The 118,423-nt window shown below is 43.5% G+C and overlaps 3 protein-coding genes and 1 long non-coding RNA gene across 5 annotated transcripts; 2 read left to right on the forward strand and 2 right to left on the reverse strand.

Moving 5' to 3' along the window:
* Nucleotides 1-1,800: 1,800 nt before the first annotated feature.
* On the reverse strand, nucleotides 1,801-23,103 carry ZNRF1 (zinc and ring finger 1). The gene is given in 9 exon segments (XM_075189277.1): nucleotides 1,801-4,267; nucleotides 5,242-5,331; nucleotides 6,549-6,654; nucleotides 7,920-8,015; nucleotides 22,510-22,525; nucleotides 22,527-22,574; nucleotides 22,576-22,701; nucleotides 22,703-22,771; nucleotides 22,773-23,103. Coding segments are annotated over 8 exon segments (741 nt in total). The 5' UTR covers nucleotides 22,995-23,103; the 3' UTR covers nucleotides 1,801-4,267; nucleotides 5,242-5,273.
* A 6,768-nt stretch (nucleotides 23,104-29,871) lies between these two features.
* Nucleotides 29,872-55,468, forward strand: WDR59 (WD repeat domain 59). 2 transcript variants are annotated; one of them, XM_075189278.1, is made up of 26 exons: nucleotides 29,872-29,951; nucleotides 32,591-32,726; nucleotides 34,513-34,598; nucleotides 35,305-35,385; nucleotides 36,222-36,259; nucleotides 36,909-36,997; nucleotides 37,185-37,301; nucleotides 38,311-38,388; nucleotides 38,887-39,043; nucleotides 39,446-39,525; nucleotides 40,291-40,411; nucleotides 40,630-40,757; nucleotides 41,353-41,517; nucleotides 42,089-42,184; nucleotides 42,635-42,791; nucleotides 42,890-42,959; nucleotides 46,103-46,256; nucleotides 46,814-46,870; nucleotides 50,083-50,216; nucleotides 50,354-50,435; nucleotides 50,979-51,091; nucleotides 51,250-51,388; nucleotides 51,467-51,539; nucleotides 52,283-52,406; nucleotides 52,980-53,122; nucleotides 53,559-55,468. In XM_075189278.1, exons 1-26 carry the CDS (start codon nucleotides 29,911-29,913, stop codon nucleotides 53,792-53,794), a joined length of 2,895 nt encoding a protein of 964 aa, XP_075045379.1. In that variant the 5' UTR covers nucleotides 29,872-29,910; the 3' UTR covers nucleotides 53,795-55,468. The 2 variants fall into 2 exon arrangements, with proteins under 2 accessions (XP_075045379.1, XP_075045380.1); XM_075189279.1 differs by lacking the exon at nucleotides 46,814-46,870.
* Nucleotides 55,469-58,608: 3,140 nt separating this feature from the next.
* Nucleotides 58,609-63,633, reverse strand: LOC142103664 (uncharacterized). Its single transcript, XR_012679410.1, has 3 exons — nucleotides 63,360-63,633; nucleotides 61,417-61,634; nucleotides 58,609-59,826 (listed from the first exon to the last, which is right to left on the reverse strand). It is a non-coding gene; the product is annotated as an uncharacterized LOC142103664 (long non-coding RNA).
* A 6,923-nt stretch (nucleotides 63,634-70,556) lies between these two features.
* FA2H (fatty acid 2-hydroxylase) lies at nucleotides 70,557-114,179 on the forward strand. The gene is made up of 7 exons (XM_075189280.1): nucleotides 70,557-70,860; nucleotides 97,066-97,158; nucleotides 104,348-104,490; nucleotides 108,499-108,605; nucleotides 109,894-110,066; nucleotides 111,922-112,174; nucleotides 113,658-114,179. Exons 1-7 carry the CDS (start codon nucleotides 70,588-70,590, stop codon nucleotides 113,732-113,734), a joined length of 1,119 nt encoding a protein of 372 aa, XP_075045381.1. The 5' UTR covers nucleotides 70,557-70,587; the 3' UTR covers nucleotides 113,735-114,179.
* Nucleotides 114,180-118,423: the final 4,244 nt, after the last annotated feature.

Consider the following 118,423-nt stretch of genomic DNA (forward strand, 5'->3'; position numbering starts at 1 on the left):
ATTTTCCAAAAGAGAAAAGAAAGCCAAAACCATACAGATGCACTACAAAGTCCAACAAGATTTAACTATTTTGTGTTATTAACACTTGGTCAACATCATTGTTGCTGAGGGCACAGACTAACATGAATTAGACAGTGATATCAACAACAAAAGAAATTGTTAACATTCTGTGACTTGATAGACACTATCACAATAAGTTTAGTTCCAGGGAATAGATTAGATGTTAAAAGTGATGAAAACATGTGGTTTTGGCAAAACATTTATTGCACCTTTTAGGGGGACATGAGAAGAGAAGGTCAAGAACTAACCTGGGAATATCCACAGACTACCAGTATGAACCATCAGTTTAAGTGGCTTGAAAATGGATATAACAAATTGGAGCATTACACACACACACACACACACACACACACACACACACACACACACACACACACACAAAGACTAAGGTCACTTTGGCAGCAACTAATTAACCTACTATTATGTTGTGTTTGTTTTTGAGTGTGGGAGGAAACTGGAGCACCCGCAACCACGGGGAGAACATACAAACTACACACAGATAAGGCCATGGTCGGGAATCGAACTCATGACCCCAGTGCTGTGAGGCAGAAGTGCTAACCACTGAGCCACCGTGCTGTCCTGCAGCCAGACTGTTCCCTCTAACTGAACACACATGGACCGTTCACCACTTCAGATCAGTTATTCATTACAAAACAACTTCCTCTACAGTATAAGTTAAACACTCGGACACTTCCCCCATTCAGTCACATTACTGTAGTGTACACTACTTAACATCGCTATTCTGGAGCATCAAACACTCACTTAACTGGTGGAACCTTAGGGAAGAACGGTGTAAGAGAACATTGCACAAAATCTATATCTCCATAAAAACTGCACCGAGATGTTTGATGGGTCTTTTAACACAGTCAACGTAAGTGGTTTAATTGCATCACAATATTATAACTCGTACAGCTTCATATACCATTACACAGCTCTATTTAAGCTGCACAAACCACGTGTGCAGTTAAGTTCACGTGTACTCTGCAAAAAATTAAACAGGGATCTACATGAACTGGAAATGCTGCTAGCCTGTGGCTGTGTTAGTTCATGGTTAGCAGTAAGAAAATACCAAGTTTCAGCTTCAGGTCCATCATAACACTTCTAGAAGTTTGAAAAAAATTATTTAGTTGGTCACAGACTAAGGGAACATATCACACAGAATTATAAAGCAAAACTGACACCTCCTTGTGCTCCTATTTCATTAAAACATTGCATTTTTCACATTGCTGCTCCAGAGTTGAAGGGAGTAGAGATGAGAGGTGCAGTAACCATGATTACATCTCAAAATTAGAGGGGAATTAAATCAGATGTAATGTTTTCCATTTATCAGACAGGCCAGATATAGACTAATAAAATCCTAACGTTTGTACCAGTGTTCATCCACCCACCTTTTCTAAGATTCCATCTATTTCTCCGGCACCAAAAGCAGAATAAAATATATTGAAGTCTGTGTCCGACTTACAGAACAAAAGGATATGTTATATGGAGCCAAAGTGCAGTAGAAAATACCCAGCAATGTGAGTTTCGCCACATCCAGTATTGATCTTTCTCCTGTAACTCGTGCACATGTGAATCTATTATAATATAGGTTTTATTTTTTAACAAAATGTGTACTTGACATTTTTAAAAAGATCAATGTGGAAAAGAAAAAAAACCCCAAAAAACATCTCAGTAATGCAAAGTCAAAAGCTTCGACATTCAGACACAACGTATCGTGTAATATTATAACAGATGCCAGTGTAGACTCATTCTTTTATTTTATAACAACAGATATACAACACAGTCTAACTCAACTCCCCATCTTAGAAAATTAACAAAAAAAAATGACAAGGGGGCAAATGATGTTTGGCTTTTAGGGTCTCTCCCCAAAGTGTTTTTTTTTTTTTCTATCCAGGTCAGCAACCCCTCCCCCCACCCCCTCCCAAAAAAGGGTAATTCCAGCAGTTTTGGAGCAATAAGGATTGGAGACAGTGCAAGACTCCAACAAACCCCCCCACCCCAGGGTTAATGCCAAATATGTATACAGCAGTCTATCCCTGCTCACTTATCTATGTCTGTAGAACATGTGGAGCTCTTTTCTTTATCATTCAGACAGATTATAAAATGACTCAAGATTGGATTGTTAGATTGGCAATATTTAAGCAATTAACTTTCTGTCCATAGTAGAGGGGAAAAAAATATTTCAAAAACTTCAAGTTAAACTTTTATATATAAAATTTCAAACAAGTGCATCCTGGTCATTTGTGGATAAAAGAATTGGCAAATCATCAATTGGCATCAGCTTGTCCCCCTCTAGGTGATCAAAGCCCCTTTAAAGAGTGACAACTCCCACTTAAAAAAAATAAAATTAAAAAATACCAGCATTTACCACTAGGTGGAGACAAACTACTAAACAAAACACCCACTACAGTGTCCTTTAGTGGCCAAAATAAGGAGAAGTGAGGACGTGACAGCATCCGGGGAGGGGGAGGGGGGGGGGGGGGACTGGATCACTGGATTGGGTGTAAAAAAGGATTTTAAATTTACACTATTAAAGTCCTCAGTTAAATTCAAAAGGTGCACAACTTTATTTGGCCAAGCAGAGGACAGGGAGTCGGGGTCTATAATACAGAGCAGTATGCTGCAAGGTTCCCTAATGTTTCCCCTCTATGTGCCCCAAAGTAGACGACCGACCCCTCCCCCCCCCCCGCCCAGATTTTCAGCAAAAGGCTATAAAATTGAAAGCTACAATAGCCGCAAATCCGTCTGATTTGGCACGTGCTAGAATTTGAAGAGCATGGGCAAAACAGCAGACGTGAATCTGAAGTCTTAGTCCTGTCTACGTGCCAACGATACACCTCAATCAATGGCTTCTATGTTCTAGACTTCATTAAAGACCTGTGTGTACTGACACATGGTAACAGCCCCTCCCCCCCCTCAAATAAAGCAACTGTCCCCTTAGGTCACAATACAGTGAATTAGCAGCACCTTTTTTTTGCCCTACTGGGAGCAGAATTTAACAAGTCAAAAAAAAGAAGAAGCAAGAGCCAGAAATGGTTCCTATATGCCTGCAGGGTCTGATCCATAACCGCGATCTTCACAGACATGTAATTATTACAACGACGAGTCCGAGTATCCAGCAAGTTATATTAGTATTAACCTTCTGCGTTTATCTCCGCAGTGTAGAGCCTAATAAAGTCTCCACTGGCCATTGCAAGAGGGGATGTAGGGGAGGGGAGGGGGGGGATAGGCAATTAAAAAGGGTGGATTGCAACTAAATTTAGGGATGGGAACAGAAATCCTAAACACTGATCACCTCTGACATGTGTCGTCTGACATTATCCAGCAGAAATAATTCATTTATCCTAACTATAATATACGGGAGGGGGGTGGGGATATTGGCGCAAAAAACGAGCTTGTGGGGTAAACAGACCACCCAATGTTTCATAAAACCCAAATCCTTTAAACACAGTCACAACTGCCTCCTCGACTCTGTATCTACACCACGGGCAGGACCCTCGATCCAGACAAGGCCGTGGGTGAGCAGGACCCTCGATCCAGACAAGGCCGTGGGTGAGCAGGACCCTTCTCAGTCCGTCAGTGGTGAACATCTAGAAACCAGTATCTGGGAAGCACTGGAAAATAACCCTGGTTTAGAGAAGACACCTTGATAAGGTCACCTGCCAATAACATTAACACGCCATCAAAAATCCCCTTCACCTCCATCCCGCTACAACAGGATCCGGGCGTGCGTAGGATTCTTCTCTCCCTTAAACGCGTCATGTTCAGTGCAAATTGCCAGCAATAAAAGTCTGTCCTGGCATCACGGATTACAACGTATCCCAACGTGTTCGATAGCTGTAGAGGGATGAAAAAAAAGAGGGATATCCCTCCTTCCCGACCGGTTCAGCCCCCGGGCCCCCAACTGGCAAGAGCACAAGTAACGTTGATTTAAGACATCTCAGCGTGGCCAGCCTGGGAGGACATTAACGAGCTGCGTAAAGACGGCTCCTCTGGCTTCTCCCCCCCCCCCCGGCGCCATCTCCCCACGAGTATTTAAAGATGATGATGGGAAGAGTCTTCAGTTTGGCTTTTGGTTACTCCCCGATTCTCCGGTTTGAGGAAGGAGCGCATGAAGGAGGGGACGTGTGTGTAAAGCAGTTCAGACAACCCTGGGAGGGCACAGAATCCAGGCTCTGTGTTCCTAAAGTGGGTGAAGCCGAGTGCTCTGGAAAGAAGGAGAAGCGTCCGTAGTGTTACACAACAGATACGTACACTAACACAAAGCACATTTCAACTTACACACTTGTCTTAGAACCTTACATGGTGAAGCACAACTACTGCATAACATAACCGATACTCTGCTGAAAGGTCCCCAATTTGACGGCAGATAAGAACCACTTGGCCCATCTAGCAGTGTTCTCCCAGCACCTATTCCCCGGGTGCTCCACCCGGCTCTTGGAGCCCAAAAGAGTCCTATTATAATATAATAAACCATTGCATCTCCTATTAGATCAGGCACTATGTGACCACTACAGCCAGGGGTGTGTGTTACACTACTGACCACCAGTCTAAACACTGGCTGGTGTGGGCAATAACCTTCAACATTTTTAAGCTTTATTGCAAATTACTACAACTGCTCCCACCCGGCTGCTCCTTAATGCCACCGGGTTAGCAGCGCTTTCTGGGGAGAACACTTTCCTCATGTGCCCATTTTGTAACCTCAAACCTGATCCTTCGTTATTTGTAAGGATATCCTTATGTCTATCCCAAGCATGTTTAAATCTCTCTACTGTATTATTCTCTACCACCTCAGATGAGAGGCTATTCAACTTATCCACTACCCCATTATATTATACTGGCCCCACACCACTAAGTCACTGTGTGTAGTCTGGTAATAAACATCTCAATATAGATGGGATTATTACTGAACACCAGTGAATGTGGCAGGAAGGTGACCGCTATCATCCGGTGCATCGCCCTCAGCGGACTGAGGAAGAGCACCGGATGCTGGTCCTGACCCAAGTTGGACAACTTGTCTCTACAGTACAGGAGCAGCACCGGATACTGGATACCACCCGGGACGATGGATCATTGCTTCAGACACTGACCCTCAATCCCGGAATAAGCCACTGACAGTACAAGTATACAGATGTCTAGTAACAGGGTAACAGCATTTAGGATGGGGGGTAATGTACGTACCTTAAAAGAAAGTCAGCCAGAGCGGCTGCAGGTCAATCAGAAGGATGTTCTGGGCAACATCTGTTCACCTCAAACCAGGAATCTATACAGCTGAGGGCAGAAAGCAGAGAGCGCGTCACATACAGAACGTCCACTATGCACAATGGGAGCATTAATGACGACTGCGCAAAACAGCACCGTAACCCATAGCAACCAGACCGGCATCCTTACCATTGGCCGCTACGGGTTACAGCACCTTTCTGCGGAGTTATCCGTAGAACAGTGAGACGAGCCGACCTAGGTGACCGGTCCAGGAACATAGTTGAGACGAGAGGGGAACAAGGAAAGATTTACATCGCACCAATCGCCAAAATAAACACAACGGCAGCCATGTTGTGGACCGAACCAATATTGAGGCGAAAGTAGCAACCTCTTCACAACAGGACAGAAATACCATCGTCACACTAAGGTACACAGTGAAGGCGGCCATTTGTAGGCTAAACCAGCACGAGATCGCAGCCTAAACATGCGCTAGCGCTACCAGTACCTCATGAAACAAATATTGGTTCATCTCACAACATGGCCGCCTCCTCTGTGATGAACCAATATTTATTTCATGACGCACTGGTAGCGCTAGAGCACATTTCGGCTGCGTTCTTATGTAGATTTAGCTTAAAGAGAGTCTCCACTTTTTGTAGTTAACACATCCAGTTTGATAAGTTAGGATAGAAAGGAAACAGACAGCAGGAGAATGCATGAGGGCAGATATACATATATTATACATTCAATTACCACCTTTGCTAAGGCATCACTAAAACTTTCTGTACCAAGTTGTTCCAGCCTTTCTTGCACCAATAAAGGTATTAAAAAAAATAATAATGTAAGGACTGAGGCGTTGGCCCCTGGTCCCCAGCGGCCTTCAAAGGCTTATTCGCTGCTCCATAACTCACAAGAACCTTCACAAACTACTGTACAGGAAGCGATATAGCAGCACCCAGCCTGGGACGGATGGAAAACCTGGGCAGGAGTGACAGGGAAAGCAGGCGGCTCAGCGCAGGAAGGGTTAAGAGCTGCTCATCAGTAATTACCCCCAGGCCGGTTGTGACAGCAGACTCCAGGTTACTACAGTAACATCCACGTACACCAGGCCGAGCCCCAGGTAACCGGGACAACTAGTCACAGACACGGCACACCGGCGTTTACAGAGTGAGGTGACCACAAGCAGCCACAGTGCACAAATAACCCACACAAACTCCAGTACTCGAGTAAAAACAGAGTATGTTCAATATCAGACTGGCGATATCAGACGGAGAGAGACGCAGCGTTACCTTTTGTGGTAAATGCACAGACAGGGCAGTCTGGCGATTGTGTCCCCCTGCGAGAGGTCTTCCAGGCAGATGACGCACTCTCCCGCGTCCCTCGTCAAAACATCGTCTGCGGAGAAAGGGGAGAGAAAAGGTGCAAAACTCAGTGTCTTATACAGGGCGATAACGGGTCATGTACAGGATAATCAACACTACAGGGCAGAGACCTTCTACGTAACAGAGCAAATTACGGCTGAAAGCAGACAGTAAATTTTACATTTTGTTTTTAGAGAATATGGACTTGGTCTAGCAGGAGGGGGTAACTGACATCAGCCTGTACCAGGAAGTGGGGGTGGCATAGCTTCAAAAAGATCTATATATAACATAAGCGCAGACTGTAGCTTTCCCCATAATCCACATATTACTAAGGCTCCCTGTATGACAGTCAAGCAGAGATCACCAGGTTAAAAGGACCTTTAATAAAACTACAACTCCTGCATCTGAGAAGAGCCCTACAATAAGAAGGTGTAATATTCCCTTTGGGAAGGTGAACGGCTCTTCCTGAGCTCCGTAGAGACCCTGAATCTCCTGGACAGCCCCTTACTCCGTCAGTGTAGTGTCTCTAACACAACCACATACTGTCTCCTAAGGGAAGCTCTATAGCAGCCTGTCCTGACACGTTGTGCGAGAAACTGACACTCGCTCTGGCTCGCAGCAGGAACAGACAGACTCGTACGAATTCCTCCTGTATGAGGTAGGATCCATTTCTGGATGGGTTACTGGGTCACTACGAGTCATGTTATTGCTGCCCGAGATAGAGGCACAGCGAGACTCCGAGCGCTAAACTGGAAGACATTCATCAGCCGAGCTATTTGTAGGCTTTGTGCAGACAAGACTAGAACGAGTGACACAGATACCGTAACCAACTGGTATAGAAGCAAGAATAAAATCAGATTAAAGCCAACAGCAGTCAGTCCCTTCACAAGCAACCCAGGTCTAATCACCCCCACCCTATACATAGCCTAGGCGGGGGTCCCTGGCCATCCTGTGGCTCTCTAGGTGTTGTGTAACTACAAGTCCCAGCGTGCGCTGCCAGCAGAAAGCAGGCAGGGTAATTTCATAACACCTGAAGAGCTGCAGGCTGACCAGGCCTGCCTTAATCTGTGCCAGGGCATGCTGATACTTGTAGTTCTACCACAGCTGGAGAACACCAGGCTACTTACATCTGGCTCAGAGAGGACCCTATTGATCTATAAAAATGTCTCGGCTGCAACGTACACCAGTAAGTCATATTTAAATATCATCAGCGCAGGAAAAAAAAAGAAGAAAGAAAAAAGGAGAGTTTTAATCCTTAAGACCCCAGCGAGCGCTCCGTGGTGATGGTTTGGTACTTACCGTTATAAGACAGCCGAGGTTTGCTCAGGCACATAATAAAGTGCATCTCCATCTCATCCGAGGCCACAGACTTGGAACATATAGGACACCGGAAACCTAGGAAAAAACAAAAAACACATTTTACTCATCACCTATGAAGACCGAGATCAGGGATTTAATGGTCCATGGAAGAACTAATGGGACCGTCCTGTGAGTTTGACTATGTAAATGGACAACCAGCTCTATTTGACTCCCTAATTAGTATTTTTTCATGTTATGGCCGCACTTTGCATGTATTCCTGACGGACACGCGGCAATAAATCAAAACACGGCTCCCGGCTACTAAGACGTCAGGTCCTAGAAGGAATGGACAGCAGAACAGCACAGACACAATATGGCCTGAACAAGCACAAATAAAATACATTTCTAAATAGATTGCATCGCTGGTGCCACATAGGAGCGATCGGTCACTGCAGACACACTGGGTGAAGATCTAGCAGATATACAGCGTTATCATTTTATTAACCAATGCCAGTGGTACCTTATACCAATGAGGGAATAGCTGTATTCTTATAAATACTGGTTAAGATTGTGTAGATGATGGGTACAACTTTTTTTTTATTTTAGGATGAAAGACAATAAGAAGACAATAGTATCTTCATCAAACGTATCTCATACAAAGCTCAGACCCGGAGGTCACGTGAAGGTTGTATGGTTTCAAACCCCCCAAAACCTTTTCCCTTTAATTACAGGATGTGATCTCGCTCCCAAATCTACAGGATACAAAGGAAATCTAGGACCTTTATTAGTTTACTAGAAGCCGGAAGGTTATTAATGATCCATAAGCACGTGAGCTGGGCACCCAAGGGTTAAGATGGCTCTTAAATGAAGAATGTATCACAAATATAAAAGTCATTAATATATAACCAGCAGTTCCAAGCTTACAGTAGTAAATGCAGGACAAGAGTACATTCAAAAAGTCAATACAGACATCTAAAAGTATACAGAAGGAGCAGTCCCTGTTCAGGAGCTTACAATCTAGGGCAGCGCAGTCACGTATTTACATGGAGTGTACGTTACAGTAACGTGCTCAATGGCAAAAAAAAAAAAAAAAGTTACACTGAGTTGTTCGGAATGATGGGGTCAGATCCACAAACGTCCCTTGGACTTGTTTAGGATGAGGAACAAATCTTTATTCTATTGCACAGAAATACCATCTGCCAGACCTCTCTCCTGACCAGTGTGTTTCAGTTTTGAGGACCTGAGGCTCAATCTAGTTGTTTTGGACCAATCTCCCCCCATCTACTGCATTTATTTATTTGCTGTGATTTTAATCTGGCTCATTAGGGCTGCAAATCCCAGCTGACACCAATTTGAACAAAAATGACTAAAAAGCAACACGGTCAATGATCCGTACTGCCCGGGTGAGAGGTCATTGGGAGACCAGATGAAAGGCAGTCAGTCCATACTAGTCCTTATAGACCTCTGCAATTTGACACATGCAGCCTTAGATGCCAGATTGATGCCATGCGTCATAGGCAGCAACAAGGACCTAATGCCTAGGGCAGTTATCCTTTGCCCTTTATATAGGCACGGAGAGCGTATGGCGCCCAGTGACCCATTTCTCCTTGCGCAGGATGCCCTCTGAAGCTAACCACCGAATGTGACGCCAGACTTGTCTAACCAGCAGCTGCAGTACAAAATCACAGGGCGAGAGTGGTCCGCTAGGTTTCTATGACATTTCACACTAAGGGGGGGGGGGGGGGATAATAAGGGTCCTGCAGCTGTGACTTCCCCCGCTGGCAGCCTGACACACTTCTATGCCGAGGAAACCGCTTCCCGGTGGGGTTTTAACTGACATCCTGTTTCATTCCAAACTCTTGTGTGTTAGTGAAACAGCTGTTCCCCGTCCTCTGCAGATCTTCCACGTACGGCTGCTGCAGGAAGCAGCGACAGGAACAGGCCACCCCGCGGTGGTAACCAAACGGCCGCCAGATACAGCGCACCAGGGGAAACCGCACAGCCGAGCCGTAAAACGCGCTAATATCTGCTGCTCTTCACTCCACCGTGTACAGCAGGGCCTGGCCAACCTGTGGCTCTCCAGGTGTCGTGAAACTACAAGTCCCAGCATGCCCTGAGAGCCAATAACCAGGAGATAGCTGGCAGTGCATGCTGGGACTTGTAGTGTCAGCACCTGAAGAAATACAGGTTGGCCAGGCAGGAGATGGGCGGAGGTTGAGGACACCTGGAAAGCAGTCAGACGAGATAGTCGGCATCAGACAGGTGCTTTATTTAAATGTGTCACTAGGGTGAGACATGAGATGGGCAGCGGACACGCATGTACGGTGACACGCAGCTTACGTGATGACTGTTAATGTAAAGGGCTTAATCACCAAAAGATCAGAAAGTGCCGCAGGGCAGAAGTACAGACAATGCAGGAATAAGGAACACACGTAATCTGTACACAACGGCAGCCTAACATGGAGCCAATCAGCAGGAGCCGAAGAGACAGCGCTATATATATATATATATATATATATATATATATATATATATATATATATATATATATATATATATATATATATATATATATATATATATATATCTCACGTTCAGCTCTCTTTATAAAGGTCAGATACACAGTTTGTCTTCACAACTTTATTCTTCTACATATATGAAGTTTGTCAAGTCTGAGCCATCGTTTTGCTTCATGAAACATCAAATTAAATAGCCATAAAGTGGAGCGGTGACCTTAATAGGAAATCTCTTAAAGGTGGGTAAGTCTACCCAAGGCCACCGTTTTATGGGTTGGGTCAATATACAGATCACCACTGAGGCACTGTGTGCCTCACACCTCAGAGCTCGTAATGAATCGATAAGCTACGTTCACATGAATATTGGAGCAGCGCACAAAACAGCTGCCTCCGTTGTGCGTAGAGGATCGTTCTAGAGCGTCGATATTTACTATAATTAGCGCTCGCCGTTCAACACCGACTGAACCGAGAAGCCGGATGGCACATTTTATTATATATCAGAGTCAGCCTTGGCGATTGTGCCATGCTGAACGACCAGCGGACGGACAGAATAATCCGAGTATTAACGTTTTGTCAGTAAATGGCGTAATAGTTTCACAACCAGAAATATACTAAACCTCATTTATTTTTTTTAACAGCCAGGACATCAATTGTCACAATCCACAGTTCTGAACAATGTGCTATTATATAAAGCCGGTATCATTGTACAGAACTAGGCGTTAGCTCTGTCAAAGATTATTCTACTAAACTGAACATGGATAAAATTGAGCCAACATTCAAAACAAAACCCCTTCAGAAGAAAAATTGTAATCCTTTTTATTTCTAATGGAACCTTTGCAAACTGTTTGACTATCAATACAAATATTAGCTTTTATTCTTGGTTAAATAAAGTATTTTTCTAGGACGATAGAGCCATTTAAGCATAAGTTTTATATTTACATTAAATCAAATCTTGGCACCATTATGGGCTATTTTTGTAGAAGAGCCCAGTTAGTAAACATCAGCCAGAGATATATTGTATGAGCACAAAGCAGCTACCAAAAGGTAAATGGGACAAGTGACTCCCAGAGGATTTACAATGAGATATTTACATAATAACGTGTACAGGAACGTGTAGAATATAAACACATCCAATGTTCTGGTTGTCTTCAGATCTGTTCTAAAGGTGATTTAATCATTTCTACCCCAAACCTATCCGCTCCCTCCCCTTCCATACTGTAGAATCTAACAGATATCAATTTATGACTAATTCTAGAAGCGGAGACACCAGTATGACATTGAGTAATTACAGTTCCCAAACCTCCAGGGCTCAAGCTGGTCACACACAGAGGGATATCGGGTAATTAAGTTGTCGGATAAACTTATAAGCAATCTTAATCACAATTCAGACATACGGTATACAGACCTAGCCCGGTGTTCAGGCCAAAAAACAAAACAAAACAAAAAAACCTGTGTGCAGGTACCCAAATCAAATCTGAGGATTCATTTTTTTTTTGGAGGGGTGGCTAAGTGGTTGGGCCGCACAGTGGCTTAGTGGTTAGTACTTCTGCCTCACAGCACTGGGGTCATGAGTTCGATTCCCGACCATGGCCTTATCTGTGTGGAGTTTGTATGTTCTCCCCGTGTTTGCGTGGGTTTCCTCCGGGTGCTCCGGTTTCCTCCCACACTCCAAAAACATACTGTTAGGTTAATTGGCTGCTATTAAATTGACCCTAGTGTGTGTGTGTGTGTGTGTGTGTGTGTGTGTGTGTGTGTGTGTGTGTGTGTGTGTGTGTGTGTGTGTGTGTGTTAGGGAATGTAGAATGTAAGCCCCAATGGGGCAGGGACCGATGTGAGCGAGTTCTCTGTACAGCGCTGAGGAATTAGTGGCGCTATATAAATAAATGGTGATTATGTTATCCCCCATTACTAAAGCTCTGCTCATTTCCTCCCCCCATTTTGTCCCACAGCGGTGCAGAGAAAAACGAGCAGAGATTTCTTACCGTCATAGGCGGAAATGTGCGCATTCGAACATGTAGGCGCAGTTCGGTGGCACCGCGCACTGCGTTGAATCCCCCCCATAGAAGTACTACCGTGACAATCAGTGTACGATACGCGTTAAGCGAGATCCTCATCACTTAACTGAACAAAGTGTTTAGAGCATCTTACCTGCCCCAGTAATGTATACACAAATCAGTCATTACTACCCTGAAGTTTAACTAGGGGGCGAGAGAAAAATCTACAGGAGCTTTGCATGTTTGTTAATGACTCATCACAAGGTTTCTGGGGTGTAGAAGGATAGTAAATTAGGACATTGTATCAGTCGTACAGAAACGCACGTGGTAACAATGTAACAGAACAAGACTTTCTACTCCAAGGAGACGCAGAGACATTGTAACGAGCTACGGTTAGCGACAGAACACAATCACTGGCATTATTCTGCACAGGACAAGTTCTGCAGCCGTATAATTAGATGACGGGCGGTAATGGAATCCGTGTACCCAATATACATCCTGTGCAGGGCTGAGACTTTCTTAGATGACTTTACGAATAACCAAAGGGCAGAAACTGGAGATAAAAATAGGCCCCGCTCTCCAGAGCTCAGTAAGATATTCACAACACACCCTCAGTATCTGGACTAGAGAACATCGCTGCATTATAGACAAGTCAGAGGTGCGGAGAGACATTATCTAGCTGTGATTAATGCGGTTTATAGGAGTCATATGCACTGGAGAGAGGATACAGCAGGGGGGGGTAGAGAAATGTAAAGAAAGGAAACTACCAGCCCCCACCCTTTATGTCTAATGAAACTTCACACATTAACCAGTTTCCTGTCCTGTCATTTCTAGTTAAAACATCTCAGACTTTCATTTTCAGCAAAGCAACTACTGAAATGGGCCTCCCCCCCCCCACACTTTATACAAGTTGGATTTTAATTTTACTGATAAATATCTACAGGCTGCAACATCAGTCAATCGACCGTGATCCCCTCGAAATATAGGATCAATCGGTCGTGTCGGAAACAGACCACACATGGCCAGTTGTCTTGTGTACACGGACACAACAGTCCGATTTGGTGCAAATCGTTCGTCAGTTTGGGAGTTTCTTAGTTCTTATTTCCCAGCCACAGAGACAATCACTTCCTGAGAACTTATCACATGCGGAGAATCTAGACCCAGATTACGTAAGAAGTAGATTGTTCAATGTATATTACACTTTTTTTTTCATGGAATTTAAGTAGATATATGCCTGTAACAGCTTGATAAATTATCCATTGTGCCTTTGATATTCGATAGGGCCGCATTTCTATTTGATATTCGATAGAGACAGCATTTGATATCCAACATCCCCCCTAATTAAGTCATTATTGATGACGAAACGCGTTGGGCCCCATCACAGCAAAGCATTGTATCTAGCTACGCCTTCTGCCGTCACGGAATTCCCTCTGCCGCTCAGTCAAGCGAGCTGCGTTTGAACAGTGGTCTATGGAAACTGGCTGTTGCTCAATCGGGAGAAGTGTTGAGCCAATGGAGAACTTGGAGAAGCAGGAGGACCAATACGAGTTTCTCAGCAAAGGGTAGTTATGAACAGCAACGTGTGGTTCTTCAGCTGTCCTGCAACAAACAACTCGCCAGAAGATGGAAGGGCATGCTGGGATTTATAGTTCCATAGCAGCTGGAAATTCACTGGTTGCAAATCTCTCCCCAACTCCCACAGGAGAAACGAATACATTGGACGACTAACTTGTTCTGCAAAACATAAATCCTGAAAGTGCAGCTCTGTATTGTTCTCTGCTGTCCCTGCCCGGCTCCGTGTGATCACTGAAGCCTTCAATTCATCACACAACCTTAACTATAATTACACAGATTAACCCAACTTCCCGGCCCAGCCCTGATGAAAGGACAGGGCAGACTGAGGATCACCACCTCTGCCTGGGGCCTTACGGTAGCCGCTGACCTCCAGTTAGTGCCCTAGAGGCCAAGCGGTGACCAGACAATCGCCCAAAATAAACTCCACAAGCCAGATCTACAGAGACAGCTGGCAAGCGGAGGGTTAACCTCTTCCATCCCCACCTGGGTTTATGATGTGTTAAAGGACAGGTGATTAAAGAGCTGTCTGACAACAATGGACGGCTGTGTGTTACTAAGCCCAGTAAGATGCAGGAAATAACTGGCATATCACTAACTGCACACACAGGGGAAGGTTCACCAGCTTTAAGGATGGCATCAGATCCTACCAGGACAGTGCCCTATAGACGGGACGGTACTTCTGCGTTCTGCGAAGGAGGGGTGAGGAGCTTTGATAGAGATATGTTTTTATATTTAAAAACAAAATAAAAATCTATCTCCATATTGTCAGTAACCCTATTAAAAAGGACTCCGCAGGGCGCCTTTGTGGCCGATAGCAGAGGACAATAGCAGCAAAAGATTTAGATAACAAGATTACATACGTCACTATGGGAGACTTTACACTTGTGAACGCTGCAAGATGTCTTTTTATAACACGTGTGTAATGCATTATCTTTTCCGCAACCCTTTATAGGATGCCGGCTCGGCAGCGCAAGAACAATTCTACGCAAATCTGGTCAGCTTACGGACCCAAGTCTGTAGAAATACGATTCAACAACGGAGAACGCAGCATTTGTGTAGGACTAGCTCTACTGTACTGAAAGCACAACTAAGGCACAGACTCCAATGTTTGTGTTCATAAACTAACCCGGTCCTGCCATCTATGGAGCCTGATACCCGCCTAGGGAATAAGTCACTGACCTTAACGTGATCAATTCTTACCCAAATTGACGCTCGGACACCCCACACTTAATATAGAGCAGTCACCTATACAAGGTGAAGACAACCATATTGTGGGGATAAACCAATAGACTTCAGAATGCAGTTTATCCTTCCACAGGTACACGGAGATGCCAGATATTGGTTCAGCAATGGCTGCCACCGCCGAATGCAGGTGAACTTTAAATACACAGCAGCCTATGGCTCGACTGAGCATTATTCTGAACACTTCTCTGGATGTTATGTCACACCGAGAAGCCCCATCTATCCCTTGATGAAACAAATGTTCTTTATGAAAGTCTGCACCAAACCGTTTTATGCCCAAAAAAAAAATAAAAAAATCCTTTAAACCCTATAATTAGCAAACAACCCATTAAATGCTAAACAAAAAGCTGAGCTGAAACCGTTGGATTAGTCCTGAAATTAGTTTGCAGCTGTAAAATAAAATCCCTGGGTATACGAGACACAGAAAGAACAGGTCTGCTTAATGGGCTCAGGACTGGAAGTAAAACATTGGCAAACTTATAAATGTGGTTTTAGTTCCAACCACATACGTTGATGGGTGCAACACTCCGCAGCTGTTGTACCCCTTTAAATTAGAGATGCTCACTGACCCCCGTGAACTGGTTTTGGATCTGGATTAGCTTTGTGTCTTGTTAAACCACCCTTGTGTGTTTTGTTTAGAAAAAAATCCTAAAATATGCTAAATTCAGATATTTTTGCTCTTTTTTTGTTCCTACATTATTATTAACCTCAATAACACTAATTTCAAGTCAATTTCAGTCAATTTTGACCACCTCACAGGTCACAGTATTATTGTCATACACTTTCGGACAAATACTGCAGTGACCTGGCTGGACGGTAAGCGACAGAGCAATGACACCAACACAAAGCAGTTCCTAGCACATCTAGGACACATTGGCACACAGCAGTGGCAGAAAAGAAAAATGGTGCAAGATGGAACGGTCCTTGGAACCAAAAAATCGTGAGATCCGACAATTGATGGGAGGTCCTGCATTAAACCACTCACCCACAAATAAGACTTAGGGGTATATTTACTAAACTGCAGGTTTGAAAATGTGGAGATGTTGCCTATAGCAACTAGATTATAGCTGTGATTTTGTAGAAAGTACTAAATAAATAACTAGAATCTGATTGGGTGCTATAGGCAACATCTCCACTTTTTTTAAAACCCGCAGTTTAGTAACTATACCCCTTAGAGAGCAGAATTCGTCCCCTGGGACAGATATGTACCATCAATGTTTAGTTCCATCTCTGCAGGAACCTCCACAGATCCTGGTTAGTACGAGGTGCGTGTGAAAGTGTCGGTGGAAAGATGTCAGCACTGATCACGAGTTTATGGAAATATTCCCCAGCCAAGGACAACAGTTATAATAAGCTTTGTGACACCTGTTCCTTTACAAGCCAATAGCACCATGATTTCCACTACAACAGACCTTGTAACTTTGGATGTGAACTTAACCTTTCCCAGCGGAGAGACACACACTGTGTATTGTGCACGGTTTACTGGTTAAAAGATCCAAGATCCCGACTTTACAAGGGCTGGACTGGTGTCATGACCAGTAAACCCTTTACACAAACGTTCTCTGATCACTAGACTATGATTACATACTGCGATATCTTCCCAATCGTCTGGCCTGAGAATATTACCATGTGCCAGACCAGTGATTAAAGCACCAGGATTGACTGTGGAGAGCAACAAATGCATTCACGGACCAAACATGCTGGTGACCGTTTAATGTAGAGAGTCCGCTACTGGGGTAAAGGGAGAATTGGAACTAAACAAAAATGAGATTAGATGGCGGTGTCAACAGTTATAGGAGATACATAATGTATAGATGAGCTTCACTGATTATTTAACACTTTAAAATCCCCGACAGATTAGGCTGGTGCCTTAAGCTGGGTACACACTACACGGTTTTTGTCCAATAATCGGCTAAATCAGCCGACATACTTCCGCTCGTTCAAAAGTCGGGTCAGTGTGTGGCAGTGACACGATGGTCAAAAGTCTGCCCAAATGGACGATTGTCAGCTCATTTGGTTGGTCGTACCGTTTAATATTATCGTTCCAATCTCGTTTCCGCTGTGTAGTGTGTATAACCTTCCGACCGATCCACAACAGTGAGTACGAAATTACAGTCATTGCTCACGACAACATGGCTGTAAAAAGTCGCTAAAGGGACGTCCGCTCTTCCCTTTATCGTCCTAAACAAGGCTAGTGTGTATGCAGTCCATGGACCGAGCGATCGGAACATCGATCACATGTAAGATCGATCGGCATAAAAAGTTGGTGGAAAATTCTGTAGTGTGTACCCAGCTTAACTTTTGGGAGTCATTTGTATTGAGGTCAACGGATCTTTCCTGGCTTCTATCAAGATATTTAAAATTGTAAAGCAGTTCCCATTATTATTTTTACATTTCTTTAAAGTACAAGAGACAGAGTGGACATTCCCAACCCCCCACCAAAAACCAGCAGTGGAGAATTGTGCAACAATAAAAGAGAGAATGTGTATTTCCTCTTGTGTAATCCTGGGAATTTATACGAACTCTGTCAGTCAGTTCCAGTACATGCCGATAGATTATTATTATATATATCAGGATGACATGCAGTATTATATGATAGTTTTTCGATTAGTCATTTCACTACGAGTTATGAAAACAAAACCCTCCCGATTAGATTTTGTGCAACATTCTTTTTAAATTCAATAAAAAAAAAAAAAAATCCCCTTTCCTCTAGGGACCATCCAGGCATTTATTTGCACAAGAAACCAAAACTCTTCTTAGCCCACATGCTCTCAATTTCCAACAGCTCAACAAGACGACGATGTTCTCTTCCCGGAATAGACACAAGCGACGCACAATCATGGACGCACAAGGAAGAAACGGTGTCATCACACAACACATGGCGGCACAACAGGGAAACGGAATGGAATAATGTTGTATCATCAGAATAGAGACATTTATCCCCCCCTATCAGCACGGACCAGGGCGATGCTTTATAAGAAATAAAGAAGTTTATAGCGTTGGACTACGGCCTACAACTTGCCAATTTTATAAAGAGGGACTCTGGACAGACCGTAACTCTTGAATGTGCATGTTCCCTTTCTCACAAATAGTAAAACCACTGACAACCAATGCCCAGGAAGCCCACGGTTAAATTTCCCCCCCTGCCAGCCACACGAAACCTTTGGAGGTTAAAAATCTTCCAAACTGCCCCTTGTTGGGTCAGACAAGAGATACGACTATCTGGAGTCAAGTCAGGTGACAGCGACAATAATTCCTCCAAAGTCGCAGTGGTTCTCACAATAATATGGGGCCTAATAAATCTCCCAAGAGGTTTAAATCCCCCGAACACTGCAGTTTGCTTGCCTTTCCAAACAACAATGGCTATTATTAAGAGGATGGCAGCAGCTATCAGAGCCTTTCTGATCACAAATCCAGTCCCCATAGTCTCTATGGGGACTGCAGTTATACCAATATATCAAGTTCCTGAAATTCAGAGCTTAACCCCAACAGCTAATGTCAGATGAAGACAGCGCTAGCTAGGTTTATGGGAAGACGTTGGAGAAGGATCTTAGGATCCCTCCCGGCAGGCTTTGCGCCCCCCCCCCCCCCCCATCACAAATTCAGCCTGGCCATAGGTACCCCTAAGCAAGAGATCTCTAATCAGCGTTCTCCCCAGAAAATGTCGCCAGCCGGGGTACCATTAAGTAGCCGCCATGTGGGAGCAGCTGTAATAATTTGCAATAATATTGAACAATGTTGGAGGTTATTGCCCACACCAGCCAGGGTGATCAAAGCGGTGGTCAGTGGTGTAACACACACTGCTGGCTGTAATGCTCAATCTAATAGGGGAAACCAAAGGTTTATTCTATTATAATAGGACTCTGTTGGACTCCAAGAGCCGGGTGGAGCACCTGGGAATAGGTGCTGGAGAGAACACATCACTTTACTACAGATTATTCGCTGTCCTGGCAAATATCATTTTAATAAATTATTAATTTGTCTTATCATTGCAATAAGAAATAATGACCAACGTGAGCAATATGCGATAGACCCCTGTATGTGCCAGGGTAAAGGACAATATGTGGCATTATGAGTTTTGCCAGAACAGGTAAGGTTTGGTCTGGACGGCTGGTGAAGTGGAGGAGGACAGAGTTACTTTAAATACAGGCTAAACATAGGTAGAAAAGATACTGGTACTGATACTGGTATAACACAAAATGCTGTGTCTAAGATCTGCCGCCATAGGACAAACCCATAGACAACCTCACTACACTAAGAGGGAGAACACTAGTGATCTGGGGGAGGGCAGTGCACAGTAACTGTGTGGAGGATGCAGGAAGCAGATATGTGCGTGGTTAGATGTCCCAGCACCGAGGACCGATAGGAAACCACGAGGCTACGCAGACGCATCTGTGCAGAGCGTTAACGGGTTACCATGCAGAACATGTGGCAATCAGAGACACACCACATAAATCAACAACCAGGCTCCCCGCTTGTGTTACGTCACACGTGACCTTATTACACGAGGAGATACAACATATCCATCCCTGATTGTAAGCAATGGGCACAGTGCTCCAGTACAAGGTTGTACACAACTTACTGTGAGGCCTGAAGTTGGCGACCGTGGACTAGAGACCCCCTTCCCCGTCCCAAACCCCAAACTGAATAGTGTCAGCTTCAAAAACACCCGTCGTTTACCCACAGTGGAGCAAACTGTACTGTGGACTGAAACCGATATTAGGCCTTTCTGAGAGGCATGGGGCACTGTTCCTAGTGAATAGTTAAGTTACATGGTCAAGACAACTAGTTTAATAAAATGCATTTTACTTATAGATCCCTATAACATCTTAGATTGTAGATTTAAGGTTATGCAGCCAAAGGTGTGATGTAAATGAATAAACATTCTTGTGTCAGTCATCATGGCGCAACTTGTAGTAATGACATACGCGTGATCCTGTACCGCATCGGGCCAATGGAATGGCAATACATAGAGGGGAGAGGAGGTTGGAATGAATATATATATAATATATATATATATATATATATATATATTATATATATATATATATATATATATATATATATACACACACACATACACACAGTATGTAAATATATGTTCGATTGATCATAAATGATGGCAGTGCTATGTGATATTGATATAGAGTATGTGATATTAGTGTGAGATATATACAAGGATAGGTCTAGATAAATAAGATAAGATACTGTACACACAGATATATAGGAGACACTTGATACAGAGTATATACATAGCAGGTAGGTGCACACGGGATTATTTAAGAATCAGGGGTAAAGGTGATAGCGAAGTAGTGAGGAAAAAGGAGACACAGGGGGTGGGAAGGTATCTGGGGGTCAGAGGTATAAACGGTGGGCAAATCAGGAGGGGGCAGGTATCCGGAGAACAGAGGTGCACATGGGGGGGGGGGTAGTATCAGGAGGTTAGCAGGTATTTGGGGGACAGAGGCATGCACACACAATAGGGAGCAGGTATCATGGGATAGAAGCACACATGTGATGGTGGTGTAGGGGGAGCTATCAGGAGGGCATAGTTATAAAGGGGGCCCCGAGACATGTGGAGGGAGTATCAGGAAGGGGGCAGGTATCAGGGGTACAGAGGTAGCACACACACACAGTGGGGGGCAGTACCATGGAGTGGGGCAGTACACACACAGTAAGGGGCACATATAGAGATTGGGGCAGGTACCAGGGAGTGGGGAAGGGGCAGCACACACAGGGGGGCAGGTACCAGGGGTACAGAGGTAGCACACACAGTGGGGGGCAGTTACCAGGGAGTGGGGCAGGGGTAGCACACAGGGGGGGGGGGCAGGTACCAGGGGTAGAGGTAGCACACACAGTGGGGGGCCAGTTACCCAGGGAGTGGGGCAGGGGTAGCACACACAGGGGGGGGGGGGGGCAGGTACCAGGGGTAGAGGTAGCACACACAGTGGGGGGCAGGTACCAGGGAGTGGGGCAGGGGCAGCACACACAGGGGGGCAGGTACCAGGGGTACAGAGGTAGCACCACACAGGGGGGGGGGGGCAGGTACCAGGGAGTGGGGCAGGGGCAGCACACACAGGGGGGGGCAGGGTACCAGGGGTACAGAGGTAGCACACACAGTGGGGGGCAGTTACCAGGGAGTGGGGCAGGGGCAGCACACACGGGGGGGGGGGGGCAGGTACCAGGGGTACAGAGGCAGCACACACCAGTGGGGGGCAGTTACCAGGGGTGGGGCAGCTCACACAGGGGGGGGGCAGGTACCAGGGAGTGGGGCAGGGGCAGCACACACGGGGGGGCAGGTACCAGGGGTACAGAGGTAGCACACACAGTGGGGGCAGTTACCAGGGAGTGGGGCAGCACACACAGGGGGGCAGGTACCAGGGGTACAGAGGTAGCACACACAGGGGGGGGGGGGGGCAGGTACCAGGGAGTGGGGCAGGGGCAGCACACACAGGGGGGGGCAGGTACCAGGGGTACAGAGGTAGCACACACAGTGGGGGGCAGTTACCAGGGAGTGGGCATGGGCAGCACACACAGGGGGGGGGGGGAGGTACCAGGGGTACAGAGGCAGCACACACAGGGGGGGGGGGCAGGTACCAGGGAGTGGGGCAGGGGCAGCACACATGGGGGGGGGGGGGCAGGTACTAGGGAGTGGGGCAGGGGCAGCACACACAGGGGGGTGGGGGCAGGGGCAGCACACACAGGGGGGGGGGGCAGGTACCAGGGGTACAGAGGTAGCACACACAGTGGGGGGCAGTTACCAGGAGTGGGGGCAGGGGCAGCACACACAGGGGGGGCAGGGTACCAGGGGTACAGAGGTAGCACACACAGTGGGGGGCAGTTACCAGGAGTGGGGCAGGGGCAGCACACACAGGGGGGCAGGTACCGGGGGTACAGAGGTAGCACACACAGTGGGGGGCAGTTACCAGGGAGTGGGGCAGGGGCAGCACCACACAGGGGGGCAGGTACCGGGGGGTACAGAGGTAGCACACACAGTGGGGGGCAGTTACCAGGGAGTGGGGCAGCTCACACACAGGAAGGAGGGGCGGGGGGCAGTTACCAGGGAGTGGGGCAGGGGCAGCACACACAGGGGGGCAGGTACCAGGGGTACAGAGGTAGCACACACAGTGGGGGGCAGTTACCAGGGAGTGGGGCAGGGGCAGCACACACAGGGGGGCAGTTACCAGGGAGTGGGGCAGGGGCAGCACACACAGGGGGGCAGGTACCAGGGGTACAGAGGTAGCACAGGGGCAGCTCACTCACCGCTCTGGGCTCCGATCCCACCTGGGGGCCAGCTGCAGGGTGTCGGTGAGGGAGGCCCGGGGGCCCCAGGTACAGGCCCCCCCGGCCCTCCTCGGCCCCGGAGCTGCCTCCTCTGTCGGGGTCGGGCCCTGCCCGGTACAGGCCGAAGGGGAGGCCGGGGGCCGGGGGCTCCAGGCCGGACACCGAGGAGACCGGAGCGGCTCCGCAGCCCCATAGCTCCGCCCGGCCGGTAGTGTCCGTAGTGTGAGGCCGGAGGGACCGAGGGAGTCATCCGAGGACACCCCGGGGAACTGCGCCCGGGAGCGGGCGGCCCGAGCTCTGCTTACCCCCCATGGGGCGGGGACACGGGGCAGTACTGGGGTGCTGGGGAGCGGCTCCTGGGCTGTGGCCCCTGGGAGGGGAGCGGTGGGGGCCCCTTGTTCAGGTCTCCGGGGTGACTGGTCATCAGACCTGTCCCCGTCTACAGCTGGGGTAACTAGTGTCATGGCTGGCCTCTATCTGCCCCCTGGATCTCCGATCTGCCCCCGTCCCCGGGAGCTGCTTGCCTCCGTCTGACTCTGCTTGTTGCTGGCTGTAACAATAGCTGCGGCCAGTGCGCATGCGGCCGTCCCCCTCCCTTTAACCCTTCACAGCCCCCTCCCTGCCCGTGGATTAACCCCTTACCCCACCGCCTTCCTCTCCCTGCACCATGTATTAACTCTTTCCCCAGCTCCCTTCTCACCTACCCCATATATTAACCCAGTGTTGGCTGACCTGTGACACTCCAGGGTGTTCTGAAACTACAAGTCCCAGCATGCTTGCCAATATATAGCAGCTTATTGCTGGAAGGGGTATGCTGGGACTTGTAGTTTCACAACACCTGGAGTGTCACAGGTTAGCCAGCTCCCTCATCTCCCTGCCCCATGTATTAACCCCTTTCCCACCTCCTCATTTCCCTGCTCCAATCCTATTAACCCTTCCCCAGCCCCTCATCTCCCTGCCCCATGTATTAACCCCTTCCCCAGCCCCGCATCTCCCTGCCCCATGTATTAACCCCTTTCCCAGCTCCTCATCTCCCTGCCCCATGTATTAACCCCTTTCCCAGCTCCTCATCTCCCTGCCCATGTATTAACCCCTTTCCCAGCTCCTCATCTCCCTGCCCCATGTATTAACCCTTCCCCCAGCTCCTCATCTCCCTGCCCCATGTATTAACCCCCTTTCCCAGCCCTATTATCTCCCTGCCCCATTATTAACCCCTTTCCCACCTCCTCATTTCCCTGCTCCATGTATTAACCCCTTCCCCAGCCCCTCATCTCCCTGCCCCATGTATTAACCCCTTCCCCAGCCCCCGCATCTCCCTGCCCCATGTATTAACCCCTTGTCCAGCCCCTCATCTCCCCTGCCCCCATGTATTAACCCTTCCCCAGCCCCTCATCTCCCTGCTCCATGTATTAACCCCTTCCCCAGCCCCTCATCTCCCTGCCCCATGTATTAACCCCTTTCCCACCTCCCTCATCTCCCTGCCCCATGTATTAACCCTTTCCCACCTCCTCATCTCCCTGCCCCATGTATTAACCCCTTCCCCCAGCCCCTCATCTCCCTGCTCCATGTATTAACCCCTTCCCCAGCCCCTCATCTCCCTGCTCCATGTATTAACCCCTTCCCCAGCCCCTCATCTCCCTGCTCCATGTATTAATCCCTTCCCCAGCCCCTCATCTCCCTGCCCCATGTATTAACCCCTTGTCCAGCTCTTCATCTCACTGCCCAACAAATTAACCTCTTCCTCTCTTCTGCTAAAACATTAACCCTTCCACTCAGCGTGCCATATATGTCAATACTTTCACCCAGCTCAATTCTCTTCATGCCTTGTGAATTAACCCCTTTCACACAGCTCCCTTTCCTTGTTCGATAAGTAATTCTTCCATCCAACAATTTCTTGTTGGTTGGAACAATATATTCCAATATATTGTAATATATGAGTCAATTTCCTCGGAAAAGACCTGTGCACTACGGTGGTATTATCTGTTTGTGTGTTAAGGAATTTAGACTGTAAGCCCCAATGGGGCAGGGACTGATGTGAGTTCTCTGTACAGCGCTGCGGAATTAGTGTTGCTATATAAATAAATGGTGATTATTATGATGATTATACAAATAAATGATGATAGTAATAATGAACCTTTTGTCCAGCTCGCTGCTTTTATATTAACCCTTCTACCCACCTCCCTCATTTCTGTGCCCTGTAATATTATTCCTGTTAGACAGCAACGTCCCTCTCTGTGCTCTATCTATCTATCTATCTCCCATTCCCCTTGCTCTCTTCTATCTCTCCTCTTTATTAACCCTTTCAACGAGCTCCATAGTATGGTTACTGCAGATTAAGGGGGAATGGTTCATCTACTGTATTTTATTCCACTTGATAGTATAAATTTAGGACATGTATTTCAACTGTGTCTCAATTCTTTTATTACTGTTGTTTCCTTGGATAAGAGTGTAATACCAGCATTTACTCCTCTTTCTGCATTTTCCATGTTCCTTTAAGTGTGCAGATCATTACTGGAGCTCTGTGCTGTAACTCACAGGCCTTTCCTCCCAGATGTTGTCCAGAACATCTCTCTATCCTTCATATAGTCAATATCGATCTCCTACTCTGCACTTCCTTCCAACCCTGAGCTGTAACAGCGCTGGCGCTATATAAATAGATGATGATGACCAGAAAATGTCTCCAGCTGCTCTGTATATATCCCTGCACTTTATCTCTGTATATAACCCTGCACTTTATCTCTGTATTATCCCTGCACTTTATCTCTGTATATATCCCTGCACTTTATCTCTGTATATATCCCTGCACTTTATCTCTGTATATATCCCTGCACTTTATCTCTGTATATAACCCTGCACTTTATCTCTGTATATATCCCTGCACTTTATCTCTGTATATTACCCTGTACTTTATCGCTGTATATAACCCTGCACTTTATCTCTGTATATAACCCTGCACTTTATCTCCCAGTCTATAATTTCTATGTGACTAAGGCCCAGCAGTGCTTATTCACATATTGATCTGTATCACTTCATAGTTCATTTCATGCAAAACAAACCCTTTACTTGTGTGAACTGAGATAAATCCAATTAGCATTAGAATGCAGTATAATATTATACACCCTTGTCATTCTATCCATCTCATAGCTCACTGGTGACCTCTAGGTGTGGGAAAGAGTAATGCAACTGAGCACAAAGTGGCAAAAACCCCCTCACGACAGCTCCCAGAATACACTGCGCGGCCGTGATGACGCAAGACGTTGTTTGTTGTTGTTGAGGGTGGCCGGTGGGAGAGGAAAGATGGCGGCTCACTGGGAGCAGTGAGAACGTGGTGGTTGAGTTCGGGATTCTCAGGTCAGTGGACGGGGGGCAGGTGGGATAAGCGTCCTCAGCGGGGTTTGCCTGAGAGCCCCGGTACACGACCTGAGAGGTGACAGGACGTAGGCAGTCTATCAGGCGGTAGTGCGCATGCGCACTAATATGCCTGTGCTCCTTGGGATTGGCTCCTGGGGGGCAGGGAGGATTCTGGGAGCAGAGGCTAAACCACTGCTGGCATGTAAACCTGAGACTCTTCAGCTGTTGTGGAACAACAAGTCCCAGCCAGCATTCAATGGCAATCTTTAGCTGTCACTTATAAGTCTGTTATTGGAAAATGTCACCATACTTTGCATGAAGATGCAAGAGAGCAGGACATAATACATTACATTTAAGTGTAAGCACAACAAACCATTAAACATATATCAGATACACGTTATAGTGCAATAAAAGACATATGGCACAATATATAACATCCTACACTACAAGTACTACACTATCCTGGCATCACTGTAAAGGCAACAGTATCAACAAGCGATGGATGGATTTGGGAGGGAGGGAGGGGGGTATGGAGTCGGAGCGACACAGCTCTATTGGAGGAAAAACACATGTAGGGGAGTGTGCATATGATGGTACAGAAGCTGGAGGGCAGAGCTGTAACTTAAAATTCTAGCCCCTGGGGCGAGAAAGTCAAATGCCGCCTCCCCTAGCCCTCAATTTTAACCAAATGAACCTAAAATATTCCTAAATTTCGCCCCTTTCAGTGTTGCGCCCTGGGCACTCGCCCTTATCACACAGCCCTAGTTACAGCCCTGCTGAGGGACAATGGTAATTTAACTCTGCAAGCCTACTATACATAAAAGTACAAGACCTGAGCACCTTTCATCATACAGACACACAAATCTGGATGCAATTCAATATTTTAATTATGGTGGCTTTGCTGGGCAAAGCTCATGTGAAATATGCCTGCAGTTTCGGTGCATTGCCTTTAGATCAGGCGGTCATATTGAACTTCCACGGACCAAGCGCTGCAATTTATCCTATCACTTGGTGCTTGGTTTGAACCTGTTCTAAAGTTGTCAAAAGGATCATTTGATTATTTGTAATGTCACAGCTTGAAATTTGGTTTTCTAGGTATAACAGCTGATAATAAACTCATGTGTTTACATTGTCCAAGTGGACATTGCACTTATGTTTAGCAACTTGCAGTCAAATCACCTATGTAAACTAGATTACTGATAAATAGGGTCCTACGTTTAGCTTGCGGACATTTACAGCATGTGAGTGGGACAGTTGGTCTGGGTCATATTGAACTGCGGCCAGTCTATAGTACACAGTGACTTGTAATTCTGAAACTTTTTTATATTCCACAAAAATGATAATTCTACCATAACTAATCATGAGTTCGATTCCCGAGCATGACCTTATCTGTGAGGAGTTTGTATGTTCTCCCTGTGTTGCGTGGGTTTCCTCCGGGTGCTCCGGTTTCCTCCCACACTCCAAAAACAAACTGGTAGGTTAATTGGCTGCTATCAAAATCGACCCTAGTCTCTCCCTCTCTGTCTCTGTGTCTGTCTCCCTCTGTGTCTGTCTCCCTCTGTGTCTGTCTCCCTCTGTGTCTGTCTCCCTCTGTGTCTGTCTCCCTCTGTGTCTGTCTCCCTCTGTGTCTCCCTCTGTGTCTGTCTCCCTCTGTGTCTCCGTCTGTGTCTGTGTCTGTGTGTGTCTATATTAGGGAATTTAGACTGTAAGCTCCAATGGGGCAGGGACTGATGTGAGTGAGTTCTCTGTACAGCGCTGCAGAATTAGTGGCGCTATATAAATAAATGATGGATGATACCGTGCAACCAATTAGCACATTAACAATTAGCATTACCATTCTGGTGCAGGTGGTTCCCACCTTTCCATGTTGGGAATCTCCTCTTTTGTAACTAATTTTTAGTATTTGACACACCTGTGTTGAAATATAGTAATGAAAATCATATTTTTTTGTGCATATTAATTTCCTATGTCTCTGCAGCCATCATAGTATCACCATGGCTTGTCTTTAACTTTTGATTGTATTATGTCATCACAAAGTGATCTGGAATCACTGATCTAGTGCATATCAGGCCGTTAAAGCAAATGTCTGCCCGGTTGCTTTGCATTACTGTGCATTTTCATTTTCACGCTTTCTACATTAACCTATACCTGTCCTGAGACATCTTACGTTATATCTACACTCATGAATGTCCTTGGCATACTCAGACTAATTGGTAATCATAAGGCTTAAGCTGGGTACACACTACAAGTTTTTCACTCTATTATTAAGTCAAACACATGATAAAGGACTATTAGGCTAGGTACACACTTGAAAGTTTTACGACCAATGTGTTATCTACAACGATTGCACCTACTGAATGAAGGGTTCATGCGAACACTCGGACACGATTTACCTTCAGATCTGTGCTCTTCATCTGCTCCTATAGTTGTTTAGAGAATGACAGCACAATATTCATTCATTCATTCCTGTCGTATTGATTATATGTCGTAACGAATTTCGTTAGCTTCTGTGACTCTGAAACGGAATTTTGAGTCTCAGAACGAACGAGCAAACTATTCCATCTACATTTAAGTCATCGGGATATGTTCAATGCTTGTATCCGTTGAAAAGACATTGATTCTGTAAACTCTATGGAGATCGTGATCTTGAGTGCATACACACTGCACGATCGGAACAAGATTATTAAACAACACTTTCAGTCGTTGGTAAAATCATTACAGATATTGCATCTGGAGTACTTTTTTGTAGTTTGCACCCAGCTTTAGAAACAAAAATTCTGCATCAAGGGTATAGTGCAGATTACAGTTATAATCTTCACAAACTACCCCTCCCATATCTCTGCCTTTCTCCCCCACCTCTAGATGAAATAACTACCCCCTCCATCCCACACCACTGGACTAATTACCCAGGTATTGTCCAGGACAGGTCCAGCCTCTCTGTCTTCTTACGCTGTAACATTTACCTCCTATCATCTTTCCCACGTCCCGTTGCTGCTGCTACTCTTCCCCATGAAGTTTTGAGCTATAAATTGCACTATCACTCTTAATGCAGAATTTATGATGCAAAACGTTATGACTGCCGAGTAATTGGTGAGCTCTGTGTTGTGCAATCAGTGCGCTTGGGCATTTTTATTGTAAAGAGCAGTCATTATGGAGACAGTGCATAGTACTGAAAATGTACAACTGGCTCTTTCATTTTTGGGTTCTTTCTATAGATATTGTGGGTCCAGCGGATTGGGAAATTAGTATGCTAAACGGCCCGACTGCTTATTACAGCTACCGCGGTCTACCGGCTCTGTCAGTGGTCTTGACCAGTAATATGCGCTACTGAGCGGAGGGAGAGGGCGTTACAGCGGCCTACCTGTTAATGGATGGAGCAAAATCAACGATATTGCTTTGAATTCTGTTTTTCTAAGGTTTCGCCTTGTTCATAGCAGTCAGATCTACATGAGCGGCTTGATCTAGGTCCAGTTTGATCACCCACATGGACAGATCCATTCTCTGAGCAGAAGAGACTGACGATGGTACACAATGGTTGACTGCAGCGATTGGTTGATTGGATTTTCCGGTAGTCAATCAATTTGGCCTCCTATAGGATTGCAATAGAAAAATGAAAACAATCAAACTTGTTGCCCAAATAGCTACTTCTGTGGTCTGTCATGGTGTCTTTATGGGCGATTTTGTTCTGCAAGTGCGAGCCCAGAGGCCCACCAATGAGCACAAGCCTCTGTGGCCCTATGTGTCAAATATGATACCAGGAAAACATGAAAACAAATCACTTTCTTTATTTCCTTTGTGTTATTACCGATACTTAGATATGTATATGTCGTAAGTAAGTGTTTGGAGCATTACACGTGTATTCTATATAAAACATATGATTTTAGTTTGGCTTTATAACAGTGTTTACCAGAGGATCCTTCTTAATTCTGTCCAATGTGACTTATATAAATACCCGTAACTGTGTTATTATGAAACGCGGTTTTGTGCTAGATCTTTACTTTTATTTTTTTGTATCTCCAGGCGACAGCGATGTCCGTGGACTCTCGGGGACAGCTGGCTGTGCTTTCTGGGTGAGTCTCTTCTCCGTATGTATCCATTGAAATACTCCTAATTTAGGGAATGGCATTAGGTGGGTCCCCCCGAATGACAGAGAACTCTCGCATTGGACAACTGATTCTCTGGGTCAGGGAGGTTTTGATGGACCTCTCCTTTAAACTTGTTCTCCTTGCGCTTTGTAATACTGTAATATAATGCAGTGATTCTCAATGCCCCTCAGTCCTACTGGTGAGGGCTGAGGACAGGTATGAGAACCAGTGGTTTAATGTTCGGCTTTTATTTTAAGACACATTCCTGTAATGACCAGACTAAATCCTATCGGGGTGTTGCGGCGAGTGCTGAGGGTCCCTAGGCGCTCCGTTCATGCACGCGTGCTGGGGGTCCTTCTTTTCTAGTCCCTGGACATGTCTCTATTTTAAAATATTGGCTAACAATACTGTACAATTTCTGTTTTTTTGTGTATAAGATGCAGTGTTCATCTGTTGTTGTCATCTGGACTTTGTAATTTAATAATCCTTAAAGATGAGCATTTAAAATACAACAAATGACATTATAATAGTCGGAAATGACTTTAAAATGTCAGCTGATAAAAAAACAAAACACTGCACATTACCTTGAATGACATTTACTTTAATTGTATGAGTAATGTGATTCTTTTGTCTGTATTAAGTCTCAGTGCTGTACAGCCTCGGGGGGTCTCCCACTACTGCAGGGGGACAGTGAGCGTTGCGTCTCCCTGCTAAGTGCGCTGGGACCCCTGTGGTGCAGGGCGCGCAAAATACAGTGTGACCCTCCCCTCCCCTTCTCTTCCAAAAATATCAGTGGGGCTCTTCCTGGCACCCTGGGGTGTTGAGGAATATTAGGACCCCATGTGATCCCAGTATAATGTAAGCAGTCTATAACACCCCGTTCCATTATACAGACCTAGCACATGCCAGTCCCTGGAAGCAGGACGGGGGGCGTGGCCTATTATATCTCTCCCACCTCAAGGATAATCATGTCACCGGTCGGGATAGCTCCTGAAAAATAGGGATTGTCCTACTGATATTGGGACAGTTGGGAGGTGTGCATTATAGTAAAAAAGTAATAATATGTAAATATAATACAGACACATTTATTAAATACAGGTTTTTTTTGGGGGGGGGGGGGGGGTTAAATAAAAACTCCCTTCTTCACCAAATTATTATTTAAAAAAATATCTTGTTCCTGGAATCCAACGGGCAATGTTTCATATTTGCAAGTCAAGGGCGGCGTTTAAAAAATATTGGGTAACCTTATAGTTGAGGGGTCGCTAACACTTATTAATGCACATTTTAGGTGCTAACCAACACATGACAAGTGCATTAAAGATAGTATGAATGGTTTCCTACGTACTTGTGTGTGTAAACGTGCAATACATGGGAAATGCGTTACTATGGCTTCTAAAGCACACTTTATTTTCATGCAGTTTAACACATTTTCCCAGTGCCTGTGTGTGAACGAGGCCCTGACAGATGGGAGTACGTTTGTTTGATCCAGCTGGAGAGATGTCCTAAACATACCTGGACTTTAGGACTCGTTCTCTGAGAAAATGGGTCATACGCATAAAAACTAATATGTGCTTTAGATGGGTTTTAGTGATGCATTTACCAATAACCTATTCTACTGATCTCGCAAATTAAATCGTGAGAAAAAGTTGTGCCGCGTTCTAAAAGTTTAAATGCAGCGTTATCATTTTAGAAAGCGGAGGGCAAGCCAAATCCATGTTGCTTTTTCTGTGTTCAGTGGTCCATTCATATTCCTCATCCATTGGATATTCTGAAGCTCCCACCTATAAATCGCTTAAGTGCCTTTCCTGGGCTAAATAAGATATCGAACAGCTTTTCTTTACAACTTTACAACTATGATTTTCTACTGCAGTGCGTGGTGCTGTTTTGTTTGGCATGGGGGATATGTTAGAATTTATTTAATGTCTTGGTCGGTTTCCTAAGCCTTTTTAATCAGCTTTTCCTTACATAGCGAAGGCAGTGACTGAAGACCTGGGCATCTGTAATAAGTTTAATGCACAATGCGAGGTGCCCAGTGCTGACTCTGCTCCTTGTCCTGGACGTGAGCACTACGCTGAGCTGGTAGAAAACGGACGAGACCCCCCCTCACTCTTTGCCCTAATGACGAATGAATAAATGCAGTCTGTTCTGTGTAAATTGATATTGTAATTAGGGCTTACTGTCCGTTGGGAACATTTGATCAAATAAGTGGGAGAAAAAAAAAACATGAAAATTACAAATTTTCATTTTAGAGTGGATAAAAAACATCAGGGAGTGTAATATCCGCAAATCCTATGCACAATTGTTTTTGTTTTATATATATATATATATATAATGGGCCTTTACCCTCTAGGAATTAGCTTATATAATGCTCTACAAAAATGATGTTAAGTCATTGACTCCTAAACCTGCCATATGAATGACATCTCCCAGAGAGCTCTAACAGAGAAGTTTAAATGTCTCCCTCAGTGCCTCACATGCGACCAGCAAATCCTAAAATATTCTTATCTCGCTCAAAAGTAGGTAATAACAATCTTCTGCTGAGTTCAGGTTTGACGCCTTAGTTATAAAACTTGACTATGTTATGTTAGTCCTCCTTTCATGCCAGTAACTTCTTTCCGCAACAGACGTCGCTTCCTGTACATTGTGAACTTGGAGACCCCCAACGACGGGCACCGGAAAATATCCCGGCAAAGCAAGTGGGACATCGGCACGGTGCAGTGGAACCCCCACGAAAGCTACAACCACTTTTTTGCTGCATCTGTAAGTCGCCCGGGTCCTGTGTAATTGGTATAGACTGGGGCATAGGCCCCCCAGACACCGTCATTACCTCTTCTATAATATAGTGTTTCTAAAGGACTCGCATCTCTCCTTGTCATCAGCCTTTCCCGTTATTATCCTATTGTTCCCTCATTCTGGTCTTAATATTTATTGGCAAACATCAACAATGCTTCACTAATCCCTACTGATTAAACGCCAACGCTTTCTCTGGCGCTAAACGCTAATAAATGGAGCAGGCAGCGTCCAAAAAACTGTATCGCAGTGCAAGCTCTCCTGACCGCAATTACTAGTGGATAAGGGGTCATTGGAACCAAAGACTGCTCACTTTAAGTAGCTGTCTCCCTTGCTGCCCACGTCAGAATCTAGGAATTAGAACTAACTCTACCTCCCCGTTGAAAAGTATGTTCCACATATGTTAAAAAAAACAAGCAAACGAATAAACAACTCTCTCTTTCAGTGTTAGCAGAATAAATATTACTAAAGTGATTTTGCTCTCCAGGTTTCTATGTCTCTTAACACTCATAGTTTTTCCCGAACTCAATGGGCTTCTGTCATCATTCATTCAGGTGGATGTAAGCCATGTCTCGCTACACTGCCGAGACTAACGGATATGGCAGTCCTGGTACTGCCTGTGTATTACTGGGTCATATAGTACACCTGAAGTAAAGGAGCAAGATATGTTGTATTCTCCTTCCCTTTGCAGACTGCAGACCTCTTTAGACATGTCAGGGGTCCTGAATCAGCAGGTAATGGGGCACAAATAATGTTACATAGGGCTGGGAAGGATTTAAGGCCTAGTCTAGAAGGAGGTGCATCTAGTTTAGGACCACTGCAGTAAATTTTAGTATGAAACAGAGAGAAAACAATCCCGCGCTCTGAATATCCCACATTATATATGGTACCAGCTGCTTGGCAATAAGCCAGCGCTCTGTATATCCCATATTGTATATGGTACCAGCTGCGTGGCAATATAAATGCCCATATATGTATAGAAAACAAAAAAACTGTTGTCAGCACTTATCCTTTACACTGCATATCTGTGTGTATCTAGTAAAATGTAAACATGAGGTATTAGTTCATATTTTGATCAAAACATTTAAGCCTGCATCCCAGCGTCAAGGGCACCTCATTATATGCAGGTCCTACACTGACCTATATGCTTTAAACACCATTAAAATGCAGTTAAAATCAGATGCACTCACCTCCCAGGTATAGGGGTTTACATCTAGCAAGGGCTGGCTTGTGAGCCACACCCAAATGTGCCTTAAATAGGCTTGATGGACACCTGCTATGACAATAAGGCAATATTTTGAAACAGAATTTTGGTATGAAGCTGGGTACACATGTATGCAGTTACCGTGCAAGTCGCACAATTCACAACCGTTTGGTCAGATATTGCAAGACTGTGATTCGATTTTATAAACTTCACGATCAGTGATGGAACGATGTCGGGTAAATATGGAAGTGTGTACGCACTCACCACCAGCAGTGTAGGCAGATATCTGTACAGTGTACAGAGTCAGGATCTTTTCAGCTGATGGTTATAAGAGATGAAGATCACAGATCTGACGGTAAATCGTGTAGGTGTGTACACAGGAATCTATATGCTCATCGGGACTTTCAGTCGTTGGTGAAATCATTACAGAAATCACATCTGAAGTAAGATTACAGAGGTGTGTACCCAGGTAAAGCTGGACATGTAAGAGTAATGAAGGGCTTCAGTTTTTTGGTAGCTCTTCTTCCAAGATCACCATTTTCTCTCTTCCAGAGTAACCAGCGGGTGGACCTCTATCAGTGGAAGGATGGTACGGGGGACATCGGATCGTCCCTACAAGGACATACTCGTGTCATCAGGTTTGACATATCCTATTACAATTGGCGCCATCTTGTGGCCACTCTCATGTTACTTGTGAAAGCACAATGCACCCTCTTTACACCACCAGCTTCTAACATAGACCAGACAACGATGATGTCATAAACCATGTGACCTGTAAAGGAATGAATACAAATGTCTGGTAATAAGGTGGCTATTTATAAAGGTTGGGCACTGTGGATGCTATAAGTGGTATTTCCATGCTGTACATTATGACAATATTACAAGTCACCAGGAGAACCATAATACATTGGTCTAATTCTCCGAATACTGAGCTGATTTATAACATCCCTTCTGAATCACCTTCTTTATGCATTGTCACACGGGACGCTGGGTATTTCTACTAAATTAAAGGTTCAGTTCAACATTTAGCAGACTCTTGAGTATTAAGTTCCTCCTCTGATATGGGTTCGGGCCCTCCAGAGTGTAGTATTATATTCACATATACTCACAATACAGCTAGAAAATAATTGATTCTTATACATTATTGTTCACAGCCAATGCTGAAATTATTCTATCCCAGCTTTTATACAGACATCTGCGTGTTAAAATATACATTAAAGTCACTTATGTAATTTATCCGCACAGGAGTAAACACTGACGTGCAGTGTTATTGGTGCAAAATGTTCCCTTTGCATCTGTGCCGTGTATCTTATGGTGAGTGTAACGTGTGTTTCTCCTGTACAGCGATCTGGACTGGTCTGTGTTTGAGCCGGAGGTACTGGTCACCAGCTCTATCGACACGTACATTTACATCTGGGATATCAAGTAAGTATACAGCAGAACCATGTTAGTAAATGGCTGATGCATATGTTGGCGCTATATAAATAAATGGTAATAAATATAATATATAGAGAGAGAGAGAGAGAGAGAGAATCCGATTAGTTCACTACAAAACCCGGTCTTCCCCTCTGTATTTAGTTGCGTTCATGAATGGAATGTTTGGTGCTGATACAATGTAACAGGGACACTATTGCCAGTCCCCGCCCCCTACACACCCACTCACACACACCCTCTTAGAGGCCCTACGGTAGGTTATCTTTAGTACAGTGAGAGTAAAATCCTAATTGCAAATTAATTTACATACATATTATTCTTGATTTTAAAAAAAAAAAATGGTCTGTAAAACTTTCCTCCTCTTCTGCCTTCTACTTCCTACAATATTTCTTTGGCCACTAAATTCGCAACCAGAAGCTGATGATGTCACAGGATGGGTCGCAGGACCTCACTGAGCATGCTCCTGCCAGTACGTGGGATGTTCCCACTCTCATTAATACCCACAAATGTTGATCGCTGCCTAGAAAATGCTAACTTCATGTTGACACGTACAAAGGTCAACTTATACGGCCCTCACTCACATAAGTGCAGCACGTTTGTATACAGTCTGTCCATGCTTTCTGTTATGTAGTTCTGTGTAGATGACAAGTCTGCTTTCACTTCAGTTTGTTTTATTTATTGTCCTTGTTGCATTTTAGTGCACAATAGAAGAAGAAAACAACAATAACAGAAAATACTTTCCTCCTCTGAAAGTATTACAGGCTGAGTAATGTCATTAATTATATTATTCACAACAATTCTCTTTTTCTTTTTTCCCCTACTCTCAGAGACACCAGGAAACCAGCAGTGTCCCTATCCGCTGTAGGTGAGTATTGAAATCCACCCGTCTTGAGATAGATATCATTTTTTTTTTGCATGTATTGTCCGTTGTTTTACAGGTCAGTTAGTCAGTTCTGTTGAATAATTTGTGCTTTATTACTTGACGTCCCCTCACTAACAACAATAAGTGGTTTGGGTGGAGGGAGATGCACCATGGGAAAGGAGATCAGCGATTACAGCTGACAACCGGTAGCTGTATCTGTTGAATGAAGAGAGAGAGCTGGATGTGCTTAATTATTAAAGTTGTAAAAAACAAAAAAACAAAACGAAGGCCTTTGAATTTGAGCTATTTCTCCTCTCTTCTTTGAATTCTATTTGACTGATAAAATGGATATAGTCTCTCCGAACCTTCCGTTGTGCTTTTCTTGTGAAATCAGCAGCCTTTCCTCATCCGCAGGGGCTATTTAGAGTGGTACCAAGGTGGCAGAACTTATATCTGCATTACATCTAACCTCTGCTGCCATTATGTTTGATTTTGATGTTTCCATAATTCACATTGTGTGTTGACACCGCAGCTGAAGACCAGGCTTTGTGTGATTGACATGTCAGGGAATGAGGGTAACAGGGAGAGCTCGATTTAATTGACGGGGCAACCAAAACATGGCGGTGAGGATCATCTTCTTTCTCTTCCACAGCGGGCGCGTCGCAGGTGAAGTGGAACAAAAAGAACGCCAACTGTCTCGCAACCAGTCACGATGGGGACGTGAGGATCTGGGACCGGAGGGTAAGTCAGCAGTGGGTGCAGTAGGTGGATTTCGGGCAGTGAGGTCAGGATGGTGATTGGCTGACCGTCGTGCGCATTTTCCAGCCTGAGATTTCAGACCATGATTTCATTATTGATTAGCTTTTAATATGATGTCTTATCGGCCTGCGAGATCTACGATTAAATACAGTCCACGTCTTTGTTCCAGAAACCCAGCACTGCGGTGGAATACATCGCTGCCCACTTATATAAAATCCACGGACTAGACTGGCATCCAGACAATGAATACATCCTAGCAACCTCCAGCCAGGACAACTCCGTCAAGGTAAGATTCTCAGGAGATGGAATTGTTCTCGTTCTGCCATTGTCATTTAAACACCATTCCAATCCCAAAGTCTTCAGTATTATTATCATTAGTGTGAATAGTGTTATCGGGGATATGGTCACCTCTAAATAGGAGATGGGTTTTCAAAGAGTATCTAAAGATTAGAAGGTTGTGGGAAAGTCTGATTGAGCGTGGTAGGGAATTCCATAAGTGGGGAGCAGCACGGGAGAAGTCTTGTAGGTGGGAGTGAGAGGTGGGTACCAGAGACGGGACAAGGTGCAGGTCAGAGGTAGATCTAAGAGGGCGGAAGGGAGAGTATTTTGATATAAGATGCGAGATGTATGCAGGGGTGGTGTTGTTTAGGGCTTTGTAGGTAAGGGTGAGTAATTTGAATATGATTCTGGAGAACACAGGAAGTCCGTGTAGGGATTTGCAAAGTAGTGCAGCAGATGTGGAGCAGTGAGGGAGGAAGATCAGTCTTGCAGCAGCATTTAGGATGGATTGAAGTGTGGATATACGGGTGTCGGGAATACCAGAGAGCAGGAGGTTGCAGTAGTCAAGGCGGGAAAAGATAAGAGAATGGATAAGAGCTAAGGTAGCATGTTGAGTAAGAAAAGGGCGTATTCTGACAATGTTTTTAAGGTAGTCGAGAGGAACATGTTTTGTGTATTTTTTTTGGGTTGGTGAGGTGCAAGGGCTTTATGATCCATATCCTCTAACAAATCTATTACACAGAATCTTTCCAGATGTCCAATAAATAACTTGGTATCAATAAACACAAACTGTATAAAATGTTGTTCCCGTGTGTCAAGCTTCTGGTCACCGCTGGTGTACAGCAGTGTATAAGATCCGTGTAATATCGGCATACACACCTATCAGCAGGGGCCCCGCTTATTACAGATACTCCTAACCGCTAGGTGCCAGCAGTAAAGGTGTAGACTACGTGGTTTGACCGCTCGAGGGTCCGTTTACACTGGACCCAAACTTGCTGTCCTCTCTCCTCTCTTAGTTCTGGGATTCCCGGCAGCCACGGAAGTTCCTCAGTGTCCTGGCCTGTCAGGTGCCCGTGTGGAAGGCACGTTACACGGTGAGGATTTTCTCGGCATGTCATGGTTACAAATGTCCATTGTCTTTTCTCTCTGTCAATCATCAACCTGGGGCCTGGTCATTATTCGATCATGTTGATGGATTGGTGTTTGGGCCACAGGCATGTGTGTGACCGCTTAATCCCATCCACTTCTGAATAAACCCAATTATGTCCCTAATTCTTCATTATGTCCTGTTAGCTTTAAGATTAGAGACAATTTGTTTTTAAATAATTGATTTGACACATTAGTTGTCTGTGCGACACAACACCGTTTCCTGTGTGAGGAAAAAAACCCATGGCTTCACACAATTATATATTCTGCACCCTTACACCATGTGGTTTATTCGGTGGTCCACAGAGTTCCTCACCAATGTTTTCACTGGCTCTCTTTTCAGAGCTATAATATTTCTACATTTAGCACTTATCTTATTCTAGAATCTCCCCTAGACTTGTGTGCTCAGCCCGGCCAATCAATGCTAACTCGTTTTTGGTTTAAAGCCCTTTAGCAATGGCTTGGTGACGGTCATGGTGCCTCAGCTGCGCAGAGAGAACAGTCTCCTGCTCTGGAACGTCTACGACCTTCACTCCCCGGTCCACATCTTTGTAGGACACGATGACGTTGTGCTCGAGTTCCAGTGGAGAAAGCAGAAGGAAGGTCGGTCTTCTCTTATAAATTATGATGCTGTAGGTGGTTGTTGTCTGCAAGGGAGGAGAATGTGGAGGAGAGCACATGATGTTACTGCAAACCATCTAATTAATTCTATACAGCGCTTTACAGGTTTTATTTAATCATTCAGATCGGTCCTTGGAGCTTACAATCTATATTTTCCCTAGCACTAAGGGTTAATTTTGTCAGAAGCCAATTAACCTACCAGTATGTCTGTGATTATAACCCTCGGTAATTGCCTTTGCTTGTAACCAATCACAACTTTGCTTGTATTCTCTAGCATGCACCAGACAGATAAAAAGCTAACTGCTGATTGGTTGCTTTGATTCTATTGCAGATTTGCATCTTTTGAGCAATGCGGGAAATCGATGAACATTTTTGTACTTTCAGGGTTGAAGGACTACCAGTTGGTGACTTGGTCACGGGACCAGACGCTGCGCATGTGGAGGGTGGACGCCCAGCTGCAGAGAGTAAGATGTTGTTACCAGCGTCTTTATCTTTCCTAGTGTCCGGCAATAACCTCCTTGGCAGGAAACGGTTCTCATTATAGCGCCAGAGTATAATCGCAGTATAATTATACGCGCACTATAATCTGCTGGTTATTCACTGTACATGAAGATGTCAGCGGTCAATCCTGGATTATCCTGCAATATTTGCTTTATGAATGAATCGTTCACGGCTGGATTTCTCAAAGAGGGAAAGTGGAGGTGTTGCCCACGGCAACCAATCAGAGTCTAGCGATCATTTTCTATAATGTTCTAGATAAATGATTGCTAGAATCTGATTGGTTGCTATGGGCAACACCTCCACTTTTCCTTTTTTGAAAGTTTGACAAATCTACCCCATAGTATGAATTGGGAAGGGAATAGGGAACGGAGGGATTGTTGATCTACAGGAGAACCTCCTAGACGCCACAAAACTGTTCTTTTAAGTCTGTACCGCTACTTTCTCGCACCAGTTGCAATCTGGAAACCTGTTTACAGATGATACAGTGTGACTGTAACAGAGGTGTGAATTCATCTAAAGAAAAGATCTTTGTAAATTTGGGCTGAACAGATTCCGAGATCCAGATATCCAATGTGTCTAAAAATGCTGCCCCCAACCTTTAGAAGTTTGATGCACATCAGCCCTGGTTCTTCAGTGACTCTGTCTACAGTGTTTTTAGTGGCCTGGGAACTGGATGGTGTGACTGCAGCTGCGTGATCCCTATGCTTGCTCCCTATGCTCTCTTCCAGTTGTGCGCTAATGACATCATGGACCCAGTTGATGAGCTGATGGATGGAATGTCCTTGATGCCAGAACAAGAGAAGTCCCTGCAACCCCAGGAACAGATGTCTGTCCCGTCAGAAGAGGAGGGTAGGTGACATTATGGAGTCTGCTCCGATTCCAGGTGTTGTGAAACTACAATTCCCAGCATGCCCTGCCAGCTATCGGCTAGCTACTTGCAAAGCATACTGGGGCTTGTAGTTTCACCACACCTGGAGAGCCATAGCCAGTCCCTGCTATAGGGCATGAAGACATTGGAAAAATACATTGTGGTCGTTCATTAGTAAACTTGTTGATTTGTGTGTTAGTTGCATTTGCCGAAGAATCTCCGTCAACGCCGATAATGGTGGGAAATGCGGAGCTTCCCGGCCTCACACAGACACTACAGCAGGAGTTCTCCTTGATAAATGTACATATCCGCAACGTTAACGTGGAGGTGAGTGGTGAGCCGGCGTGTCGGTCGTTGTACAGTGAGCTTACACTCCGATGCTCAGTGTGATCTATGGCAGCAGATCATTTTCATTAGCAGCCCAGTGAGTTCTCCAGTGGTGACCAAATCAGTGTTTTCCCAATCGGCCCCTTTTGTGTCCGCTTTGGAACTGCAAGTCCCAGCAGGCTTTGCCAGGAACAACATCTGTAGAGCCTGATATATACAGGGCGAGCCCCAGCGCAGTTCTTCCTTGGCAGCAAGGGGGCGACACAGAGCAATCCTGCAATTGTCAGAAAACACAGCCGAGGTGCTGGGCGAGAGATAAGCATCTGTTCTATTTTACTAATATAGTTACATTGTTGCCCAAAACGCAAAACCCATGAGCGCCGCACCAATGTAGATCTGGCTATCAGAAAATTACTACAAACGTAGGGTGATAGCAGTATTTAAAACTGATGTTTGGCCGGTTTTTACATCACATGAATGCTCTGTGGGGCTTATTTAACAAGAGGGTGCAATGTGCGGAGGTCTGAGACACGTTGGGTGTCATCGCTGTCTGAGGACGCCTTATACGACTGGTAACTGCCTTCCTTCCCCGCAGATGGACGCCATGAACCGGTGCTGCACGGTGTCCGTACACAGCGGAAATCACTTGGTTCGGATGCTGGTCATGTTCCCAGTTCAGTATCCCAACAACGCAGCTCCCTCCTTCCAGTTCGTCAATCCCACATCCATCACCTCTGCCATGAAAATCAAGCTGCTAAAAGTAAGGAAGTGTCTGCACCTCAAACAATTGTAATCATTATTAAAGTGTGTCCGTGGCCTACATGTGATGGAGGCAGCAGTTTTGGGGGGGCTGAACCTCTGTTCGTAACAAAGCATTCTGTGAAGTCATTGGGGATCAGTGACCTCACCGAAGCATTTGTCATTTAGTGCCTAATGCTTCTATAACATTGCTGGATCTAGGTGAAGTTATATCCTACCCCCCCTTGTCAATATAGATTCATCCCACAAGCTCGTTGTCTGCACTGTGTGTACTTGCCGGATACACTGTAAAATCCTGTTTTTCCTTTTGTAAGGAACAATATTGTCTCTGTTTGCCATTAATGTTGCAGTAATCGTTCTGCAACTACTGATAAAAAAAAAAATCTTGCTTCATTAATAAAATTCTCATCAATCTCTCAGCATTGGGGAGTATTAATACAATTAGGTTGTTTGGCTGTTGGTTGCAGGAACATCTGTTACACTGGGTGGGAGTGGATTTTGGTCATTATATATTTGAGTTGCGAGGGTCTTTGCTGGACTTTGTAGTGTATTTTTAAACTTCTCTCTTCCAGATCTTGCGAGACACGTCTGTACAGAAAGTGAAGCGAAATCAGAGCTGTCTGGAGCCCTGCCTGCGTCAGCTGGTGTCGTGTTTGGAGAGCTTTGTGGTGAGAAGAGGGGGAGAGCGAATAGGAAGCTACTAACTCTGAATTTAGCGGCGGAGCTTCGCGGTTTAGACGTGGAGCTTCGCGGTTTAGACGTGGAGCTTCGCGGTTTAGACGTGGAGCTTCGCGGTTTAGACGTGGAGCTTCGCGGTTTAGACGTGGAGCTTCGCGGTTTAGACGTGGAGCTTCGCGGTTTAGACGTGGAGCTTCGCGGTTTAGACGTGGAGCTTCGCAGTTTAGATGTGGAGCTTCGCAGTTTAGAGTTTGGCCTGAAATGTCCTGCTTTTGTCAAACCTGAAATGTTAAGAGGAGTGAAATCAGGTGTACACCTTCAAAGGCCTATATTTTATTTATTTGTCTTTGCTGTATGTAAGAATGTGGGACTGCTTTGATGGTACATACCTCAGTACATACATACAACTCATACCACCTCCGCATTTTCTTGTCTTCCAGAACCAGGAGTCCAGTCCATCAGGCAATCCCTACACTCTACAAAACCCTGTCACCCCACCAATGCCAACATTCGCCCGGGTACCCAATGCCTATGGCTCTTATCAAGATGCCAACATCCCATTTCCTCGAACGTCTGGTGCCCGCTTCTGTGGTGCAGGTGAGTTCACTGTACTAGCCCTTTGTAACAGCATCAAGAGGAGGATAGTAGACATTATAGCCAAGAGAATGATACCAAACTGTCTCTCGTCTCTCCAGGTTACCTGGTTTATTTCACACGGCCAATGACCATGCACAGAGCCATATCCCCCACAGAACCCACTCCAAGGTCAGTCGCTGAACTAATCCTGAAACTCCCAACTAAATCTAGTTACCTATTCTGTTTCTTGTTTCACCACCCCTCCCGCCCCCGTTGTCTCCTCCCCCTCTAGAATGTGATCTTTCAGGATCCTCTCTACTTCTCCCATCTCCTATCCTCATCTCCTCGTCCTCTTCTAAGTGGTGTCTTCTATTGTTGTTTGCTCTCTTGTTTCAGTATAAATTTGTATTGTGTTGTGTTTGTGTATTGCTGACTGTACGTAATCTGTGGGGCCTGATATATAAAAGATGTTGACTAAGATTTTAGCTGCCTTGTTGCTTCCTTTGCTCCAAATTTTTTCTTTTCTTTTATTGAAGTATGAGTTATACTTCACTTCTTAGTAAAGTGTATGTGTCTTTTTTTCTTTTTGAAGATTGAACTCTATAGATAAGTTCCTGTTCTAGATACATTAAAAACATAATTTATAATTATATTGCCTATCTAATAATTAGGAGGCTCGAAAAATAAATTCTGGAATCCCAATTCGTGTCCCTACCCACATGTTGTGTACTTCTGCTATAGCGAACCCTCTCAGCTGATTAGTGTACTACTGCCACCTACTGTTTACAGCAGAGTGATCAATGACAAGCCAGTGAGGATGAGGGAAAGCTACAGAGACAATCGCAGAAGCTATATGTCGTTCGCTGAAATATTTCAGTAATGACACTGTAAAAAGTGACGCAGACAGGCCTACACTAATACAACGTACTATGTCCTTGTGAAAGCATTGATTAAATATAAATGATTGTGTCCCTTTAGTAAGAAATTGGAACAAAAATGTTGATTAAATATGCACAAACAATCTCATTGTCAGAGTTGACTCCAATGTCATCCATCTTTGTAAGACTCAGATGCAGTTGTCGAAATGCTTACAAATAGGGAATATGTATGTGTGTGTATATATGTGTGTGTGTGTGTGTGTGTATATATACCTGCACCTCATTGAATGAAATATGCAATTTTAAACTGCTGCACAAAAAAACTTTATTTTAAAGCGTCTGCATGAAGATACATTTAAGGTTAACCAAGATATGACAGTGTATGAGAGATGCCTTTCATCATCTTTATCAACTTGATCATGAAAAATTGTGACTTTGTAGCTTAATAAAGAAAAAAAATGTGTTTTTTTTAAAAAAAAATAAAAAAAAAATATATATATATATATATATATATATATATATATATATATATATATATATATAATAAAACTACAAGTGCACCTGGGATCTGTAGTGCACCAGGACCCTCCCCTCCCCTCCCACAAATCACTCTTTTACCCGTTTAGGATTCACTGACATCCAGAGGGGATCCTCACTTTTCTTCCAACTTTCAATTTTGAAAAGATTTGTAAAAATAACCAATGAGAACTTACAACACAAATGACAGAGTGCGCCCTGTCCACTTCCAGTCAATTAGAGTGTGGGAAACCGCTCCGTATTGGTTAGTAGTGACGAGACCCCGTGCATCACTTGCCCTGATATTAATATATAGCACCATCAATGCTGCCCCTCCGTAGAGTCAATGGAGGGCGATTCCGGAGATTTAAATTGAACGCAATCGCTGCTCTGTCAGCAATAAGCACCAATAAATGGTAAAAGAGGCTGAAATGGGCTCTGAGGACAAAGTGCACTTATGACGCCAACAACGCCCAATTCAAAACTAATTTTCTGCCTTACTACATGGCCTCAGTTATTGTGGAACTACAGGTCCCAGCATTCATTTGACAGCCAGTTCTCACAGCAGCATCTCTTTGCATTATAACAACCTTTCAAAAGGTTACGACAGTTTATGGATTTATGTAAGGTTGCATTTTGTCAATAATTAGTGTTTCGTTGGTAAATAAGTTATTCTACACTTATACAATCTTTATGCTGTATGGTTGTCAATGTCCAAAGGTGAATTGGTTCTGTAAACTCAACGATAAGAAATTATTGATGACCTCTTAGTCAGAAAACGTTTATCCTGCACATTAAATCGGCAATTCCCTATGTCTGCTTTATAACTGTTATTTGAAACGAGTACAGGGTAATTCTTGTAACTGCAATGTTTTGGACTATTGCTGCAGGTTCTATGCTAATTGTAATTTGTAATTGTTGGCCAAGTCTACAGGGAAAGAGTGTTAACAGAGCTAGGAAGCATAGCTACATCTACTACATTGTGACTGTATGTGCCAGCATTGGTACTATATGTGAGCTGTATAACAGGCAGGAGCGAGTCATGCCTTCACTGCCTATCCATGGTTAACGGTTTCCCCTCCCCATGCACCCAAGGGAAGCCACTCTGAGATCCTGTAAGGCAGCGGTTGCTGTTTAGTTACCATGAAATCTTTAGCTGTAGGCTACGGCAATTTATTTTGAAAAATAGTTTTTGCTTTTAGTATCAAGTCCAAATATTCAGTATAGTTTAGGTCATCCTGGGCTACTGTGACATAAGCACCTTCGTCATATTTTCATACGTGGGGGCTCCTAGGGGTCCTATTTGCATTCTCTGAAAACCCACCTCTTCAGACAAGCTTATAATATTCCTCTACCACCCTCTTAGTCTCCCTCGGTTACCCTATTACCTCCCTCTACACAGCTAACACAAGACAACAACCCTCTAACCAGCATAGTTGTGAGACTGAGCACACAGCCCACTAAATACTTTGTAACCTTTGCATTCTAGCTGAACAAATATTCGATATGATGTAGTACTTACCCTTATGTATCAAACCATTGTCCCATAGATTGTAAGTTTGTGAGCATGGCCCTCGTACCTCTATGTCTATATGTATTACCCAGTACTGTTTTATTACTGTTTGTTTTGTAAAGCGCTACGGAATCTGCTGGCGCTATATAATGTTGATGATGATTTGTTACATGTGAGGGTAAAATTAAACAGGAGACATGTCCAAGATTTGGCATTCTCTTAAAGTGCCCAGACGTTTATAGGTCTGGTGTGGCTAGCCTTATATTTTCACACAAACTAAGATCACCTTCTGGGTGGAGGAAGCACAAGCTTAGGCAATGCTGGGACTGAGAGATGCAGCTTGAATGTCAATATATAGACATTATGTGATATGCGTCCTCTATATACATGAGTGTCTTACTAACGAGGTGCTAATTCTGTTTCAGATCTCTGTCCGCCCTCTCTGCCTATCACAGCGGGATGCTTGCACCCATGAAAATTCGCACAGAGGCTCAAGGGAACCTGCGGTTGTACAGCGGGAGTCCGACGCGTAGCGAGAAGGAACAAGTGTCCATCAGCTCTTTTTATTACAAGGAGAGGGTATGTGGCTGGTCTTATCCGGGTAGCATTTTTACTGCTGACCAAAGTACTTTAAGATGGAGCTAAAACTTAAATGAACCACTTGTGCAGCAGAAGTGTGGAGTAAAGTCATCTATTCCTTGTAATGAATGATCATCTCTATCTCCCAACCAATGCGTGGCTTCCACAGCAGCATGCGCTGTGTCTGTGTGCGTTATATGACCGCCTGCGGACCGCACCAAGCTCCCCTCACCCAGCTCCCCTCACCCCCCTCTCATCAGCCGAGCTCTGGAGTGTCATTGTGAAGCATTGATCCTGCTGGGAGTTTGATGACCAGGGTTACTAAGCTGATGTTTCCATTGCGATTGATCACATGCGTCAAAAATTAGTAGCCGGCTGCCGTTACATGGATGTTTTGGCACTTTGTACGAGTTCTGCACCAAAACGGCAGGGAAAAGATTCAGTAAAGCTTCCATGGTCAATCAGACAATTTTTAGCTATTTTCTTGCTGATCTTTTTTTTTTGTTTTTCCCCTTCTCTCTTCTCCCCCCTCACTTTCCTTCTCTTCTGATGCGCAGACGTCCCCCCTGTCTGCTCGCCGGCGCTGGTCCATCCAAGTGATTAACGACTTCCCGGTACTGTGCCCTCTGCTAAGTAACCTTCCTGCTCACCTTTGTGGCTTGTCGGGGACCCCAAGAATTAAAACCCTCAGACTCTGTTACCCCTCTGAGTGCAGCAACTCTGCGGATTGCCTGCTGTACCGTATAGGGTGAAGCAGGTCCTTGCTTATATGTAACATGAATTCATTAGTTTGAGCGGTAAATCCTTTACAGCTCCGAACGTTCCAGGAGCAGAAGGAGAAGCGATTCTTTAACTCCTGGCCTCTCAGTGGCGGGTGGAACGAGCTGCCTTGTAGATGGGATGTCTGCATCCAGTACACACATGTACTGCAGTTTGCAGCAGATATTGGCGGTCTGCCGTGTCCTCAGAGTGTGGTGTAGAGATCAGATTTGTTTTTGTTCTTGGGGTCTTTGTGTAATAAGACACCGTAGTGTTTCCCTTACCATCCGTTAATATATCGGGAATGTCACAGTCTTGTGGTGCTTGCAATAAGAGCTTACGCTTCCTTCTGTCCTCTGTAACCCTCAAATATCCATCCTACTCTCTGCTGCTTTTCCTGAGCCCCCCTGTGCTAAGATGCCCCTTCTCTCCTACTCTGCCCCTTCTCTCCTACTCTGCCCCCTGGCTCCAATTTTGTCGCTGTCTTTCTCTCTCCCCTCGTTCTTGGTGCTGCTTCTATCTTGTCCCGCTCTTATTTTTCTATTCTCCACTCTCTGTGCGTGTAAAGTGTCTGACTGGCTCTACCATACCATCGGCACCATCACCGGGTGACGACATGCGGGTTTTGCCAAATGGCGGGGTTCATTTATTATGTTTATCACTGAGAGTGTATTTCTTAATTAGTCACGGTGCATGCCATCCCGGAGCTAATGATGTCATGATAGTTCGGGTGCTGTAAAATGTGTCACCCATGTGTGCTGTGGGTATTTGGGAGTGTTTAAAATTCTAAAATAAATCTTGTTTCTTTGTATCTACAAGAGGTAAGTGCCGATACTTTGGCTACTCTGTTTGTGCAATGGGATTTTTAATTTAAATAAATAAATAACTGCAGTTCATCTTGTAATATTTTTTACTAACATTATATAGCACCATAATAGGGCCAAGGTGCAATTTGCCCAGACACGTAGTGGCCACATTAAAAGACCTGGCCATTCTGCTACTTGGTTTGAGCGGATAGAAGACGTCTGACCTGATTTGGACGTGTTAGCGGGGTAGCATTGGGACACCCAAGTGGAGATGGCAGAGAAGACGGTCCAACACGAGAGGAAAGTTTGGAAGGGAGAGGTAGATTTGGGTGGCATCAGCAGAAAGGTGATATTGGAGGCCAAAAGAGCCATTTAAATCACCAAGAGAAGAGCTTTTGATAGACCTCAGTAGACAGTGGAAGGTTCGTAGACAATGGAAGGTTCGTAGCCAAAGTGATATATTGTCACTAGGACAATATATAAGGAGAGCACTCTACTTTAGTAAGCACTAGGAGCTTGCTTGTGTCGATAGACACCGGGCTGTAACTGTTGCACAAGAAGAGTTTTTTGTGGGTCACAGAAAATCCACGCGTGTAAACATAGAGGAAGTCTTCATAGAAGCCCCTGGGTGAAATTGCCCTTACTAAATTATACTATAAACACAAGTATTTAGACCTACATTTTTGTTGATCTCCAAATTTCAACAGCTCCCCAGATGGTAGGTATCATGTATTGTCAAACAAAGAGAAAAGAAAACAGCCGCTGGTGCATTATCCTTAAAACACGGTTTTATTCCTAAAATCAAACAATACACTACATGTAACACTTAGAAATTAAGTTCCCATTCTCGAGTAAGATCTAGGGGGTAAATGTACAAAGCTGCGAGTCTCTGGCGGGATTGAAAATTGGAGATGTTACCTATAGCAACCAATCAGATTCTAGTTATTTATTTAGTACATTCTACAAAATGATCACTAGAATCTGATTGGTTGCTATAGGCAACATCTCCGATTTTCAAGCCCGCTGGAAACTCTCAGCTTGATACATTTACCCCCTGGTCTCCTACCAGATCCGAGATGTAACAGAGCACAAAGGCGGATTGTAGACAGTTTTTAGCATCTGTAATTTGATTAATAATAAATATTGATTTATGTTAATAAGCTGCTAGCAATATCTAGGTTTATGATAAGGATGCATTGCTGCTATGCACATTGCATTTCCTGTTCTATAGAATGCATATTATATGTTTATGAAGTGATAAACTAGGTAGCTAAAGACAATATATAATATAAGGATCATGTACTCCTTCAATGCATAAAATCTGTTTCAGGAGATCCAAGCGGTGAATACATTTACTTGCCTGTATCTGAAATAAGACTTCATTTTAAAAGCCATTATTAATCAGTTATTACCCTTGAGCAGATTAAATAATAAAAGTAATTTAGACTCTATGGTCGATAATATTAACCATTTGCAGCCAGATATTTTCATTGACACAGTGCCCTGCTTTTTATTTTATCACTTTCCTCCATATTTAATGAGGTCCAAGCCGGACCGTGCCCACATTCCTGGTGGTGTATTAAGGCTCGGAAGATAACTACGTAACGAAGAAACCTGTAGCATTTCCTGATCAATTTCCTGATGGAATTGGTAATTTCCTTATCAAACCATTGCCGTTCAACGGAGCCAGCCCGGATCATAAGCCATGATGCCATCACGCCGCTACACTCGAGCGACCGCATCAGAGGCCAGATCGGCCACACACGTGCGTGCCAATGTTGGATGAGATTCTGTCGTTCGGCGTTCTGGCCGAGCTGCCAAATCTCTTCCAGCGTCACTGGCGGCTGTTAATACGGTTGGAAGATGACCACACCCACGTAGGCCGATGGTTCGATTAATTTTGACCAGGTTACTGTCGGCCAACTTTTACTCTTACCATAATATATTTATAATGTATGTATGTGCGTGTCTATATATAATGTAGAGTTATGTGTACACCGAGTTTGTGCAGTAGGGTCTACGGCTGTGTGTTTGGGAGGAAGGCTCCCTCAAGCACAATGTTGCAGATGCTTAATTTGTTTTGCTGTGTCGACAGTGTTATATGTCCACCAGCTTGCAAGACGTATTACTCCCATTTTTATGTTCTTAGCCCGTCCTCCACCAATTCCATGATGACTCCCCACCTGCGCAGGTTTATAAATGTTCCCCTCTGGCAGAATTCACTCATGTAATGACCCCACCAACTTCTGTGTCTCCCCCAGAAATCTCGTAGATGGAAATCCAAAAGGGAGAGCAGTGACTCCAGCTCTCGACCAATCAAAGCAGCTGGGAAGGTGATAATTCAGGATATCTCGTGTCTGCTGACCGTGCATAAGGCCCTGGGAGAGATGTACATGTGCGTATTCTCATTTCGGCGTGAGCGCGGCTCGCTCTGTGTACACACGGTGTAGCAAAGCGTTATTAATGAAGTCATAGACACATCTGTTACTCTTGTTAGTGTTTGGTTCTTACACGGTTTTTTCCTCTGCTCAGACTGAACTGTGGAGATCTCCAGGAGATGTGTCAGAAGAACGCGGCCTCCGCTTTGAGTGTGGGACGCAGGGACCTGGTGCAGGTGAGTGTCCGCGTCCATCGTAATTCCTGTCCCTGTGGCGCAGCGGCATCTGGTTCTCTGCTTTTGTATTATTGTAATATGGACATTCATTATCCTGCGAGGTTGTAAATGGACGACTCCAGGAGCAGTTGTAAGCAATTGGTCCCATTGACGGTTTTTAACAGGACAATGACACAATTGTTCAAGGATGTGCCAGCATTTTCATGCCAGGTCTCCAAATGTTCTCCTCTCCTCTCTTGGCACGGATACTTCGCCAGTTTCCACGTGGTAATTTTGTACTCCGTCACTTACTGTCGCCCGCTCCCCATGTCATGGCTTCTTGGGGATTAGGGTTAGGCTGTGGTAGGTGTTACAGTTAAGATGTGACTTTGGATCGCGTTAGGATGCCTGATATAGATTGGTTTCAAGCTGGGTGGTAGGTTCAGAGAGAGAGCAATTGCTTGTTCAGTAATTTCTCACCTGCTGACTAGGGAGCAATCGCAGGAGAGCAATTGTCCTAACACTCTGAACGAGCAATCTTAATAACAACATATCTTCTCTCAGGTCTGGGCTCTGGCTGCTGCTGCTAATGACATCTGTCTGACACCCAAGTCTGACCCTGACATGGAGATCCCCTGGGCACGGCACCCGTTTGGCCGCCAGCTGCTGGAATCGCTGTATGTTTCCTCTGTAATCCATTTCTTACAAACTACCTGTATATATTGTGATCTTACTCTTTGTTGTGGTTCAGTACATCTCGTGTTGCAGCAATCACTTCAATTTGTACATTTAATCCCGCTCGTTACGCCACAAATGGTCTCCTCTCTGTCTTCAGACTGGCTCATTACTGCCACTTACACGATGTTCAGACCCTGGCCATGCTGTGCAGTGTGTTCGATGCCAGTCTTCATCCACAAGCCAACGGCATCTCCTCCTGCCACCCTTTCCCTTCACGCTCTACACACAGCCGCTATGTAAGACTTTTATTTAACCCTCTCAGTCCTATTTACCAGTAAAGATGGCGGTACTGATTGTGTACGGTCTCTTTACAGCCCAGCTTCACTTCCTCTGGTTCTGGATCCAGTATGTCCGATCCTGGCTTCTGTAACAGTGGTTGGAACATCGGTAAGAGTCTTCTTATATGCCACATATATAACGCACACCGTATGGTTCTGCAAAGCAAGGCTGGCACGCTGTCAGTCACTCACTGTCTGCGCTGTTAGATAAGCACCCACTAGGCAAAGGAGTGAAAAAGAGCATCTATGTATAAACAAATGTCAAATAATTACTTTAAATGTCCCGTACACTAAAGCATCAGAGATATTTTCTATCATATTAAGAAAATAATGCCGTCAGTAAGCAGTAAGCAGTGTGCAATTACATTGATAACAAAATGAAATGCCGGCTGTGAATAGAGACTGTGAAGTTGGCCATTTTGTGGGAACCCCCTTTTTGTTCACTAGGAACCAGTGACAGGCTGTATTCATCCCACAAAATGACTGCCTCCACTTTGTTTAGTGGCTTTTATAGCTCCAACAAAATGGCTGCCCCCTTGTACACTTCAACAGCTCCAACAAAATGGCTGCCGCCACTTTGTTTAGTGGCTTGTATAGCTCCAACAAAATGGCTGCCCCCTTGTACACTTCAACAGCTCCAACAAAATGGCTGCCGCCACTTTGCGTAGTGATTGGTAAATTTTAACAGCTCTTCCCCTAGACAACATTGCATTTGTGTCACCTAATGCAAACCACATTCTAGCACCATATCACTGACTTAGGCCTGTTGGTATGACAGAAAAATCGGCGTTTTTCCAAGCGTGTTGTCTAGCCTGTACAGTGCCAGATCCCATCTCTGTTGTCTTCTCACAGGGAGTCAAGACATGGACCACGGAGTTCCCTGGGGAGATGCTTCTCCTGATGAATACCGATACAGTAATATCAATTACGTGGATCCTCGGGAGCGTGAGAGAGAGCAGCATGACAAGAATAAAAGGTAACTGTCAGCTGAGAGAGCAGAGGGCAGGGGTTGGAGAGCTGAATGGTACTGAGGTATCACTGCCTGAGCCGTGGGTCAGAGGTCAAATGTCACACAAGACCGAAATCAGCGCATGCTACCATGGGGCACAAAGCCTTGTACCTTTGTTTCTTCATAAGCAGACATTGCATAGAATACAAGTGGCAACAGCTGCTGTGAGTCAGTGAGTGATTCATATATTAGTGTTTTATTATCAAAAGCAGCAGAATGGGGTATTAACAGGGTCAGGGGATTCACTGCTGTAAATACTGTGGCCACGGCTTGCTGCCTTTTCAGAAGGAGACTGTATAAATCAACCACATAGTGCATTTCTACACAGCAAGTGTGGCAAGCTGTCAGTCACTCAGTGTCTATTCTGTTAGAGAAGCCCCTCCCTCCTAGCATGGCAACAGAAGAGTTAGAGAGCATGGTTGGTATATTTAGTTAAGTATAATCACTTATTTCAGGTATATTATTCGGTTCAGTAACCTCTGTTTTGCCTGCTCACTTGTTATCCATCATTTTACAGTCACAATTCTGGTCTTTCTACAGGATTTTGGACCCAGTGAACGTTCAGCAGTTTGATGACTTTAAGAAGTGTTATGGGGAGATTTTGTATCGCTGGGGACTGCAAGAAAAACGAGCTGAGGTCCTCAAATTTGTCTCCTGTCCCCCTGAGCCTCATCGAGGGATCGGTGAGTAATATTTCCGCAGTAAGGGGAGTTTGTGTTGCCTATAATTGGAGAGGATCTCCATCTTCTGACGTGTGATAATTACAGGGAGTTATAGACGTGGATAGTCTATATACCTGAATAACTTGTGGCCAAAGTCACAGAGTCTTAGTTTTGTCTTAGAATTTTGTCTTTACAAATTACAGTTTAGAGCCACAAACACTGAGAACACGTTAACTGTTGGTAATTCCAAATGGACACGTTTTGACTGTCATTTTTTTATACCACTATTCAAAAGGCCAATTAGACTTGAATCTGGTTTTCACTGTAAACCTCTCCAGTTCCCTGTAACGGCCCAACAAATGTCTCTAGATATATTGGTTAGAGAGTAATGCTAGACAAATCACATTTGGAATATCTTGTGATTAGATTAGTCCATGTCCCTCTTTTCTTCCATCAGAATTTGGGGTCTACTGCAGCCACTGCCGCAGCGAGGTTCGAGGAACGCAGTGCGCTATCTGTAAGGGGTTCACCTTCCAGTGTGCCATCTGCCACGTAGCTGTCCGGGGCTCCTCCAACTTCTGCTTGAGCTGCGGGCACGGCGGGCACACGGCGCACATGCTGGAATGGTTCAGCATGCAAGAGGTCTGTCCTACCGGCTGCGGCTGCCACTGCCTCCTGGAGAGTACCTTCTGATCATCCGAGGACCCACCTCCGGCTACCACTGCCTCCTGGAGAGTACCTTCTGATCATCCGAGGACCCACCTCCAGCTGCCACTGCTTGCTGGAGAGTACCTTCTGATCATCCGAGGACCCACCTCTGGCTACCATTGCCTCCTGGAGAGTACCTTCTGATCATCCGAGGACCCACCTCCAGCTGCCACTGCCTGCTGGAGAGTACCTTCTGATCATCCGAGGACCCACCTCCGGCTGCGGCTGCCTCCTGGAGAGTAGCTTCTGATCATCCGAGGACCCACCTCCGGCTGCTTTATACAGGATGCACGTCAGTATTTGTGGACCCTCCGTGCGGATTCGGATTGACCCATATAACAGGTTGGGGGGGGGGGGACCACCTATAAACTGCTGAGAGCAGGACTACTTATCAGAACGGCGGTGTTTGCCTCAGACTGTTCTTATGGGGGCTGCTATTCCATGAGTACTGCGAAGATTCATATATATACAACGTAAGAGTACAGGGCACGTACCTTGGAAGTTCGGAATTGATATTAGATATTCATCTACACGTTCAATGAAACACAGCCCATTTAGAACAATGGTTTTAGGAGTATTCAAGAATTGCCTTCTCTGCTACGTAATGCACAGCTCTGCTTATTACCTAGCCCACTCTTCTGTCTGCTTTTGTAACCTGACGCCTTTTATCGCTCTGGATGTGGGAGGGGCTGGAATTTCGCCACTTTAGAAACCGCCATCATTATAAAGAGAAAACACTTACTACTTATGCGTGTGGACGTTCCTGTACTTACCAAGAAATACCTTTGAGGGAGAGTTTGGCTGTGAGTGGGGACTAAATGCCCCCAGTTTTGATGCTTTTGTCCTGTTTGCTTTTACTATAAGCTTCGCTGGATTTACACTCTATGCAGCCTCTCGGCATATGTTTGAATGTTTATATCAAATACCTAACACTATAAATGTGTTGTTTTAAGGTGTTCCTGTCAACCACAAACACAGTGGAGCCACCAAAATGCAGCCATCAGTTGTCTAGGAACTAGTGATGTCACTAGCACCGAGCGATTTGATTGGCTGCATTCACACAGATGTTGGATACAGCCCACAAAATGGCCACCTTCACGTAGGCGACAAACACACTTTAATACCTACCTCATTCCCTTGTTCAACTCCTTGGTAGTCTGAAACTTGACAATAAACATTCTGAAATTTCTGGATATACGTTGAGGTTGGAGCTGTTCCTCACAATAATGCTGCTGGAGTGTTTCAGTCACACCTAAAAAAAAAAAATTACGATTAAACAACGTGTTCCTGGTACAAGTGTTTCTGTGACAACAGCGAATGTCGGGTGTGGAAATGAGAGATCGTCTGAGCATAAAGTTCGGAGCGTTCAGCTACGCTGACGGACGTTTGAAATCAGATGCAAGAAAGCTGCATAATCCAGTTGACCAATCGGAGACTTGCTTTCATTTCCTAAACTGTACTACAAGAATGGCAGAATTTGGTTGGTTGCTATGGGTGACGGCCACTTTTTGTTCCATTTCAGACATGGTTCCAGTGCGTTCCGCCATTGTATTAAACATTGCCGTGTTATAGAGGCCTAATGGCATGAAGGTGAAAATGTTACAGAAATGATTTATTTAAAATGTTTAAATGTGAAAAATAAAAAAATGAAGTCATACAGTTCTGTCTAATTATTTTGATTCCTTCAACATGAAACAAATCATCTGTGGGAAAATCGCAATTAGAACAATTATTTTATAAGGTGGGCAGAATATATTCTGTAAAATTTATATATATATATATATATATATATATATATATATATATATATATATATATATATATATATATACACACCAAATGTGTCAAATTTATTATATATATATATATATATATATATATATATATATATATATATATATATATATATATATATATATATATATATATATATATATATATATATATATATATATATAATAAATTTGACACATTTGGTGTCTTGTGTAGAGTACATTTGGACTCTCAGGGAAGTTTTGTTGAGATGATGAAATATCTTGGTAATTTAGATGGCATTTCTCCCAGTAGTATCTGTGTTTAGTGGGACGTTCTGCTTGTTTTATGGCAATATCAGTGGTGAAGGTAGGGGTGTATATTTGGTATTTCATACCGTCGCTTCTCTTACTGCCATCATTGTAAAACTATCACATTCCAGCCACTTACATTCCCATTATATTTTTCGTACTGCCCCCTGGGCGAATTATTAACATAAGGGGTAGATTTACTAAAACCTCGAAATAGGAAAAGTGGAGATGTTGCCTATAGCAACCAATCAGATTCTAGCTATCATTTATCTAGTTCATTCGCCAAAATAACAGCTAGAATTTGATTGGTTGCTAAGGGGCTTTTTAGAAGTTTTAGTAAATCTACTCCTATATGTTATTTGACGGGCTGAATTTTGTATGAAGTGTAAATTTCGGTGACTGGGGGTTACAATTTGTGGGCCAAACTACTATCCATGAGCTTTGTGGCCTACTTTATGCATAAGGAGCTTTGATACGAGTGAAGTGAGATGGATGGGCGGCCATTTTGTGGTCTGAACTCATGCAGCTTATCAATTCATTGTGAAATAAATAATATTGCTGAGGCGTGAGGTACAAGTTGCCATTTTTGTGGTGAGAATGAAGCCTATGGATTCCCTCGGCACTGGCGACATCACAGACGCACGAGGCGGGGGTTTGCTTCAGTGGTGTTCCTAGCAAATGCATTTTCATTTGCACACAAAATGGCTGTCCTGGCTTCATAGCCCATTAATCCATTGTCCCTATTGAGTTCATAGGCAGCGTTGTCATAACGTCCAGGTCCAGCCAACAAAATGGCTGCTCCCGCGCTTTTAATAATATACTTAAAATGTGGCCCTGTGTGATTGGGACAGTTCCGGTAACCTCGGCACTGCTGCGTGGCACCAGATAAGGTAACTTCGGAGAAGGAGGGGGTGTATGTTACACGTTCCCGGACACCTACGTGCAACACTTTTGTCAGGAGTAATATCAGTAGTCGGAGCCAGATCTCATTACTTCCTCCTGACACACGCCGCTGCCCCACAATTGTGTTATCTGTGTATGTGTTTATTGGTTGCCGTGTCATTTTCTCCGCACGCACCGTGACCACTGATCAGATTGAACACCTCTTCCCAGCACCAGAAAGTGTTGTCTTATTTAGATACTGGGGAGAGGAATATTCCATGCGATCCTGTCCTCATCTTATCTATTCCAGATAAGGTGGATGTGAACGAACTCAACCTCATGATGCACTAATCACTATGCGAATCCTCCTTACTGCTGAGAATCTGTAAAATGGAAGGAAGCTAGAACTATTTTTTTATGTACCGGTTTCTTTAAAAAGATCATTTAAATGATCATAATTACAAAAAAATACTCATTTAAAAATGTCAGTGTATATTCTGCATTTTCTACTTTTTAAAGTATTTTAAAATTATTTTTTACTGCTTACAAACAAAGCAGTAATCTGAAAATATATGTATAAATTTAAAATATAGTCTTATTTTTCCATCTTTGATCCATTGCGTTCACACATTTATTTATTTTTTATAGCTGCTAAGTTGTAACTTTTTCTAGGTACTTATAATAGGTGCCACATTCTAGTACATTCTTTACAATACAGACAGCATTCTAAGGACTAATTTACAATACACGGAGCATTCTAATGACCGCCCCCATCCATCATGGTCTTTACTATACAGATTCCAGACTTGTACTGGATTTACTATATACATCTCAGATTTCTGTTGGCTCTTATGATAACACCCTCCAACCAGTATTCTGTATTAGTAATGAAATGCAGATCCCATTTCTATGGTGGTTGCCCCAAGTTAATTACTTTATCCCTCCCGCGGTTCCATCCATGCTGTCTATTGGTCCACTGGAAAGAAAGATTAACCGCTTCCTGCATTCTGATTGGTAGATGGTTGGAACTATCCACTGATCAGTGTGTGGAGACCTCCGACCACTCTGATTGGTGGATGGTCATCGCCAGCCCTTCTGCCCAGCCTCTGCGTACCTAGTTCTAGGTCCAGGACCAACCACCCATAATGTCTGTAAACAGCAGAGCCCAGGGTGTCGGGCATCTCTTGTCCCAGATTAGTAGTTGCATTAAATTCAGGTTTTGTTGCTGACTACACTGTTACTAGCTCCTGTAAGTAATTAATAATGGCGTCTATCTGTATATCTGTCACTGGTAATATTACGTGATTTCATTAGTGGTGGTTCTTCCAGCTCGATTTATATTTAATAAATGTGATAAAACAATTACACTGTACTCTACATAAAAAGAGGATAGATACAGATTGCGGCATCATTAAATGGGGCTGATTCACTTAGCCACAAGGTTCATTCGTTTCGTTATAAAAACAGCAGTTATGATAACATTGCTCATCTTTGTTTGCACCCCTATAAGGTGCGAGCAAAACATAAGCAAAGATCATTTCCTAAACATAGCGAATGCTACTCCTACAGAACCTCGCGGCTAAGTGAATCGGACCATAGGATATCTCTGCTTTTGGTCTCTTATGATGATATAAAGAAGAATGGATTCAAATAAAAAGTATTTAAAGCTAACCCTGCAAACCCAACATTTACTGTGTGTATCTCCATGGACATTAGACAAGTTCTGCCATCTAGACATGGCTTAGTCTTCATGGACCACTGCATTTATATATTGTAATAAAGGATACAATATTCACTCTCTAGAAAGTATATAAAATATCTTTATTGAAACACCGTTCACATTACAACCTCAGAATTTTATTTTTCTTTACTCGTCATCATCGTTTATAAGGTGACACAAAGCTCCACCGAGCTGGAGAGTCAGATTATACATATTGCACATAAAAATAGAGTACATACAGACATGAGACGTAGGGTAGAGAGCCCATTGCTCGTGAGCAGTCTAGAGGGACTCTGAGCGGACCAGGGACTGGAATTGGTAAAACATGCAGAGGGAGTAGTATGAGGCGAGGGCAGGATAGGCTGTAGTGAAAATGTGGGTTTTAAGAGAGATTAAAGGTTGGAGGAGAGAAGTCTTGGAGGTAATTATGAGAGCGGAGTAGATCGTGGTAGATCGAAGAGGGCCAGAGGGGGAGTTTTGTTGTGAGGAGGTCAGCGATGTATGAAGAAGAGGCGTTGGCGAGTCTGGGAGGTAGTTATCAGAGTGGAGGAGAGTCATAGGTTTGGTAGATCTGAGAGGGGGAATATTTCATGTGGAGATCAGTGTTGTATGAGGAAGAGGAGTGGTTGAGAGTGAATAACTTGGATTGAATTCTGGAGCGAATGGAAAGACGATGTCAGGATTTGCAGAGTGTTGAAGCGTCAGGAGATGACATCTGTCTCTCCGCGGCGTTTAGGATGGATTGTAGAAGGAAAGATGGGTGAGCGGAAGGCTAGATAGCAGAAGGTTGCAGCAGTCAAAGTGGGAGATAATGAAAAGAATGTAGGAAGATGGCAGATGGATGCCATTTAGACACATTCGCAGTGATGTCTCTAGTGATTGGCTGGTAATCTCTGCTGTCTGCCATATTTGCTGGGATGTAAAACGTGTCGTCCACCGTTGTGTATGTGGTGGCGTTGTTACCTCTGTTTTAGTTCACTTTATATTTTAAAATATCGTCGGTGATGTCTCCCCTCTTACCAGAGCCAGCGGTGACGACGGTTCCGTTGGTGGTAACGCCGGACACTCCTGTCACTATTGAATCTATATTTCTTCACTGGAGAATGGAGGGCATTTTTTTATAGATTTGATCATGGCGTAAAGATTATTGCAGCTGGCATGGAAGACCACTTTTCTGCGCATTGCACTGGTATAGGACGGTGCCCAGTCCATGGCATATTGTCAGGATGAAGAATCTTGTGCACCATCAGGTCTCAGCCTGCTTGTTCATTGTGATCCTGGGCACAGATAGACAACAGCTTCCCAAGATCTTGGAATGGCAGGAACGAGACACACCACGGACAGCGGTCTTGCTGGAATACAATAAACAGTATGTCAGGATGGTGGCATACTAGCGAGGAGGGTCGACCAGTGTCGTCCCTATGAGATAATAGTGAAGGATAGGCCTAGGTGGATATTCTACCCAAGACTTCTCCCGAGCTGCCCCCCTTCACTGGAATGACCTCCCTCGTTCCATCCGTCTCGCTCCCAAGCTGTGCTCCTTCAAACGAGCACTTAAAACTCACCTGTTCCTTAAAGCCTACCAACCATCCACCTAACCCCTCACCTACTCTGCTCGCTCTTCCCTCTCTCCCCTGGTATCACCGCTCCCTCTTGTGTCTGTTTCGTCCACCCTCCCTTAGGATGTAAGCTCGTTTGAGCAGGGCCCCTCTTCCCCCGTGTCTCCCCACCTGTTCTTCTGCTCCGTCCTTACTCCATTTGTCTGTCCTGGAGTTTCTGAAGCACTGGTACTTTGTGTTTACTGTTCTGTACTGTTTAACCCTGTATGGTTTACTGTTTGTACTATGTACGGCGCTGCGGACACCTTGTGGCGCCTAACAAATAAATGATAATAATAATAATAATATTGTAAAGCACGTAGACCCCACCAAAGCACATATGTCCTGGGTATAGTCAACCTTTGTCAACCTCCAACCTTTCATGTTTGTTACAATTTGCACCATCCTCTGAGATCATTGGAGATATGATTGCATTTAGAGGATATCTCCTCCACCCAGGACTTATAATTTAGTTTTAGCTAGAGGTCCAGATGTTACGATCACACAACATCGCAGATGTGGGGTCCGGCATGGCCCCGTTTGGCTGCCGCAGCCAACCATGCAATCTTTGCTCCTGCAGGCAGAGTGATCAACGGCACACTGCCCCGACCAGGTGTCAGGAGAGCATCGTTGGACCACGGTGCACCATGCAGCCCCCAAAGTGTTTCAGGCTGCCCGTCCCTGATGTAGAACATGGAAAGTCCACCTAAAACTTGACCTTCAGCTCTTTAATTTACACAACAGCCAAAACTCGGTTTCCAGCTGTTTAGCCAGTCCCTGGGCCCCTGACCGGTTCTGATGCTGGCATATTTGCCTGATCCCCAGGAATACTATTAAGCGAGTACATCTAAGCACGCCTTGTGCAGGACTCTCTGTCTGGATTTTAGAGCGCTACTTTCTGACATGTATACAGTTACTATGTGACTTTTTGAATATTGAAAGACTCCTATCCAATTAATATTAAAGCCACTATTGCTTCTTTTTATCTCTCCATAATGCGAAGGCTAAACTCTAAGTAGGCTGTGACACCTTTATAGAATCTTGGATAATGTCTGCAATAAGGATATTAGTATACATTAATCTCATGTACATTAGACAGATACAGAGGGAAAATATAAACTAAACCTAATGAGTTGCTGTGGGATACCCCACATTTATGCATAAATTATTGTTTTATCAAATAGGATGCACAGCCGCCCGTCAACCTTTGACCTCTGCTCACAATGACCTTCTGCCAGGTCATGGTCTTATACTGACCGTTGTCTGCTTTATAAGAACCGTATAACACTCAGGGCAGGTAAAATGTGCAGATTGAAGGGAAAACAGATGTATTTGGAGTTTTACCTGGCACCGTCCATCTGTGGTCCTTCTGGGTTTTTGCAAGGGAGCTGCCGGAGGACCCTGATCATTTGAGTGAGCTGTATGAGCGTCAGCTCGGAGGTGGGTCGCGCTCGGCGACTGCGGCGCTTCATTAAACACGGTGGGGTGCCCAGGAAGGACAGACATCTCCTGTTCATGCCCATCTGTTGTAGGGCTGGCTTATTACCATAGCATGAGGCATGCTGAAGGGGGCAAAGTATTAACTATGATCAGTACTAGAGATAAAATTGGCTTAAACATTGTTACAATTAAGTGAACTTGTGACTTTTTCCAGCCACGTTAACTATATAACTGATTCTATGTTACCTCTGCTGTTTTTTGCAATAATATTACTATTAAATATGATGTGGTTATATTAATATTTACCAATGCTGCCTGTAACCTACCTACATTTACACTGAAACACACAGGTTACCGTGTGCTGATTCCGGCATCTCGTTACTCCAGCATGCATCCCGATATACACTGGTAACTGAGCCCCAATCCTAGCCTGTAGAACGTTTCATCATTCCAGTACTCACCCCAAAATACACCGATCATACATCACATTCATCCCAATTGTGGCTTGCTGCATTCATCACCACCAATTATATAGTACATGCATGCAAATACACACCAATCCTGACCTCCTGTACCCTTATTCCAGCGTGCACCCCAAAATACACTATATATACCTTAATGCCCCAATCCTGACCTCCTGTACCCTTATTCCAGCATACACCCCAATATACACTATACATACCTTAATGCCCCAATCCTGACCTCTGCACTCTTATTCCAGCATGCACCCCAAAATGCACTATACATACCTTAATGCCCCAATCGTGACCACCTGCACTATTATTCCAGCGTGCACCCCAAAATACACTATACATACCTTAATGCCCCAATCCTGACCTCCTGCACTATTATTCCAGCGTGCACCCCAAAATACACTATACATACCTTAATGCCCCAATCCTGACCTCCTGCACTCTTACTCCAGCGTGCACCCCAAAATACACTATACATACCTTAATGCCCCAATCCTGACCTCCTGCACTATTATTCCAGCGTGCACCCCAAAATACACTATACATACCTTAATGCCCCAATCCTGACCTCCTGCACTATTATTCCAGCGTGCACCCCAAAATACACTATACATACCTTAATGCCCCAATCCTGACCTCCTGCACTATTATTCCAGCGTGCACCCCAAAATACACTATACATACCTTAATGCCCCAATCCTGACCTCTGCACTCTTATTCCAGCATGCACCCCAAAATACACTATACATACCTTAATGCCCCAATCGTGACCACCTGCACTATTATTCCAGCGTGCACCCCAAAATACACTATACATACCTTAATGCCCCAATCCTGACCTCCTGCACTATTATTCCAGCGTGCACCCCAAAATACACTATACATACCTTAATGCCCCAATCCTGACCTCTGCACTCTTATTCCAGCGTGCACCCCAAAATGCACTATACATACCTTAATGCCCCAATCGTGACCACCTGCACTATTATTCCAGCGTGCACCCCAAAATACACTATACATACCTTTTATACCCCAATCCTGACCTCCTGTACACTTATTCCAGCATGCACCGCAATATACACTATACATACCTTGACGTCCCAATCCTGACCTCTGCACTCTCATTATGCCAACTCTTTTACCCCAAAATATAGCTATACATACGTGACACTACACCCCAATCTTGACCTGCTGTAGACTTAATAATTCCAACATTTACCCCAAAATATACATACAAGAACCATACAATCCAGGCCTGCTGCACTCCCTGCACACATTACATGCTAAGCACACACGTTACATGCTAAGCACACACGTTACATGCTAAGCACACACGTTAGAGCACACACCACTGTATACAAGGTATGTACTCACGGGGAGGAATGTGGCCATCATTCACACTGACTGAGAGAACCCAGCGAGCTGCAGCTGATGGATGTGAGACCGATCTCCTCTATGTCTCCCCTCTTGTGGTCTCTACGTCTCCCTGACTGTCTATATAGTGAGCCCCCAACTTCCCGCTGCCAGCCTGAGTATCTGGTGTCCGTCTGAGCTCACTCAGGCTCAGGTTCTGTGTTTAACGCTCACGTTACACCAACACACAGATTAGTGAATGGATCTTATCAATTAAACAGCAGGGTGTGGTCGCACCACGCCTAAAGCAGGGCACTCAAGGATGCAATTATTGTGCAGATCACAGGGCAAACGACCACTTGGCCACGTATTGCAAGAGTGTATCCGCTCCCACCACCATGTTTTATCGTAATAAACACATCGCATCTGTTGATTTGGTTTTATAAACTTCCTATAAATCTAGATGGACAATGGAACGATGTCGGGTAAATATGGCAGTGTGTACACACTCTCGACCAGCAGCGTAGGAAGATATCTGTACAGTGTACAGAGTCCGGATCTTTCAGCAGATTGTTATGAGAGCTGAAGATCACAGATCTGACGGTACATTGTGTAGATGTGTACACAGGAATCTGATGCGCATCGGGACTTTCAGTCGTTGGTAAAATCTTTACAGAAGTTGCATCTGAACTAAAATTACATAGGTGTGTACCCAGCTTTACACACATCACACTGATCTCTGTCTGTTCATTATAGTGCTAATAATAGTGTCCAACTGGAATGTTCTTTGCCCGGTGTTTTACTACCCACAACAACCAGTCATTCACTCATTATGACGTTACAAGAAGGTGTAATAATGTATGGTGTGTCCTATGGTTTGTGATGTATACAGCGTTACCAATTACATACAACGTCCAGGGAAGCTTCACTCACAGGAGATACTTCAAACGTGTGCAAAGTTTATAGACATAGTCCCCTGCTTTCCCCAACATGACTGTACCACTGGGTATGATCTAAAGACCAAATTTTAAACCCTTTATTTCAAGAACTCCATCCGGTCTGTTTATTTTTCTATCAGCTTCAATTTATTTGGAATTGAAAGCGAATTATCAAATTTGTTCCTGATCTATCACCACCTGATTAGTGATATGTTTTGTATTTGGGTAAATAAAGCTCTGTGAAGAGATGATTCTGCTTTGTAGAGTTTCGTTTATTTTACAACATCAAGTTGCACTTGAGATAAATTAGTATGTAGAATTTAGACAGTAAGGTCAAGCACTCTCGCAGAGGCACGGAGTCAAGGCCATCCTAACAACATTATGGGCCCCCGGGCAAAGCAGTGCACCGTGGCCCCTAGATATACATATAGATATAGATATATAGATGTATACAGATACAGATATAGATATATAGAGATAGAGATAGATAGATGTACTTGCTCAGTGACCCTTAAAGGGTTTTTTTGCAGGCTTTTTTCTTTTGCAGGATTATTTATTCTCATTAAGAGCCGTGCCTATGGGGCCCCCTTGCCCGTGGGGCCCCGGGCAGCTGCCCATCGTGCCCAATGGAAAAGATGGCCCTGCCAGGAGCAGCAAGGGGCGAGCTCTCTCACAGATTTTGGGAGCCAGAAGGGCGAGCTCTGTCACAGAATCCAGGAGCCGCAAGGGCGATTGCTCTTGCAGAGGCCGGGAGCCACAAGGGCAAGCTCTGTCGCAGAGGCCGGGAGCCGCAAGGGAGAGCTCTGTCGCAGAGTCCGGGAGCCGCAAGGGAGAGCTCTGTCGCAGAGTCCGGGAGCCCGCGACGGCGAGCTCTCTGGCAGGTGAATGATATTAAAGATCAGACTACTATCACATCACTATCATTACTGATATTATGGGTAATGTAGGAACTATCTGAGGCAAGTGAGGATATTGTATGTACAAGAAACGTGTCAGCAGAACATTTGTAAGAGACCCGAGTTACGTGGATCTATTTGTGTTTTTATATCACCCTCACACCTACCATTAAGAATCCAGCACAAGTTTGTCATGGGTGCGACACGCCTGTTTCAGACACGTGATCTCTTGTTCACATGCTGTTGTGCATCATCTGTCAGAGTCGGGCAAGCTGTGACCCAGCATGCCACAGCAGTCTCTGGCTGGGAGGGCAGCCTGGGACTTGTAGTTCCACAACAGCTGAAGAACCTCATATGTTCGGGAAAATGTCAGAAATCTTGTACAGTGTTTACCACAACTACATCCTATTAAATAATCGCACAGTATTAGATAGCTGTGAGATATAATACAGTCTGTGTTAACTGATGGTGCATTCGTGATGGTAAGTATTAGAACTGAGGCAGTCTGGAGTTTTATATATAAATATTTAAGGGGGATCACAATGTGGGGTTGTCCGCAGGAAACTGTAAGACGTTTCCAGTCGATTTCTAAACTACTAGAAAACGTACAGAATCTGGTTGGTTGCTATGGGTTACACTTCCTTTTCTTCACAGTCAGTGATTAAAGCGCCAGCATCCAAACACTGTGTTTAACTAGTAGAATACTGACCCATAGTATTAAATGCAGACCTGAAACTATCATTTATAGACTCTTCAGCCGCAAATTCTCAGTCTCCATTAATTGCGGTATTTTATAGCAGCGATCCCATGGAAAAAATCAGGTGTGAGTTTTGGATTTTTTTTGACACACAAATCGCTGTGGCAGATTATAAGAAGGAAGTTTGGTATTTATCATTTTCCCTTGTTTTTTTTTCTTTAGGGTGCTATTAATGATGTATGTTTCCGGGCTACCATGGCAACCACAGTCTAATGGCACATGATGTAGTGAGGTACTTTGGAATTCCCCCCTCTGCCATCACATGACTTGCTGTGAATCTGTATCAGTGTCTGACAGCCATTTTTGTCTGCCAAACAGATATTTAAAGAAGATAAGCCTTTTATATAGGAATGCCGCTTTAATAGATCACCTGACATTATCCTTAACTATAGAAAAAACTTTCAGAAATGTCCTCTATATCATAAAACCAATAGATCCATTAAGTCTGATTTTATTTCCTTTGATTGTTGGCTAATTGTCAGTAAGTCAATCATCCCAAGTTTAAATTCCATTACTATTGTAGGTTTATGAGCTGGACTGTAATTCCAAGTACCTTCTTCGCTCTCAGGGAAAAAAATTTGAACCCATTCTCTTTTGAGTCTAATTTTATGTTGATTTTAAGCCCCTATTTCCATCTGACGCTCTTCTCTGCTTTGACACATCTGGGCTTGGATAATGTTGAAATTATCCAGAGTACGACAATGTCCGTGGTATGGGCTCAGTGAGTTGCTTCTTCTGGTCTAGCAGAGGAAGGGTCAATGGGCACAGTGTGCGATGTGAATAGAGCTCTTGTTGAGCTGTTTATAAGACGGAGGCTGGCCAGTGGACAGTCACCAGATCTGGACAATGGGACCCCAGTAAAGGTGCCCCTTGGTTCCTGCACACCAGCTGCGGCTGGCATGACACACTCCGATTGTCCTCACACAACACTGGGCTGTGTGTCTGTCCCACTCCATCTCCCGGGTCTATATGCTGAGTCTACAGGAACACACGACAAGGACCTAGGGGGGATGATATATTAGGATGCACAGGGAACGGGGAGGGGGCAGAGGATGAAGCCAGTCTGTGCAGATCACAGTCAGAGAGGCTGCATGGTACATTGGATGCATGTGTATATGTTCATTTTATAGCCACATTCATCATGTACAGGAACCCCATCACTTGCCACATAATCTACGGCTGGCTGGGAGGGGTTGCCTATTAGGAACATTTTAAAGGCTAAAAAAAAAATGCAGGAAAGCCAGTGACCCAGCCCAACGTAGCCCACCATAAGACTGACCTGGGGGGCAGATTCCCCCCAGCCTAGCCCAGCCCAGCCAGCCCCTGACAGCTGCCAGTAAAATACACCTATTGGTTATTGGGGAGTGTCGCTCCTGTACAGTTTCCTTTCTGTGTTCCTTTCCCACCATACACAATATGGCTCCGATGGGGCCGTCAGGGTGGGGGGCCGGGTACTTTGTACTCTCTGGTCTCGCTTTATCTTGTGCTTTTATATCTTTCATCTTTGTGCTACCTATTGTCCTCTGCTTACCCCCATCTCCTGTAAACATATATACGTGTAACTAACTTATAAACCTATTTTTCAGCTCTATTCAGCTCTGTCCACATTTTATTCTCGTTCTGATCATCGTAAATCTCTTCCTCTATACATGTGAGAGTGGGCCTCATACGGTAATGGTGAGTTCACGTAATTGCGACAGGCGAATCTAGAAGGTTGGCGTGATGTTTATTATTATTATTATCCTTTATTTGTTAGGCGCCACAAGATTTCCGCAGCGCCGTACACCATACAAACAGTAGACTATACAGGGTGAAACAGTACAAAACAATAAACAGAGATACCAGTACTTCAGGAACTCCAGGCAGGTTAAAGCAATAAACACGGAGCAGAAGAACAGGTGAGGAGACAGGAGGAAAGAGGGCCCTGCTCAAGTGAGCTTACATCCTAAGGGAGGGAAAACAGAACAGGCACAAGGGGAGCCAGATGAGGCAAAGGAGAGAGCGAGTGGAGGAGATGAAGGGGTTATGCGGATGGTTGGTAGGCTTTAAGGAAGAGGTGGGTTTTCAGTGCACGTTTGAAGGAGCACAGATTAGGAGAGAGGCGGATGGAACGAGGGAGGTCATTCCAGTGAAGGGGGGCAGCACGGGAAAAATCTTGGATTCTGGAGTGGGAAGAGGTGATAAGAGTGGAGGAGAGGCGTCGATCATTGGCTGAGAGCAGGGAGCGGGCAGGAGTGTGATGATGATGATGACTATTAACTGCACTTCTGAATGGCTATTGTCCTCTCCTGCTGATGAGCCTATATTATATCAAGTCACTGGTGTGATATTAATTCCATTAGGACTAGGACAAGAATTAAGATTATCATTTGATATTTAAGAGGTGAAAACAACAGATGCATTTAATTTAAATTGTATTTATTGATATTTTATATGGTAAATGCTACTTTCATACTAACTCTCAAGGCGTTATTCTCTGCTGTATTAATGACACTTATTTACATTAATATATTGTGTGCAAAGAGTCATGTGATCGTGGGGCAACAAGTGTGTACAGCTTCCTATACACAGTACACCTGGCACGTATGTTAGTGCTGTACAGCTGGGCACACATAAATGCGCTTTTTCATGCAAGCGTTTTTTCGGCTTACGTCCGGGGCGCAAATTAATCCAACTCTTCACAAGCCCCACATAACCTGCTGTGACTGTTGTGAACAGTGTATATGTAATTACTCTCGCTCAGTATGACCTAGCTCACAATTATATACCTGCCCTGCATTACTGACTAGTGGACTCTAGACCTGCTCGGAATATTTTCCAAGATTACCGCTGTATATTTCTGTTAATAGGATCATCATAAATATATGTAGGTAAAAGCTCACTAGACGCAGCAGGATCACGCTGGTCCTCAAATAAAAACTTTACCCCATTACAGGGTAAGTAATATACCTACCAACATATAGAAGGGCAATAACTTAAGCCCTACCCCCAATCTGCCCCAAAATACTCACTTTCTACCCAATCAAGCTCCCATTACGCCAGGGTAAACCCCAACCCTACCAAGGTGCTGCAAATCGGGACTGTCTGCCGAAATCAGGACTCTTGGGAGGTGTGAAATCAGACCATTACTCAGTGAATCCTGTATTTAATCAGCCCAAGGTAGCCCTATGGGACCAGCCCTCCTGCCCCCCTGCCCCCCAGTCTGCCCCTGATCTTATTGGATACACCGAACTTATAGTGAATAAGCTGAATCTCACCATATACAAGTGATTGCCTGTCATTTTGTTCCATATAACATTGGATTTTAAAATCAGTGTACACTAACATAACTCCTGACGTGGAGGCGTGGCCACATAACAAAAGGGGCATGGCCAGGGTGCGATGGGTTTTTTTTTTTTCGGAACTTGGTAAATCATGCAAAATAGCACTCACTCCCAATATAAACCTATGAGAACTCCTTTTGAGTACGATAACAGTGTGACCACAGCAGATATCAAAGATATCGTAATATCTGCTGCGATCCTATAGTTATAAATAACTTCTATACTTAATATCGCAATTATCTGGTTAATATTGTGGTTAAACTACAGTTTTCGGGGGATTTTCAGCTCAAAGGACCTTGGTAAATAGGCCCCTATGTCTCTATATTCCTAAATATGTCATTTACTGCAGCAATTTATTTAGATGGTTCACAATTAGATCAGAAACCAACACTGTACCTGGGCTATAAGTAAGCAGGTATGCATGCAGCCTCCATATACACCTATTAAATACAAGGATGCTGCTTTAAACCCTATCTGCATGACTGATAGAAAATGTTGATGATTGGACAAATGTACGAGAAAAGAACAGAAGGAAACAAATTTTTAGCGGAAAAGTGTATCCAGGGATACGATCGTTAATTAAAATGAAGGATAGTAGTGGATATAGGGTAAAAATAGGACTGCAATATTGAGTCTGGGGGGATTTTCACAATTGAAACAGATGGGCGGTTACTTACTCTGGATCAATTTCAAATATAAGTGCAGGATTGCAGGAGATCCAAAATAGGTTGAACTTGATGGACTGGTGTCTTTTTTCAACCTCATCAACTATGTTACTCTGAAACAAGTGAGTGATACATTGTGTCTTTTACTTGCTGAATCTCTAATTTATGTGCAGCACCTTATATATAAATAGATAAAATAATAACAATCACTGGGATGTTGAATTACTCACCTACATAGGTGGGGTAATGAGAGATTAATTTATTTACACCTTTCATTTTATAGTAACTTGTTACTTTGTATCAGTCAGATTAGTGGAATGCAGTCAAGCAATGGCCTGTGAGTGACTCACTAGCTGTCACGTTTCCTGGGACTTGTAGTTCCACAAGAGCTGATGAATGACAGGTTACCCAACCCTTTTATTTCTCCTACAGTCAGATCAGATGAATAATGTAGGAAACTTCTACAGACTGTCAGGAATAGTTTGGAAGGATATTGGGTGTGGCGTGATTCTGACTCTAGGGGGCAGTGGTGAGCTGGGGTAAAACTCACAGGGACCTACTACAGATGTCCAGTTCGGTAGCCCCGCCCAGCTGCTGAATATGTAATGAGATGCAGATGAGGCTGGGGACTGACACTTGGCTGGGAGCTGCGCTTTGCCCACTCTGCTCTATGGCTGCGCGCCGGGTAACTGCTGCTGAGCTGCGGGGCCAGTGCTCCGCCGGTGCCTGCTGGCTCCTCCGGGGGAATAAGGTCTACGATGTGTCGGGGTTCGTCAAGCTGCACCCGGGGGGCGAGGGGCTGCTGCAGGACCGGGCTGGGACTGACATCCAGCGGGACTTGGATGGACCTCCGCACCGACACTCGGAGAATGCGCTCCGCTGGTTAGAGCAGTATTATGTGGGCGAGCTGGAGGCTGCGGAGCAGGAGGACACCGCACAACAGGTAGGTGCTAGGTGTAAGGACAGGGGCACCCATCATGATGGGGATGTATAGGGGGGAGAGGGGTCTGTCTGTCATGTTAACCAGCAAGTGGAGTTATGGTGCCAGGTATAGTACAATATATTGTATACCAGCAGGAGTGGTGCCAGGTATAGTACAATATATTGTATACCAGCAGGAGTGGTGCCAGGTATAGTACAATATATTGTATACCAGCAGGAGTGGTGCCAGGTATAGTACAATATATTGTATACCTGCAGGAGTTATGGTGCCAGTCATAGTACAATATATTGTATACCTGCAGATCAATGTATAGTGCCATGTATAGTACAATATATTGTATACCTGCAGGAATTATGGTGCCAGGTATAGTACAATATATTGCATACCTGCAGATCAATGTATAGTGCCAGTCATAGTACAATATATTGTATACCTGCAGGAGTGGTGCCAGTCATAGTACAATATATTGTATACCTGCAGGAGTGGTGCCAGGTATAGTACAATATATTGTATACCTGCAGGAGTGGTGCCAGGTATAGTACAATATATTGTATACCTGCAGATCAATGTATAGTATACTAGAACTTATGTATCAGCAAGTGAAGTTATGGTGCCAGTCGTAGTACAATATATTGTATATCTGCAAGAGTGGTGCCAGGTATAGTACAATATATTGTATACCTGCAGGTGTGGTGCCAGGTATAGTACAATATATTGTATACCTGCAGGTGTGGTGCCAGGTATAAAAGGGTAGATTGTAGCCTGCAGGTGAAGTTATGGTGCCAGGCATAGTACAATATATTGTATACCTGCAGGAGTGGTGCCAGGCATAGTACAATATATTGTATACCTGCAGGAGTGGTGCCAGGTATAGTACAATATATTGTATACCTGCAGGAGTGGTGCCAGGTATAGTACAATATATTGTATACCAGCAGGAGTGGTGCCAGGTATAGTACAATATATTGTATACCAGCAGGAGTGGTGCCAGGCATAGTACAATATATTGTATACCTACAGATCAATGTATAGTGCCAGGTATAGTACAATATATTGTATACCAGCAGGAGGGGTGCCAGGCATAGTACAATATATTGTATACCTGCAGATCAATGTATAGTGCCAGGTATAGTATACTGGAACTTATATACCAGCAGGTGAAGGCATTGTGCCAGTCCTAGTTTACCGCTGAGCCCAACACTTTCAACAAATGAAACTTAGAGACTAAGCTTTCATGTACTGCCCTCTGCCAACATATACTGATGACATGTTGTCTGTATTACTCCTTGTTACTGCTCTGTGCTCTAATACCTACCAGTTGTGGGGTCACAGGACGAGCTCTGTGAGTGAGTGATGGGATGTTGCTGAGATTTCAGCACTAAGGATGCAGGATTCCCTGCTGAGCACTGGCCACAGACAAGGAGTAGATGATACAGGAGGAAGGAAAGCTACAGGTGGACCCTGTATAGGATGGGTACTGAGCTCTAGGTGGGGAGACGTGTACTGAGCAGATGGATTGTACAGGTAGAGTGACTGCATAATAGGTGTGGCTGTAAGAAGATAAGTGACTGCAATGTACAAGCTGTGTGCTAAAGGGTATGAGCAAAGCACAGCCAGAGGTCAATGACAAACCGGGCACAGAATATGAGGAGTACCCTGACCTGTTACCAGCAGAGCACTAGGTGTGAGGAGGAGGGCAGTGATTGGTACAAGCGGGACACTAGGTGTGAGGAGGAGGGCAGTGATTGGTACAAGCGGGGCACTAGGTGTTCGTGAGGAGGGCAGTGATTGGTACAAGTGGGGCACTAGGTGTGAGGAGGAGGGCAGTGATTGGTACAAGCGGGGCACTAGGTGTGAGGAGGAGGGCAGTGATTGGTACAAGCGGGGCACTAGGTGTTCGTGAGGAGGGCAGTGATTGGTACAAGTGGGGCACTAGGTGTGAGGAGGAGGGCAGTGATTGGTACAAGTAGGGCACTAGGTGTGAGGAGGAGGGCAGTGATTGGTACAAGCGGGGCACTAGGTGTTCGTGAGGAGGGCAGTGATTGGTACAAGTAGGGCACTAGGTGTGAGGAGGAGGGCAGTGATTGGTACAAGCGGGGCACTAGGTGTTCGTGAGGAGGGCAGTGATTGGTACAAGTGGGGCACTAGGTGTGATGATGAGGGCAGTGATTGGTACAAGTAGGGCACTAGGTGTGAGGAGGAGGGCAGTGATTGGTACAAGCGGGGCACTAGGTGTGAGGAGGAGGGCAGTGATTGGTACAAGTAGGGCACTAGGTGTGAGGAGGAGGGCAGTGACTGGTACAAGTTGGGCACTAGGTGTGAGGAGGAGGGCAGTGACTGGTACAAGTTGGGCACTAGGTGTGAGGAGGAGAGCAGTGATTGGTACAAGCAGGGGTACTAGGTGTGAGGAGGAGGGCAGTGACTGGTACAAGTTGGGCACTAGGTGTGAGGAGGAGGGCAGTGACTGGTACAAGTTGGGCACTAGGTGTGAGGAGGAGGGCAGTGATTGGTACAAGTAGGGCACTAGGTGTGAGGAGGAGGGCAGTGATTGGTGCAAGCGGGGCACTAGGTGTGAGGAGGAGGGCAGTGACTGGTACAAGCAGGGGCACTAGGTGTGAGGAGGAGGGCAGTGATTGGTGCAAGCGGGGCACTAGGTGTGAGGAGGAGGGCAGTGACTGGTACAAGTGGGGCACTAGGTGTGAAGAGGTGGGCAGTGATTGGTAGAAGCAGGGGCACTTTAGTACCTGGATACATGTACAATTATAGAACAATAACACTAATATACAGCTGTTGTTTTGTTGTGTATCTTTGTGAATTTGAGAAGCTGTGTCTGGGGAAAGGATTAGGTACAATATAAAACACAATGGAAGAGTAGATTGCAGACATCCATTGCTAGGGGGGATTATGGTGGGCTCCAGGGTGGGTCCGGGTGGATAGTCGTCTGACGCTGAGATTGTTATGGTTTGATGGGTGGATCTAGTAAGAGATTTCTTAGCTTGTACCATGTTATACCTTGAGGGGGAGTAAGTTGGTAGCTCGCTCATAGAAGGACGCCTGTGCATACTTTTCTTTATGAAGAGCGGTCTCCAGTCAATGCATCCTGAACAGGTGGCTAATTCTCCTCTAAAACGTGTTTGTGGCGATGGAGCGTTTTGTAGCCAGACTTGAAGAACTTATTTTTTTTAGTGGCTGTTGAGTTTATTAATAGAAGTGTTTTTTCTTCCATTTGTGATATTGAGAAATGGGTCTAGAACTCCCCAAAGGGCTCACATTGGGTAGGGTTTGAGGTTTTCTCAAATATGTCGGGTGTATGGTTTGAGGTAGGAGATGAGCTACGCGCTGTGATTTGGAAGTTGTAATCTGACTTTGGGTTATATCCAGATATTTTTCCATACCATGTGGAAGTTGCCAGGCAATTACCACTATTATTAAATGTATAGTGTGGATTACTAGATATACTAGGTATCTTTTTTAGAATGCAACATTAGTAGGTGTAATTTATTTAGCAGCCTGTATTAATTCGTATTAGGTAGCAGACGAGACTAGCAGGATAAAATAAATGTACATGTATGCCTGAGCAATCAGGGCTGGTATGAACAGATTTGAAGCAAGACACAAATAGTAATTTGCAGTGGTGAGTAGAATAATTAGTGGAGAGGAGCTCCTGGGGAAACCAGTCCTTTTGGGATTCTTGGACACTTATGGTTACTGGTATCATAGCACTGTGTAGGTAGATGGACTCAGCTACAGAGTTGGTGGAGGAGCTGGATTGACACACAGTGCATGATTTTGTTTCAGTGGCCCATTGAAATGAATGGGCCATTGAAATAAATGGAAAAAAAATCTGGTGCAACTGCTCTCGGTAACCGCTAGTCGGGTATGTACACAATGTGCTCCTTTGAAGATGAATGGACTTTTTCAAGTGCGGTGGTGTGCTTATAGTGCAATGAAGTAGAGCAATCGTCATTCAAAAAATGTGCAGTGATGTAATCGGCGCCGAACACTGCAATTCCAAACACAAATGGGTTTTGCTTTTACATGCGGTTGCATGCATTGCCCTGGTATCGGTAATGTTTTAGAGCAGGATCTGGCGCTGATCTCTGTGTGGAATCAATGGAACATGGGCGAGCCAAATCGCTTATGTGAAAGTACCTTTGTACTGGTTCATGCTATAGATCTAATCCTCAACATTCCTGATTGATTAGTCAGGGCAAACTAACCACAACATCTATCCAACCAGAGCAAAAATTACATTTTATAGACCCAAAGGTGGAGATTAAATTGGCCTTGGTGTACCGGTAAACCTCACCGCGATGTCCGGCTGCGCACACTGCCGGATATTGCGGTAAGGAATCTCTGCTCCTTTTTCCTCGCAGCATCTACATCGTCCACAATGTGTCTCCGTGGACTGTTCCAGAGAAACATTGCGATGAATTGAATCTTCCCAGAGTCAGTTTTTTCAATTGAGGGGAATTAAATACACAATTTTGGAACAAGACCTTGTAATCCATTACGAAGGTGTCTGGAAATGTTCACGTTATGGGAACAGCATGAGATTTGGGACCCCTCCAGTCATTGAAGATAAGATTTCTCACATCCGTATAGCATTACATACAATAAATCTGCTAGGGATAGGCTATAAGTTAAATAAGTTTGTCAGGGACTCCCGTTAGCAGAATCCTTTTAAGGTGAATTTTAGAGAAAAAAAAACCAGACAAAGATAGACCATTATCCTCAAAACATGGATGAACAGGCCAATTAGAGAGTGTCCCATGATCCTTAATAATGGTAATATTGTGATATTATTATTTTGTAAAAATTGCATAATAAAACTTAATTCATAAACAGTTATTTTTATTTTGAAATAAAAATAAAACCTGAACCATTGTTTGCAAAACTGATTCATAGCTATAATTTGGATTATTGACATTCCTATTCCTGCAAATTTTGTTGTACGGTGCAACATACCAAAATGTTATGTAGAGAGTGGATGGATAAGACATGTCTTGAGAAAACCCAAATACAAAGTGTTGGTTAGATGACTAGTAGCCTCTGTTTATTCATTTGCTGGTAAGATAGTTGCAACAATGTTGCAGAGTTTAGAATCTATAGGATAACAGCTGCTTGGTATTTCATTAGTCAAAACATGACTTGCTGTTTAGTGTTAGGGATGGACTTGGGGCAATGTTGTGTTATGTTCAATTCCTTATATCCAAAATTACATTAAAAAAATACGTATTTGTCACCTGTTATATTGTAGAGCTCTGTGTGTTGGTGAAAACATAGGAACAGTAAAGGAATGTTTAATATTGAAACATAGAGAGTAGAGAAACTTGTACATCAAGGTGAGCACTTTTGGCTGCAAGACGTAAAGGCCGTACTCAGAAAAGACAATATTGAATCCTTTATTGTGGTCAGCATTTCAGGGATGTAATGTGCCTCATTTCTCAAGAGAAATACTAATATAAATAATACTAAGTGTTTTAAGAAAAGTGAGCCTTGCGCCTACAAAACACAGTGTGGTACGTACGTCAATTTGTGTAGCGCATCTTGCCTGAGTTGACTTTGCACATGCCCAGATAGATTATTGTCTATGATCCAGGGGTCATTTACAAGCCTGAGAAAGTGCTGATGTGCAATTCAATAGCGATTACTTATTCCTTGTAAGTTCAGGTGTATATTGTGGCATCGAAACAATCTCACTTACAAGGCTCGGATTACTGCTTACAAATTGGTGTCAGTTGTGGGATAAGCACAACGTGATGTCTCTGATCGAACATTGATAAATCGGAGTGTTCCATCCAGAACAAGATATTTTACTAAGCAGTGAGTGGTGGAGATTTTGGCATGTTCGGGAGCTTTCCGAATTGTTAGATGAGGGAAAATGCCACATTTCGGGGGTGAGAGTAAATGGATGTTTTTATGCTACTTTTAGTGAGCACCGTTTGCTAAATCTAGGCAAATTTTACAGAGGAAGCACATCAATTTGCTCAATCTAACATAATAAATAATTTATTAATATTTTTTATTATTAATAAGGAGCTCAAAGTATACATCCTGCAGTTTAAATACATAGCAGAAATGCCTGCTAAGAACCTGCCTCTGTCAGTATGACAAGCAATGTAGCCAACCATAGGGGATATTTAGTGTATTCTAAAGATAAAGATCCTGCAATCTTTATTTCATTGTTTCCATAATATAAGAACGATTCTCAGGGATTCTATCATGTTAGTTGGAGGGTGGATGTCCGCATTTTTAACATAGTAGTAATAATAAAGCTTCTTTGCATTTCAAATGCATTTCATAAGTAAATATTAACTTGCAAAGTCCCGGGAATAAGAACAGGTAGTGAGAACTGCATCTTAAATACAGAATTTATTTCACAGTTTGTCAACTTTGAAAAAAAGGGACACTTTCAGGGACAAATCTTTAGAACCAGGGATTGCCCCTGGAAAAGAGGGGTGGTTGGCAACTGTGCTGTATATAAGAAAACAAAGTACTATGAAGAGGAGAGCCTGATGTCCTCTTATTTCTAAGCGACAACCTTCTACACCAGACCTGGCCAAACTTTTGGCTCTCCAAGTGTTGTGAAACTACATGTCCCAGCATGCCTTGCCAGCTTTCAGCCTGCTCTCTACTGGCAAAGCATGCTGGGGCTTGTTGTTTAACACAGACTGTAGATAGAGTAATCTATGAGCGCTTACGGCCATATAGCATTGTATACAATGACTGTAGGCGATGTTCCTATGTCCTTTAATATAGAATATTGTTTATAAGTCATAAATCCGGGGGCGAGACTACCAGCTGGGAATTTGAGAAGAACATAAAATAATGCATGGCATTGTTTGTTCATTTCCATCAGTCGTGTATCCCATTCAATCAGACGCTTAAGTTAATGGATTTTATAACAGGGGAATGGTGTGAGAATCTCTCTCTAGATTGTAAGCTCTTGCGCCCGCACCGCCTTCTCAGATTTGCATGTACTTCTTCTGTTGTTGTGTATGTTTAGTGTTTATGTATGCCTGGTTCTCCCCACCGTCCGGTGCATGTGGGGCCTTACAAATAAGCAATGCTGAGGGTGAGAGCAGCCATGTCTGTGTCTAGTGCAGTGTGATCTAAGCAGATGGCAATGTAATCAGCACAATGTAATCAGCACAGTGGTTACTTTTCCTATATATATAATTGTATTTTCAGGGTTCTGTGAAATCTGCAGAGACATGTGGGCTTCCCGGAGCCAGAGGAGGCTAAAGTTTCTGTTTTGATTCTTTGATACATTTACACAATAACTTTGCAGGGGACTTTTTTTAAACTATTGAGAATTCCAGAATGTGTTAGATGTCAGCTGCGATCCCCTGATCAACTGGTTATGAAACCTTGTGGCTGTCAGCGTATTGGCTTCTGCTTTCAGTTTTACAGAATCTTATTTGAATTCCACACTTCACCACTCGGTCAAAACTCTGTCGCCCCGGGGTCATGCTGTGTCCGAGCGGACACTCAACCAGCTTAAGCTCAGTCCCTTTGCTATAACCCACTGATAGATCTCCGCTTGGTAGAACGACATGTCTCTGAATGTTTGTCTTCTGGTTTGCTGACTGAGAACAATCTGGAAGGGACAGAACGACTGTGGCTGTTTGTGACTGTGTCTGCCAGTCTTCATCTGTATTCTGCAGTTCTCTGCTTGGCATTGGTACCCTAAAAATGCCACCCTCCAGGGCAGCTGCAAACCCCATGCAAGTCACCCTAACCCTAAAATGGAAGATCTGTTATATGAAAACGGTGACAGCAGGGGCTGCCAGAAAAATTCACAAATATATACCAGGCCAGACCTAGTAGTAGGCACTAGGGGTAGCAGCGGCTAAGGGGGGTCTCTTTCTCCCATATGTAAAACTAATTTTCTTTCATCGCAAAAATTTATGAACTCAGTTAATGAGAAAAATCAACAAAGGCAGTTTGTGGGTGACAAGTGCACTTTAATATTGGCAATATATATATTTCCTCCTGTATATTTATGTTATCAGTATGCAATTTGTCATTTGTCCTATGCTGTTCTCATGACCTTGCAAAAATAAAACGTTTATAAAAAAAAAAAATATTGGCAATATATATAGTCATATGAGAAAAAAAATTGTCATCTATCTATCTATTTATCTATCTATCTATCTATCTATTTATCTATCTATCTATCTATCCATCCACAAGTAACAATGGTCTGGTCATCACCAAGCACTAAAACTTGATACATTTAATCTCATCTGTCAGATAAACACAAAACATTTAACTTTGTCATTATTTATTCAACCAAAAACTAGCCAACATGGAAATCTGGGGGTAGATTCACTAAAGCTTCTAAGAAGAAAATGTGGAGGCGTTGCCCATAACAACCAATCAGATTCTAGCTATCATGTTCTAGAATGTACTGGATACAATGTAGCTAGAATCTAAATTGGTTGCTATGGGTAACACCTTCACTTTTCCTTTTTTAGAAACTTTAGTAAATCTATCCCCCAGTAAGTACCCCGTACTGCTTTCATATCAACAAAGAAGATCTTCTGAGCAAGTGTACTTCATTATATAGCTGTCAGGAGGTGCTGACATCAGCAGGGATCTCAGAGAAGCGGTTATTTCTGCTTGTTTGGTCTGTAAAGGTTTAAAGACATTTTCAAACAATATGAGGTTCATCATTCTACAGTGAGAAACGTGATTTACAAACGGAAAATATTAAAGTCCGCTTCTAGTCTTCATCCACGGGAATTCACCAAGGAACAGACTATATGATGCTCCGAGAAATCACAGCTAACTCCAGAGATCCACAGGTGTCTGTCTAGATGGTAAATATAAGAGATCATGACTTTAATATCAGATAAAGACTGAACAAGTATTGCTTTCGTGGGAGCGTTGCAAAGTTTCTTCTGGACAATACAAAAAGATCAATGACCTCAGGAAGACAAGACCTAAGTGCAGTTGGTCGGAAGGCACGATACAATGTCAGGCGAAAACCAAACAACATTCCACCACAAAGACCTCATACTACCGCCAGGCGTGGTGGAGGGGTGATGATTTGGGGTGTTTGCAGACACAGAACCTGGACATCTCACATCCACCATGAATGCCGCCTGAATATATCCAGAATATTCTGGAGAAATATCTGCGGCTGTCTGTCTGACAACTGAGCTTGGCTGAATTTGGATCATGCAACAGGACAATGGTCCTAAACAATTGAATTAATCAGCAAAAAAAGCATTAAGGCAGAGTTGCCCAACGCCATCCCTCACGTTCCACCAACAGGTCATGTTTTCAATATTTCTTTAATCATGCACAAGTGAGGTCATCTATTTTGTTGGCTCAGTAATTATCCCACCTGTTTCTACAGACAGACATTCTGAAAAGATGACCTGTTGAGGACAAGCGTTAAGCACCACTATGTTAAGGTTTTGTAATGGCCACGTCAAAGACCAGACCTTAAAGCCATGGAGACGCTGTTGCGGTACTTTAATGTTGTCGGACGGTGAAGTAACAATCTACTAGATAAAGGGGTGCACTTACTTTTTCACACCTGGCTCCTTCGTGTTGGCTAACCTTGTATTGAATAATGACCACAAAAACTCGCATGTGTATTATTTGTCATATGAGTTTAGATTTATGACATTTTAGGACTTGATGAGGACTAGATGATTGTTAATCATATTCCGATATGTAAAAATCACGGACTTGAATGAGGGTGTACTTTCTTTTTCAGTTGTATTTTTGTACTCAGGAACTTCAGTTGTGAACTTTGGGATTATTTTGTTGCTTTGCTGGTGTTGTTTGACTTTTATGCAGCAAGTTGGTTTTTTTGTATTTTCACAACATTTTATATGTTGTGTTTGTGATGTTTACTTTACTGCTATAAACACACGTAGGGCAGCGTGATAGCTCAGTTTGAAAAAGAAAAACAATTTATTCTTGGTGAGTTCTTAGAATTGTCTCGTGTAAAAGAGGAACACGAATGGATATTTGCTGATGACTTCTGTCATTTCTGTAATAATATTAAGTAAGTTTAACTTCTGTCTGTAAGCCATATAAACCACACCTTGTACAATTTTTTTTTCTTTTCTTTTTTTCTTTTCTTTCTTGTGTATGTCGGGGCTTTCCTGGGATGAGACTATATGAAATAAAACTTTTCATTATACCCTTACTTTTTGTTCTATAACATTTTCTAATTCTTTATAGCGTACATATAAAATAAACTCAAATATGGCATATGTGAATTCTGCCCTAAAAAAGGCTACAATCCAATTTTACGATAATATTTGGTTGGTTATGGGACACTGTATACCAAGGAACCAAAATAGTATTCTATCCCTAAAAGGCAAGACTCAGTCTGCCATGCCTGCCTAAAATGTGTCATTTTTTTTAGCAGATTCCATATAAAGATCCCTGAATTTAGATTCCCTTCAAGTAGCGATGGCGTTATTATAGTTTACTTATGTAGTGCCACCAATTCTGCAGCGCTGCATAGAGAATATTTGTTACTCTTCTCTGTTGCCTCGGAGCTTACAGTCTAGGAAGTATATTTACTAAACTGCGGGTTTGAAAAAGTGGAGTTGTTGCCTGTAGCAACCAATCAGATTCTAGCTGTCATTTATTTAGTGCATTTAACAAAATGACAGCTAGAATCTGATTGGTTGCTATAGGCAACATCTCCACTTTTTCAACCCGGCAGTTTAGTAAAAATACCATTCATTTGGTAAGCAGATAATTAAGATACTAGTATGTTTTTTGGGGCATGGAAGGATACCAGAGGAAACACGGGGAGAATATACAAATTTCACACAGATAAAGCCGTAGTTGGGGATCGAACTCGTGACCCCAGCGCTCCTCCTTTTGCTATGCAGTAGAGCCAGTCTGACAGCTGTTTATTAGCTATTAGAGAATGGAAGAGCTGGTTTGGAATACAGCATTGCCCAGGATCTGTTGCATGAGATAAGCGATCTGTTGGACAAAGGTTACAGGTGTGTACGTGATGGTTAGATGAGTTCACGAGTCAGAGTAAACATGTTTCGGGTGAAATGTAGAATTGATAGAGAACTCCACCTAGGGATTATTTTGCACGGCAAACACCATCCTATTAGCCAGTAGAATCCCTGGTTCCTCCAGTTGTGTGTGACTGGATAAAGTGTTTCCTGTAATATAATGCAATGAGAGAAGGTGCTTAACACCTCACCTTTAGAGGCATATTGTCTCCTTGGGACCAAATCCCTTATCTGCAATTTTTTGGGGCTTTTAGGGGCATATTTAATAAAGCACGATAGTGCTTTTAACGGGTCATTAAGGTCCCACAGTGTCCTCCACAAATTTATTAAGGGGGCATCGCAGCAGATATCATGGATATCTGCTGCTTTGCATTCCTCTTCGTTTTTGGGAGCAGTCACCATTCAACAGAATGGTGACTGCTCCTGGCCGCAATCTAACAAGTCCCGAAAAAACATTTTTTTCGGGAACTTGTCATGTTAATGTACCAGCTGAAGCTGGCGTACATCATCCGGATTGAGGAAATCTAATGCTGTCAGCTCTGCTCCGGAGAGCAGAGCTGGACAGCGCATGTGTGGAGGGATCACATGATCCCTCCCTGTCATTCAGCGCTCTCTCTCTGCAACTATCGTTGCAGAGACAGAGACAGTTCTTGGAACTGGACATGCGCACTTGAAGAGTGAAGAGAAGACCCGAAGACAGCGCTTCCGAAGAGGGGGGTAAGTATGTTTTTTTTTATCACTGAAACAGCAGTTTTTCGGAACTGCTGTTTCTGTGCAGGGCTGTACATAAATGTGAGAAGTAGTTCAATCCTTATCATTGCGATAAGGATTGAAAACTACTTTTCACTTTATGTGAATAATGATAAATGTGCCCCAAAGATACTACACAATCGCATGCACTTTATTTCTGCGTTTAGTGAGCTGCGCTGTATGTTTATTAGGTCTCTGGTGTTTGCTGCGGTCACTTGTTCTATTTGGATCATTTTTGTCTCCCTCATTCAGAACCCTCTATATTTTAGGCTTCATTTAGAGTAATCCTCAAATCCAGCCAAACATTTGTATCTGGACGAATCCTATTGTTCTGCCAGGGGTGCAAAGGCAAATCTTAGTTGTTTTTTTATTTTATTTGCAGCCCACGCCCTCGCACAGCTTTTGAATAGCATGCACTTAGCACACGGTACAGTGCAGCATGCAACACAAATAAGCATATATTCTATTTGGCATGCATGGTTGGGTGAAAAGATGTATACTTTCAATGCAAGGCGATAACATGGACAGAATTTCCATGAGCAAAATGGTCAGAGCGGTGGAGAGCGCTTCCTTGAGGATGTGCCAGACTATTTCCAGTCCATAAAAGAACTTGGATTTTGCCCCAGCTCAGAACTGGCGTTGTTTAACGTCACCGCACAACCTCATGTAATACTAGGATGTATTATTCCACTCTCATAATTGTACTGTGCTTTGGATTTTTTTTTCTCTCTCGTTATTATTATTTTCTTTACATTTCTGAATGATATTTGTTTTGTTTTTTATTTGATTTTGCACGACCCAGATGTTTAATCAGAGATTGCGGTTTAGCTGTACCTAAGTGCCAGCACCAAGGGTTGATATTGTCTCCCAATAGTACCAGACACACACCTGTCATAGCTGTAACGTGCTCCCTGTGTAACACTCCCAGACCTGATAAGTGTGACGTGGGCTGAACCTCCCCCCCCATTGACCGGGCCGCTTGCGCAGTACTTAAAGATAGTTAAAAATTGATTGCAGAGCAAATACGTGGTTCTCATCAGTACCTGGTACAAGAATCACAAGGGCAAAAGTACACGTATCTTTTCACTGGCTATTAACCTCATGATTCACCAGCCAAGACTGTAAAGGGCGGAATGATTGTGGGTTTTTTTTTCTTTTAAATGTTTAATTTGTCTTTATAAGTTTTGCTGCTTTCAATGGTCACTTTAAAATGGGACTTTATCCTGAAGTTTTCCATGAATACACATAGACACACACGTTCATTCCTCTGGGACCCCTCCACGTGTGCTGAATGATTATATCGGACCCTACAACTGAGAGACCCCATAATTTGGGTAGGTTGTGGAGGGTCAAGTCAAGCTATTGTTCTCTACAATTTTAGGTTCAGAAAGGTTCCCCTACAGGATCATTCAGTTTCTTGTTTATAAACTCCACTAGCTTCTAATAATGTCTCACATGTATAGTACAGTCTTTGCTGTGTGTTATTGTTGTTGAGTGCATGTGTCTGTAGTGGATATGTTTAGTGTTTTATGACTGTTTTATCCCTAGACATAGGTGTGAGACAAAGAAATTAAGGCGTCTCTTTTTATATGACAAATCTTAAGTGTCCTTAGTGGAATGTAGTGATGTGTTCATAAATTAATTTGTGGATGTTGCTGAGGGCGGATCGCTATAAGGAGTAGGGGCCGGGCCATAGTCACAGGCTTCGTCTTTTAGGGGGGAGCGAAATGTAGTGAATTAATTACAATGATCATTTTCTTACTGCAAACAGTTGACTGCCTGGCTTCTAGAGCTCATAACGAGCTTTGGACTTAAACATGTGACAGGGAATAATGATGATGCTACCTGTGACCTGCGCCTCTCCTCAACTAATCACATCTCACTCCCGCCTGCAAGGCTTCTCACGTGCCCCTAATTAATTATGGACTTCTTCCCTATCACACCCAATCAGAGTCTCCCACAGGCTTCAAATCTTTAAATCTCTGAAACCTATCTCTTTATTAGAGCTTAACTTACACACCTGTACTACTCACACGAATGTACACTCACACCTACCCTTCTCCCACCTATACTACTCACACTGGAACACACCCTCAGCTATACTATTCACACTGGTACACCCTCACACCTACCCTACTTCCACCTATACTACCCACACTGGTACACCCTCACACCTACCCTACTCCCACCTATACTACTCACACTGGTACACCCTCACACCTACCCTACTCTCACCTATACTACCCACACTGGTACACCCTCACACCTACCCTACTCTCACCTATACTACCCACACTGGTACACCCTCACATCTACCCTACTCCAACCTATACTACTCACACTGGAACACACCCTCAGCTATACTATTCACACTGGTACACCCTCACACCTACCCTACTTCCACCTATACTACCCACACTGGTACACCCTCACACCTACCCTACTCCCACCTATACTACCCACACTGGTACACCCTCACACCTACCCTACTCTCACCTATACTACCCACACTGGTACACCCTCACATCTACCCTACTCCAACCTATACTACTCACACTGGTACACCCTCACACCTACCCTACTCCCACCTATACTACTCGCACTGGTACACCCTCACACCTACCCTACTCCCACCTGTACTACTCACACTGGTACACCCTCCCACCTACCCTACTCCAACCTATACTACTCACACTGGTACACCCTCACACCTACCCTACTTCCACCTATACTACCCACACTGGTACACCCTCACACCTACCCTACTTCCACCTATACTACCCACACTGGTACACCCTCACACCTACCCTACTCCCACCTATACTACCCACACTGGTACACCCTCACACCTACCCTACTCTCACCTATACTACTCACACTGCTACACCCTCACACCTACCCTACTCCCACCTATACTACCCACACTGGTACACCCTCACACCTACCCTACTTCCACCTATACTCCTCACACTGCTACACCCTCACACCTACCCTACTCCCACCTATACTACCCACACTGGTACACCCTCACATCTACCCTACTCCCACCTATATTACTCACACTGGAACACCCTCACACCTACCCTACTCCTACCTGTACTACTCACACTGGCACACCCTCACACCTACCCTACTCCCACCTATACTACTCACACTGGTACACCCTCACACCGACCCTACTCCCACCTATACTACTCACACTGATACACCCTCACACCTATATTACTCACACTGGTATACCCTCACACCTATATTACTCACACTGGTACACCCTCACACCTATATTACTCACACTGGTACACCGTCACACCTACCCTACTCCCACCTATACTACTCACACTGGTACACCCTCACACCTATACTACTCACACTGGTACACCCTCACACTTATCCTACTTCCACCTATACTACCACACTGGTACACCCTCACATCTACCCTACTCCCACCTATATTACTCACACTGGAACACCCTCCCACCTACCCTACTCCCACCTATATTACTCACACTGGAACACCCTCACACCTACCCTACTCCCACCTATACTACTCACACTGGTACACCCTCCCACCTATATTACTCACACTGGTACACCCTCCCACCTACCCTACTCCCACCTATACTACTCACACTGGTACACCCTCCCACCTACCCTACTCTCACCTATACTACTCACACTGGTACACCCTCCCACCTATATTACTCACACTGGTACACCCTCACACCTACCCTACTCCTACCTGTACTACTCACACTGGTACACCCTCACACCTATACTACATACATTGGTACACCCTCCCACCTACCATACTCCCACCTATACTACTCACACTGGTACACCCTCACACCGACCCTACTCCCACCTATACTACTCACACTGATACACCCTCACACCTATATTACTCACACTGGTATACCCTCACACCTATATTACTCACACTGGTACACCCTCACACCTATATTACTCACACTGGTACACCGTCACACCTACCCTACTCCCACCTATACTACTCACACTGGTACACCCTCACACCTATACTACTCACACTGGTACACCCTCACACTTATCCTACTTCCACCTATACTACCACACTGGTACACCCTCACATCTACCCTACTCCCACCTATATTACTCACACTGGAACACCCTCCCACCTACCCTACTCCCACCTATATTACTCACACTGGAACACCCTCACACCTACCCTACTCCCACCTATACTACTCACACTGGTACACCCTCCCACCTATATTACTCACACTGGTACACCCTCCCACCTACCCTACTCCCACCTATACTACTCACACTGGTACACCCTCCCACCTACCCTACTCTCACCTATACTACTCACACTGGTACACCCTCCCACCTATATTACTCACACTGGTACACCCTCACACCTACCCTACTCCTACCTGTACTACTCACACTGGTACACCCTCACACCTATACTACATACATTGGTACACCCTCCCACCTACCATACTCCCACCTATACTACTCACACTGGTACACCCTCCCACCTATATTACTCACACTGGTACACCCTCACACCTACCCTACTCCCACCTATACTACTCACACTGGTACACCCTCCCACCTACCCTACTCCCACCTATACTACTCACACTGGTACACCCTCACACCTATATTACTCACACTGGTACACCCTCCCACTTACCCTACTCCCACCTATACTACTCACACTGGTACACCCTCACACCTACCCTACTCCTACCTATAATACTCACACTGGTACACCCTCACACCTACCCTACTCCTACCTATAATACTCACACTGATACATCCTCACACCTACCCTACTCCCACCTATACTACTCACACTGGTACACCCTCACACCTATATTACTCACACTGGTACACCCTCCCACCTACCCTACTCCTACCTATAATACTCACACTGGTACACCCTCCCACCTACCCTACTCCCACCTATACTACTTACACTGGTACACCCTCCCACCTACCCTACTCCCACCTATACTACTCACATTGGTACACCCTCACACCTATATTACTCACACTGGTACACCCTCCCACCTACCCTACTCCCACCTATACTACTCACACCGGTACACCCTCACACCTACCCTACTCCCACCTATACTACACACACTGGTACACCCTCACACCTATATTACTCACACCGGTACACCCTCACACCTACCCTACTCCCACCTATACTACTCACACTGGTACACCCTCACACCTACCCTACTCCTACCTATAATACTCACACTGGTACACCCTCACACCTACCCTACTCCCACCTATACTACTCACACTGGTACACCCTCACACCTACCCTACTCCTACCTATAATACTCACACTGGTACACCATCACACCTACCCTACTCCCACCTATACTACTCACACTGGTACACCCTCACACCTACCCTACTCCTACCTATAATACTCACACTGGTACACCCTCACACCTACCCTACTCCCACCTATACTACTCACACTGGTACACCCTCACATCTACCCTACTCCAACCTATACTACTCACACTGGTACACCCTCACACCTACCCTACTCCCACCTATACTACTCGCACTGGTACACCCTCACACCTACCCTACTCCCACCTGTACTACTCACACTGGTACACCCTCCCACCTACCCTACTCCAACCTATACTACTCACACTGGTACACCCTCACACCTACCCTACTCCCACCTATACTACACACACTGGTACACCCTCACACCTACCCTACTCCCACCTATACTACTCACACTGGTACACCCTCCCACCTACCCTACTCCCACCTATACTACTCACACTGGTACACCCTCACACCTACCCTACTCCCACCTATACTACTCACACTGGTACACCCTCACACCTACCCTACTCCCACCTATACTACTCACACTGGTACACCCTCACACCTACCCTACTCCCACCTATACTACTCACACTGGTACACCCTCACACCTACCCTACTCCCACCTATACTACTCACACTGGTACACCCTCACACCTACCCTACTCCCACCTATACTACTCACACTGGTACACCCTCACACCTACCCTACTCCCAGCTATACTACTCACACTGGTACACCCTCACACCTACCCTACTCCCACCTATACCACACACACTGGTACACCCTCACACCTACCCTACTCCCACCTATACTACTCACACTGGTACACCCTCCCACCTACCCTACTCCCACCTATACTACTCACACTGGTACACCCTCACACCTACCCTACTCACACTGATAATACTCACACTGGTACACCCTCACACCTACCCTACTCCCACCTATACTACTCACACTGGTACACCCTCACACTTACCCTACTCCCACCTATACTACTCACACTGGTACACCCTCACACCTATACTACTCACACTGGTACACCTTCACACCTACCCTACTACATGGGTTCTGATTGTTTCAGATGGAATCACACACTATACAATGGTTGCTCATTTCGCGCTGCATTAATACATCTTCAGAATTACAAATATGTGTAAATTGTTTCTGCGATAATACAGCTATGAGCGTGACCATATTATAATTCAGATAAGGAGAAAAGTGAGGCTGACCCAATATGCAGCAGATTATTTTATGCTTATATGTACGTTGGATGTGTCCAGTAACTGGGGATGTGCAGATCTGTCTACGTCACGATACAAGTAGGAATGTAAAGGTTTTATGTTCTATATGCACTGGTATCCGTCAGGGCCTAATACTGTGGGGTTTTGGTTGGCTTGTTTCATGCTTATCAACAGCCTGCAAGTTTGATGACTAAAAGGGACCTGACCTAAAAGGACGCTGGGACATTGCCTCACCCAAAGTGGGCGAGATTTGGGAGGACAGGGATCCTAAATTGTCCCAGTTCTACGGTCAGGTGTGTTCTGTAATTTTCCAGGCGAAGTTTTTTTTTTTAAATCCGTGAAACGCTGTGTAATTATTTGCTGTGTGACAATGATAACATTGTTATCAGATCGCTGTGCCTGTCTTTTATTGCTGTATAGAGTCCATCTTGATTATCGTTTTTATTCCTGTATCAAGGGATGGCAGTAAAGATATGACTGGTCCAAAATCTTAGATCGTCAGCTCTTGTGTAACAAATTGTCGTGTGTCATTTTCCACTGGCCTGTTAGGAGACCCCTTAGGAGGTGTATCTTTTGCACCTGCTATAGGGAAGTTCAAATACGCACTGATTATGATGACTAGATGCATGTGCTGCTGATATGGGCGGAAATACACTAGTTTTTCATATGGGTTTTTTTTCCGAAAGGAGTAATTTCCTCCCCTTTTGAGTCCCTAAGGGGCACATTTATCATTTAACGTTGAAATAGAGAAATGGTTATCAATCCTTATCGGACGGATAAGTATTGATTAATTTCTCAAATTTATCAAAACCGGAGTACAGAAACAGCAGTCCCGATAATCTGCTGTTTCTGTGAAAAAAAAAATCATACTTACCAGCGCTGTCTTCGGGTCTTCTCCTTACTCTTCAATTGCGCATGTCCAGTTCCAAGAACTGGACATGCGCACACAGATCCCCTCTCTGTCTCTGCAACTATCGTTGCAGAGAGAGAGCTGTGAGTGACAGGGAGGGATCATGTGATCCCTCCACACATGCGCTGTCCAGCTCTGCTCTCCGGAGCAGAGCTGACAGCATTAGATTTCCTCATGTACGCCAGCTGCAGCTGGCGTACATTAACATGACAAGTTCCCGAAAAAAATGTTTTTTCGGGACTTGTTAGATTGCGGCCAGGAGCAGTCACCATTCTGTTGAATGGTGACTGCTCCCAAAAACGAAGAGGAGTGCAAAGCAGCAGATATCCATGATATCTGCTGCGATGCCCCCTTAATAAATTTGCGGAGGACACTGTGGGACCTTAATTATCCGTTAAAAGCACTATCGTGCTTTATTAAATATGCCCCTAAGTCTTGAAATATATATTTTAATGATGGGAAGATCTTATTTCTATACTGGCTCCGTACTGACGCTGCCCGATGTACTGGAATTCCGTGGTGACAGCCCTGCATCGCTCCCCACATAGACGAGAAGTATGAGACGCGTATTTACGTGGGATTTGGTATTTGAGCGGTCACTGTGTGTGCTTGTCTGTGCCGTCCTGTACTCAGTGACTTGTGGAGGGGGAACGGGTGGGAGCTGGAATTTTATGAATGCTGAGACTGAGGACACCATGAATGGAGGGACAGACACCAGATTTTTGACAAAGACATTGTGTTAACCCTGCTGTGTCTGCAGAAGTACAGTATATGCCTCCGCCTGTAGCTTTCTTGTCTGGTGATTGACACATACAGTAAATTACCGATACATGATATGCAGGATAATCTATATCAATCATGCATTGCATTTGTTCAAATGCCAAGTTGAAGTTGACGGATGTGAATTTGCCAGTCGTGCTGTGTAACTATAGGGTCTATCCGTTAATAAGATTTTCTATTGCTGTGATAAATCTTCGCTGGCTGTAATTTACCAAAAATATGTCGCTGTGGCAGCTGAGCGATGGAGAGGAGTCTTATCGCTGGCCAGGCCCCATGCACGTACACATGAGCTTGCATGGTGGGATTTATGGTCCTGTTGTCAACAGAAATAGAAATGTCAGGCAGGAAGCTTCTGTTTGCTGGTGGGAATATTATTAATTCAGTTTTTGAAAGATTGAGTTTGAGTTGGCGAGAAGACATCCAAGATGAAATGGCAGAAAGACAGTCAGTAACGCGAGACAACACAGATGGTGGGGGCACATTTATCAATATTAACATAAAGTAAAAAATAGTTTTCAATCCTTATCGCAATGATAAGGATTGAACTATTTCTCACATTTATGTACAACCCTGCACGGAAACAGCAGTTCCGAAAAACTGCTGTTTCTGTGATAAAAAAAATCATACTTACCCCCCTCTTCGGAACGCGATGTCCCTGGATCTCCTCCTCGTCATCTTCAGTCTTCTTCTTTCAGCAATTGCGCATGTGCAGTTCACATGCGCACAAACATCTCCCTCGATCTCTGCAGCTATAGTTTGCAGAGAGCGAGCGGTGATTGACAGGGAGGGATCACATGATCCCTCCATACATGCACTGTCCAGCTCTGCTCTTCGGAGCAGAGCTGACAGCACTGAGATTTCTCATTTATGATAATGTACGGCAGCTCCAGCTGACGTACATTATCAAGACAAGTTCCCGAAAAAAATCTATTTTTCGGAACTTGTTAGATTGCAAGAGGGAGCAGTCACCATACTATTGAATGGTGACTGCTCCTCAAAACGAAGCAGAATGCAAAGCAGCAGATATCGTGGATATCTGCTGCGATGCATCTTTAATAAATATGCGGGGGACACATCGGGGCATGGATTCTATGTTAAGTGCACGTTAGTGCACCATCACAATTTGTTAAATATACCCCTGTGAGAGATCAGGAGAGGATAGATAAATTTGTGTATCATCCGCATAGAGATGATACTGAAATCCAAAGGAGCTTATTAGTTTTCCAAGAGAAGTGGTGTAGATAGAGAATAGCAGAGGACCTAGGACTGAGCCTTGTGGAACTCCAACGGATAAAGGAAGCGGAGCAGAGGTGGATCCAGAGAAATTAACACTGAAAGAGCGATTAGATTGGTAGGATGAGAACCAGGATAGGACAGTGCCTTCAAGACCTAGGGATTGTAGCGTTTGTATGAGGAGAGAGTGGTCAACAGTGTTACTTTAGTGTGCCACGGTTGTCAACCAAGTCTACGCGGAGTATATAGTGTCGCTGGAGCCACGTGATCAAGGGCAGTGGCTAGGGTTTGGTGAAAATGGGGTACTACCCGATCAGGGGAGGAGAATGTAGAAATTCATTCCTCGTGTTCTAATACTTCTCTTAATATGAAGAATGTTTCCTTCCTGTATCTTATTAAAATCCTTGATATATATGAAAGTTTCTATCATGTCCCCCCTTTCTCTTCTCTTCTCTAAACGATACATAATACGATCTTTTAGTCTTTCCGGGTAAGGTTTGTGCTGTAGGCCATGCACCATTTCAGTTGCCCATCTTTGTACAGTCTGTAATGTATTTATATCCTTCTGGAGATATGGCCTCCAGAACTGAGCACAGTATCTAGATGAGGCCGTACCAATGACCTATACAGTGGTATTATTATTTCTTTCTTTCTGTACTGATTCCTCTCCCTATACAGAGCATCTGGGATTGAAAACGAGGGGTTCCTAATACTATCCAGACACAGTCTTTGCTGTAGTAATTACAATAGTTCATTGAGTTTTTTTTTAACTGATCATTAGATTTTCTTACTGACAGGAAAGAAGTTGTCATGTTTTATTTACTGACTGTCGTGCTCCTTAGACCACGGGTAGGAAATCTGTGTGTTGCCATGTGGCAACCATTGAAGTTTTGTCAGCCGCCCTTGGGTCTACTAATATAAATAACGTTGTGAAAATAATACTAATGAAAATCAGGGAATGGCTGAAGGTCAGACCCAGCCGTATTAATGTATCCAGCTCCTAGTCATACACTGTAAATATTTATTTTATCGATAAGATGAAATTAAAGCAACCACCCATCCAAATGCCAGTGCTGTGGATACCTGGAATAACCTCTACAGGAATGAAATATGTTCATGACAGGTATGTGTCCAACAGTAAAGAACTGAGAGACAGACAGGGGAGAGGTAATAATCCAACACCATATATAATAAACTCTTCCTCCACTAATAGTCCTCACTCAGTTCTTAATGATCGCTGATTAGATCATCCAGTTTAGTTTTGTATCCGTTTTGGTTTTAGTGAATCCAGTTTTTTGGGCTTTTCCAGTCTCTTAAATGGGTATCTGTGAGGGGGAGAATGGAACGGTGCAATGCTCTGCAGATCTTCTCAGAAGCTGCTAAACCATCTGCTAATAAGTAGTGTGATATATTAGGTGCCTGGTAATCCAATATAGTTTTACAGACCAGAAGTTTCACTTCTCTTGGAATGAAAAACTTGTACTTTGTTAGTAAATAAGCCTTGATTTTATGAGTCTAATTCCAAGTATAATGTATCTTTTAAAGGGGTATTTTTTTTTTAGGGAATCCCCTCTTTATAACCTGTTCCCCCTTTACCTGAATCCAGAAACCAGCGCAATAGACTAAAAGAGTAAGGGGCTGGTTGGGGGGTGCGTATTTGCTTCATAAGGAAGTTGTGGTACATGGGGAGATCAGCAGAAGTGAACTTTAAGTTGAAAGCCCAAAACTACAAAACTGTCAGTCCATCTCTGCCTGCTCAGGATAGCCCCTCCCACCAGACGTAGCAGCCTGATGTCAAGGAGTGGGCACATTTATATCTGTGTATATTATACAACTCTGTCACTCAGCATTTCATTTGTAATTAATGTCAGGAAGTGGAGTTTCTTACTCTTTTAAAATCCCTTGTGATGAGCAGCAGCAAATTATATCTTTCGTCTTTTAGACAATTGAATAGTGTAACAGTTAATGAAAACGAAATAGATTCCTTAATGAGGAGATAGGAGGATCACCCCACAACTAATTTCTCCTATTCTGGAATCGCATATGACCCAAGTCACTCGTCAAACTGCGCCGTGTATCATTTCTATTCTTTAATTACAGGTGCGAAAACCTAACTTGGAAGTTTTATTGTTCAATTCAATGTTCTTCCCTTTATAACATAAATATATATTATAGTAGTTAAAATAAAAAAGGAATAGTCTTCCAAGGGGAACCCTTTTTTTTGTAATTTGAAAGATACAAGTTTAGAGGTTTATACGTTCTGTCTGTTCCTCAAAGGAACAAGTCTTTATCTGTATATTGTATTGATTTAAAAACAATTCTCTACTGTTGGTATAACAGCAGCATCATTATAACTGTGATACAAAGGATCTTATTACTACAGATAGCCCAGTTTAATTGGGAGTAAAGCTGTCTGCAATCTTCATTTATGTAAACAAATCAGAATTATTTACTAACAAACTGTAAATGTGCACTGACTGATGGCAGCCAAATGCTTTCTAGACATGTAAGATAATAGCTGAATAGTTTCTACGGATGACTGCACATTATAGTTTGTTACTAAACATCCCTGTGTTCTGTTAATAAATATGTATTATTTTTTAATAAAAAAATGTTTCAACAAAGGAAAAACCACTTCTCTGGATTTCCACATTTGTCAACAGGCAGCAGCTGAACAGCGCCACCAAATGGCCAAATTAACATAAAAAAAAACATTTAAGAGTGTGTGTTTGGTATTTTACCCAGCGATAATGTTTTGTGGAATCATTCAGACCTGGAAACAACGGTTCGTCGCTGCATAAGGGGGGCCGTGAAGGACAGTGAAACGTGGATGTTCTTAGAAGCTCATAATGGGAATAGCAGAGGATAATCTTGTATCTTGTGACCTTTGCACGTCAGTTATATGCTGTGCGGCTGTTGCCGATATGACGGGTTAAACATTCTCAATATTTATAATATAAATATTTCCTGCCATTTTATATTTATTTCTAGCATTTTTGGGTTGTTGTGATTGAAGCCACATCCCCTTCAATGCTACATTAAGAGCCTGAAAATCATATTGGCTTTGTTTTAACTACTGATCTGCTTAGAATAAGCTGGGAAATCATATATTGATTTGGTCCCCCAACAATTAATACCTTCGTTTCACACATAGTTTTGCAGTAGCTGTTATTTGTTTTCATCCCCGAACCCGATGGGCCTATTTCTTTGTGGGCCTGGTGACTCCTCTTCCTTCTCAATCCTGTTCTTCGCCACATAATGTGTCACTACGGCCGAGGACTGCTTGTCTCCCAAGGGCAATTATTTGGGGAAGGGTCGTTCTTTAATGTTTATCGTAACTTTTTTTTTTTTTTTTCTGTGGATTTTTAAAATATGTCCCCATTGTGTCCTCCAGAGAGATTAGAGTACAGTCTGATATAAATGTATGATAAGAACTGGGTGTGTTTGTATAACCACACACCCAGCTATACCGGTCTGATAGTGCTCTGCAAGGAATTAGTGTGTGTGTGTGTGAACAGATCATTAGGTGCATAGTTTTAAACACTAATCAAATGCTCTGTATCCATTCTCTTGTTACATATGTAATACGCAGTACGTTATAATTATGCATGGATTTGCAGGTACCCAATACTATGTGGTTTTTGTTTTTATACCAGCTGTAAATGTCTGAGTTTGTTTTTATTATGTATGCACAGTACCTTGTCTATGCCAAGTGTAATTATTGGGATTCAACTTCTCTTGTTGTTTATGCTGGATGTGAAATGTAGCATCTACTCTTATTGTAAATGTATAGACATTTTCTCTGGGGGTCTGTATTATTATGTGAAGGCTGGTGGGTTGCCCATCACTGCACTAGACAGATAACTGCTACATGCAGGTGGCTCAGTGGTTAGCACTTCTGCCTCACAGCACTGGGGTCATGAGTTCAATTCCCGACCATGGCCTTATCTGTGAGGAGTTTGTATGTTCTCCCCGTGTTTGCGTGGGTTTCCTCCGGGTGCTCCGGTTTCCACCCACACTCCAAAAATATACTGGTAGGTTAATTGGCTGCTAACAAAATTGACCCTAGTCTCTCTCTCTCTCTCTCTCTCTCTTCTGTGTGTGTATATTAGGGAATTTAGACTGTAAGCTCCAATGGGGCAGGGACTACTGTAAGTGAGTTTTCTGTACAGCGCTGCGGAATTAGTGGCGCTATATAAATAAATGGTGATGATGATACATATAATGATGGCCTTAGTGAAAATATGCACTTTCAGCAGTATTATGAAATTCACACCCCCAAGTACAGAGTATCTTACAATAAGTGAAATGTTAGCAGATGCTTCTAATAATGAGAAATGGTTTCTCTGAAACATTCTGCAAATTATACATTTAAACCGTATTCCTTAGTAGTTTTGTTAAACATTTGGCTACAGGTATCTCCTAGGGGTATATTTACTAAACTGCGGGTTTGAAGAAGTGGAGGTGTTGCCTATAGCAAACAATCAGATTCTCATTAGCATTTTATTTAGTGCATTCTACAAAATGACAGAATCTGATTGGTTGCTACAGGCAACATCTCCACTATTTCAAAAGCGCAGTTTAGTAAATATACCCCCTAGTCATAAAAAAGTATTTAAACCGTATATATGTTATTAGGATACTACTTATATGGACTAAAAGTTCTTCACTGAAGGATGTGTACATCAGGCAGTGCATAATTGTAGAGATATTATGTTTTATTGGCAATAAGCGAGTATAGGATATTTTGTAACAAGGTGGTTTATGGTATTGGCAACAAATTGATATGTGATATTGGCAATAAGATGGTATTGACAGTAAGATGGTCTGTTATTGGCAATAATATGTTATTAGCAATATATTAACAGGCATCATACTGATTTTTTAATTTATTTTTAAATTTTTATTCTTTTGCAGCACTTGAGAGAACGAGTAAAACAGTACGAGCCTGCGAAGAGCCATCCCAGCTCCACGTCCGGAGTTCAATTTAAAACCTTTAATCCCGAGACGGTAAGAGATTACACCCCTTGCATTCCTATCGAGACCTCAGAGATTGGGGTTCATTACAGCACTGCTTCTTAACCTACTTCAAATAACCGTGTACTAACAAGTAAATGAAAGTAGTATTTCAAAATGAACTTGTATGCAAACCAACCCTCCTGAAAGGTATAATGTTATATAAACACAAGATATTTAACTTGTATGCAACAGTAAATTCAGGAAAAGGGAAACCGAACCAATGGGTCTTGAAAAACTCTCCCTGGCTGGTATTGGTTAAGAATCTTTGGATAGGGGGTGTCATTGATTTGAGGGCTGGCGCTGGGCACTAGAAGTGGGGTAACCATTAGGGCCGGGGGGGGGGGGGGGTGGGGGGGGATTGTATGAAAGATAAAAGCACACTTTGCGAACGGGAGAGACCTGAAGCTGAAGCTAAGGATTCAGCCACCGCTTTGAAGAATGAGAATGTTCTCACTTGTTTGCTATTGGTACCAGCTTAATATTTCTGTTAATTAATCCTCTCTCCTCCCCCTTCTTGCGGTCCTCACTTTTGTGATGCCATTGGCTGCAGTATGCAAATGAGAGGGTGGAGCCAATTTTTGCAGCATTTTAAGTGTTGTAAAAGAACGGTGACATGAAAGTTACCCACGGGGTCGAGGTAGAGTTACCAGGAGGAAATGATTGAGCCCAGGGGGACAATAGGTCCTGCTGCCAAATCGAGGTGACAAGCTTGCTGGGCAGGCGACATCAATGGCAAGGTCAGGGACTTTAAGTAAACTATCAGAAACCCAAAACAAAGCCGAATGTCAATAATGCCAATTAACGATTAGGCAGGATTGGGGTTCGCTAAATGAGTCCTACAGACAGTCGGACCTTCATCAGAGCCCTGAATGAGCACAAAGCCTCCTCTTTGTATAAGGGATATGACAAGGTAAAGGTGGTTCATCCCCAAAGCCTGGATTGGTGAACCTCTTGTACGAGACTGAAGATTGATGACAACATAATATGCGTCCGTGGAATAGGAAAGGCGCCTATTACAAATGCGCAGTAATTCAGGATCATGTGAGCGAGGATCTGAACCGATGTCAGAGCTGTGGGCCAATAACAGACGGGATGGATGCAGGCTTTGTGATACATAAACGGCTGCAGCCTACCGCAAGATCCTACAGAAGGAATCCTCCTCTGCCTGGTGCTGGAAAGAGTTAAATCTGCCGATCATATAATAAGAGCAGATGGTTCATATTTGGGTGTAAGGGTCATGTTGGATGCTGGTGATAAAGCACGCTATGCTAAGGTGTAATACAAGCCCTGGTACAAGAGTCCTGATCTTCTTGTCTAATGCTGTTCATGTCTGTACACTAGCAGTGTTACAGTTCAAGGGTGTGACACTGAACGATAGGAGTGCTCCTCGCTGCTGTTTATATCCTATTCTCAGTAACACTTATTTCTATAGCGCCAACATATTCCGTAGCGCTATACTATTGGGAACAAATCACAGTAATAAAAAAAAAGACTAAGTATTGACAGATGGACAAAGATATAAGAGAGCTCTGCCCGTAAGCTCACAATATATAAAAACTGTCATAATTGTCCAACCAAAGTGTCCTATATTTATTTATGTACTGAACGTACTCTTCTGCCTGCGAGCAGACCTTATACAACGGCCAACAAACGTATTTCTAAGCTGTGAAATGAGAAAGGCAGCCACACGCGTTTCTTCGTTTAATTCATATCCTCGGAATAATATGTTTTTAAAATGATTTGTTATAAACTTTGCTGCTGTCTTCTGGTAGAAACATGGGCATATATTAAGGTAGTGTCTTGCCTATCTACTTGTGAGCTGAGGATTTCAGCTGACATGTATCAGTTCAGTTTGGAAAGACAGAAGTACGGGCTGCCACCCCCTCCTCTCACTACAAGAGAACTTGACAGGCAGCCACTATTATTTTTAATAATGTTACTTTGCCACAAGTGTGAGTATACTTTGTGGCAGGAAAGTTTTTTTTGTTTTTTTTCTTCTGGAAAATACTTTGAACGTTTGGTCAAATCTGTACACAGAATCTTGTACTTTGTTCTGACTTCTCACCGGCGTCCTGTTTTATCACCCACGTGTGCAGGGCCTAGTGGTACGGATAAAAGGTATAACAGCATTTTGAGGATAATCTTATCAATTGGAGGATATAGATAGGGGGAAATAAAGCAGTCATCTGCTTTTAAATGTTATTTTTCCAACCTGACAACACAACAATACAACTAATACATGGAACGAGCAGAAATTTTATTTTCATAACATTGGTGCACCTAGACTCCCATTAAGATCCCTTGACGCGGTATTTCTATAGCCAGAGGGACGTCATGAGAAATAAATAAAATATAACTTCTATTGATGTAATAAAATGTAATAAAATAAAAACAAGAATAAAAATAGCGAAAAGTTAAAGTGCTCGTGAATACACAAAAAAAGTGATCTTAAAATCACTGGATGCACTAAAATAAAAGGAGGTTTAAATGCTGATACTGATAAAATGTGATACTTTTGTGAATTCAGTATTTACAGAATTAACTTTGACTTATATAATCGATTAATATTCAGTCTCTAGGTTAATCTGTATGGCTTACACCACATCCTAAGAGGTCTTTCTCCTATTTATCTTGCTAGAAGAGATATATCTTCTTCACAGAAATATGCATCTCTCTTATATATAGTGGTTGGATATTTTTGTGACGCATTTTCCCCACAAAGGTAGTTAACAGTCAGACCATTTATCTGACCTAAATTTCTCTCTTCTCAGATAAAACTTCAAACGGGGAGTGATTTGCTAACTGTCTCCTAGTCGCTCCATACTGGCTTTGGGTTTAAGGAGCTGCACAATTAGATATAAGTATCCTCCTATATAAGCTAATAATAAAAGTGCATCCAGCGAGACCCGACGCGTTTCGCTATGCTTTTTCAAAGGCCCAACTCAATACAACGAATAACAATCAAGGTCGCCTACAAACTGGCAGCGCAAATTCTGCAATCGCCGCACATTATTGCTGTTGTACAAGTCGCGCTTGTGTTTTTGGGCTACCATTATGGTTTTTGCTCAATAAAATAGTGTTATCTGCTAAATGTGTGCTCCAGAGAATGGATTATAGTTCCTTTAGGCGAGATAGCCGCAGCTTTCCACTGGATTAATACTGAAACCATTAAAACACGATTTTTGGGTTTAGTGATGTTTAAATTGGGCTGAAGATGGATGGTCACCCTGAATCCTTTAAGGGGATCCCTTTTTGTAGGAGTTGGTTTTTAACTGCTAATGGATGACCCTATTTACTGATTATACTAGTGACGGGCAGCTTGATACACATCAAGGGTGCCCCTTGCAGCCCACCAACCTTCAAATGTGTTATAAAAAAAAATACACTGCCCCAAATTGACTTGTGCACCCCCACGACACTCATCCCAAAAGGAAAACACATCCACTCAGACCTTGCAGTTGCTACAAAATGCCCTAATTACCCTCAGGCTTTCAGATCATACATGTACTCCAAAACTCCTTTCAGACTCCCCTTCCCCCCCCCCCCCATGTGTCATTCAAACCTCCCACTTGCCCCTCCCTCACTGGCAGTAATAGTGACCACCCACTACTTATCTAGTAACTTAACTTGTTTGCCACAAACTAAATGCCACATTAATTTTATGAGTTCCATCTTGATTAACTTCCATCCAGAGAGCGCAGAGGAAGTCATGTGATGTGAAAGTCGGCTGCTCCAATCACATTCAGTCTTCATTCTCTGTGTCGTACAGAATAAATCACAGTGAGGGCTTAGAGCTGGGGTCCGCAGGTCCGCAGGTCCGCAGTCGCCCATTGCTGATTTAAATAAGAAAGACTTTCAGTGGAACGTGACTCACTCTGCCAGGGTGCATCTTATAACCCCTCCACATACATATGTTTCCATACACTAATGTATTTTAAATTTTAGGGAAATTTTTTTGACATAATTAAAGTTGAACAGTACAGAAGGGGGGGGGGAGAAGCTGAAATGAATGAATTGGGGGAGATGTAAATGTGATAACAGGATGAGATTTGAACAGACATCTTTACTTCAGCAAATCATATTTATTTCAAAAATGTCCCAGTAATGTAATAATTATTCAAACATGCAATATAGGCCGGCATGATGTCAACCTGCTCTGATTAATTAAAGACCTCAATCCGAGCAGTATTTTGGGAGAAAAAATGGAAAACTTGAACTAGTGGTATTTGGAGTCTGATTTGCCATTTTTAGTTTTTCCACAATGAAAAATTTCGGCTAAATCAACAAACATAGACCCAAATTGGATTCTTGGGGACAATTCCAAGGAACAGAGACTGGGTATGTACATTAAAATGTGATCTATGATATATAGTCTCTCTTGCAGAAAATCTTGTGAATTAACCTTAGGGAGAAGACGATGGACAGAGAGACTTACACACCTGTCCATCTATTTACTATTCAGCACCAATATATCAGCTACAAGGTGTCTGCTGCCAAAATATATTGTTGTAACTTCATGTTTTGTATTTTTATCAAAATTATTTTTGGATGTAGATGATTGTTTTAAAACCTGACCAATTGCTTTCTTTGCAGCTGGACATTGCTGGTATCGTATGTTCGTGTTGCATGTTGTTTTCTCCCACATGCATGCTTTTATCTGTGATACGCTATTGTATATTGCCTGCTATCAGCTGCCTCACCTTGACGGGTACATCGCAGCACTACAAATCATTTTCACTGTTTTGTCCATTTTACCAGAGGTGGTGGGTGGGGGAGGGGGCGTGATGTCGGGGCCTACTCCGTCGCCTTCCTCTGAGTTTTTTTTTTTCTATTTTTTTTTTCATTGACTCTGGGCCCTTAAGTTCTTTTGGAATGTTTGGGAACCAGGTATGCCGTGGTTAGGCTAGTGTGTACAGGCTGGGGGGTGTACAGGGTGGGGGGTGTCCAATGTGGGGTATGGGGGTGTTCGGTTGTTTGTTTCTGTTTTGGAGGTTAGTGCATTGCGTTTATTTGCATGCCGCTGTCTCTGTACTTGTTTTGGGTGCTCTCGGGTCCTTCTTTTTCTACATCAGATAAGAGGGATATTCGCTCTGCTCCCATTTCATTATCTATTCCACTCACAATGGTACCGGACCGATTTATGACCAAAGAACCTTGTATTGTACAGTACATAAGTGTCTCCCTTGTCTAATGGACAGAGTCCAAGTTGATTCCCAAGGCAGATTTGTGTTTCTAAAAGCTACAATGAACTCTGTTGAATTACGGCTTTTTAGTAGTGCGTATGTATCGCCTCCATATAGTAGCAATGTCCTAAAACGCTGTGGCGAGTTCATGACTTCAATAATGTAATGGACATGGACTCTGACAGGTTGTGGGAGCCTCTAACCTCTGACGTTACTAGTGATTTGGCCTTTAAAAACCTGGTCACTGAGATGGGCCTTGTAGATGTGTGACGATTAAGGCCCCCTAATTCTATCCAAAATTCCTGTTTTCTCTCCATCTCACAATGCATTCTCCAGAATCGATGTAGCGATTATCTCTATCCTACTGGTACCTGCTGTGCCTAAGGTAGAATATACACCGCGCAGAATTTCTGATTACTCCCCTCTTCTGTTACATGTTAATTACACTATCGCCAAGGGTCAGGCCTGCCGGAAATTATAACCTATTTTGGTTCTATCTAGTGGGAGCGGGTTCTCAGTTGGTTGCTCAATGGGTGGGCTTCTTTATCATGAATATTCATACTCGAGACCCCCAGATATCTGGGACTCTTTCAAGGCTTGTCTTCAGGGCAACTTGATGGATACAGTTACTGAGCTCAAAAGATGTTCTAGAGATAATAGCAGGAGTTGGAGCAAACTTGTAGGGCTCTAGAGTCTCTCTACATTGAAACTCGTTCCTATAATTCCCTCCTCGATTGGGTTTCTTCCCAGGGTGGACTGATTACCTACTAGGTAAATTGAAGAGTAAATTGCTCTTCAGCAAACATGTCCACTATGTGGAGGCAGATAGGGCTGTGATTATAAATGATAGAGGAGTTAGGCACTTCTTGACCATCGAAAGAATTGACCATAGCTGAGGTTCTTCAGAACTTCTACAGAGAGATGTATAAGGTTAGGGCATATTGTAGCGTGAGGAACCTCTATCTGTACTCGGACAGAATCTATCTACTGCCACAGTCGGCTGATAATAGACTTCCCGTTCACATTGGAAAAGGTCAACGATAATGTCCTTTCCCAATGCTAAGGCCCCGGGTACTGACGGCCTTCCAATAGAGCGTACCTTACTCCCTGTTGATTAGGAAAATTTGGAAGAGACCAGACTGTCCGAAATGTGGTGACCCATGGGTCACATTCTGGCATCTCTTATAGCAATGCCCTAGAATTCAGTCCTTATGGTCTCGAGTCCTTCGGTGTATTAACAGAACTGTACCGTTATAGTGTCCCGGACACATGCCCTTTTGTCCTGCAGCTGGAAGATATGTTTAATAGAGCAACGCAACAATATATAATGTGTTTGTTAGCCAAGGTCTGCATTGCTAGATTGTGGATGGATCCTGCTAGTTCTCATGTTCATGATTGGATTAAATTAGTTAATGATACGGTAGGTCATAAACGATTTGTCTATACTACTAGAAATGCCCCTGAAGTATAAAAATATTTGGTGACACTGGCTAGTCTCCAGGTATGCCTCACCTTCATTGGAGAGACCGTCTCTAGTGGATTGAAGCCATGGGCACCCTTGTGTGTGTTTCTTGATCTCCTTGCTCTTCGCCAAGCCCCCCCCCCCCCCCCCCGCCCGCCCACATTGTTTTCATTTCCCAATATCTCGCTATTATATATATCCTGGTATCATGCGTATTGCTGTATTTCTGTTACCATTAAATGCTGCACCTGCAACTACTTCATTCTACAATGCGGATGTACCTTATATGTTTGTTTGCTGCCAGTCCCTGTTTTTACTGCCTATTTTTGTTTTAAAAACACTGGCTAAAAAAAAAATGACCTATTGATAAACTGGTAGTAAAAAATATAGCGGAACGTTATGTTGGGGTCAGCGAGGTCCGTCTGGGTGGAGATCATCTCCTACTCACCTCCTATCCTCTCTTTCTACGTCGTCACTTACAGTCCTTCTCCGCATCCTCTGTACTTATTTCAGTCTATTACCCTTCCTGTTTCAGGACTTGGTGGACTGGGAGAAACCGCTGCTTTGGCAAGTGGGTCACCTGCGGGAGAAATATGACGAGTGGGTACATCAACCAGTGGACCGACCCATCCGACTATTCCAATCAGACTTTGTGGAGTGGTGTTCCAAAACTGCCTGGTAAGGGCTCATCTTATCTGTATGTTCTCTCTGTTCCCCCTTAAAAAACCTGGGTTAGATATTAAACGACACAACTCTCTACATTTATGGGAAAATAAAAATTGGCCAAAACCCTCAACTCGCCTGGCCGTCCATAAGATACAACCAATTTGGCCACCAAAAATAGGACCTATCCTATCAAAATTGAGGTTTTTGCTGGTTATGGAACTTTAAAAACTTAATATATTTTTTACTTTTAAGAATAATAAAATACAATTGATATTTATTACATAGTAGTGTGGGAGACACGTATTAATGTCTTAATGAAAGAAGAAACATGTAAATGATTATTCCTAAAGTTATCAGCCATCCTTTTATATGACTATATGGCGCAAGTAAAGCCGTTTCCTTGATAGCGGAACTCTTTGATCCATCTTGGATTTAGGAACTTTACTTAATATGAAATTATGAATTATGTTATGTCTCCGGCTGTCTCCCATTCTGTATCTTACACCCTCTCTCGTCCTCCTTTTTTCAGCCTCTGTAGTTGATGGGTCCTCAGTAGTCTCTCTCCCTCACGTTTATACATTATCTCTTGCTCCTCTGCTTTGTAGTTACAATATATTTGTCCTTCTCTTACTGCTTACTAGCAACAAGATTGGCAGTTGAGATGTACATTATACACAGTAATCTGTAGCCTAGAGACAATAGATTTATGGACAACACAAACTTGGCAACGGGCAGATAGAGCCTCCTTTGACTGGTTTATGTGTTCGTTTAGCCCGTCTAAAGGCAGGTTATGTCCCCAGTGGGTATAGTGTGGTTTGGCTAGATAAAAATTAGCAGCCAAATGTAATCTGTGTTCAAACACTTCATCCAGCCTGTTGATCAATATTGGTATGGAAAAGTGATCATCCTTCTTGTAGAATTGCAGTAACAAACCCAGGATGTGATTTAGTCTTTGTAGAAATATACAAGAGACTACGAGGCTCTAGGACCATTTACAAACAATAGCTTCCTTGATCTAGTCTGCATTTGGTACAGAGGCAGAATTTTAAGGCCTCCTTTACTCCCATTGCTGTAGAGTAGGAGAAATGTTCTCAATTCGGGACTCTGTGAAGAACCTTTCGACATCTGAGCATAAAAAACTTGCACTAAGGTTGATTGTCTCCATTCAGAAGGAGATAAAGTAAAGATCTGCAGGACAGCGTCCTATCTAGCATGAAGACGGAGTACATTCTTTAGATACTTCTATGTCATGATGGGAAACCAGAGTTTGATGAGCTTGGCTCTCTCTCCCTCTCCTGGCCATAAAAAAAATATTTTGGCGACAAGTACAATAGAATAAGGAAATGATTCTTCCTTAAATGTAGATCTCAGATAAAAAGACACTGATCTATTTTTGAGTTACTTGACAACATGAATGATCTTCTGCCCATGTGACTTCCTGTAGGGTAACACATCAGAAGACCGACACTTCGGATAAAAACTAAATCTTGGCTTAACGGCTGAGCATAGACGTTTAACGCTAGTCATGAACAGTGGTCATAGCTGATGTGTTATTTTGCATTACCTGTCTCAATGATACATTATGAAAACCTTCTATACCTAGGAATAAGCTGCAGATCTGAAAATACTATACTGGTCCTGGAACAGGAGATGTTTCAGAAGGTAGATTGAAGGACAAAAGGACTACCTCTATGGAGTAACAGGGACTAGGACTTTTCGATCACCAAGGAAGGATAGTGACATCTGCTTGATGATTCTATTTATTATCTAGAGCAGGCCTGTCCAACCTGCGGCCCTCCAGGTGTTGTGAAACTACAAGCCCCAGCATGCTTTGCCAGTAGACAACCTGTTGATAGCTGGAAGGGCATGCTGGGACTTGTAGTTTCACAACATCTGGAGGGCCGCAGGTTGGACAGGCCTGATCTAGAGCAGTGACTCCCAACCAGGGATTCGTGAACCCCCTGAGGGTTTCTTTAAGTGTTCCCTGGGGTTTCCCAGGAAAAAAAAAATCAGTAATGGCCGCACTATTGTTCTCAAGTGGATGGATCTACATGTGATGCGTCTCCTGTCAGGTGACCTATCAAGTCCGGCTAGAAAGGGAGGAGGTAGAAATATCAATGTTTCTGTCACCAGCTGGAGAGCTGCAGGTTGGCACAGATTTTCTGTAGCTAGCAAGGTACTTGTAGTTCTCCAGTATCTGGAGATATGAAACGTCACTGTAGTAACAGTGGAGTCTATTCCTTTTTGCAGCTATGTCAGTGGGCTAGATAGCTATTTTTGTTGAGCTTGAATCTGTGTGCACCTTTATTTGCATTTTCTTCAGGGGTGGGGGGCCCAAGGACTAATGTTGCATGCAGCCCACTCATTCCTTAAAAAGCCCCCCGGCTAGAGGGCTGCAGATCACTGAAGTGCATGGTTTACTAACCAGAAACAGGCACAATTTTCAACAAGAATAAACCCATGTTTTCTACCTAGTAAATTACAAATATAAACAACGTGAGCTAATCGCCTATTTCTGGTTATGATCCACAAAGGTTCATTATCGTTATCTTTATGACCAATAAAATGATAACCTCACGAAAGGCAAGAAAATATAATGATGATGATTACATCAAAATTGGTTTCACATACTGTGTATTTGGCATCAAGAGCAACCAGTCCCACAGTGTGATGTTTGTGCTGATACGCTGTGAAACATTTGGGGGTTCCCAAGGAAAAAAATAAAAATCTGTAGGTGGTTCCCAGTACAAAAATGTTTGGAAACCATTGTTCTAGAGCATTGGGCAATATCGGAGGGTGGAGACAGTACCCGCTATCCTTGCTTTGGATTTTGAAAACTCAATGTTGAGTCCTAGAGGTAAATGTATCAAGCTGCGAGTTTCCGGCAGGTTTGAAAAGTAGAGATGATGCCTATAGCAACCAATCAGATTCTAGCTGTTATCTTGTAGAATGCACTAAATAAATGATAACTAGAATCTGATTGGTTGCTAAAGGCAGCATCTCCACTTTTCAAACCCGCAGCTTGATACATTTACCCCCTGAAGTCATGAGGTCTGTAGGTGAAAATTCCAATTCCATCCTGAGGATCTTAAGAGACATCCTGGTCTACATCCTGCCCGTGGATTATCTATCAGCCTGCTGAGGAATCCGACAAGTATTTCAGATATCTCCTATTAGGTCCTGAACGATTTTGAATGGTCCAGATCATACCCATGGAATAGATAAATCCCAACATTCATGGAAACTCTGAATCTGCTGAAGAATAAGACAACTACGTCCGATATCGGTAGACGAGGTGGTTTCCTATAGCTTGCAGCCTGTGCTCTATTCAGAGAGCTATCTATCGTGTTAATAAAATATAATTCCTGTTTGGAGATCTCAGCTATTTGATGGTGTTTAAAAATATCATGATCATTTATACTCCGATCTTCTAATGGAAGGATAGTGGAGCTTGGTAAAGAGCCCCCAATTACTTTGTGTTGGGTAGCCAACCAACCAAACAGAAAAACGTAGCTCTAACTCAACAGTGAATGCCTTATGGAATAAAGACTTAATTACCTTGAAAAGAGGCTTTTCTTTCTTTCTGGATGAGAGATGCTAATAATATTTCCGCAAACACAGGAGGCTGCCATTTTGTGGGTTGGACCCATATACATGAGGTTACAAAGAACCAGAGAAATCACCCGAGGCATGAGGCACTAGCTCTTAGCGAATCGATTGGCTGCACTTTTATGAATATTGATTCAGTTGACAAAATGGCTGCCTCCGTTTCCTGCAGGCACACTTCGAAAGAGGGGCGTGCCTTTTGTTCTGTAATTGTGCCAGTAAAATCCATAAAATATAAGTCTGCTCTGTATATCAGAGCCACGGATTAATATAAGTGTAATATATACGTATAATTATAATATTTATACCCGCCCACACATCTGAGGAGGCGGAGCTGGGAATGTGTTGGCTATTGGTAGATCACTGCTATGAAACCACACAAATAGATTTAACTCTGTTTTGTCCCCTGTTCAGGTACATAGTGTTGTCGGTGTGGTCTCCAGTCGTCTTATATTTAACCTGGTATTGTCTCTCAGAGCTGTCGCGGGGGGACACACGGCTCTTTGCATCATTCACCAAAGGTATGGAAGCTAGGTATTAATTATCTCTGTCCCTCAATGCCAGGGTGCGTGGTATACCATGTACAACCATACATAATCTGGGGTTGAGCGCAGTCCTTTCCATTTTTTCGACAACCATACAGCGGCCAGAGGATGGATTATGGAGAGTTTGGTAGTCCGGTAATTATAGCATGTTATTACCATTCAGATCGGTGACTATTTCCAAGCCATTAGCTTATTGCAGAGTGTTGTGTTGGAAGGTCTTGTGTCAAGTCTAAGCGATTACCAACTGTAGGTGAGCAGAAATTTAAGGATAAATAACACTTACAGTCAAACATTGCTTCGCTACTAAGACCTAAGCATACCTGCCAGCATTTCTGATTTGAAATATATTCCAATTAAGGCCACACCCCTCATCCTCCCAAAAAATTCTGCTCCACATTAGCCACATCCAATTGGGCAAAGCCAAACCCTGTTTGGATATACCAAGCTCATTTTGACTTCCAAAGGTAGGGACTAATGGCAAGTAAGCAGAGATCAAGCAAGTAGAGTCTACTCCTGGAAAGTTCTTTCCAGAAGTAGAAGCTGGTAATGTGATCTGGGCAAATAATGCAATGTATTAATAAATGTACTTTTTCTAGCTTAGCGTCTATGCGCTGTCATTGTGCAAAATTAAGCAAAGTCCTCTGGATGCAGACTGGATATAGCCGTGGGATTGCCCCAGTATCCATAGATCGCCCCCCCCCCCACCCCCACCCCATTTCTAGGTGTGTGCTTATGCACACATGTCTCTCGCGGAAGATACGTCTGTAAAGGAGAAGTGAGCCTAAGTTTGCAAGGAGGATGAAAAAGCGTATAGACTCTCACTGTGCAAACGTTACACTGTGAAGCACTGCACCTTCCCTGTTGGAAAACCTCCATCCAGACTTCTGCTGTTCCACAATTGCCATCATCGTACACTGCAAACCCCTGCACTTTGGGGGAGATCCGGCACCTTGCAAGTCGTTATTGAGGCCAGCCGGAGGTAGACCGTTTCGGGGCTGAACCATTACTGATGAGAATGTATCTTATCAATTCACTAGGAACCAGGGCGATCGCTGAGACGCCTTACCCAGTGAAGTCAATAGGCTGCGTTATCTGGAGTATTGATTCAGCCCACACAGTATCTGCCTCCTGTGCGTAGGCAACATATAGATTTAAATGAGATTGTTTAGCATTAACACGGAATTTACACAATACAAAAGGTTAAAAAGTTGTCCACGAATCAGGGGGTGAATGGTGCTAATTTCTCCAATCCTTGATTTCTCAGATTACTCAATCCCAGTCCCAGTGTTCGTCTTCTTCCCCCTCTTCTTCATTGGGATGATGGTTTGGAGTCTCATGGAGTACGGAATACACAGATACATATTTCACATGAACCCCCCCGCCAACAACTACTTTCTCATCACCCTGCACTTTATGCTGCATGGACAGCACCATAAGGTGAGTGTGGAGGGGGGTGTACACCAATGTATGATAACCGCTAACTGAAGCTACCTTATCTTAAGAGCAAACCCAAGCGTTGCTTCTGAGCTGTAGAAGGATCTTTTTATTTTCCCAGAACCTAAACAGTGCACTTATTCTCGGTGCCTAGTTTAATGCAAGGTCCTAGTTTGGATTTGTATTAAGTATATATTATATTATTGTACTATAAGTTAATTGTAGTGTTCTATGATTGTTATTATTACAAATGGAATGGATGGCAAAGAAAAATATGGTCCTCTTGATGGACCTGAAGATTAGACAACTAACCTTTAAGTCTCTTAGACTTTATATAGAGCAGATATTACATTTAGTGTACAGGAGAGGGGCAATTAGTGAATAGTGATCAAAATATTTTAACAATTAACTTGAATTTCAATAAGAAGTAGACTGTAAATTTGTACTCTTAAATAAAAGATTGAAGACCAGATAAGGCAGGGAGAGTCTTAAAATTGTTAAAACCAAAAAAGGGACTGAAAATTCACTATGAAATACAAGGAGTTTAGCAAAATGTGTAAAGGGGGAAACTAGGTTAGCAAAGACTAAATCTGAAAAATGGAAAATCTAATCCCAGAAGGATTTTGAAAGATGTATACGGGAAGGAAAATAAAAACATAATATTTTGTAGTTAAATGGTATTGTGGAAAAAAATAATTGTAGTAAATAGAGAGAATGCTGATATTATAAATATGTTTCTTTCATCTGTATTAACAGAGAAGAATAACATACCAGGAAATAGGTTTTGTAGCAATATCCTATGCACCACATTAAATTACTTGTCTAATACAGGACAATAGATAAAGCACATGTCCCAAGCGACATACACCCAGTGTGCTAAAGGAACTTAGTTCAGTAATTTATAGATCACTGTTTCTTATATAATCGGGTCAGTGCCACAAGATTGTCGGATAGCAGATATGACCATTTTATGTTCAAAAATGTAGGTTTATGCACCTAGGTCATGGTGATATCTGTGCTACTTGCACACATTTGGGGAAAACAAAGATGGATAAGGACCTTGGAATACTAGTTGTCAGGGAGCGGAGCACCAGCTCCCAGTGCCAGGCACTGGCTATAAAGGTGAATAACATTCTGAGACGCATAAAAAATTGGCTCAATGCAAACATGGTATTCCCATTATATAAGTCACTAGTAACTCCATGCGGGGTGAAGTTTGTGGCACCTTACTGTAAAGAAGGACATAGGAGACCTCAAAAGTGTTTATTTTATAATGAAAATTGATTAGAAAGGTTTGTTTACTTTGTGGGACAAAAGTTATTTTAAAGTTAATGTTTATAAATATATCTGAGGTCAGTATAAAGATTTGTAAGATTTAACTCTTTGTACCAAGGAAGATACCGCAGACAAGGAGTCCATTCATTACAAATAGAAGGAGGAGGGTTTACCATTAGCATAGGGAGGGATTCTTTACTGTAAGGGTAGTGACGTTCTGGAATTTATCACTATAAAAAGTGATGATGGCAAATTCACGAAAACATTTTTTTTTTTTACTATATGTCTCTATAGTCAATAACATTTTCATTTCTTATTTGTTTTTTCCATTATTCCTGGAGGTAGCATTTACCTTGATACTTATTACTTACTCATGTAGTTTAGTTAATTAAGCAATGAATTGTTACTGTGCAATGTATTTATTTTTAGGGTGTTTTTTTTTTGTTTTTGGTTATCACCTTAGTTTCCGTTGCCGTTATCATTCTATGCAAACAAGGGAGGTGATCTACAACCGCATTATAGTTGTGTAAAAAATAATATTTCGTTTTTTATTTACGATATTTTCTCCTCCTTGCTCTCCTAGGCTCCCTTTGACAGCTCCCGCCTGGTGTTCCCTCCGATCCCAGCATCCTTTGTGATCGTACCGCTGTACGTTATCCTGCAGATACTGCTTCCTCCTGTGCTGGGGCTCTCCCTATTTGTTGGGGGTCTTTTTGGATACGTTGCATATGACATGACCCATTACTATCTACATTATGGCTCCCCTCCCAAGGGGTCCTACCTCTCCTGGCTCAAGTCCTACCATGTGCGCCATCACTTTGAGCATCAAAAGACGGGTATGTAGCGGACGCTTCTTATTTCTTTGTGTGTCTGTTGCGTCTTTCACTTCCTGTATTTCCTAATTGGAGGGACTTATAAGTATATGAGTTTGTCACTGGTCTGTGTAGGAGACTGGGGATTGGCCATTATGAGACAAAGGGCAGCCAATGAGAGAGGACAGTCGTCCCGTTCTGATCTATGACACTGATTCACAGGATGCTACTGTATCCTATTTAGAGTCTGGTGCTGCTGCATCATAGTAATCTGTTCTACTGATGAATAGGTCTTAAGACACTTCAAAGAAAATAAAATAAAATATTTTTTTCAACAAAAGAAGAAAGGTGGGCAAAAGTAATTCTAGAATACCCATTGGCCAACCAAATAGTTAAAAACAGAAGGAAACAATATAAAAAAAGCACAGTAAGAAGAGATAGATAATCTATATTTTAATAACATTATATGTTTATACTAGTGACTTGCAGAACTTGTGTTGATACAAAATATTGGAAAACTAAATACCGTCTAGCAAGTAGTAACAATACAACCTGCTACCTCTATTCCCCTCCTGACATCACGTCACTGCCCCTGTTACATGCAGCCCTGTCCTCACTAACACATCACTCATCTCCTGATATACTCTGTGCTGCTGGGGACCCTGCTCCTTCCACTATATAACTCTCAGTCTGTGGCTTCCTGCTGCCTCCATTCCCCTCCTCACATCATGTTACTGCTCCTGTCACATGCAGCCCTGCCCTCACTAACACATCACTCATCTCCTGATATACTCTGTGCTGCTGGGGACCCTGCTCCTTCCACTATATAAATCTCAGTCTTCGCTGACAATCAGGCCTGTCCTCACAGACACAATAAATGATTGTGTCACTCATCTCCTGAAATACTCTCTGCAGATGTGAGCATTCAGGTGATCTCATTGGTTAAACAAGTAGGGGATGAAGATTGATACAAGCTGTCTTGACTATAGTCTTTACTGCATATTTCTACAAGTTACCAAGTCGCTTGCTTCATTCTACATTCTAATCCACTGATAGGTTGTCTGCAGTGTAACTATTTTATAGAAAATAACTTGCAATACTAGCATGCTTTGGAACCTAACCCATCTGCAGACCAGAATCCATAACAGACAATTCTTGAAGAAAGGCCAAAAATAGATTAAAAATTAATCTGTAGTGAGCATCCAGTATGCATGCACTGGTTATAGATTAATATATTTATGATCAACCCCAGTATCCAGCTAGGTTCATTGAGGCCATTGAGCAACACTGTATTTCCACGGCATTGGCAGTCTTTGCACTGGCCGTTGATACACAAAACAGACCAAAACAGTTTAAACTAATTTTAGTTTAGTAATGAGCTAGCCTTTCTGGCTGTTATGGCAGCGTTCAGGGCGGACTTTTGGGATTCTGAGGAAGTAGAATTGTTCTAATGAGATTCCAGTTACTAACTATCATATGTTTTTTTTTGTTTTTCCCCCCCACCTAGGTTTCGGAATCACTAGCACAATATGGGATCGTCCGTTTAATACACTTATCCCTGAAGATGCAATTAAGGATTACTAGGTTTTAAAAGAACCGCTGTCTTGACTGGGAAGACTGCTGAACTCTCTACGCACTGGGGGAGGAGAAAAAACATTGTATTTCAGTTTTATTATATATATATATATTTTTTTTTTTTTCCATTGTTGTTTTTCCATTGATCCCAGTGAAGCCTATCAGCAGGAATTAATTATTTATTTACGCGTATAAGATAAAGATGGAGTAAAGTGCTGGGGGAGGAGCCGACTCATTACCGCGCCGCTGCGCGTTCTACAGGAAGACTCTAACACTGCTGGGTGCAATGTGCGACAGGCAGATGTAAGCCAGGAACATGGACTCCTTTTTAAAATACCAAAATGGCACTGACCATTAAAAAAATGTTAACCCACCACATGAAATGTTGGCTGTAAAATCCATAATATGTACAAATGTCTGAAAATAAACTAACTCTTCTTTTTTATAAAATGTATACATTTTTTTTTTTTGTTTCAATTATTGTCATACTTTCTCGACTAGAACCAATCATATTACGCAGCGAGCTGAACAAAAGGATATGTAGTCAATCACATCAGTCCCTGCACCATTGAAGCTTGCAATCTCTATTGCCTAACACAAACGCACAGACCAGGGTCCCTTTGTCAGCAGTCAATTACCCTACCAGTATGTTTTTGGAGTGTGGGAGGAAGCCCGGAGCACTGGGAGGAACCCCAGGCAAACACGGGGAGAACATACAAACTCCACACTGATAGAAACATGGTTAGGATCGAACTTATGACCCCGACTCAGTATACATAAAAATAAGGATCGGTTACATTTTTAGAATGCACTTTGTCACTTTTGTTTTTTGGAATCAGTGTTCGTGGTATACAAGACTGCACCAGGCAGACAACATTTTGCTTAAACTGGATCGGTCCTGTGCTTCTGAGGCTCGGTTCAAGAATGCAACATTAACTAAATTCCACACTAGACATTTGCTGCTGAAATCCTTAAACTGTGTTTAAACTCTTGTGACTGGCCAGACAACAAGCACCAGGATCGGTTTCTACTTTGGCCATTTATGTCCATGGACAAACAGATCCCAATGTGAGCAACAGGATAATATGGTGGCAAAAGTATTTTTATTTTATTAAGAAACCTTTTCTCTGCTATCCAAAAACTGTCTTAGAGAATAACTAAAGTCAAAAATAACCACATTAATAGTCGTCAATAACTGGCGTTCATAACCTTTTGTCCACAGTCTTTTGTTCACTGTCAATTTTTCCCCCGGCTGACTGGTCAGTTAGTCATAGTGACAATACCAAACCACTAGTACAAACCCACTTAGATCTGACTTTAAACTACAGGCCTCGTACCTCTAACCAATCACATTGAAACAAGCCTGTTATTATAGAAATTAATTATTTTTTGTGATATCTGTAGTATGTGTTTGCTTTCAGTTCAGCTGCAATAAATTCAAAATCCCAGTAAGAAATAGAAGGATCCGATGCACACTGAGGACCAAGATTTTCTATTAGAAATAAAGTAGGATCTTGGCACCAGGTAGTAGACTAAAGATAAAATGACTACATGAGTATATTAGAAACGTTTTATTATTCTTGTAAATGAATAAGAAAATCACAAAGCGCAAAAAAAAAAAAACATGAAAAATATGCTGTCCGCAAACATTTTGGAGCGACATCGGATTGCAGACATAAATAATGATCGGATTATAGCAAGACCTATTACAGGACCACAAATAAATCAAGCAGTCCCAGGGCCACAAAGATGTAGACTCCTATGAATTCGTTCACATGCTGCCTGCAGTATTTACCATGACGTGTTTGTGATTTGAAAGATCAGATGGAGGAGCTCTGCCCATGGCTGTGAAAGAGAAGATTGTCCACATTTTCAGTGAAAGCAAGATGGTAACTCTCATATGATTTGCAATCTTGACTCTGGGAAGAAGGTAAGGGTCGGTCTTGGTAAATTCCTAGAACCAAACAAACATCCCAGAAATTCATACATTTTGCCAATTTCACAAAGTCTCAGAAACCTACTTTAGTTATACTTTACGCATGTTAAAAAACTGCTACCTGCCAGTGAGGTCGCTCCCAATGTCTGCCAATCGGCAAGGAGAGGGAGAGGTCCAAGTTTGCAGCAATTTGAGATATCTCACAGTAGGGGCCATGGAGACGAGATTCTATGTGATTCGTGTCAAAATGATTCCTGTCCATTTGATTAGGGAAGAGAGCAGGGTGTGGGAGGGGTGGCCTTCTCTCCCCAAAATTCAGGAGTCTCCTGGACATTGCGGGAAAGTAGGAAAGCCTGCTTATAAGAGAACAATCTGGCCTGCTCTAACCTACTGCAGCGCTAGACTTTGTTTCACCAGAGGAGACTTTGATCATGTCTCTTTCACGACACTAAGAGCTCCCTAATGCAGCCTGTGAGTGACAGTCTGGCAGCGAATCAGAATGCAGCGGATTCACTTTGTTTCACTGTCAGGATGTTTGTCTCAATGGGGCCTTTACCCCCTCTCCCCACCGTGATAGAGGACACAGGTCATACTTTCTTAGAAATCCAGATAAATCTCAGGCTTATCGTTAAGTTGAACAGTCACTGTCACTACCATTTGTCCTTATTTGAATAGGGCAGTGAGGGTTTATAAAGGGGCAGTGCAGGATAAAAAAGTAATTTGCTTCTTAATTGAGGGATGGGAGGATTTTTTGATACCTTTGTGGATCTCCTATTTAAGATTGCGTACAGGCTAACTTGTACAGCAGGATCTACAGCAATGACAGGTATGCTGCATTAGTTACAGTGGAGCAGGGTGATAAAACTGGAAAGTCACCGGTTCATGTGAGCACAAAACTGGTCCGACCAGAGCCTGTTATAAGAGACTTCAGTTATTCTACTAGCTTTGTTTTGCTTTGAGCATATCCTTGGTTTACCAATAACACAATGTTGTCCAGTTGCCGTGGATCGTGCTACAGGTTTGCCACTAGTCAACATCGTTGAGGGCCTAAGGCAGAACTGTTTTAATAAATTACTGTACAAAGGTCATTTGTCCAGGGCAAACATGAGACAACAATTACTTTTTAGGGCTTTTGTTGTTGTTTTTTTTTTGCATTTTTTTAAAGATCACATCAACCTATCCTTTTTGGACTATAATGGATCGCAAATGGTAAAATACAAGAAGTCTCTTATTTCAAGGGGTCTACTCATTTCTTTGTTATTCTCAAAATTAGCCTATTAAAACCTGTGCCCAGATTAGGATATCACACTACGTAGGGTTCCAAAATTCATATGAATGGTAACAGTTTAGGTCTCGGATGAGAACGAAAAGAAATGAATGATAAAGTCTTACGGCAGCTCCAGCAATACATTCGGAGGATTATTAGGCAAAGAGTAGCACAAGTGATACAATATTGTAGGGAAATAAAAAATAGATGTTAATGAGCTACACTTATACATTATTAAATACGGATAAATGCCTTGTACTTGATTTATACACCTAACCATAGAGCTATGTACAAGCAGAAGATGGGTGGGCTGCAGTGGCGGATCCAGGGGGGGGGCGATCGGGGCATTGGCCCCCCCTAGCAGCAAAAAGGTCCCAGCCGCCGATTAAAATGGGAGGGGCGGGGCTGAGCGGGGGGGGGGGGGGGGGGGGCTAAATGTGGGCCAGCCAATCAGAGTGGTCCCAGCCGGCGACCACAACGGGAGGGGGCGGGGCCAATTGCGGGCGGAAGCTGGGGTTAACGCAGGCCAGCCAATCAGAGAAAAGGAGGGGCTTGATTATGCAAAATGGCCCCCCTAAACATAAAGTCTAGATCCGCCCCTGGTGTGCTGCAGAGGTCATGTTGCGGTGAGTAGCTGGGTCATTTTTCTGGGCCTAATGGTGTAATCATTTCTCCAGTGAATTAGATACGGATTCATCAAAGCACATACTGAGCGCCAGCTGCTTTTAGTATTAAATGCACCTATTTAGTCTTTGCATACTCCCCAATTCATCAAGGAACGGATCTGAAGATTTGTGCGCTGGACTCAGACTAGCCCTTTAGCTGGAGCAAGAGATACGACAGAAAAACAAGAAATTTTGAGATTGCCAGAGCTGTATTCAAACGTGGCTGCGTGCGTTTGAGTTTGCATGGCCTCACTATACATTGACTATGACCAAACGCTCCTTCCTGCCCTGTTCACTTCCAAAAATCGTAGGCTATAGTAGTAAGTGCTCTTTGCTATCGGTGACGGAGCGGATAGGGCACCGTTCACAGACGTATCTCCCGATTCTGGGCATGTTTTTGCGTCCAATGCGCTCAAAATTGGCCGATACATTGATGAATCAGGCCCATTGTGTCCAATCAGATGGTAAGATAAATGATGAATTTACATGACACTCACATGGAAATAGGTACAAAGTGCAGAGAATGTGTCTTGGCTTTTTAGGGACAGACGTCATCTACTGTTGTTGTCAGCCTCTTTTTAGCCATTTTCTTAAAACATTTCAGGCAAGTAAACTTTAAAGGGATGATCTACATAGGCAAACCGAGGAAGAGGGAGGGGGGGTGTACTAGTACCTGAAACCCCCCTCCAAGCCTGGGGCACTGTATAATTGAGGTGCCTGGACCCTGCTCCCGCTTCACACGGCTCTGCTTAAAAAGGGAGAGCTGCGTGCACCTAACAGTAGTGCACACAGCATTGCCCATGTATATTATGGGGATAGGAAGAGTTGGA

This window comes from Mixophyes fleayi, chromosome 10 (assembly GCF_038048845.1).
Source record: "Mixophyes fleayi isolate aMixFle1 chromosome 10, aMixFle1.hap1, whole genome shotgun sequence".
Lineage (NCBI taxonomy): Eukaryota > Metazoa > Chordata > Amphibia > Anura > Limnodynastidae > Mixophyes > Mixophyes fleayi.

Bases quoted from the DNA above. Each gene is read 5' to 3' on its own strand.
- WDR59 (XM_075189278.1), top strand. From the start codon at position 29,911: ATGTCCGTGGACTCTCGGGGACAGCTGGCTGTGCTTTCTGG. The intron at 46,871-50,082 runs GTACTGTGCCCT...TGTCTCCCCCAG, and splicing joins AAGTGATTAACGACTTCCCG to AAATCTCGTAGATGGAAATC. The intron at 50,436-50,978 runs GTGAGTGTCCGC...ATCTTCTCTCAG, and splicing joins GACGCAGGGACCTGGTGCAG to GTCTGGGCTCTGGCTGCTGC.
- FA2H (XM_075189280.1), top strand. From the start codon at position 70,588: ATGGCTGCGCGCCGGGTAACTGCTGCTGAGCTGCGGGGCCAGTGCTCC. The intron at 70,861-97,065 runs GTAGGTGCTAGG...ATTCTTTTGCAG, and splicing joins AGGAGGACACCGCACAACAG to CACTTGAGAGAACGAGTAAA. The intron at 108,606-109,893 runs GTATGGAAGCTA...TTGATTTCTCAG, and splicing joins CTTTGCATCATTCACCAAAG to ATTACTCAATCCCAGTCCCA.